At 38.8% G+C, this 144179-nt stretch overlaps 4 protein-coding genes and 2 long non-coding RNA genes across 10 annotated transcripts; 3 read left to right on the top strand and 3 right to left on the bottom strand.

Annotated features, from left to right (window-relative positions):
• Window positions 1-873: 873 nt before the first annotated feature.
• Window positions 874-3137, bottom strand: LOC147486629 (uncharacterized). Its single transcript, XM_086573794.1, has 2 exons — window positions 2602-3137; window positions 874-943 (listed from the first exon to the last, which is right to left on the bottom strand). Exons 1-2 carry the CDS (start codon window positions 3135-3137, stop codon window positions 874-876), a joined length of 606 nt encoding a protein of 201 aa, XP_086429920.1.
• Window positions 3138-44475: 41338 nt separating this feature from the next.
• On the bottom strand, window positions 44476-52299 carry LOC147486628 (uncharacterized). Of its 5 annotated transcripts, XR_015201063.1 has the most exons (8): window positions 51353-51725; window positions 51039-51172; window positions 50739-50822; window positions 50183-50287; window positions 49192-49307; window positions 49067-49099; window positions 48885-48957; window positions 44476-45274 (listed from the first exon to the last, which is right to left on the bottom strand). It is a non-coding gene; the product is annotated as an uncharacterized LOC147486628 (long non-coding RNA). The 5 variants fall into 5 exon arrangements; XR_015201060.1 differs by lacking the exon at window positions 49192-49307 and having other exon boundaries at window positions 45018-45274; window positions 51353-52299; XR_015201062.1 differs by lacking the exons at window positions 51039-51172; window positions 51353-51725 and having other exon boundaries at window positions 45018-45274; window positions 50739-50879.
• An 11740-nt stretch (window positions 52300-64039) lies between these two features.
• LOC147486627 (uncharacterized) lies at window positions 64040-65048 on the top strand. Its single transcript, XM_086573793.1, has 2 exons — window positions 64040-64731; window positions 64823-65048. Exons 1-2 carry the CDS (start codon window positions 64040-64042, stop codon window positions 65046-65048), a joined length of 918 nt encoding a protein of 305 aa, XP_086429919.1.
• A 10035-nt stretch (window positions 65049-75083) lies between these two features.
• LOC147486626 (cysteine-rich receptor-like protein kinase 3) lies at window positions 75084-102644 on the top strand. Its single transcript, XM_086572589.1, has 8 exons — window positions 75084-75406; window positions 76603-76756; window positions 77161-77257; window positions 98309-98448; window positions 98524-98734; window positions 98828-99065; window positions 99736-99877; window positions 99978-102644. The coding sequence occupies exons 5-8, from the start codon at window positions 98719-98721 to the stop codon at window positions 100026-100028; spliced, it is 447 nt and encodes a 148-aa protein (XP_086428715.1). The 5' UTR covers window positions 75084-75406; window positions 76603-76756; window positions 77161-77257; window positions 98309-98448; window positions 98524-98718; the 3' UTR covers window positions 100029-102644.
• A 10632-nt stretch (window positions 102645-113276) lies between these two features.
• On the bottom strand, window positions 113277-113913 carry LOC147486625 (uncharacterized). The gene is made up of 2 exons (XM_086573792.1): window positions 113716-113913; window positions 113277-113576 (listed from the first exon to the last, which is right to left on the bottom strand). The coding sequence occupies exons 1-2, from the start codon at window positions 113911-113913 to the stop codon at window positions 113277-113279; spliced, it is 498 nt and encodes a 165-aa protein (XP_086429918.1).
• A 2120-nt stretch (window positions 113914-116033) lies between these two features.
• Window positions 116034-117725, top strand: LOC147486624 (uncharacterized). Its single transcript, XR_015202113.1, has 3 exons — window positions 116034-116224; window positions 116584-116689; window positions 117189-117725. It is a non-coding gene; the product is annotated as an uncharacterized LOC147486624 (long non-coding RNA).
• Window positions 117726-144179: the final 26454 nt, after the last annotated feature.

Raw genomic sequence — 144179 nt, 5'->3', positions numbered from 1 at the left:
CTCTTTTTTGGTTTTGTTGATTTTGATCCCTTATAATGCCTACATTTGTTGTCTTGTTTGTTAGGTTCTGGCGATGTATCGGAAGCTGAAGGATATGGCGTCTATCTCCGACCGTTATAAGAAGGAGTTGGATGACAGCAAGCAAGCTTGTAGCCTACCGGTGGTGGCGAACAAAGAAGTGGAGAGAACGGAGGTTGCAGGGCTGAGGGATCAGGTGCAACAACTTGGTGGTAAAGTGGCTCTGTTGCAACCCGCTGTGGATTCCGCAAAGTTGGAGGTTCAGCAATGGGTTAACGAGTGTAAGAGGCTGCACTCCGTTACTGAATAAGCTGAGACTGCATACAATGACTTGGTGGATAGGGTGGAGAGTGGTGATGAGTACGTGTTGTTGGATGATTATCTTGAGGTATTGGATAAGTATGATCGCCTTAAGATGTCTATTGAAAGTGGGGCTGCAACAATGTCTCCAACAGATGTTGGTGTAGATGCTAATAGACCATCTGATCTGCCATCTGACCAAGTCGTTATGCCAACGGTTGCTCCAGCTATTCCTTCTGTTGTTTCTGAAGTTAATGTTGATCAAGCTACCAGTTTTGGTGTTGCAGAGGGCGTTGATCTGGACCTTTTGAATGTGGATACTCTCTTTGTTTGAATTAATTCTGGACGTCTTGTGCTTGTCTTTGGGTTGGGAGGTCTTTGAATGTCTTGTTCTTGGGTTGGGGGGTCTATGAGTAATACTTAAACAGCTTTTGTTCTTGATACATATACAATATATATATTTTTTTATAGGGATACTCAGGTCCTTTTCCTAGGATAACCTGGGGGCCTTGGTATCTAACAAATTTTGTATTGAAGTAGAAATATCTAAATTACTTACTTGTTGAAGTTGGCTTGAAGTATGCATGTTGTTGCTTTTGTTGCTACTGATTTGTTGTTTGACGACCTGTGCTGCATAATGTTAGTCCTGATGTACTGCTTGATTTTGCTAGGTCGTCTTTAAGGCACAGGTCGTAGAGCGTTTGGAGTACGACCTAATGTCTTTGCGTAGTTGGCACGTAGGCTTCGTCTTGTGTCAGGTATACGTCTTGATTCGTTCCTTTTGGGGGAACTCCTGATTGATATAATTAGCCTTTGAGTGGCCATTATATTTGAGTTTGACTTAAACCCTTTGTGAGGTCGTAAGTTGACTTGGGGTCCTTTTGGGGGTTCCCTAGATTGGATTTGTCTGATAATTGGCCTTTGAGTGGCAATTACAGTTGAACCATACCTAACCCTGGTGTTGGTGTTAGGTTGGTTTAGGGTCCTTTTGGGGGATCTTGATTTGAATTGAATGAACTTAACCACTGCGTGGCTGTGGTTGTTGAGTCGTTCTTAACTCCATCTTTGATATCTGACCTGACATTGTGATGTCTTAGGTCGGGTTGCGTAGTGAGAAATGCAAGGTGCTCATGTATTGCAAAAATGATAGCTGCACTCAACAATATTGATGAGATTTCATTCATATTGACTTATGTACTTGGAGAAAAACTTATTGATAAAAGCGCTTGAGGAGAGCTGTATTCCAAGGTCGGGGAAGCCTATCACCGAGTTGGGTTTTGATCCAGTATGCGCCATTTCCAACGACTTTGTCAACAATGTAGGGCCCTCCCATGTTGGGTCGAGCTTGGCTTGTGCTAAAGTCTTTTTGAGGACTAGGTCGCCAGCTTGGAAAGATCTTGGGACGACCCTCTTGTTGTAAGAACGTTGGATTGTTTGGTGGTACCAAGCTAGGGATATTGCGGCAGCTTCTCTACGTTCTTCTAAGAGATCCACTTCTTTTGTCAAGATGTTGTCATTGACTCATGATTCAACAATGTCAGAACGTGTAGTTGTGATTGTGAGTTCTGATGGTATCCCTACTTCGTTCCAAAGCAAAGTGTGAAGGGAGATTCATTTGTACTGGATCTAGCTGTTGTTCTGTATGCCCATAGAATATTTTCTAGTTGCTCTGGCCATTGGTTTTTCTTGCTCTCCAGCTTCTTTTGGAGGTTCTCTTTGATGGCCTTGTTAGTGGACTCTGCTTGGCCATTGCTTTGTGCATATCTAGGTGTAGAAAATGCTTGAGTGATGCTCCATTTTTGTAGAAAATCCTTGACTTGAGTTCCAACAAATTGTGTTCCGTTGTCCATGACTAGGGTGTAGGGTAGACCAAATCTAGTGATGATATTAGTCCAGATGAAGTTGATTACGTTGACTTCCTTGACTTGGACTAGTGGGATTGCTTCAACCCACTTGGTGAAGTAATCTGTGGCTGCTAGGATGTATTTGAGCCCTGATTTCTTTTGCGGGATGGATGGTCCCATGATGTCTAGCCCCCACATATGGAACGGCCATAGGCTGGCTATGTTGATCAATTCCCTTGCTGGACTTAGGTGATTGTGGCCAAAAGTTTGACATTGGAGGCATTTAAGAACGTACCTTTTTGCCTCGATATACATGCCTGGCCAATAATATTCTTGGGCGATTGCTTTGTGTGCCAGTGATCTTGTTCCTGCGTGGTTGCCACATTCACCTTTGTGGATTTTGTCGAAAATGAGTTGTCCCTCCCTTGGAGTTATGCACCTTAGGAGGGGTCCTCCAGCAGATTTGCGGAACAGTCTTCCATTGATCACTGTGTATCTTGGGGCTCGGAGTTGGATTGCATGAGCATGCTTTGCTTCTGATGGGATCTCACCATGTAAGATGAACTTGAGGAATGGGCCTATCCAAGATTGGCTGATTTCTTCTTCAGATGAGGGTTGGAAATCTGTTAGGCTGTTGATACTTTCTTTATGGTACGCAGGTCGTTCCAGAATGTCAATGTAGACTGTGGTTGGACATGCCTCTTGTGTTTTGGAGGCTAGGAAAGCCAAGCTGTTTGCATATCTGTTGTCCTCTCGAGGAATATGATCTAAGGAGAATGTTTTGAACGAACTGATTATGTCATAAACGACTTGAGCATACTTTGCCAAGTTTGCTCCGTTTGTGACATATTCTTTTGTGATCTGCTTGACGATTAGCTGGGAATCACTATAAGCTTTAAGCTTTGATATTTGTAGTTGCTGTGCCATTCGGAGCCCTGTGCTCAACGCTTCGTATTCTGCTTCGTTGTTGGACATTGCGAAATCAATTTTTATTGATTTATGTAGCTGGGCTCCCTCTGGTAAAGTTAATACAGCCCCCAGTCCACTGCCACTGTTATTGCATGCGCCATTTACGTGGAGGTGCCATGTGTCTGGGGTGGCTTGTTGATGGAGTGATGTGATTGGCTCGGGTTCCTAGTTGATATCTTGGACAGGGAAATCTGCCAAGAACTCAGCAACGACCTGGCCTTTGCGAGAGGTTCTAGGAACGAACTCGATGTGATGTTCTCCTAGTTCTTCAGCCCATTTGGCCATGCGGGCTGTTTTGTTGCTAGAACTCAATACCTGTTTAATGGGTACGTCAGTGATGACCTTGATGCTGTGAAGATGGAAGTGAGGTCGAACTTCCGAGCTAAGTAGAGTAAAGAAAACATTGCTTTCTCTATTAGGGAATAGTACTTTTCTGCATCTGCCAACGTCTTGCTGGTGAAGTAGACCGACTTCTCGACTCTATCATGCTCTCGAAAGAGAACTGAGCTGATTGCGAAGTCGGTCGTTGCAACGTACAACCCTAGTGTTTCTCCTTCTTCTGGTTTGGACAGGACGGGTGGAGTTGATAAATAGGCTTTCAGGTCGGTGAAGGCTTTGTGGCACTCGTCTTGTCCAAGTGAAAGTTGCTCCCTTTTTGAGTATTTGTAGGAATGGTCTGTATTTGTCAGATGCTCTTGAGATGAACCTGTTGAGGGCTGAAACCATGTCAGATAACTTGTAAATTTGTTGCTTTGTTGTTGGTTCTAGCATTTCAAGGAGAGATCGTATCTGTTCTGGATTTGCTTCAATGCGTCTTTGTGAGACGAGGTAACCTAAGAACTTCCCTGAGGCTACTCCAAATACGTATTTGGCTGGGTTGAGCCTCATCTTGTTTTGGCGAAGTCGTTCAAAAGCCTCCTGTAGGTGGGAGATGTGATCACCTGCCTTTTCACTTTTGACCACCATGTCGTCTATGTATACTTCCATAGTGTCTCCTAACAAGTCTTTGAACATTTTTGTGACAAGTCTTTGGTAGGTCACTCCTGCGTTCTTCAAGCCGAAAGGTAGGACGTTGTAGCAGAACGTACCTTGCTCCGTTATGAAGGGCGTCTTTTCCTGATCTTCCTCTGCTAGTGGTATTTGGTTGTATCCACTGTATGTGTCCATAAATGACAAAAGCTCATGGCCGCAAGTTTGATCTACCAATATGTCGATTCTTGGTAGGGGGAAGCTGTCCTTTGGGCAGTGCTTGTTGACGTTGGTGAAATCTATGCAGAGTCATACCTGGCCATTCTTCTTTGGAACGGCTACTATGTTAGCAAGCCAGGTCGGGTACTCAACTTCTCTGATGAATCCCACATTTTTGAGCTTTTCTATCTCTTCGTTGATGGCTTTTTGAAACTTGAGTGCTAGCTTCCTAGGTCGTTGTTTGATAGGCTTGATGGTTGGATCTACATTTAACTTGTGGGAAGTGACCTGAGGGTCGATTCCTGGCATATCGATATATGACCAAGCAAAAACATCTTTATTGAGAGATAGAAATTTGACAAGCTGCTCCTTGAGCTTGGGGTCTAAGTCAGCCCCTACATATACAAATTTTGGGTCATCAGTTGTGCCAAAATTGACTTTTTCTCCTGGTTCTATTTGAGCTTGTTTTCCTTTGAGCTTTTCTGATGCCGCTGCTGGAGGGCTGGATGTTTGAGGATACTGCCTCTTTGGAATGTCCTTGGTTTTGACGACCTGAGGTTTGGGTGAGGTCGTAGTGCTGACCTGATTGCATCGGTGAGCTTCTAGTTGGTTGCTTCTGAGCTCCATGATGCCTCTGGGATTAGGATATCGTAGGACCTGGTGTAGGGTTGATAGAATAGCTTGAATTTTGTGGATCCAACAGTGTCCTAGAATGGTAGTGTAGGACGACCTGACATTGATAACACTGAAGCGTGTTGTTGTTTTGACCATGTCATTTTTTTCGCCAATGGAGATTGGTAGGATTACGTCTCCGATGGCATCTATATGATCTCCGTTGAACCCATAGAGCGGTGCATTAGACTCTATCATCACCGAGTCTGGCAGGTGCATGTCTTTGTAAGTTTGATAGAACAGTATGTCGCATGAGCTCCTTGGATCGATGAGGACTCTTTTGACCGTCCAACCATTGATCTTGACGTGCACTACCAAGGCATCATTGTGAGGTAGGCATACCTTGTCTAGATCTTCTTTTGTGAATGAAATTGCTGTTGTCTTCTTAGGGTTGATCATCTCGACTTTGTGTGAGAGATGGTAGATTTCTTGGATTGCTCCCACTCTTCTGTGCTTCTCCCGACCTATGGTTTCGTCATTTGAGGTGTCTGTAATCATGTTGATTACTTTATCCTCATCTTGGTCGGAGGAGTGCTGTCTCCTGTTGTGCCTTGACCGACACGAGACTTAGATCGCCCTCTGATTGATCCTCGCTTCGCTTCTTTGGCGTCGCTTTATTGTTGTGGCTCCTCGCTTCGCGTGGCATTTGGCATCCGCCCTTGGCCTCGACGCTCGCAAGAACTCTTTTAATTTGCCTTCCTCCACTAGGTCTTGGAGGCAGTGCTTGAGGCTCCAGCAATCATTGGTATCGTGGTGGTGGAGTTTGTGGAAATGACAGTATGGACGCTCTGGTATGGCTATTATCTTGTTGATGTTTGGTTTGAAGTATGGCGCTGTGTAGATCTTCTTCATGATTTGACTTGGCATCCTAGACAAGTTGGAGAATTCCCTCTTTGTGTATGAGGGTTTGCTGGCATTGGATCTCTTGTTGTTGTTGGTGTTGTTGTTGTTTGAATATTGCTTGCTTTCCTTGGGATCTGGCTCGTTGCTGACTGCAAGGACCTCTTTGCCTTTGCACTTCACCATCCACTATTCGTACTTGATGTATTTGTCGACTCTGTGATACAGGTCGGTTGAGGTGTCTGGCTTGTTGAGCATGAGGGACCTTGCTAGGTCAGAGTTGTCCAGGAGGACGTTTGTGAATGCAGAAATTGCAAAACCGTCACTGAGTCCTGACTCCAGGAGTAGGTCCTTCTTAAAACGTCCTAGAAAGGCTCGGATAGTTTCGCCATAAGCTTGCTTGAGCTGGAACAGGAGTCCGTCGGGCGATTTTTTTCTCGTTGTGGACCGATTTACGCTACTTAACGCCGGCAAAGGCCGCCGGTTGTTAATCGAATCTGGAGGGAGTGTGTAGAACCAGTCTATTGCTTCGTCCTTTAAACTGGCTGGAAAAAGTTTGCACTTCAGGTAGTCGTAGTCAGGATGGCTGTATAGTGCTAGGATTTGGTTGAAGCGGGCTACGTGCTCGCCTGGGAAGGAGGCACCGTCGTACAATGGGAACTTTGGTTGAATGAACTCTGAAGGAGGTTGTTTGACTCTGATATCTTGGATGAATGGTGATGCTTTGTGTGATGTCTAAGAACACTTTTCTTAAGTATTCTAAGATCACACAATCTTACTAATGAATCAGAATGAATGAGAAGAGTGAATGAAGAAGATGAATTGAATCAAAGTTTTATTGATTGGCAATAAATGTTTACAATCTCTCTTTCTCTGTTTCTCTCTTCTATTTTTATAGTTTTTTAGAATCTGGATTGAATGAAAACATGAATCCCTTTCTGATGCTCTTATAGTCTTTATAAAGTGTCCTCATTTGGCCTGGACCCAGTCAATCTTTGACACGTGTCCCTTGCCTTTCTTTCTTGTTTCCCGCTTTCTACCTGCAACATAATTTGAACACCCACGAGATTTAAAATATCTCGAGATTTAAAATATCTCGAGATTTAAATCCCTTTATTTATGCCAATATCTCGAGTTTTAAAATATCAAAATGAACATGTTTATAGGTACGATATTTGCCTACTACATCGCCCCCTCTCGAAATTTTGAAATTTCCTTTGAAATTTCAACTTTTCGAGAAGCAATTATACCAAATAACGGATATGAAAACTATCGGGCCCAAACAAACACCCGATTCAATATTTCAAAAAATATAAATTTAAACCTCTTTAGCTTCTTCAGTACACTTCCCAAACACATAATCTCTTTAGCTTCTTCAGTATGCCTCCAAACACCTAAAAAAAAAAATTCTGGTTTTCTTCTTCTTCAACTTTCCAGAACTTATCTCTCTTGCAATCCATAAAGTATGCTCTTTCATCCTGCACTTTATTAATCTTTCTAACACATGCATTGATATACTTGTTTTAGTAATAATAAATACGATATTTTATCTTAGCTTTATTTGTTTACATCTGAATCACTTAATTTTGCATGTCTGCGTGTACTAATGCTTATGTAATGACATATATTACTACCTTGAACTTCTAAATATATAAAAGTTTGAATCTTTTTATTCCTACCTTAGTGTTTATCTTTTTATTTGTTCTGGCTTTACTATCGGCATGTATCATAATATTTCCTATATTACTTTATTCCGATATAACTATATTCATCTGTATCTCCAATGACTTATATCGACTTTGCCGATACTACAATATCATGCAACTAATAACATTATAAATATTGAAGTGCCGATATTAAAAATACCTTTGTCCTTCCTTCTTTGTGTATAGTCATTTCAATGGCTAGTGAATATATCATCTCTGATGCTAGTCTCCCTTCTGAGGGTACCATCTCGGATAGCATTCTTTCTGACGATATAATTCCTGACGATAAACCTTTCAGTCACAACTTCGCTTCGACTTCGAACAATAACTCTCGGCCCCATATTACATGGGACCTATCTTATGTTGTAGAAGGTATTCCATGCCATCCTTTTGCAACCACTGATTCTGAATCTGAACGTGATACCATAGAAGATACCATCCGATGGAGAACTGGCCTTTGCAATTTCTTTATTAAACGACCCAATCTATCGTTAGTTCAAACTGCCTATCAAATTCCCTCTTCACTTTATCTACAACATTATGCTGGTAGTCGGGCTTTTACTCAATGCCAGAGCAGTACCAAGAATGGAATCATTATTACTGTCGGCCAACTCGCTGTTGGTCTGAGATTTCCTCTATCCACCCTTGATAGTGAAGTACTGAACCATTTAGATATTTCTCCTGGTCAGGGCACTGGTAACTTCTGGAGGCTGATGTTTGTATGTAATTATTATAACAACCACCTTTCTCTCGATAAATATGCTGCTAACTATATTAGGTTATCCGATATTCTTATGCACTATAGATTCTGTGAAAAGATTATCGGATACTTTTATCCCAAAAAACATACCCATCGAAACATTAAGGGTATTCTTAGAAAAAACCACAATAGGGACAAACAGTGGACCCAGTATCCTATTGTTGTTTTAGGTAACTGGGAAAGTTCCGATAGCCCAGCAAATCCCCCTTTGAAACATCAAGTCTTCAACCCCACAGGTATGTCCTCCCCTTTCCTTTGTTTTCCTTCTTTAGCCCTCCGAACCCCTTATCTAATTTCATTCTCATTTGCGTCTTTTCAGTACTTCTACCTGATTTTGCCAAAGCTCATGGTAATTCCGACAGAGTACTGAAGGCTTTAGGAAGGAACTGAAGCCGATGTTGATATAAAAATAGGTGCCGATAAAGAAGGGAATCCCAAAGTTATTGTTCATCTACCCGATATCTCCCACTATCGGGCACCTCTTTACGTTCTCAAACATCGAGCTCTTCAAAAAATGGGTCAGTCGCCAACTCCCCCTCAATCTCCTTTAAATGATTCCTTAGACGATCTACCCTTTATTATATCCTCCTTTGCTTTGCACGAATTGCCTCCTACACTTCCCAAAAGCTTCTACGATTATCTAGACAACACTTGTACCATGACTCCCAATCTTTTCCCTGATATTAAAAAAGAAGTTCCTGAGTTTTATGAATATCCGATATTGCAAAATATATTTAATCAACATCTTTTATTGTACACAGATATGGCTCCTCGAATGCCGATGAATGCCAACGCTGGTTGTTATTTATCTGAGAAAGGGAAAAAGAAAACACCGAATCCCTCCTCCAAACCCCCTGCTGCTGATAAACATCCTGCTCTCCCTTCCATCCCTACTAATCCTCCTAATGTTCCTAAAAATCATCCTCCCTCTGCATCCCAACCCAATACCACCATTCCCCCTCCAACTACTAATGTTTCTTCTAAAAAAAGAAAAACTCACTCATGGGGTGAAAGTAGTCTTCCCGATGGTCAAAACCTTAACTCCTTTTCGTCAGCCGATGCTCATGAAATTTTCAGACCTGAATTTTACCTTGGTGATGGCAGCCCTATCCCTTTAAATGCCTCTCTTTTCGAAGATACTCATAAGACTGAACTAGGTGTTGCTTTAGCTAGCAGCTCTATTCTTCCGAAAGACAAAATTGCTGCTCTCAATATTGACTCCTCTGAGCAGCTTACCGAGTTTTACGATCATATGGAGAAGGTATTTATATCTTATCTTCTTTTATTTCATATCAATCTTGTCTTTTTACATTGTACTTATCTACTTTGGATGTTTTTATAGGCGAAAGCACTTGCCATGGCTCAATTTGATCTGCTTCATAAGCAAGAATGCGAAATTAGGCATTAGAAAAACTTTGACTACTCAGCGATTAGAATTCGACTGATTATCCCAAGAAAATAATGGGTTCCAGAAGGAAATTTGTCAACTGAAAGCTGCTATGAAGAAACAATTTGAGAAAGCCGAGAAAACGTTATAGGCTAAAGAGGCTGATCATGCCGAACTTGTGAAGAAAATGATTGATGATTTTGCTGCCGAAAGACAGAGAAGTGCAGAAGCCTCTGAAGCTGCCAATGCTGAATTCAATAACATCATGGCAGCTGTTAATTCCCTTGGTGATAAGTTGGATATCTGCAAGCCTTTTGTTCCCCGTAATATCTTTATACAGAACAATATGCTTTCGAATGATGAAGATGAAGATACAGCTACTGTGGCTGATACCACCTCACAGCTTCCACTGATGCTACTCAACCCACTGAGGCCACCTTATCTGATGTTGATGCACTTCTGAACAATCCTCTTTAAACTATCCTCTTTTTGCTCCAAAGTTGTAATTTGCTAACACTATATAGTTCTTGACTGTTCTAAATTCTTAGTTCCATTGATCTTTTGTTTTTGATACTTCACCATTATTTGTAATTTTCCCATACTTGCATTATATCGGCAATACTTAGAATTAAACCAGAAAGAAAATACAATTTTCGATATCCTCAACTAAAATAGTAGTATCGGCGATACTTAGAATTAAACCAGAAAGAAAATACAATTTTCGATATCCTCAACTAAAATAATAGTATCGGCGATACTTAGAATTAAACCAGAAAGAAAATACAATTTTTGATATCCTCAACTAAAATAATAGTATCGGCGATACTTAGAATTAAACTAGTCTGCCAATATACTCTTATCAAAGCACTACCACATTCCTTTATTATCAAATGATCTTCCATGATTCCTTCTCTACGGATATCTTGCTTGATAGCTATGATCTTTTTATGCCTGATATCTGCCCCTGTTTTTGATATCAGGACTTTTTGACAATACGCCTGAAATCAACATTTCTGCTAATCCCAGGACTTTCTTATGCCTGATATCTACCACTGTTTTTTATATCAGGTCTTTTTGATAATATGCCCGATATCAACACGTCTGCCGATGCTAGGACTTCTTATGCCTAATATCAACATTTCTGTCAATATTAGGACTTTTGACAATATGCCTGATACCAACACGTCTGTTGATATCAGGACTTCTTATGCCTAATGTCAACATTTCTATCGACATCAGGACTTCTTATGCCTGATATCTGCCTCTGTTTATGATATCAGGACTTTTTGACAATATGCCTTATATTAACATTTCTGTCAATACCCAGACTTTTTATGCCTGACATCTGCCTCTGTTTCTGATATCATGACTTTTTGACAATACGCCTGATATCAATATTGCTACCAATATCAGGACTTTTTATGCCTGATATCTGCCTCTGTTTCTGATATCATGACTTTTTGACAATATGCTTGATATCAATATTGCTACCAATATCAGGACTTTTTATGCCTGACATCTGCCTCTGTTTCTGATATCAGGACTTTCTGACAATATGCCTGATATCAATATTTCTATTGATACCCAGATTTTTACCACATGCTAACACCATATATATTTATATATATATATAAAAAAAATGAAATTTGAAACTTGAATCCCTTTATATTGAATTGAAAATTCATGCTACACATCTTAATTGCTCATAAAATTTGATAGAAATACCTTTACATTATTGATAGAATACCTTCAGATTACTGACATTCTAAGGTTTTGCTAACACTTTCCCATCAACTTTCTTTAGATAATATGCTCTATTTACTCCCACTTTGTGGACAATGTATGGACCTTCCCAATTCGCCGATAACTTCCCAAAATTTTTCCTTTTGTCGCTGTGGTAACCTCTTTTCAAAGACTAGGTCACCTTCCTGGAAACTTTTTCTTTTACTTTCTTATTAAATGCTTTTTTGAGCTGCCTATGATAAGAATCAAGCCTCATTCTTGCTTACTCCCTTTTGTCTTCTAAATTTAAGATCTCTGCCTGCATCCCTTGATCATTCAACCCTTTTTCTACAAGTATTGTCCTTGATGTCGACACTACCATCTCAGCTGGAGTTACAGCTTCCATCCCATAAGCTAACATAAATGGTGATTCTCTTGTTGCTACTCTAGGGGTTGTTCTGTATGCCCACAACACATTATTTAACTCATCAACCCACAAGCTTTTCTTATCTTCCAGCTTCTTTTTAATGTTGTCCATAATGGTCTTATTCTTTGCTTCTGCCTGCCCATTCCCTTGAGCATAATAAGGTGCCGATGTAAAGTGCTTGATCTGATACGATTCCAAAAAATCTTTCACTTTTCCCCCAATGAATTGAGGTCCATTATCCGATATAATAGCATGTGGCAACCCATATCGGCAAACCACCCTTTCAAACAAAAACCCAATAATATCCTTCTCCTTAACATGCTGCAAAGCTATCGCTTCTACCCACTTAGTGAAATAGTTAGTTACTGCTAAGATGAATCTCTTCTTTCCTCTTCTAGGTACGAGAGGCCCTACAATGTCCATCCCCCATAACATAAACGGCCATGGGTTCGAAACACAATGTAACTGCTCTGCTGGCACATGAATGGCATGTCCATGTTTCTGACACTGACTACACTTTTTTGCATATCGCAAACAATCTCGCCTCATTTGTGGCCAAAAATACCCCTGCCTTGCAATCTTAGAAGCCAACGATCTTCCTGCCGAATGATTGCCACATTCTCCTTCATGCATTTCTGCAATAATTTTCTGAGAATCTTCTACCGATGCACATTTTAAATGTGGTCCCCTTGGATTTTTCTAATATAACTGATCATCTATTAGTAGATATCTTTCAGCTCCTCCTTTTATCCTTCTAGCCTCATTCTTATCTGCTGGCAACATTCCCTGTGATAGTAATAACACATAATTGCTCATCCATGACGCCCCCAGTGTATCTATTTCCATGATCTCTGTGTGTCTTATATTAATACTCGGAATTTGCTGAACCCCTATATGCAACAATCACCTTTCCTCATTTTTGAGCATCACAGCCACATATGCCAATGCATCAGCATGTCGATTCTCACCCCTATCGAGATGCTAAAAAACAATATTCCTAAAATCCTTGAACTTCATCCTCACCAAATTTAGATAATCTATCATGTTATCACATTTTGCTGCATATCCTCCATTGATCTGGCTTACCACCAACTGCGAATCACTGAAAACCGATAAGTCTTTGACATTCAACAATTTAGGCATCTCCAAACCTGTTATTAGAGCCTCGTACTCAGCTTTATTATTAGAAGCGTGAAAACCTAACGTAATTGCTACCTCGATTCTTTGGTTTTCTGGAGTTACCAGCACAGCGCCGATCCCATATCCCTTTTGCCCTGATGACCCATCTACAAAAAGTCTCCATCCCTTTGTTCCTACCCAAGGATCATCCTCATCCATTGCATTATCACTCTCTTGTACCAATAAAAGATTCTCTTCTTCAGCTTTCCATTCTTCATCTTCAGTAGGAAAATCTGCTAAGAAGTCAGCCAAAACTTGGCTTTTCTCCAATATTCTATTTTTATATCAATCCCAAACTCATCAATAAAAACCGACCACTTCGCCATTCTCCCTGACTTAGCTGTCTTAGCTAAAGTTTGCTTCAAAGGAAGATTTGTCATTACTACTACTGAATGGGACTGAAAATAAGGCTTTAACCTTTGAGTAGAATATAAAAGAGCTAATGCATACTTTTCTAACATTGAGTATCGAGTTTCAACTTCAAACATTGTTTTAGATTGAAAATACACAGGCCTCTCAACTCCGTCTTCCACTTTGACTAGTACTGAGCTTATAGCAAAATCCGAGATTGCGAGGTATAAGAATAGCCGTGACGCTTCTTACGGTTTTATCAAAGTTGGTACTTCTTGCGATACTTTTTAACTTTCGGTGAATCTGCGAAGTTCGCATTTGTCATTCCATACAAATTTTATATTCTTCTTCAACAATTTGAATAAAGGTTTACATCTATCAGAAGTTCGAGATATAAACCTATTCAACGCTGCAATTTTGCCTGTAAGCTTTTGAATCTGCTTCCTTGTGCTAGGTGATGGCATCTGCTGGATAGCTCGAATCTGATCTGGGTTAACATCAATTCCTCGTTTTGTGACAATATATCCGGGAATTTTCCTGAACTTACCCCGAAAGTACATTTATCAGGGTTAAGCTTCATATTAAACTGTCGGAATATCTAGAACACCGTATTCAAATCTTGAACATGGTTAGATGCCTTCTTTGATTTGATGACCATATCATCTATATATACTTCCACAATATGTTTAATTAGATGTTTGAACATCTTTTCGACCAACCGCTGATATGTTGCCCCAGCATTCTTCAATCCGAATGGCATTCTAATGAAACAATAAAGATCCCCTTCAACCACGAATGTTGTTTTCAATTGATCTAATATTGACATAACAATCTGAAAATACCCGGAATGACCATCACAAAAACTCAACAATTCAAATCCAATTGTCCTATCCATCAGTTCATCAATTCTAGGCATTGGATAGTAATCCTTCGGGCATTGCTTATTAACATCTGTAAAATCCACACATATACGAACCTTGCCATTCTTTTTCGGAACAACCACAATGTTTGCAACCCATTCTGAATTATCGATCTCTTTAATGATTCCACATTCCAGCATTTTCTGAATTTCATTTTGTACTGCTTGCGTGTACATCGGCCTAACCCTTCTATGACGTTGATGAACTGGGATTGCTCCTTCTCACATATTCAATTTATGGGAACATATCTGAGGGTTAATACCAGGAAGATCAGCCATCGACCAAGCAAATACATCTTTATTCTCCTTTAGAAACTCAATTAAATCACTCTTGATTTCTGAACTCAACTCTATTCCAATGAAAGTGAAACAACTTTCATTGTTTTGTTCAATATTTATCTTCTGCACTTCTTCCATTGTCTTACTTAGGATTATCTCAGACTCTATTTTCGCTTCTGATGTAAACTAAACCTCCTCCTGATGACTTTTACTATCGGACTTTGGAACTGAATTTTCCATTAATTGCTATCTGGCGACTTCCGAGACGCCCCCAGTTTCTACTTGATTTTCTTTCATCATACCCTTCACAGTAACAAAATTGCACTTCTCGAATTCCGACTGGTCTCCTCTTATATCATGTGGTCCATATGCTGTCGGAAATCTGATAACTTGATAAAAAGTGCTCGGAACTGCTCTCATAGCATGTATCCATTTCCTTCCCAAAATAGCATTGTGATCTGAATGATGCTTTATGACTATGAATTTAGTCATAATGGTTTGTGGGCCTGCCCTTACTAGCAATTTGATTTCGCCCGCTGGTCTTGTTGAGGTTCCATTAAAACCATACAAATTAAACTGTGGTTCTTTTAAATGGGATTCATCGAATCCGATACCAGTATATGCTTTCCAAAATAAAATATTTACCGAACTTCCACAATCGACCAATATCTTTTGGACACCATACCCTGATATCCTTAAAGTGATTAGCAAAGCATTATCATGAGGTAACATTACCTTTGATAGATTGTTGGGTACAAACATAATAGCTCCAGGTATACTTGCCGATATGAGAGCAGGGTCTACTGGGATTGGTTCCACATTGACTTCCAGCACCTCTTTGACCGGCCGATATCTTTCGAATTTTGTCCCTTATGATCTTCTTCTGTGGAATAACTCCCTTATATATCATGTTAATCACCCCTAAAGGCTTATCATTCATCACCGCCGCCACCTCTGGTCTGGCATCAGCTCTAAACTCCCTGAGCTTTTCTCTCTCATTAATCGATCCACTTCCCTGAGCAATTGAAGACATTTGTTTGTCTCATGATTCTTCACCTTATGAAAATTACAGAAAGGTTTATCTTCTATCTCCCGAGGTTTATGAGTCGGATGTTGGAAGTAAGGCTCTTTCCCTACCCTTCTCAAAATGTCTTCTAATGTAGTATTAATAGCGATATAATTGGATGGGTCCAACTCTTCTCTTAATGACCTTTCAAACTTTTTCTTTTGTGAAGATTGACCGTCAGCTTTTGAGTAAGAATCATTCACCTTTCTCTTTTCGGATTTATGATGGGTCTCTTCTTTCGCTGAATTGCTTGCCTCAGATACTTGCAACACAGGTTGAATTAAAGCTGATAAAATACCCTCTTCAACTTGCACGTCTTTCTCGGCTTTATCATATAGCTCTGTAAGAGTTTTAATCTCCTTTCGAAGCATATACTTGTGCATATCGGTCGCAGGAATGAGCCCTATCTGAAAGGCCATTACTGCCGTCATTTCAGATTCATCCAAATGTTCTACTAGATGCACCTTTGCCTTGAATCATGACAAGAATCCTTTTAGAGATTCCTTCTTTCCATGCTTTAATTGGAACAAAGCCGATACCTGCTTCGGTTTTACTCGCTGATGGCCATAGTTGGTCAGAAAATTTTCTTCAATCTCCCTATAACTTGATATTGAACCCTCTTGTAAAGAACATAACCACTTCAACGCCTTTCCCTTTAAACTTGAAGAAAAAGATTTGCATAACAATGAATCCAAAAATGCAGTTCCCTTATATATCGAAAACTGATGCCGATATGCGAAAAGATGGTCCATCGGATCCGATGATCCATCATATTGTGTGAACTTAGGTAACTTAAACTTCAGCGGAACAGGCATCAACTCAATACTTTGATGTATCGGATTTCTACTCACATCATCTGCTAACTTTCTTATTGATGATGAAGTCTTCTCGAGCCATTGATTTCCTAGTTGCTTTATCATCATTTCTTGTATCATCTCCTTTGTGATAGGTTGTGGTATCGGAATTTCCGATATTGGAGATACTTCGGCAACTCTTTCCTTTCTTGTTGATTCCTTTCCAGTATAATGACTACCCGACTTCGAACTACATTCCTCCTCGTCTTCCTCATGAAGATCTCTTATTGCATTACTTAAACCTCCCTTCTTCATCTCTTGGTTCTCTTTAAGTAAAACAGCATTCAGTCTTTCCACCTCTTTCAACCTTTTCAATACTTCCTGAAGTGAAACTTCACCCTCAATATTTTCTTCCTGTAACCTCCGACTTACAGAAGTTCTTGTATTCCTTGTATGTGATTGATTATTGTTATCTATTCGCTTACTATTTGCTTTCTTCGTGGGAGCCATTATAATCCACTTTTCACTCCTTTTTCACACTTCTTTCACTTAAATTCAAAGAAACACTTCAGATTCTTGATCAAAGAAAAAGAAAAGAAAAGTTTTTCTTGTCTTCGATGCACAGACGGCGCCAATGTGATGTCTAAGAACACTTTTCTTAAGTATTCTAAGATCACACAATCTTACTAATGAATCAGAATGAATGAGAAGAGTGAATGAAGAAGATGAATTGAATCAAAGTTTTATTGATTGGCAATAAATGTTTACAATCTCTCTTTCTCTCTGTTTCTCTCTCCTGTTTTTACAGTTTTTTAGAATCTGGATTGAATGAAAATATGAATCCCTTTCTGATGCTCTTCTAGTCTTTATATAGTGTCCTCATTTGGCCTGGACCCAGTCAATCTTTGACACGTGTCCCTTGCCTTTTTTCTTGTTTCCTGCTTTCTACCTGCAACATAATTTGAACACCCACGAGATTTACTGAGATATTGGCCTTTATGCCAATATCTCAAGTTTTAAAATATCAAAACGAACATGTTTATAGGTATGATATTTTCCTACTACACTTTGTATATCTCCAGCATCTTCTGAGCGATCTGGATCGCATTGGCTCTTTCGCTTGACTTCTCTAGTTTTTGCGCGAAGTCTTCTAAACGCTGATTGGTGATGTTGGCTAGGGCTGCAACAGTGTTGTGCTCCCCTACTTCTGTGGTGCCATTGTTGGTGTTGGAGTTGGAATTCTCTCACATTGTCTGGTTTTTCTGTTGCAAAGTGATGAAGGCTTCTTGGAGTGTCTTCATCTGGTCTGCCAATGCTTGTAGGTTGGCTCCATTGTGGTTTTGCTGGCCAGCTTCGTGGGCTTGAGAAAAGAGTGGTTGTTCTTTTCTTAAGGAAACGAACCGGCAGATGGCGCCAATGTAGATGTTGGTTATTTTGGGACTACGACCTGATGATTTGTTGGATAGGGAATGGCTGCACTCTTCTTGGGATAAGAGTTGCCTACGTATCAAGTTTCTCAGGGTAAACTTGAATCAAGCCTTACGTAGTTCATCTCTTTCTATTTGTAGATGTGTGTCTAAACCGTTACGGATTGCAAATCCACCTTGTATGCTATCTTGATGATTTTCCATTACTCGGATGTTACAAAGTAAATGAGTCCTTGATTGTTGCGTTGACTGAGCTCCAGGATTGCGATAGTTGATATCTTTCCATGTTTGGTTGTAACTGCTGTTGGTGACGACCTGGGTGTTGGGTCATTGGTATGTTCTGATGTTGTGGGACGAGCTGAGGTAAGGCATTTTACCTTGTGGACACCTGCTTTGTAGTATGGAACGGAGGGTACTTACAGCTTGGAAAGTCAAAAGGGTGTGGTTGAAACTTGTAACATGAAAAAGTCAAAATTGCAATGGTAATCTGGTGTGAAATTTGCAATTCGTACAAATGCAAAGCAAATAAAGTTTCAAGGAACATGGTCATCAGCTGAACAAAGCACTAACGCGTTGAATGCACTAAGCTAAATTGTTTGTATCTACTATACAATGGACTAGTGTTATTTCATTTGTATTACCACGCAGCATTCACAAAATTTACCACCACGTTGTTTATCATAATCTATTAAATCAACAATCACAACCATTCAACTCGGACAGTACAAGATTTTCAAGGTGGTAACAACTGAAGAGACCTGGGCAACAATAGTTCTAAAATCATTGGTAGGATTGTTTGTTGGAATCATCATCTCAATCCCTACACTTGGGAGTTGGGACCAACTTGTAGTACTCTGGAAGTACATTTTCATCTTCATCATCTCAATCCAGGACCACCTTGTATACTCTGAAACTAATTCAACCACAGAATCCAATGTGACCAAACATTTGGAATATGCCCATCTTATAAACACAAGCTCCACAATAACCCACTCTATAACACTCCTATTTTTATTCTCATTTTTAATTAAATATATATAAAGTTAAATAATAATAATAATAATAATAATAATAGATAAAAAAAAAAAGGATAAAGATTAGAAAGAGATAGGGTAAAGAGGATAAACCCCATTCCCTATTTTTAAGGGGTTTTTGAAAAAAAAAAGGGTGTTTACACAGAGAGTTTTAAACAGTGGAGAGGGAGAGGGAGAGTTTTACAAAAAGAAGAAAATTGAGGTTTATTAATGGAGATTTGCTGGCAACAGGAGCGTATCACGAGTGAGTGGATTTTTCTTTTTATTTTTCTTTGATATATATTCGCTTCTACGATCTATTATCGTAATTATTAATGTCTTGTGGTTTGACAAAAGATTGGTTAGAACGGATGATGCAAGTGTTGTTTGATATGGTGTCAATGTTAACAATTAAAATATAATGGGTAATTTCCACGTTGGTTTCCTGTTGGATAATTTCGTATGTATTAATACACTTATCTTGTGTGTACTGAATTTCTCCTCTTAAATTTTGTTAAGGTTTGGTTACTTATATTAACTAGGAATATTTGAGAAGAAGATGAACTGAAAAAGGGTGACCTGAAAAACTACACTGCATAGTCAGAAGTTTCTTACTAGATGGAGGTTAAATTATTATTGGATTGATTTCATATTTAATCTGTAGTTTTATAAAACATTGTAGTCTAACATATTAAAACTTTAAACAGATCCAACGGTTGGATTTCTGTCGAGGCGCGCATAAGCGTGACAGGTCGTAGTGTTTCTACACCAGAAAAACTGCAGTGCGCAGTCTTTTGTTTCTGCTTAGATGGTGACCTTTCCGTACTCGGATTTGTATGAACTTTAATCCATAGTTTCCTGACACACTGTAGTCTTCCATATTAGATTTTTTGATTTATCCAACGGCTTGATATCTGTCGAGGCTTCCATCAGTGGGACTGGTCGTAGTAGAAACTACACCAAAAAACTGATGGGCGCAGTCTTTTGTTTCTGCTTAGATGGTGACCTTTCCTTACTCGGATTTGTATGAAATTTAATCCATAGTTTCTTGACACACTGTAGTCTTCCATATTAGATTTTTTTAGATTTATCCAACGGCTTGATATCTGTCGAGGCTTCCATTAGTGGGACTGGTCGTAGTAGAAACTACACTAGAAACTGATGGGCACAGTCTTTTGTTTCTGCATAGAAGGTGACATTTCCTTACTCGGATTTGTATGAAATTTAATCCATAGTTTCCTAACACATTGTAGTATGTCATATTAGATTTTTAGATTTATCCAACGACTTGATATCTGTCGAGGCTTCCATTAGTGGGACTGGTCGTAGTAGAAACTACACCAGAAAACGGATGGGCACAATCTTTTGTTTCTACTTAGATGGAGGTCAACCTATTATCGGATTGACCTCAAATTTAAATCCGTAGATTCTTGATATCTAGTTAAATGACATATACAAATTTTAGGTAGATCCAATGGTGGGTTGTCTGTCAATGCACGGATTAACAAGGTTGTTAGAATTAGCTAAAGTTTAAAATGGATATAGTTGGGTGGTTACATGATGACATTAAATGGTCAGTGGTTATTATACTTTCGATATATTCTTACTATTGTGGAAATATTGGTGTGGAATGAAAAGATATTTATATGTTTTCTTTTATCGTTATTATTAAAATATTTGGATAATTGGTTAAGAACTACGAAGGCTTGATTCCAATCCTAAAAGATTTGGATATGTAGGCAGCTTTGAACAAAAGTGCAGCCACTATATCTATAATATATATTAGTTTGTGTGATAACTATGTGATTGTGTTAGAAATTACTGTTGTTTTGAGACTACATAAATATATATGTGTGAGATAGAAGTTGTATATGAATATATACTTTAGTATATGTGGATCTGTTTTGGACATTAGTGTGTGTGGACTTGAATTTGGGCTAATGGACTATTTGTTTATGATATTGTGTATATGAGTGTGGTTATGTAAATTGTATTTGTTTGATTATAAGTCTGTTTACATTCAATGATATTTAAGTGCTTGATTTGCCTTGACGCGCGAAAATGACTCTCTGCATGTGTGGTATGTTTTGACATGAGTAATGCTAATACAATTATAAGTGATAATAATGTTTTAATGTGTCGCCCACATCTTTAGAACTCTCCATGCCTAAGGATTTGGTAATGAGATATTATGACTTGTGATGTCATGTGATATATGGGTATTCATTGAATGTGCCATGAATGACCCAATAGTTTGGGCTGCCCTAGAGAGGAACTAAGGTATTTGCCTTGCGGGTTGGTCGTATTCCTTGAATGTACAGGAATATAGGTTTGAGTATTCTTTGAATGTGGCGGGAATAACTCAGGGCATTCATTAAATGTGCCATGAATGGCCCGTTAGTGTTATGATGGGTATTCCTTAAATGTGCCCGAGAATGACTTAAGGTATTCATTGAATGTGCCATGAATGACCTGAGATTTTATGGCCAAAGAAGCTGTGATTATCTGTATGGAAAGCCCAGAGATGGCTGTGACTCACAAGTTACGAGTTTACAAGATGAAAGTATGTTTCTTGGAGGCGATATCCCGCTTGGGACATATGTCTTGTAGTGGTACTCGGTGTGAGTGAGGCACACTGATATATGTGATTTGGCAAATGTGTGTAGTGCAAATCGTGGAGTAGGAACTAAAGGTTGGGCTGTGTTTTTGAATAAATGAGTCAATAAGATAATTAATAAGCAAAGTAAAAATATTGATTTTACGTGTGATGGAGTTATTGTATGTGATGTATATGATTTCTTATAAGATATATACGTGGTTTGTATGAGTTGATATTCACAAGGGATGAATGTACTCCTTGGGTGTGATATTTCTCCGTTCTCATAAGTAGACGAATGGTTTTTAAGTAAAAGTATATGAATTGTGTGATGTTATGGATGTAAAGTGTGACTGTGAATAATATTAGTAAATGATTGTGATTTCTATGTGACTGCGAAATGACTATAACTTGATATGTTATTACAAAAATATTAATGACTTGTGATAGTCTGAGATCTATGGTTATGCATGCAGAAACCTTATGACGTAATGATGTCATATGAATGGCTACCCTTGATATATGTATTATGATAAGTGGTATTCCCCGAATATGCGGGACGAACCAGGTCATATCAATTAGACTTAAATGTCTTAAATGAGGTTTGGTTATAAATGGAAATTTGATTGGCTGAGATAAATAATTTTATTGTGATGTCTAACTCTGTTTTGTAGGAGGGTAGAATCTATTAATCTTTTCTGCAGGGACGTAAATATCCTACCCTAAGACGACGTATTGGCTTAAAGGTAAGGTATACCAAACTCATATTTAATTAGGTTATCCTATGTGCATTTGATAAATAGAATGTTAGTGGTATTTATGTTGTGAGTTATTTTGGAAAGTGTGAATGATGAGTACTGTTATATGAGATTCTTGGAATTTGTATATTGGGGGTGAAATCTTACTTGGAAAGAAACTACACGCCGTTTTAGAAAATGGAACTATATTGTCTTCCAAATTGAAATGGTTGGTAATGTTATATTTATTAATTTGAAAGATTATTATATATATTTTGTTGTTAGTCTACTCATACCAACAAAATTCAATTTGCTTTGACCCATGTTTGCTTTGTTTTGCAAGCGTGGGTGTGTTCTTAGGAACATAGATGGTGGAGTCACGATGGATAAAGACATGTGATTTGGAGTTGCTCTAGGAGTCTTCTGGTTTAAGATTTTCTGAAGGGTACGGTTTTGTTTTGAGACAAATGTAATAGAGTTGGTTAGTTTCTTTGTAGTTTAATAATACAATTTAAGGATTGTTCTTTTTAGTTTTCTTTGATTCAGTTTTGTATATATCGTGTTTGATAATAGGGTTTTGGGTTTTGTTTCACCCGGATTTTCAGATAATTGAATATAATTGTTTTAAATATTGTCTGGAAATTTGGGGTGTGACACACTCTTTCTACTGCATCTGAGCCTCACATACCTCACATACAATTAAATCACACAATCAGGATGTCAATGAACGAATGAAATAGTTGGAATCTTTAATCATGGCATATATTCATTTCCTTCGTGTCAAGTTTGTTATGAGCATAACGCATACGAAAGGTTACCAAAAATAAACAGATAAGCACTGTCAATAGTTTTAGAGGTTAAACTTATCGTAGAAGCACAACCATCAGACCAAGTAGTCGGTTTAAATTTAATACATCCAGCAACAAACGCTAAACATTTCTATGTAATCCAAATATATGCAACTCAAGAACAACAACCCAAAGTATTTTAGTTCTCTATAAAGTAACAGAGTAGTCAGCTCATTTTTGCTTCATCCAAAGGAAGAAGCTTTTTACCATCAGCGTATGAAGGTTCTTTGATAGTTTTCAAAGGCGCGCCCAAACGGGAGAAATTTTATCTGAAAGTAGTTCCATGTTGTTGACCTCAAAGGTGCTGCCAAGGCGGGCCAAGGTGCCACTTGGAGTACCTAGCCCCTGACAACAGAGGTCATGTAGCATGAAGACTTAGTCTTAGTGTTAACTTTACTACCAGTATTTATGATAGAGAAAACACTAATAACGGCTACACACCCTAAACCAAGTATCACTAAAAATTGCTTTACAGATTTAAGACAAATCCAAATTTCAGTGCAACAGAATCTTATTCGTTTAAACTTGGTAACCATAAAAAGAAATAGCAGTGCACATAAATAATTAGCAAGTAACTGCAAGTAGAAGAACGTGGCAAATTTCTTCACCCCCAACAACCACAAATTTGACAACCAGACAAATTTGACCCATTAACAATGCAGACATTAGACTTTGTCATCACCTTTTCAAAAGTTCAAGTAAAAAACCAATGCCTTCAAAACTTCCATAAAGCTTGTCACCCATTAAAAAAAATGGGTTTTTTTCGAATTTAGATTCAGTTGTATTTTTTTAAATTTTCATGTTTCATTCCGTGGAATGTTGAAATCAATATCCCAAAACCTTTGCATGGTTTTATTTCTCTCCTCAAAAATGACCCTCGGTTGTAGAATTGCTATCCCAAAAGCATTTTAAAAGACCCTCAATAAAAGTTGTTGGGGAGTTAGCAACAAAAACAAAATGCAATGCCAAGTCTAATGGTTTGGTATGCCATCCCACCAAACCACAATAGAATAGTCCATAGAGTTAGCGGGTTGGCGTTTGGAGGTCCATTGGTTTTTATTGCACCTACCAGTGCTAGGCGTATAGAAAAGGAAATTAGATCTGCACCCTTATTTTGAAACGAAATTAGACTTGCCCCCTCACACACTTTGAAATGTCTCTGTTATCTCGTGGTGAAATATCCTAACTATCCTTTCTTGGTTATCTTAAAATGGGGGTGTTTCTCTTGTTTCAGGTTTGTATTATGGGACAAGTCTAAATAAAATAGTAATATTGGGGGTGTTTATCTAATTATAGGTTTATATTGGGGGTGCAAGTCTAAATAAAATATTAATAAGTAGTGTAATTCAGGTGTACTTATTCTAGTTGTACTTGCATTGCGTAAAAGATATTTTGGGTAAAAGATTTTTGGTCTTGCAATCGTGACCGTTGATTAGAATGAATAAGATGCTAACACGTGTGCTCTTTTTTTAATAACAACCTTCCTGGTAGCTTCAGTTGCAATAGGAAACACTTTCCAAAATTTCTCCTCCTCTAAGCAAGTGCCTCCAGTCTTAGAGAGGGTCTAGAATCCATACACTGCCTGCCTTTCGACGAATTTCAATTCTTAGCAGGAATAAAAGGTTCTTGGATTTTATTCTACTGGGCATGAGATGGAAGGTGACCTGAAAGCCAGAATTGCCAAATAAAAAGGTATTTGTTATTGCCGGACCCCAATTTGTGTTGGGCGGACTCCAAAAAAAATGATTATTACAAGTGTGCCATTGGTTTCAAAAAATCTAAAAAAAAACAATTATTACAAGTATGCCATTGATTCCCAAAAAATTGAATTCGAAACCCCAAACTTAAACGACCCGGCTAGGTCGTTTGGATTAAGTCCCAAACGACTTGGCCACACCGTTTGGGACTTAGTCCAAACGACCCGGCCACACCGGTCAAGAGCCCAAAAAACATAACTTTGAATTTTTTTTCAAAGTTCAAATCCCAAACGACATGGCCACACCGTCTAGACTGAGTCCAAAACGATGTGGCCATGTCGTTTGGGATTTGGACTTATAAAAAAATGGCCACACCGTTTGAACTTAGAAAAATCCCCAACGATATGACCACACCGTTTGGATTAAGTCTCCAACGATATGGTCACACCATTTGGACTTAGTTCAAAACGATGTGGCCATGTCGTTTGAGATTTGAACTTTGAAAAAAAATTCAAAGTTCTGTTTTTTGGGCTCTTGATTGGTGTGGCCGGGTCGTTTGGACTAAGTCCCAAACAGTGTGGCCAAGTCGTTTGGGACTTAGTCCAAACGACCTAGCCAGGTCGTTTAAGTTTGGGGTTTCGAATTCAATTCAATTTTTGTAATAATTGTTTTTTTTAGATTTTTTGAAACCAATGGTATACTTGTAATAATTGTTTTTTTTGTGGGAGTCCGCCCAACACAAATTGGGGTCCGGCAGTAATAGGACCCAATAAAAAAGGACAACAACAAAAACGATTTCAGTGAAGGTGACCTGAAAGCTAGAATTGCCAAATAAAAAAGGACAACAAAAAAAATAATTTCAGTTCAAATCAATAAACAAATAACAACGAAGATTAACAAATGAGAAAGAAGAATCGAGTTGATTACTTCAAGTCGATCATGTTTAGCGATGTTTTTGAGTTTTGCGTTTTAAGGAAAGAGATTTTGAAATTTGAAAGTAATCTTTGGATGGGAGAGGATTTAGAGGAAGGGTTTCAGAATAGACGAATTTAGTGTTTTGTGTCGTTTCCTATTTAGTCAACTGATTTTGCTTTTTTATTTCCTTATTTCCCGCGAGTTTATACCAAAATATTTTTGAACAGTCATAAAAACATAACAATTCATCAAAATGTCTAGATAAGCCAACTCCACTATCAAGAGCGAGGTAGTCGACTGAAGATAGTGTTTGCTCCATGTCATCGATTAACTCTGAAATATCGTGGCCATCTAGCAAAACAATCCTATCTGTTAGTGCTAAATTGTCTTTAGATATATATTATAGCTATACCCTCTTGGCTCTATTTTTCAAGGCTTCACAGAGTCTCCAATTTTTTGTAAACTCTAATACTAATTACGAAAAAAAAAATGAATTCCAAATTAGGAGTTCCATTATTCATGTAATGGGGGTTCAACAAGGAGTCCCACAAAAACACTCTTTCTCAATTTTTCTTTTAAATTAGAAATTTTAGCTAGATAAATTCTAGAAAACCCACGTAGAAAATAACTCCAAAGAAACAAAACCCCCATATCAGAGAGTTACAAGATTTTTTTTTTTTTTTTTTTTTTTTTTTTTTTTTTTTTTGCACTAAAAATTATTGTTAACAAAGTTTGATCAATTATAAATGAGTTTCGAGTACCTAACTTTTAAGTTCTAACAGTAATAGGTAAAGCTATACCCTCTTGGCTCTATTTTTCAAGGCTTCACAAAGTCTCTAATTTTTTGTAAACTCTAATACTAATTACGAAAAAAAAAAAAAGAATTCCAAATTAGGAGTTTCCATTATTCATATAAATGGGGGTTCAACAAGGAGTCCCACAAAAACACTCTTTCTCAATTTTTCTTTTAAATTTGAAATTTTAGTTGGATAAACCCTAGAAAACCCACGTAGGAAATAACCCCCAAAGAAACAAAACCCCCATAACAGAGAGTTACAAGATTTTTTTTTTTTTTTTTTTGGCACTAAAAATTATTGTTAACAAAGTTTGATCAATTATAAACGAGTTTCGAGTACCCAACTTTTAAGTTCTAACCGTAATAGGTAATACGATTACAGAAGTTAAGCAGTATGTTGAAGAGACATTCAACCCGGACAGTGTTTACTATTTAAATATTAAAGCCGAGTTCAATAACGTAGATAATCATGTTTGTGACATGGTGATTTCACTGTCCTGATACTTATATTTTCAGCAGCAATATCATGTTTTATATCCTCAATGTCAAGAGAAAATGTCAATCATGTGTTTTTATATGATGACAACTAGACACGATAATAATGAAAATAACTAATGATTGTTATGAGAAAATGATAACTTCTAAGACATGTAGACCTTGCAAAACATATATTTGGTAAAATACGAAACATCATTATTCTCAAATCTATAGAAGGCCCAAATCTCTTTGTACTATATAGACTATCGATACTAATCTTATGTTAATATGTAGTGATAGTCCATAACCTATTAAAATATTAGACCAAAAAGAGAACAATCACATAATGCTCCAAGAATGTTTAGATTTGTGTGTAAGGTGGGGTTATTTTGGATCAGTGAGATAGGGAAGGGTTTCTTGGAAGATCACTCTATCAGTGACATGAGCAAGCTAAGTAGGTGATGCAACTGCATTGAACTAACTTCAAAGAATAATTAATGGGAAATCAAAAATTGGATGTGAATGCATCGATCTAACCTCTAAGAATAATTAACAGAAAATCGAAAACTAAAAAGCAAACGCATCGAACTAAACTAAAAACATAATTAACGCCAAATCAGAAACTTGACCCAACTGCTTGGAATTAACCTCAAAAAAATAATTAATGGGAAATCAGAAACTGGATGTAAATGTATTGAACTAACCTCACAAAATAATTAACGAGAAATCAAAAACTGGATGCAAATGTATTGAAATATCCTTATAGAATAATTAACAGAAAATAAAAAACTGGATAGAAATGCATTGAACTAACCTCAAAGAATAATTAACGTAAAATTGAAAACTAAATGCAAATGAATCGAATTAACCTCAAAGAATAGTCAACGAAAAATCGGCAACAATATGCAAATACATTGAACTAATCTCAAAGGATAATTAACGTGAAATTGGAAACTGGATATAACTGCGTTGAACTAACCTCAAAAAATAATTAACATGAAATCAAAAATTTGATGTAATTGCATCAAACTAACCACAAAAAATAATTAATTGGATATTGGAAACTGGACGCAATTGCATGGAACTAACAACAAAGAATAATTAACGGGAGATCGAAAACTAGATGCAAATACATTGTACTAACCTAAAAGAATAATTAATGAAAAATCAGAAATTAGATATTCTTTGATGACCATACTTAGTGAATCACGTATAATATATTTTTTTTTATGTCAAGTTTGCAAAGAAACTACAGAAGAATCAATAGAAGTTGGTATTACACACCATATTAAAATCATGAATAACTAATGTGAAATCACAAACTGTATGCAAATGCATCTAACAAACCTAAAAAAATAATTAATGGAAAATCAAAAAATTAAATAGATGCAACTGCATTGAACAAATCTAAAGGAATGATTAACGAGAAATAAAAAAAAAACTAGGTGTAACTGCATTGAACTAACTTCAAAGAATAATTAATGGAAAATTAGAAACTTGATGCGAATGCATCAATTTAACCTCAAAAAATAATTAAAGAAAAATCGAAAATTGTATGCAAATGCATCAAACTAACTTCAAAGCATAATTAACGGAAAATCACAAACTATACGCAATTGCATGGAACTAACCTTAATGAATAGTTAATACGAAATCGGAAACTAGATACATCGAACTAACCTTAAAGAATATTTAACGGAGAATTAAAAACTAGATGCAAATGAATCGAACTATCCTAAATAATAACTAATGGGGAATTGGCAATTTGATGCAAATGCATTGAACTAACCTCAAAGAATAATTAATGAAAAATCCAAAACAGGATGGAAATGTAATGAACTAACCTTAAATAATAATTAACTGAATTTTTTTTATGATCCAACATTGTGAATCATGTATTTATATGATATTTTTTAAAGGCATATTTGCAAGAAAACAACAGAATGATTAATATAATTTGGTATTACTAATGGAAAATCAAAAACTTGATGCAATTGCATCCAACTAACCTCTAAAAATAATTAAGGGAAAATCGACAACTAGATGCAAATGCATTTAACAAACCTCAAAGAGCAAATAACGGATTTTTTTTTTTTTTGCTAAAGATAATTGTATTGATTAAGAAAATGTTACAAGTTTCAAAAAAGAGTTAAAGTTAATATAGGTATCATGTATTCATTTCAACAGATAGCTAATTTACAAATCTATAATATGTAGGTCATATTATTGTCTTTCATCCCGTATAGAAAATTAGGAGTACCGACCCATCATTTGTTTCCCCCTTTGCCAAGGTGACAACAGTTTTAGAGCAAATGTCTGCTCCAAAGTTACCTCTCGACATGTGTTGGTGATTAGAATCCAATCGATTAGATGCTTGACTTTTTTCCATTCCGCTCGCACTCACCAATGCATTTGGTTGTTATTAAATGACTTCATTACAGCAGTGGAATCCGACTCCACCCATATATACTTCCATCCCAGTTTTACTACCTTACTAATGCATCCAACTAACCTCTAAAAGTAAGTAACGGAAATCAGAAAATAGATACAACTGCATTGAACTAATCTCAAAGAATAATTAACGGGAAATCAAAAACTGAATGCAAATGCATGGAACTAACCTAAAAATATGATTAACGACAAATTAAAAACTGGATGAAATTGCATTTATCTAACTTTAAAAGATAATTAACGAGAAATCAGAAATTGGATGTAAATGCATTGAACTAACATCCGATCAAAGAATAACTAATGAGAAATCGTAAATAGGATGTGAATGCATCAATCTAACCTCAAAGTTAAGAATAATTAACTAGAAATCATAAACTGAATGCAAATGCATGAAAGTAACCTAAAAGAATGATTAACGATAAATTGAAAACTAATTGTAACTGGATATAACTAACTTCAAAAGATAATTAGCGGGAAATAGGAAAATTTGATGCAAATGCATTAAAAAAAACTAACGGGAAATCGAAAACTGGATGTGAATGCATCGATCTAACCTCAAAAAAAGATTAACGAAAAATTAGAAACTGATAGCAAATGCATCAAACTAATCTCAAAGCATAATTAACGAGAAATCAAAAATTGGACGCAACTGCATGGAACTAACCTTAAAGAATAATTAATAGGAAATCATAAACTGGGTGTAAATGCGTCATATTAACCTCAAAAAATAATTAACTGGAAATCGGAAACTGGATGCAAATGCATAAGACTAACCTCAAAGAATAATTAACAGGAAATCAGAAACTTGATGCAAGTGCATCGAACTAACCTCAAAGCATAATTAATGAAAAATTGGAAACTAGATGCAACTGCATGGAACTATGATGATAAGTACAAGAGTTTTGCGGAATATTCACAAATCTACATGCAACCAAACTCAATGACGAGTTTCTTTCAAGCCGGAGAGTATGATGCATGGGCATAAAAACTTCTAATTATATTATTAGCAGTCTTATATAATTTATTAGTAGAGTTTCTTATTTGTTCTAGATCTAGGTTAATTAGTAAGGTTTCTGTAAAGGCGTGATTCAGCTTTCCTTTACATATACAGTTGGATGGGAACTGAAAAGGGATATAAGGGGGACCGAGTTCGGCTTAGGAGCGAACTGCCTATGTATCTTGCTCTTGATTTTTTTAGGGAGACAAGAATCAGGTCTGGCGTAGTTCATGGGAGGGGTATTTATAGATGTTCAGAATGAATCCTCGCCCACCACGTGTAAAGTGCGTCACCAACGTGGGGTCTAGATCAAAGAGGTGTGTGAGACCTGTCTTTATAGGTCTGCTGTGATGATGGAGATTAGTAGTTTGGGCAAGTAGCTTGCGACAGTGGTCAGTAGCTGGTGGCAGTGATCCGTGCCTATGCTCCTATGCTCATGATTGCTTCTAGAAGGCAAGCTGAGTCACGTTATAGCCTGGTTCGCGTACTGGTGTGAACTGTGCTGGAACGTTCTCTTAGCTTATGGGTGCGATCTAGTTCCATAGGTCGGTGTGATAGTTCCACCGTGCTGAGTACGCGCCTGATATTCCTAAGGGGGGATATCACTCCCATACACAGCCCCCTCTCAGTAGGCCGCGCTGGTCAGAGGAGCGGTTTGCTGAGAGAAAAACAGTAGCGCGTGTGGGTCGTGCTAGAGGTGGAGATATCCGCCTAGCTGGGGGAAACGATCTGTGGTACCCTGTGAGATGGTGAGCATAGACGTTTGACACGTGACCAGCACGTGGGAAAATCTGAGCAGTTGTAGAGAAAAACGTGCCGCCCCATTTTTTCGAGATGTGAAAAGACAGGACAGTTGGTTGGGAGTCGTGTGCAGTTAGGGTTGGGTGTAATCATGATGCCTTGGAAACTGGAGGGGCGGTTGTTCAAAAATTTTGTTGGCTCTTTTGAAATGTCATTTGGCTGCTTTGTCTGGTAGAAACCACTTCACTACCGCAACATTCTTCAGGTTAGTTTTCTGCCATTGTTGAACTCCTGCTTCTTGTTTCGTTCTTAGTCTCTGTACTAGAGCTGTTAGGATAATCAGTTAGTTACTAGTGGCTAGAATTGTTAGGGTTAGAAGAAAGATGTCTGACCCAGACGACATGCAATCTAATGAGGTTTGTGAAGTTTCTCTTGGTTGGGATGACGAAGAGGAAGAGAAAGATGAGTCTCTGTGTGGGGTGGTTGAGGGTGATGATGAAGATGAGGCGGTTGAGGGTGCTGGAAGTGAGGAAAATGCGGCTCGATCTGCGTCTGTAGCTGCTGAAGCTAGCACTTCAGGTCGCTGTGAGAGGTCGTCTTCTAGCGGGCTGCCGCCTAGGGCTGTGGACAGACATGCTTTGAGGGCGTTCCCATATTTAAGAGAGAAATATGGGATAACCGTAAGCGGTCTGGAGATCCATGAGCCTGACCAGAATGCTCTGGTCTATAGCGATAGGTACACCCCACCGAATCATGGGGTGATAATCTGTGAGGGGCAGCTGAGGGCGTACATGACGATACCGTTCTCCAAGCTGGTTTGTGAGTTCTTGAACCGCTGTGGCAAGGCGCCTGTTCAGTTTGTGGGTAACACGTGGCGGTTGTTCAAGGTTTTTGACCTGTTGAACGCCAGCGGTGAGTACCGGATAGAGGTCGCAGATGTTATCGAGCATTACTTATTAAAGCGATCTCGGTCGCTGAACTTTAGCTTGCAAACTCGAGCTACGTTGTCGAAATTGCTCGGATGGTAAAAGTAACGAAGTCGTGGGATAAACGACCACGCTTGCGCTTGTGGAAGCTACTTGTGCGGCGAGGGTTCGGTGTGGACAATAAAATATGTGACTTTACTGGTGGGTACCAGTGCGTTGTCTGATAATACCAATCTTGCGTTGGTTGATTTTGTACTGAAATTGTTGTTTCGTTGTCTGTGCAGATATCCACTTAGAAAAGGAGTCGAGTCGACAGGTGATTGAGAAGTTTGCTAGGTTGACGCGAGCTGAGAAATGAGCAAAGCTACCGGAAGTTGCTCCTTTCTTTGAAGAACGGGGAGGACCCGCAATTAGGGAGAGAAGGAAAGTGCAAAGGATCAGAGCGCGGGATAAGGTGAGCGGGAGGGTGTCGAGGAAACCTGTGATGGAGAAACGAAGGAGTTATCTGGTTACTAAGGAAGATAGGAACCGAGGCCGTGCCTGGGTGAAGCGACCCGCCGGAGGTGCTGGTGCCTCTGGGTCTGGAGTGGGGAAGGGCCAAGAGGACGCTCCGTTCGATTTGGAGGACGTTCTCTTCGAAGTCCCAGAGTCTCGACCTGCAAAGATTGCGAGGGTGGATGAGACCGCACCTGGGGGTGGTGAAGTGCGAACCGGGGAAGGGCGGCTCGCAGCGCGAGGGCGAGACCGATGCCCGACTTCAGCGTCCTAGGTGAGGACGCCCCGGAGGTTGCCCCGGAGGTCACTCAGGCCAGGGTTGTTAGAGATGTTTCTGGCAAGATGAAGGGGAATGTTGGTGTGAGAGAGACTGGTAAGGGGCACTCCAGTACTGGAAAAGACGAGCTGGAGCGCAACCTGATGTGCATAGATGAAGTGACCGGGAAGAAGCGCTATGTGAAGAGGTCGGACTGCAGCTACAAGTCCGCACCCATAGCTGCTTGTTTGCTAGAGAGTATGACTCTGGACGGTGATAGGAAGGACCTGGATGCGAAGGAGCTGGAGTTGAATCTGAGGGGGATGGATAAGGCGATGTGCTTGGTAAGTAACCTTTGCGCTCAAACTTGGCTGTGTTATCGCGTTATATGCTGTTGTTTGATACTAACGTGATATGTTGTGCGAGTTGTTGCAGCTGATCGCTGGGTACCGTGGTTTTGAAGGCGGCCTTATGATCGGAACCGAGAAGACGGAGGTCGAAGTTCTTTGAGAGACGAAGCTTTTCGATTCTCGCGAAATGTCGCAACAGTTTGAGAAGAAAGAGCTAGATGCGTTGAAGCCCCAGCTCACTGCCTTGACTCTGGAGAAGACCTCTGCAGTGAATGAGTCAATCGGGCTGAAGCATGAGGTAGAGGCGTTGAGGGGCCAGCTAGCCGCAGTGAACACCTATGTTGAACGATGTAAGACTTCCACACTGCAAGCGAAAGAGGCCTATCTCACCATCCATGCTGAGGTGGAGGAACTGGAGAAAAAATTGGACGACCTGCAAGAGGAGCGGGAACGCGCAGAATTTTGGGAGAACGCGAAGGTGGACTACCCGAAGATGCTAGCACTGTTCCTACAGTCATGCCTTCCCCCCTTACTGGTGTGGTGAGTGATCAGCTTCAGGGGTCTGGCGAGCTAAATGTGGTTGCTGTTGAGGCAGTTGTGGCGTCTACTGGTGATCCGAGCTCTGCCCTAGTGTTGAATGTCGCTCTTGCAGAAGATCTTGATGATGTTGTTTAAAAAGTTTGTTGTTGTTTGTGGTTGTAATTGGCCTCTGGCTGTAAACAATAGAGCTGGTTTCCTGGGTTGACCTGGGCAGCTCGTTTTTCTTCTTTGCCATTGATTATGATAACTAGTGACTAACTGTGCTAGATTTCATGAGTATTCTCAGCAGCACGGTTAGTCTGCGAACTGGGGCTTCCCTGATGTCGTTAGTTCGCTCCTTTTATGAATGTGAAACTTGTTGCTTTTGCTTTCTATACGTAGTCTTGTGTATGATATAAATGTTTGAACTTTGTAAGCATGGGTATGCTGTTGCGACTTGTCGTGCGGAGGGTACGGTGTCGATGCCCTGGGACTTCATTGGTTTGTCGTGCGTGCTATTTGATTTAAACGGTGCAGGTCGCATGTGTCTATGATGAGACGCCGCCATGCCACAGCACTGGAGTCGCCCGAAAGCTACAGATGCATCGCGGGCACGCGTGTAAGAATGTGGGCGGTCGGGAGATATGAAATGATGGGTGCCAGGTGGCCTGCTGTTTGGCGTCTCAATGCCATTATGACTTGTCTTGGGAAGAGACGTTTCGTAGGCATAAATAGAGCTGTTTCGAGAAACTGAAGAGTATTTGCCTATCTTTTCTTCGAGTTTGCTCTGCTTTCTTAGATGGTGCGAGGTTCCAGCTTCTATTGATCATCTCAGGTATGTCTGTGCTTTGTTTGATTCGTAGTTTATCTTAGGAAACTTTGTTTGCGTGGTAGCTCGCTGATGCTTGGATGTGTTCTGTAGGACTGACAATGGCTAGACGTATCGCCCGGAGTGCTGGTGGTAGCGAGGGGGCTAGGGAGACTTCGCCCCTCGTGATGGAGGAGATGGCATTCCGACCTCACCCGCTGGGTAACCATGGTAAGCGTAAAGCTGAAGATTCTGGTGCTAGGAAGGGCAAGCGTGCGAAGGTAGGGGGAGGTAGGCGACCTGGGGGGGTCGTCTTCAGGTCTCCGAGTCACGGAGGGGGTGACGATCGGGAGCAAGATCGCCATGCTGCGTCTGGCAGCTCGTCCCCGCGTCGTGGTGATGTGGGGAGCGACTTCTTCTACGTTGGTCGTACTGGGAAGAAGCGCATGGTGAAGCGTTCTGATTGTAGCTTCCACTCGGCTGCTATATCGAGCTGTCTCGTGGAAGGGATAGTGCTCGATGGTGACAAAGCCGAGCTGGAGGGTGAAAGCTTGGAGACGACCCTGAATACCACCGACGCGGCTTGTTGTTTGGTAAGCTTTCTATTTATACATGTTATTGTGGCTTGTATGAGGATGACTGAACATTAACGTCCTGCATGCAGTTCTTGGCAGGGTATGATAGATTGAAACGCGACCGCTCAAATGACACGTTAGTGGTGATGGTGGCGTGGCCGAGCTAGCGATGATACGTTCTGCATGGGAGGCCAATAAGAAGAAGTTGGCGTCCCTACGGAACAAGCATCATGAGATGCTGAGGGAGAAAATTGTGCTGGTAAACTCAATGACGGATCTGCAGAGGCAGCTGGCGTCTGTGACTAAGTATGCCAAACAGTGTCAAATGGTGGCTCGTAAGGCGCAGAAAGAGTATGATCGAACTTGTGAAGATCATTCTGTACTGGCGGAGTTGTACGTGGAGCTACTGGAGAAGCATGACCAGGAAGCTGAAGACGCCACTGCGCTTGTTGTTGCCCATGATGCGAGCCATCTCCCTCGACCCGATCTGCGCCCGAGGATAAGCATGTTGTGACGGATCACGGATCACGGTGATTGCGAACTTCTCTTTGTAAGCTTTGAAAGTAGTCGTTTTGTTTGTTTGTGTTGTGATCCCTCCTCTCTATATGAGAGTTAACAATAGAGCTGGTTTCGCCCTGCCGAAGCGGTTCCCTATTTTTTTGTTAGATACTTGACGAGCTGGTTTCCACGAAAGTGGCAGCTCGGTGCCTTTTAACGAATATAATAGCTGCCGATCTGGATTTCTTGGGTAAACCCAGCAGGTCGGTGGAAGCGTGAACACTGTCTGGGCTTTGGGCCCGCAGTACTGTTAACGAATGTGCATGGAATTCGTGTTTTTGATTATGCTAGATCTCTTTTCGCTACTGCTCCGTTTATGATAATTGTAGCATATTGTGGATATGAAGCTTAAGACTTAGTTTTAAGAAAGCGATATGCTTGTTAAGTAGCCCCTGAGGGCGTATTGCTCATTGAGAGCATTCTCACGAAGTTAATCCCAGGGGTATGGGTCCTTAACTTGGTGAGATTTGGAGAGGCTATGAGCCTGTAAGCTCCGGAGAGTGTTCTGTAGCCCCTGAGGGCATATTGCTCACTGAGAGTGTTCTCACGAAGGGTTAATCCCAGGGGTATGGGTCCTTAACTTGGTGAGATTTGGAGAGGCTATGAGCCTGTAAGCTCCGGAGAGCGTTCTATTCTCGAAAAGCGTTTTTAGCCACTGGGGGCGTATGGCTTGCTGAGAGCATTTGTAGCCCCTGAGGGCGTAGTGCTCACTGAGAGCGTTCTCACGAAGTTTAATCCCAGAGGTATGGGTCCTTAACTTGGTGAGATTTGGAGAGGCTATGAGCCTGTAAGCTCCAGAGAGCGTTCTGTTCGTGAAAAACGTTTTTAGCCGCTAGGGGCGTATGGCTTGCTAAGAGCGTTCTCACGAAGTTAATCCCATAAGTATTTGACTGGAGTGGTTGACAATACAAATGTAACTAAACTATCTGAATTATCAAAGATTAATAACATGACTGTGTACGAGACTGAATTTTTATTGATAAAATCTCTTTAACAAGTAAGTGTTCCAAGGTCGTGGGAGTGCTGTCCCTTCTTGTGTCTTTATCCAGTAGGCCCCATTGCCAACAACTCGATCTACTACGTACGGTCCTTCCCATGTTGCTGCTAGTTTAGAATCATCCTGTGTCTTTTTCAGAACTAGATCACCAGGCTGGAAGGATCTAGGATGTACTCATTTGTTGTAGGACTTCTTTAGAATCTGTTGATATGATGCCACTTTGATAGCTGCCAGATCGCGGTGCTCCTCCAACAAATCAACCTCTCGGGCTAGGACCAAGTCATTATATCCTGACTCGACAAGCTCGGATCGAGTTGTTGTGATTGTCAGCTCGGTTGGAATAACAGCTTCGGTGCCATAACACAAGGAGAATGGTGACTCGCCTGTGCTGGAGCGAGCTGTCGTGCGATGAGCCCACATAATGTTCTCTAGCTGGTTTGGCCATTGGCTCTTGTTCTTTTCGATCTTTTTCTTTAAGTTTTCTAAAATGGCCTTATTGCTGGCTTCTGCTTGACCATTGCTTTGAGCGTACTGTGGAGTGGAAAATGCGTGAACTATCTTCCACTTGGCCAAAAATTCTTTGACCGTTTTGCCTTTGAACTAGGAACCATTGTCCATCACCAAGGTGTGTGGCAGACCAAATCTGGTGACAATGTGAGTCCAAATTAAATTTATGACATGTGACTTCTTGACATGTGCCAAAGGAACTGCTTCGACCCACTTGGTGAAGTAATCGGTTGCAGCTAAAACGAAGCGGAACCCAGTGCTTTTATGTGGGATGAATGGTCCCATGATGTCCATGCCCCACATGTAGAATGGCCAGGGACTTGCAATGCTGATCAACTCACGAGCGGGCTGGATGATGTTGTGGCCAAATGTTTGACATTTGAGGCATTTGAGCACATATACATTGGCGTCGATCTACATGCGAGGCCAAAAGTATCCTTGAGAGATCGCTTTATGGGCCAAAGAACGACCTCCAGCATGATTGCCGCATTCTCCTTCATGAATCTCAGCAAAAATCAATTGACCCTGAGTTGGACTTAAGCATCTCAAGTGCGGTCCTCCAGCAAATTTTCGAAACAACTTGTTATTTAGAACACAATAGCGACGTGCTTGGTATGGCATCTGCCTGGCTTTGCTCTGTTCTGCCGGAAGTGTGCCTTTATGAATGTACTCTATGATGGGCTGCATCCATGTTTGGCTCATCTGCTTTTCAGAGAGTGGGTAGAGGTCGCCGATTTCTAAGACGTGCTCTACTTGGTAGGCAGGTCGGTCAACTACTTCAATGAGGAGTTATCTCGGGGTGCCACCTGGTGTTTGAGTAGCCAAGTAGGCTAGACTGTCTGTGTGGCGATTCTCGTCGCGCAAAAAGTGGTGCATGGTGGCCCTTTTGAAAGATAGGAGTAACTGATTAACAACTTTAAGGTATTTAGAAAGGTTACCTTCGTGGGTAGTGTACTTTTTAGCAATCTGGCGAACGACCAGTTGCGAGTCACTAAAGACTTGAAGTTCTTGTACACCCAGCTGTAGCGCCATTCTAAGCCCCATAGTTACTGCCTCGTACTCCGCTTCGCTATTGGAGGTCGCAAAGTCAATGCGAACTGATTTCTCCATTACTTCTCCGGTGGGCGATACTAGTACGATGCCAACGCCATTTCCGCCGGGTTATTGGAACCATCTACAAAGAGGGACCAAACAGTCTTGTCGCTGTGCTTGGGTGGTAGGATGTCTGTCTCGGGCTCCCAATGTAGGTCGTCCACCGGGAAGTCGGCAAGGAAGTCAGCAATGACTTGTCCCTTCTACGAGGTGCGTGGGACGAACTCGACGTGGTGTTCGCCGAGCTTTTCGGCCCAAACTGCCATGTGAGTTGTCTTATTCTGCTTATGAAGTATCTTCTTCAATGGGAGGTCGGTGAGTACTTTGATTGGGTGTGCCTGGAAATATGGCCTGAATTTCCTTGCAGAGTATAACAGTGCTAAAACTGCTCTTTCGATGTAAGAGTAGTTCTTTTCGGTTGGAGTTAATGTCTTACTCGTAAAATAGATTGGTTTTTCTGCGTTGTTGTCGTCCTTGAACAGGACCGAACTAATAGCGAAGTCTGATATTGCTAGATACAGCCCCTAGCGTTTCACCGTCTGTTGGTTTGGCTAAGACGGGAGGTGTTATGAGGTACTCTTTGAGAGTGGAAAAGGCCTGGTGACACTGATCGTTCCATGAGAACTGCTCGCCTTTTTTGAGGAGTTGCAGGAATGGTCGGCACTTGTCTGATGCCCTAGATATGAATCGCGATCGGTTAAGTGCAGCAACCATGCTTGATAGTTTCTGTATCTGCTTCTTTGTCTGCGGGTCAGGCATATCCAAGAACGCGCGAATTTGATCTGGGTTAGCTTCGATCCTACCGCGAGACCGATAGCCTAGAAATTTGTTGGGAGGACGCTCCGAAAAGGCATTTTTCGGGGTTCAACTTCATGCGAGTTCGGCGTAACCTGGAGAACGCTTGCTCGAGGTGGGTGAGGTGGTCACCTGCTTTTTTGCTCTTGATGACTATGTCATCGATATATACTTCCATGGTGTCTCCTAACATGTCTTGGAACATATCAGTTATCATTCGTTGATACGTCACGCCGGCGTTCTTGAGGCCGAATGGGAGAACGTTGTAGTAATAAACCCCCTGTTTGGTAATGAATGATGTTTTCTCTTGATCTTCCTCGGCAAGTGGTATTTGGTTGTACCCACTATAAGCATCCATGAAGGAGAGGAGTTCATGGCCGCAGGTTTGGTCCACGAGTCGGTCGATCCTTGGTAACGGGAAGCTTTCTTTAGGTGTTTCTTGGTTGACATTGGTGAAGTCAATGCAGAGGCGAACTGTGCCGTTCTTTTTTGGGACCGCCACTATGTTAGCAATCCAATCTGGGTAGTCGACCTTCCAGATGAACCCGACTTGCTTGAGTTTATCGACCTCATCGATGATTGCTTTTTGAAACCGTAGTGATAGTCTCCTCGGTCGCTGTCGCACTGGTTTTGCACTAGGGTTGACGTTCAACCTATGGCAGGCAACGTTAGGATCTATTCCTGGCACGTCAATGTACGACCAAGCGAAAACATCTTTATTCATGGACAAAAGGTTTATAAGCTGGGTTTTAAGTGTGGGGTCGAGGTTAGCCCCAATATAGACGAACTTAGGGTCGTCTTCCGTTCCTAGATTCACTCACTGCCTTTCATCGGCTGGTGCCATAGCTTGTGTTGGGAGAGCGTCCTCTGGTGGTTTAAGCTCTGTGGCTGCACTGTTGGTCGGATGAGTGATTGGAATTGCTGCAGGAGTTGGAGTGTTTTTACGTGGTTCACGACCACGCAGTCCGGATGACGTCCGTGGTTATGACAACGTAAGCTAGATCATCTTTGCCGCTTTTGTTTCGGCGGTGTTGGATTTGATGAGGCGACCTCTGTGGTTTGCATAGGTGGAACGCTGGTTACGGGTCGATCTTTGGTGTCTTAACAAGTGAGTGAGTGGCTGCCTTGGCAACTTTCGGAGTCTGTTCAGATGGATAGGCCTTCTTGTTAGAGCCTCCAGTGCTCTGAGTTGGTGCGTTGCCTTTGACTTCGGCGACCAGGTCTTTGGCCATAGTGTAGCTGGTGGGTTCATCTCTTATGCTGATTGGGGCCTCAGCAGTCTTGTTTGCTTAGTGGATTTGATTACAGTGATAGGCTTCCAGCTGGTTGCTACGAAGCTCCATCGTGCCCCTGGGGCCTGGAAAATGGAGTACTTGATGCAGTGTAGACGGTACGGCCTGCATTTGATGAATCCAACGCCGTCCTAGGATGGCGTTGTGAAGATCAATTTATGTCCAAGACGCTGAATCGCGTGGTGAAGCTGACTTTATCCTCTCTTGATCCCACTGATACTGGGAATATAATGTCATCGATTGGGTCGGCTCTGGAGCCATTGAACCCATAAAGAGGAGCGATATGATCTATGAATACTGACTTGGGTAGGTTCATCTCTTGGATTGTGTGGTAGAACAAAATGTCGCATGAGCTGCCAGGGTCAATCAGGACGCGCTTAACTGTCCAGTCGCTGATTCTGATGTGGACGACGAGTGCATCGTTGTGAGGGAGGCAGACCTTGGTGAGGTCAGCCTCTGTGAAGGTGATATCTCCTGAGTGGCAACCCGAATGTCGCGGGGCATGTGCTGCTTGTGAAGAAAAATGGTAGACTTCTCGAAGAGCACCAACACGCCTCCGCTTTTCTCTGGAAGAAGTAACAGAGTCATCTGGGAAAGTGATCATATGGATGGTTCTGCCGTTGGTATGATTTGACGAGTGTGGGCGACGATCGTACTGGGGACGGTTGACAGGGCGTCCTCTGCTACGGGAGCGAGCTTGGACGTCTTGTCGTTCCCTGCGGGGTGGAGATCTGCTCCGCACTCGTCGGGCCATAAGTTTATGGCACAAGTCGCCGTCAGCAATGTTGGTGTACTGCTTTATTTGTCCGGCTTCAATGAGATCTTGGAGATAATGTTTAAGCCCCCAGCAAGCGTCGGTTTCGTAACATTTTGCTTTGTGGAACGTGCAGTAGGGCATGTTAGGTCGGTCTGCAGGTTGCCGCACGCTAGGCTGGAAGTAAGAGGCTCGCTTGATCTTTTCCAGTATGTAGCTGGGAGAGCGTGTCAGGACAGCGAACTCTCTGTTGTTATCCAAGCGGTTGCCTGATTTGGGTAGTTGCAACCTGGGACGATTTTTTGCAGGTGGAGTGTCGTCAGAAATTGCCGCCACTTCTTGGTCATCTGATAGACCGTGATGTCGCAAACCCTCTTGCTGCTTGATATACTTGTCGACCGAGCGCATAACTCGATAAGGTTTCGGCGACCTCATCGACACGGAGAGGTCTCAGGTTGCGCACCCAACAAAGCGTTGGAGAATGCCGATTAATGGCAAAAGACTCTTTGAGGCCACTTTCCATGCATAATAGTTCAGCTTTGAACCGACCTAGGAACTGGCGTATAGTTTCATTCTCTCCAAATGATAGCTGGAAGAGTGAATCCAGATTTGCTTTTTTATGTCTGTTGTGCACGTACTGGCTGGCAAACAAATCAGTGAGCTGCTCGAAAGTTTTGATTGAATCCGACTAGAGTGAAAAGAACCAATTGAGTGGGCCATCTTTGAGGCTGGCGGGGAAGAGCCAACAGTGAAGATGGTCAAACTTCGGGGAGCTATAAAGGGCCAGGCTTTGAATGTAGCGGGTTATATGTTGGCCGGGGCATGTGCTGCCATCATACATTGGGAAACGTGGCTGGACGAAATCTTGAGGAGAGGATTTATTGAGTACCTTTGTGGTGAACGGGGAAGCGCGGTACGTCTTGAGCATTTTCTGGACGATCTGGGATCGTCCTTTTCGTACTGCACTTTGGTCGATCCGTTGCGACAACTCATTAATTTGTTGATTAACTTCGTTGATGCCGTTCTCAGCAACGTTACCAGCATGGCTGTTGTTAAGCATCAACTTGTGCCCGAAGAGCAGCATTTTCTTGCCTGAGCAAGGAAATGCTCTCATTGGTTAAGCCTAACTTGTTTGCGAGGCCTTGAACTTGAGCTTCGAGGCTTGCCATGCTTCGTGGGCTTGAGATATTTGGTTTTTGGTGTTTGATTCTTTTGGTTTGTGTGAAGATGATGTCTCAAGTAATCGAGACCACAGATGACGCCAATGTAAAGACGTGATTTAGCTTTCCTTTACATATACAATTGGATGGGAACTGAAAAGGGATATAAGGGGGACCGAGTTCGGCTTAGGAGCGAACTGCCTACATATCTTGCTCTTGATTTTTTTAGGGAGACAAGAATCAGGTTTGGCGTAGTTCATGGGAAGGGTATTTATAGATGTTCAGAATGAATCCTCGCCCACCACGTGTAAAGTGCGTCACCAACGTGGGGTCTAGATCAAAGAGGCGTGTGAGACCTGTCTTTATAGGTCTGCTGTGATGATGGAGATTAGTAGTCTAGGCAAGTAGCTTGCGGCAGTGGTCAGTAGCTGGTGGCAGTGATCCGTGCCTATGCTCCTATGCTCATGATTGCTTTTAGAAGGCAAGTTGAGTCACGTTATAGCCTAGTTCGCGTACTGGTGCGAACTGTGTTGGAACGTTCTCTTAGCTTATGGGTGCGATCTGGTTCCACAGGTCGGTGTGATAGTTCCACCGTGCTGAGTACGCGCCTGATATTCTTAAGGGGGGATATCACTCCCTTACAGTTTCTATTTTGGTTTCTAAATAGAATTAGAAACATTGGTTATTATATAAAGGCAGCTAGGTCTTCATCGTTAGATGATTGTTATTAAATATTTATTCTAAAGAATTTGTTCTTCATGATTGAAGGTTTATTCTAACCGCAAATAATATAATTAATGGGGAATCGGAAACTTGATGCAAATGCAACCAACTAACCTAAAAAAATATTTAGCGGAAAACTATCCCCAAAGAATAATTAACCAGAAATTGGCAACAGGATATAAATGCATCGAACTTACCTCAAGAAATAATTAACGGAAATTCGAAAATTGGATGCAAATGTATCGAACAAACCTCAAAACATAGTTGTATCATATATAATGAGAATGTCTTGACAAGTATAGTTTTGTATTTAAAATGGTGTTTATCGTAATGTTTTGCTATTCAATTAGCGTCAATGTGATCTTCGCCTCCTTGGGCATTCTCCCAAAACTTCAAACAAACTTATATGACTAATTAAACAACAACAAAAAAGTCGAAGAGTTTTATCAAGAGTGGGTTATTTCTTTTTATTGAAAGTGGGATTTTCATATTGCAAGAAATTTGGATGAGTAGTCAATATAATATTCATATCTCATAGTTATGCATAATTGCTAATACTTTTATAATGGCACCCGTTCATATGACGGGTTTGAAAGCTAGTATATATAAAAAGCAGCTAGGGAGCTAATTTTAGCAAAAGGGGTTTTACCTCTCTGCAACCTTTTCAACACGACACTGCTTTTGAAAGAACTTTTCTCTTGGTTTTGGTTTGTTGTTCCTGATTTTGACTTCAAATGAAAATCTACTCACCCCCAGTCCCCAGAATCATGATTATCAAGTTAAAGCAAAACAAAAATTCAGATGTTTCTTTATAATGCCAAACTGATACAGATACAATGTTTGATTACAAAGCAATGGAAAATTAAAAGACAAAAACATGTGTATGCTGAATTTAGATGTGGTTTCAAATGAACTTGAAATACCTCGTCTCAGGATAATAGTTTTCCATTTGCAATGGGCAGTATAACAACGATGAGGACTGTATAAATCTGATGATGATTTTAGCACGTGACATAGTATTGAGCGTAATAATTTGGCATATATATCAACACTTGTATGCTTGACATCCTTCAAAGGGCGTCTAATAAGTCATCTTCCTTGTTGATCACCTGTACAAATTTCTCTCATAAGTGAAGACCTTGAATATCATGCGCAGGGAGTCCCACATCAGAAATGTTGCACAGCCACATAGGTACGCTTATCAACTGTCACGGGGATGAGATGGTATAGGATGGGAAGGTGAAGTGTTGTTTGGATTTTGGAAAGAGGTGCAGTGGATTTTAGAGTGTTTTGTTTGCCGTGAATTCTAAAAAAAAAAAAAAAAAAAATTAGATGTTGTTTCCTTTTTTTTTTTTTTCCTGCAGACTCGTTGTTTCCTTTTTTTTTTTTCTTCTCCTGATTTCTCGTGACTTTGTACTCATAAGAGAATCTCAAGGGTTTGTGGGAGACATCTATCGCAGTTTTTTTCTTCGTTTTTTCCATAATCCCTCTCCTGATTTCTTGGGAATAAAATAGGGTACTTAAAATTTGCTTACGTGGACATCCTTAGAGAAGAGGAAAAAGGACTGCTATTATATATATATATAAAGATTACAGAATTACTTCGTATATCAGGGAAACAAGGAAGACATTGAGTCTGAATGCTTACCCCCATTAACAAGAAGTTCTGAATCTGTCTAGCCTCTGAGCCATGATTTCTGAACGAGCACAAGGACCTTCTGTGAAAGAGAACATTTTTGATAAGAAGATTGATTGCATGCAAGTCCTATACAAATCCAGCATAATCCTAGGGAAAGACTACTTTCAGAAGATCGGGCTGTTCCTCAGAAGGCAATAATTTTGCTGTGGAATACAGCATATACAAAGAATGCGCCAGGAGAACAACTGGGCTTCTATCATGCTGCGCTGCTTCTTGTGACAGAAGTTCAGACTTCAGACTTCGGGCATTAGCTGACCTTGATGCTGGCACAAACTATGAGCAAGCACTGTACATGTACCATCCTTGTTTTCTAAGCAGGAACCCCATTTATGCCCAACTTGGGATATGGTTTGCCATTCATTGGCGCTTTCATTCTCCACAACTTGCGGTTATAGTAGAGCCACAATTATCCTTGTTTCACTCATGATTCAATAAAAAAAAATAGAGCAATGTATATACATGGGATGAGCATATTGTTTCTCTTACAAGAAAAATGTAAATAACATAGTCTGGCATTTGCCGCTCCACATCCACAGCTCCCCAATCTTCTCTACAATAAAATTAATCCGCTTGAAATACTACAGTGTGCCAGCAAGATCAGGACTTCCATCATCTCCACAAATTCTTTCGCAAACACAGACGACAAAAATCACTGAAATAAGAAAATGTGTTAGCACCAACAAAAACGAAATTAAACACTACGAGAGCAAATCACTATAAGAAACCACTTGCACCGAGTAAAACAAAAACCTCGATGCCGAAATGTTACTGCTTGAGTCAACTGTAATACACTGGTGGTCCACTACTCCACTCAATGTACCCAAAAGTTATAGTATCCATGATTCAATGTCTATAAATAAGGAATCAATGCATACTGAAGAAGGTTGGATTTGTATATATAATGCATGCATGTGAAGAAGGTTGGATGTGCAGGAGTAGGTATTCCCTTGGAAGGTAATAATTCATATATACCAACATGTTCTGAATGCTTACTGAGCTTTCCTGTGTACCTTACCTTAAAGAGTACAAGTGTTCATGCAAGTGATAACTGGGGAGTTTAGACTAACTTGTGCAACAAGTACAGATCCTGCCTACATGGGTCATTTATGTCTAGATACAAGCCCAAAAGGGATTCAGCACTTTCATGTGCAGCTAGACACACTCAGATAGCTTGGTACTGGGTGTAGCACAAATCACAAAACATAAAAACGCATTCTTGGGAATATTATGCTATATAAACAAGACAAAGCAAAATGATGAACTTTGGAGATAGCCCAGTTGGAAATATACAGTAATCCAAGTATCTAGGAGACTAGGATCTTAAAGATGATAATACGGCCACTAGTGAATAAATTAAATTCCGGTGACGGAGCTGTTAGAAGTATGTCCTCTCGAAAGAGCCCATTTTGTGCATTTCTGAAGTACAAAAGAGCCGTTTTAAAAGCTTGGAATGACTTACCTATGATAACAAGATGTTCTAGCAACATGGCAACTCTACTGTTCCGTACAATTGATTTCAAGAATTTGACTCTTTTTTTTCCCCTGAATTTGACTCTTCCTATAACAATGGGCTCAGACAACCAACCAGTAGTTGGTAGAGGTTGCTGTAGAAAATAGTTCAGCCTTTTCACAAATTGCACTAGCAGCTGTTTCATATTACTTAGTCTCAACTGTCAATTACAGCTTTATTAAAAAGGTCTAGAGACCGGCACCTTGCATCCAGATCCTTTAACGCTAAAGTCAGATATATGCATAGTCAATAAGCCCACCAAGCACTCATCTACGATGACCTAATAACGACACACTACTTACACCACTACACAGACACGTGTTATACACAGGATTTTAGAAAAATGAAGATAGATACGCGAGTCTTATTTTATTATTTCCTGTTCTTCTTTTTCTATACATAGACATCTGTAAAAAGGACCCATAATTTTATCACCTTCACAAAATTTAAACATTCTGTTGCATCATCCTAAGAGCAACAGAAAGTCTGGATCACTCCAACGAACATCCACTTTGTTCTATTACTCTTCTTTGTCCTTTTCCTTGACACCAGAGCCTTTGTGAAAGAGCTACTAAAGGTCTAGTAAGACTTAAATCACAGATGCACAGCGGATGAGCTACTAAGCAGTCATCTTACACATGCCCCTCACCAATTGCAAACTCAACAAATGATGTTTTGATATTTATAAGTTTATGAAGAGAAGGAAGGGAAATAGATTCTAGTATCTTTTTACAAGTAACTGTTATTCACTAATTAAATTTAAGTTAAATAATCAAACTGTATAATGCTAACTCTAAGAGAAGAAGGGGAGAGCTAAGTGCCTTTGTAGTTTTTAACAGATGGGTTATTACACGACACGGGAATTATGCAACATAGTATTATTCCTCCCATTATTATTTGCGTAACTTTGTACAATTCGCACAAACCTTTTCATTTCCTAACATTCCACAGATTGTTCTCTTCCCCTGGGTCCTCTAAACTACAGGAATATGTCCATTTATGAATGTTTACAACAAAAACTGACAATTAGTATACATGTTCTTCCTTATTTCAGCTAACCAAAAATACAAAACAAAAAAAATCTTCCTTATTTCTGTGTAAGCCTAGCTTCTTTAATTTCAGCCAAAATGAACGGCCTTCCTTGCCTGACAATCTATCTATGAGATTGTTCCTTTATAAGCTCTTATCTCTCAAATCACATTAACATAATCAACCCACTGATTCGAAAATAGTACTGATGTTAAAAGTGAAGCTAGCATTAGAATAGGGGTTTAAGTACTAAGGTAAAACACCCTTGTAGACCTAGGTAATGCTTAAGCCTCACTACAAGCTTACAAGTTGAGGTTTACCTTCTGATTCCAAGTGAGACTTGAAGCCTGCTACCTGCACCATAGTGCCCCTACTTAAGTAAATGACTTTTTTATTGATCTACTATAAAATACCCTCAGGGTTTTAACTTAGTATCAGAACAAAGGAAAAAAAGGTTTAGTCAGAATCTGCATATGGTACTTCTGAGGTGGTAACAGCCTCTTGGAATTTGACACCAACTTATGAAATATTAACTCTTCATTGAGTAGTCTAAATCTATAAAAGCATGTTCATAAGTTTTGAACCTTTTTTCAAAATACTGTATGGTACGTAGAACGGTAAACTTCTATATGATTCGATAAATTGGCTTATTCCCTCCTTATGCTTTCAGCTCTTCATGCATAACTATGACATATGGACAAAATTATAAAGCACAAAAAATAACGCCAGACTCCCTTTTGTTGTCTAATAGTCTTCAAAGAGTTAGCTTGACACCATTTTGTTGAGAAGTTAATTTATAGGATGTCGAAGTGTTGGTAAGAGATTTAAGAGAATCAACCCCAAACCCTTCGTTTTCTTTTTCCTTTTGCTTTGAGTTGGCTTTGATATAAGGGTTACGATGGGTGTTTAAACTTTGTAAACCTCTTATTTTTGTAAACTTCTAAATTTTTGTAATTAGCATGCTAACGTGGACACTCTCCAAAGGCTCAAAAAATAGATTGGTGAGGGTACAACTACAATCTACTAAAAGGTTTTTGACCTGGCCATATGGCCGGACTCTTTTCTGAATCTGAACAGGACATTGAAAGCCCTGAGCTCTACTTTAGGCACTGAGCTTAGATGTACAATACCTACAAATTAAGACCATGTTGAGCTTAGTTTTTTCCTGTCCAGTTGTCGTCCTCAAATCAGACTCATCCCCTGTGCATATTATTACTCACCGAATTCCAGAGTGGTATTATTACTCACCGAATTCCTTGGTCATACACTCACACTCATATTTTTCGCCAATTTTACACATTCTTCTATAATAACATATCCGTAATCAATTTGCATTTTACACATGCTTTTTTATGGAATTTGGCACTACAATGTTTTTCATCTGCTCATTATTACTTACATTATTAGTCTAATGGCCGGCCACCTTGTCATAGAAACAAATGCAATTTCTACAACCTACCTTAAACAATATTCGTGTATTAATTCCTATGGTCATGCCTAAATGTCTAAATCAATAATGGAGTTACGCGTACTCTTAACCAAGTTAAAGTTGATGGAAGTTGCATATGCAAAATAAGGTAGTGTGAAAATTAAAATTTCAAAATCAACTAAGTAATATGCACAATTATCTATTGAATATCAAAATATTAGTGCGACACATTGAATAAAGTTGTAAAAATCAGTTACCAAAAGAGGAGTTGTGAAGATCATACAATCAATGTACCTTTGACCTAAAGCTACGATCATAGTCTGGAGCAGGAGGAGGTCAAAGAGCCTCTTCTTCATTTCCTTGGAGCCTTTCAAACATTATTGCAAATTGCATTATCAAACAAAGATAGTCTGGTACTCTGGTTCCCCTAAAAATATACCAAGATGTTTGAAAGAGTACCAAGGCCAGGTGCTTACTCATTACCGATCAATCACAATGGACGAAAAGACCTGCGAAGAGAAAATACAACACATTATTAAGGCTTCCTCCCAAGGACATTTTCAAGGTAAAGGCTCTACGCAAGCGGTGGAACATATAAAACCATCTTGCCAAAGCATCTTCTGCAGACTTTTGGACTCTCTGTTCATTGGTATACTACTCTTCTGTCAGAACTGCATCATTGATTATCACCTCGACGTTTAAACCTTAAACTTTGTCCTATAAATTGAAAATAGAATAATAGTAAATATATAACACTTCTTCCTTTGAGAGTCAGGTCGTTGATTATCTAATACTAACTTTCCACCAGCAAATTCTAATTTCAACCAATGAATTCTATATGTTTCAGCAAATTAAACATATTATACACTATTATAGTCTGGAAAAGGTGTTGTAAAAGAAACAAATTTGGACCATCAAAATATTAGAATCAGATCATCTAAATATTAATATTAGGAGAGTTTCTAAATAATATTAGGATTAGATCATCTAAATATTGATCATTGGCAATTATGGCAATTACGGGCTAAAGTTCACGTAGAATCGGCAAAAAATTGCATTGATCCCCTCTTTACGTCTATATCTATTGTTTATCAATTATCATGCTCCCTCACCCAATTCTGTGAAAGTGGCTAAGCCAACCAAATACAGTTAAGCTTTAAGTTAATTTATAATAGCAGCATAGCGCATATTTGGATTGAGTGCCTTGCCTGAGAAGCAGGTCTACCAGTGTATTTCAAACAGCTCTTTGATGATACCTTAACACAAAATCTTGATTTTTCCAACTGTATGTCCAGTAGTCGTAGCAACTATGACATATCATTCCTTTATCAGTGGTTTCATGCTAGGAAATAAAACATGTTTGGAGTCTCTTGGAGAAGAAGTTTCCACGTCCAATCCGCAAAAAACTATTGGGAGTTACAGGAACATAGCTGTGTGGTGGGGATTTGGAAAGTTAATGGAAATTAAGGACTGGAGGTCCATGTACGTTAGAGGTATGATCTAATGAACCATAGCCAGTGTGAAACACAAACGCATAATAAGATATTGATATCAACACACTTAATAAAAGGAAAATAAACAGGTGATCTAACCTCTTTTGCAAACACCGTCCAAGACTTTTCCATTGGAGCCTTCTTCTCTAATTCCATATACAAACTCTTTCTCGGTGGTGCTTCAATATATCCGAATTCGCTCTACTATACAACATACAAAAATATTACTAATTGATTCTACTATATTACTAATATCACGAAGAACAGAGAAATTATTTCGCACGTAGAGATTATAGAAGTTTTAGAAGAAGTGAAATAGATGAGAGAGTTGTACTTTTAATAGGAAACAGCCAATAGCCTTCCGGTCTCAAAATTGCACTTGCACTCAAATCGAAATTTAAGTGATCCACGTGGCAAAACCAAGTACTGGGAAATTGCCACATAGGAAAGAAATTGTCCACCTCAACTGCTTTAATATAGAGAGAGGTGATCTACTATCTATATACTGAAGTAGCATATTAGATTTTGAGTTTGATTAATGAGAAGAATAAACAGAAACAATCCATGATTCATGCATGTCACTAGTACTTATATCGAAGTGCTGCATAAGAGTACTTTTAAACGAACACCATTTAATATGTCGATAATCACTTACAGACTTCGCACTGAATTAGCTGCATAAGTTTTGGGTATATCTAGCGTTTTAGACCATCCGCACCTATATCTTCATTAATGGTCACTGCTGTTACAAACACAAACTTCTTATTAATGGTCACTGCTGTTTCTGTAATCATTATTTTGAAACTAGAGATTACACTTTCTTCTTGTGTCCGTGGATTAGAAGAATATGGTTTTAATCTATCTTTGGGATCTCACAAAGTATAACAATGCAGAAATAGATATAGCCTCAAGTATAAATACTACTACACTAGAGATTTGGTTTAATGAATATTACCTGATGACCAATTCTGTAAGCACAAAGAAAATGTAAGCAAAAGAAAAACGCATTCACTAACTCAGATAGCATTATTTGCAAGTTCAGGCGACAAAGCAGTTTGAAGTGAAGGCATATCTGATTTCTGTAAAACCCTGCTACCACCAAACCAAAGAAGTTGATACAAAGTTTCCCATCAAAATGCTACAGAAGGAACAGTAACATGAACAGTAATGACTGGTATTATGACATGAAAGACAACCAAATTGCAGAGAACAATATAAAAGAAGAGAAATCGCCAAGTAATGGGGCAACAAGTAACAGTAATTTCTAACCTGTAAACAGATCCAATCAATGATATCATTGAAAAAAACAGGTTCTGAAATATGAATCGAGAAAATAAGCACTTATTCATTTTATCAAAGCCTAGCTCATTTTCCCATCAGGTACCACCAAGTGGGTGCAGTAATCCAAATGGGAGACCATGATTCCAGCTTCATACGGTTACAGGAACTTGGAATGAAAGAGTTGCTACTCAAGTTAAAAACTCCCCAATCTCCCCCTGCAGTGAAAGATTAACAAAATAGATCTGGTTTCCTATATCTCTGCAGCCGAAAAAGATCTTGAACAAACAGGATCCGATCCCCTAGGCTCTCCATCTTCACCCATATCATCCGACAAGCATCCAGCTTAAACACCTCAAAGCCGTGAGTCCTTAAGAATGTCCTCCGTGGATGTCCAATTCTTTCTATATATTGTTTTCAGAGTTGACGAAATAGAATAGACCGTTGCAGAAGACAGCATCAACAAAGGCTTCTTCACCCATGAAAACTCCATGCCAATTATCAAGACCAGGAGCCCAACAAGCAAATCTTTCAGTAGAACGACACAGTTGGGGATGCTGAGACTAACACGCAAGTGGCATCAGGAGCTTCGATGAGCCAATCATCAAAAGACCCGAAGAGGTATCTCCCCGAAGCTTCAGGAACACTTAGTAGCTCCCTGACTCTATTCTCCAGTATACTAAAAGTTTTCTTCTTATTCTTCTTCTCCTCTGCAATGATCCGCTTTAATCAAATTGCACCATCCCCAATCTTTACTCTTTTACAATTTTGATTTTAAACGTAAACCCAACCAGACTTTGTTTTCTATGCGGTTTTGATTTTTTTTCCAAAACAGTTACTCACTAATCTGGTCATAAATGCGATAAATGTAGTAAAGTACTCAATTGTTTTACTCATAAATGTTATGTTGTTGGTGTATACTTCCTCAAACTATTTTCTCTCCAATTCAAAATCTTCTACATATTAGAAGGGTCTCTTTTGGTCTTTTGGGCTTTCGTCTGGGGCCTCAAATCTTTTTGAGCTGACCCTGCCTATGGCTAGTACTAGTGATAGTAAGTCAGAAGTCAAAGATTGAAGTCAATCAATGCCAGTCAATCTTCATAAACTTCAACAGACAGTTACAGTTTAGTTATAATAGCCGATTCTGTAATGAAAAAGTAATTATGTATAAAAAGTGTACTCTGTAATACTTAGGAACTAAGCAATCATAATATTTTTTAGATCATTTTCTGGGGTTTCTATTTTGGTATCGGAGCTTTATCACCAAAATGTGCAAATTGATCGATCCACCATTAAAACTCCTTCAAGCTCGTCTCTTTTCTTAAAAATCCAAGAAGCAAGCTTTCAATTCATTCTCTATGGCAAGAACAACTCAAAATACTCAACCCTCATCAACTAATCAAAATCCAAACGTGATTACTGAAGCTCAAATTCCAATAAATCAAATTAATTCAACTGCTGATGCTCAAATTCAAGCAGATCAATCAACAAATCTATATTATGTTGCTTCTATTCCAACAAATTCTAGAATTGAAGTTTCAAGAAATTTACTCAATTAGAATCTTTCTTCTGTTAATGATCTTCATCACATCAACCAAGTTCAAGGAATGAATCAACAAACTCAAGTTCAAGGAATGAATCAACAAACTTATGGTTTCAATCAACAACAACATCAAGGTTTTAATCAACAGACTTATGGAAACAATTCAATATATGGTATTAATCCTCAATATCAAGGTTTTGTTACTTCACAACAACAACATCAAGGTTTCATGCCTTCACAGCAACAAACTCAAGGTTTCATGCCTTCACTGCAACCAACTCAAGGTTTCATGCCTTCACTGCAACCAACTCAAGGTTTCCAACAATAACAACAAGGTCAAATTCCAATGCCAATGGTAGCACCACCACAGAACACTTCTTATTATTTCTAGAATATCTCCAACATGGTTCTAGTTAAACTCACATGAGAAAATTATCTTATATGGAAACAGTTCTTTCTACCTATATTTAGAACTTATGATATTCAAGGCATGATTGAAGGTACTGATTCTAGCCCATCTAAGTTTTTATTGGATAATTCTGGAAATATTACATCTCAAATCAATCCATATTATGTTAATTGGATGAAAAGAGATCAGATGTTATTCATTTGGTTAAATGCTATTTTGAGTGTTGAAATACTACCATATGTTGTGTGAATACATGTAGGAAACTTACTCCAAAAATATACTTATTGTTAAGTAAACAAGAAATCAAATTGATATAACAAATACATTATGAACAAATATTTAATTTCAACAAACAAACAAACCTTTTAGTTCAACAAATGAACTTAATTTACCAATGATTAAATCCGAGCCTAGTGATGATCACTATGTCCTTAAGACAAATTTTCCTCCTCACAGTGCTTGAAGGTTGATGGGAAACTGTCTCCCAAGATAGAACAAATTTCCTTTTATAGAAAGTTAACATTTTAATTCTATAGAATCAGCGAACACAACATAGTATTTGACTAAGAACAGGGAGAGAAGAGAAAGATTAGAACTCTGTGTGATATGGTGTGTCTTTCTCTCTAAATTCATCCACTATTTATAGGTGAGTGGTGCCTCTTCGAAACAACACAATGACTCTTGGGAAAAAGTAAGCAACTCTTTGAAAAGTCACATGTTTCGAAAAGACACACCATTTCGACATAAAACACTGTTTCAAACTAGTGCCTGTTTCGAAAGGTCACACCTTTTCAACATGATGTATTGGTTCGAAACAGTGCACATTTTGAAAGGTCGCGCCTTTTCGGCATAATGCATTGTTTCGAATTAGTGCACCCTTTCGAAAAGGTTTTTCTCACTTTACGTACTATTTCAAGAGAAACTCATTTCATCTCAATGTGAGATAACTTGGGAGACAAATTACTCATTTATATCTCAATGGATTTGTAAAATCCATTTTTCTAACAATACAATCATCAAGATAACTGTGGTTAGCTTTAGAAGCGAGACTCCCAACTCTTTCTAGAGCACATATTATTTAGCTCAAAGGTAAACTTCAAGATATCAAGAAGTTAAGGGTGGAACAACCATAATTGAATATCTTAACAAGATTAAGTAGATTGCAGATGCTCTTGCTGCATCAGGTTGTCCCCTTGATGATGGTGATTTAGTATTCCATACACTTAAAGGTTTACTAAGTGAATATGCTGCCTTTAGTACTTCTATAAGAGTAAGGTCTAGGCATGACTATATTTTAGTTGAAGAATTACATAGCCTTGCTTTAAGTGAAGAATTGATTATAGAGGATTCACATGGCACACTTGCTCATTCTGATGGAAATCATCAAGCATTTTATGTTAGTACTTCTTCTGGAACTAGAAATATAGGAGGTTATGGATCAAATCATGGCATTGGAAGGAACAATTATAGAGAGAATAACAGAGGAAACTATAGAGGAAGAGGTAATGGTTATCATAATAACAATGATAGAGGAAATGGCAATGCCAGTAGCAACAACAATGGTTACTTTCATTAAGGAAATGGTTCAAGCTCTTCAGGAGGCTAATATAACTCAGGAAATGGTTCAAGTTCATTTCAGAACTCAAGACCACAATGTCAGATTTGCAATAAGTTTGGACATTTAGCAATTGATTGTCACAATAGAATGAACCATTCTTATGTTGGCAGAATTCCTCTAGCTAAACTTGTTATGCTAGCAAACATCACTGATGAAAGTTCTTCTCAAAATGCATCAAGCTCTTACAACAATAAGGATTCCATGTGGTATGCTGATACAGGAGCCACCAATCATCTAACTTCAGACCTCTCCAACTTGTCTCTTCACTCTTATTACAAAGGAACTGACAAAATTCTTGTGGGAAATGGCCAAGGTTTGTCTATAAAACACACTGGTTCCTCTACTTTAATTCCTTCAACTTCAAGTCATAAATTTAAAATGCATGATATATTACATGTGCCTCACATCTCACATAACTTGTTAAGTGTCAACAAATTTGTTACTGACAATCATTGTGTCATAATATTCACCCCTAATGCATTCTATGTCAAGGGCATTGCATCGAGGATGACTCTTTTCCAAGGACCAACTGCTAATTAATGGATTTTATCCTATGCATCTCCACCATGAACATACTTCACCTACTGCCTTCATCTCCACTAAAGCTTCTGCATCCATCTGGCACAAGAGGCTAGATCATCATGCTTCAGTGGTTCTTAATAAACTCGTTCAAAATAAAAGCTTTGATGTTCAAGGATCTTTAAGTTTTCCCTTTTGTTCTGATTGCGCATTAGGTAAAAGTAGAAAACTTTCATTCAGTCTTTCTACATGTAAATCTACTTTACCTTTGCAATTGTTGCATATTGACTTGTGGGGTCCTTCATCTATTTTGTCAATAAATGGTATGAGGTTTTATGCAAGCATTGTGGATGATTATTCAAGATATTGTTGGATTTTTCCTTTATCTCTGAAATTTGATTTTGACTTAACCTTTCAATCCTTTAAATCTCTCGTTGAAAACTCTTTAAATCACAAAATCAAATGCATTAGCATTGATGCTGGGGTGAGTTTACTAGTACAAAATTTGAAGGTTTTCTTATCTCTTATGGCATCAAACATCAGTTTTCTTGCCCACATACACCATAACAAAATGGTGTAGTACGTGGAAAGAAAACATAGACACATTTTGGATATGGCTAGAACTTTAATTTCTCAATCTCATGTTCCTTGTCATTACTGGGTAGATATCTTTTCTGCTGCAGTATTTTTAATAAACAAACTGCCATCTCCCTCACAAAATCATATTTCTCCATGGCAAAAACTTTTTAATACTCCTCCAACCTATTCCAATCTAAAAGCATTTGGTTGTATGTGTTTCCCATGGCTGAAATCCTATGTCAATCATAAACTTGAAATAAGATCAAAACCTTGCATTTTCATAGGCTACAGTTTACAACACAAAGGTTACAAGTGCCTTGATAGCTTTACTGGAAGAGTTTACATTTCCAGGCATGTTGTCTTTAATGAGCAAGACTTTCCTTATAAAAGTTCATCTCCTTCAGATACTATTACTTACTTTCTTGCTTCAGACTTTTGTAATTTTTCTACTACTGAACAACATACTTCATCTAACAATTCATCTTCTCATCCTTCATTAACTAATATCTCAACTGACATTTCACCTATGCCAACTTCTTCATCTCCTCAAACTCTATTCCAACTCATTCTATGACTACAAGGTCTAAACTTGGCATTTTCAAACCTAAAGTTCTTCTAACAACTAAACATCCTATTCCTCTTGCTTTACACACCTCTCTATCATCTTGTCCTACAACTCCTACATGCTTCTCTCAAGCTAACAAATATCCACAATGGAGATCAACTATGGCAACTGAGTTTAATGCCTTATTGAAGAACATAACATGGATTATTGTTCCTCCTAATCCAAGTCAAAATGTTTTGGGTCACAAGTGGGTTTTCATAATCAAATTGAAGTTAGATAGTTCCTTAGACAAGCTCAAAGCAAAAGTTGTTGCTAAAGGTTCTCATCAGGAAAATGGATTTGATTATCTAGATACTTTTAGTCATGTTGCCAAGCCTACTACAATAAATATTATTCTATCTTTAGCAGTACATTTTAATTAGGACATTCGATAGCTAGATATATCCAATGCTTTTCTTCATGGGCATCTAAAAGAAGAGGTGTTTATGTCTCAACCTCAAGGTTTTGTTGATCCTCTCAAACCAAATTATGTTTGCAAGTTGTTGAAGTCTCTATTTGGGCCTAAACAAGCACCACGTGCTTGGTATGAAGAACTTTACCAAGTGTTACTCTCCATAGGCTTTGTCACTTCAGAAGCAGATCATTCTCTTTTTATTAAGAAAGATACAAGGTCAGTGATTTACTTATTAGTTTATGTGGATGACATTTTGATTACTGGTAATTGTCCACTTCAGTATAAAAAAGTTATTCAACAACTGAGTTTTGCTTTTGCTATCAAAGAACTTTGTTCAGTTAATTTCTTTTTAGGCCTTGAAGTGAAAAGAAGTTCAACTAGTTTGTTTTTGTCTCAAACTAAATATATTCATGATTTACTCTTAAGAGCTAAGATGTTATATGCCAAGCCTTGTACTACTCCAGTTTCTTCTAGTTGCAGACTTGATTATCATACAGGAAAACTCCTTGTAGATCTTACCGCATACAAATCTATTGTTGGAGGTCTATAATATTTAACTTGGACAAGACAAAATATTTCATTTGCAGTTAATTCAGTGTGCCAGTTCATGCATAATCCTAGAGAACCTCATATGAGTGCAATTAAAAGAATTTTGAGATATCTTAAAGGTACAATCACACATAGGTTATGGTTTACAAAAGATTCTCTTCAAATAAATGCTTTCACAGATGCAGACTGGGCAAGCTGTCCAATGGATAAGAGATCCATAATTGGTTTATGCATCTTCCTAGGCTCTAATTCAATTTCATGGTCTGCAAAGAAGCAACATATTGTGGCCAGAAGTTCAACTTAAGCTGAATATCGAGCTTTAGCTTATACTGTAGCTGAAATTTACTGGTTATGTGTTCTTTTCAAAGACTTGCAAATTTCTATTCCCAAATGTCTTGTGATACATTGTGATAATATTAGTGCAATCTTTCTTGCAAATAATCTTGTTTTTCATGCAAGGACAAACCATGTTGAGATAGACTACCACTACATCAGAGAATTAGTCACAAGCAAGCGTAGTTCTTAGATGTCCAGTATTTGTGTACAAAGGATCAGCTTGCAGACATTCTGACTAAAGGTTTGTCAGTGCCAAGATTCAAACTTCTTACTTCCAAGCTGTCAGTTAAACCTTCTCCCTTCAGCTTGAAGGGGGGTATTAGTGATAGTAAGTCAAAAGTCAAAGATTGAAGTCAATCAAAGGCAGTCAATCTTCAGAAGCTTCTACAGACAGTTACAGTTTAGTTATAATAATAGATTCTGTTATACTGGGGTAATGAGAAAGTAATCATGTATAAAAAGTGTACTATGTAATACTTAGGAACTAAACAATCATAATATTTTTCAGATTATTTTCTAGGGTTTCTATTTGCTAGCCCATTGGGCCAGATCATGGGTCTCCCCATTGAAACGTCTATTAATTCATCTTAACTTGCAAAATGAAAAAGATGGAAAAGCATTTCTAACAATTGAGTTTCTGACAGTCTCTAGGTTTCAGTTACACTTATTGGCAACATAGCTATCTAGAGCCTTGATTACTTGCAAGCAATCTCCCTCAAATAAAAACTCTAGTCTTTCCAGTCTAGACACCAATTGTACTACCACCTCTGCTGACATTACATCTTTGCCTCTTCTGGACTCCTAGCTATAAACCTCCTTACTACTGCTCTTGTTGTTAAGCCATCATGGTTCCAACTTCCAAGCAATTGCTTCAAATCAAGCCCAGCCTGATTCCTTGTTATATACATATCATCAAATTTAATACAAAATGTAAGTGGTGTAATGACAGGAAATAGCCCATCCAAACTTGAGAGGCCCACATAAGTAGGGTTGGTTATCGAGTCGAGCTGTTCGTGAGTAACTCGAGCTCGGCTCATCTAAGGCTCAACTCAAACTTGCTCATTCAATAATATGAGTCTAGTTTGAGCACATTTTAAAACTCGAGCTCGAGACGCTTACGAGCAAATCACAGTTCGCACTTTACATAATTATGTTAACGCTTATTTGGGTTAACTAGTACCCCCCCCCCCCCCTGAGCCAATTAGGATTCCCCCCGTACTAGATGGGGAAATTAGGGTCTCCCCCCCTAAGTGCACAAAAAAAAAAGTCAACTTGGGTTGACCGTGTTTTTTTTTTTTGTGTATTTGGGGAGAGACCCTAATTTCCCATCTAGTGGAGGGGTAATACAAGTCAAATCAAACTCTAGAGCCTATGATCGAATTCAAATTTGTAGTCTAGAAGAAGATGAATCTAGACTCATTGAGCAACTCGAATACTTAATGAGTCAAGCTTGAGCACGAAATAAAGCTCGAACAAAATTTGAGCTTGACTCGCGCTCATCTCGAGAGATACACGAGCCGAGCTTGAGCACCCTAGTACTCGACACGAGTAGCTCGATGACTAGCCCTACACATAAGAGCGTGAAAAGGAGGAGGAGGAAACTAAAACAGATTCATCCTCGACTCCTCTTCCAAGGCGTTGCTTGTCTATAGGTCCTCCTCAAATTAAAACTTTATCCCTACTCCTAGTAGACCCTTTAAATTTAACATTATTCATGTCTTCCCATAGAATATGTAACAAGGATAGTGCTAGAATCCCCCTTGTAGCAACTTCTTACTCTTTGTCGACAAAAATAACTACACTCATTGTCTAATGGTTATGAATAGCATAATCTCCACCCTTATACTTAGACCTGCAGATCACACACTTCTAGCTAGCCCAACTACACTCGAAGTAAGGCTGGTCATCGAGTTACCCGAGTCAAGTTTTGTTATACTCGAGCTCAACTCGCACATGCAAAAGCTCAACTCGAACTCCCCTTCGAGTTTAATATTGAAGCTCAAGCTCGACTCGTCCAGTTCTACTAATAGCTCGAGCTCAACTCGGCTCGACTCGTTTTGCAGTTCAAGCTCGAACTCAGTTATGCTTGTTTGAACTCGAACTCATAGCTAAAAAAAAAGTATATAAAACATTAAAACTAGTATAAATTATTAGTTATAGTTGGGTATAAAGTATAAAATGCGTATAAATTATAAATTACATACTACGTATGGGCTTATAAAATGAGTAGCTCTCGAGCTCGAGCTCTAGTACCTCACGAGTAGCTCGTGAGCTACTATACTTGAACTTGAACTTGAATTACTCACTATCTAGAATGAGCTTTAAATTAAGCTCAAGATCGACTCATACTTTTGCGCGGACAAGTTTGAGTCGAAACTTTGATGAGCCGAGCTCAAGTTACTCATGAACAACTCGACTCAATGACCAATCCTAACTCGAAGAAAATGTGTATAGGGTCTTCCACCTCCTTGTAGCAATATGGATATGAGAAGTTGATAGGTAATTTAACAGCCTAAATAAACAGGCTAATTAAACCCTACTTTATAATAATATTCACAAGCGCACAAGGTCTATTATAGTGATAGTTATAGCAAAACAGGTCGATCTCGACTATAGGGATTCCTTTTTAGAACAATTAAGTACTAGAATATCTCCTAACCTAATCTGAACAATGGTTGTTTATGGAAGTTTTGAATTAACTATTAACTAAAGCTATTTACTTTAATTACGGTCTAAGGAAGAAATAAACTAAATAATTGGGTTGTGTTAAGTGAAGAGAATTCTAGAATGGTCGAATCCACTTTAAACCTCCGTAGACACTATCAACTTAACCTTTGATATTCCATTTATATATTTCTGAGTAGTATTATCGATGATAATCGATTGCTTTCTCGATGATATTATCAATACAATTATTTTTGTATTTTCTTCCCAAAATTATCTTCTTACACAACTAAAGATTAAACCCAAAACATTATTTGTCTTCTTACAGTACAAACAATCAAATGATTTAATACTAACAGTTATACTAAGCTTGATTAATAATCATCTATTCAAACTACCGAATGTGCATCACAGAAACGGTGAAAGAAAAATCGAGTTATTAATCACGAGTTCAAAGAAGAATTTAATCATTAATAACAATTTAGGAATACCAAATATCAAACATCCACATCAATCTAAGGTTTCATCTATGCCCTAGAAATAGAGTTTAGTTACACATAACAATGAGAAAAGCAGCAAAGAAAGAAGTAACAACCATTAATAAAATCGTGATTTCGCTGTGGTGTTCTTCTTCTCCAACTCTTGTTCGCAAGCTCCGTAGTTGTCTGTTCCAGCGCTATTTCTTCAGCTCCAAGCTCCCCAGATGTGTTCCCCTTAACCTCTCTATAGGTATTGCTTATATAGAGTTTCCTTCATGTTGCGTGAGTGTTGGAATCCCTTCACGAGAGTTGTAAGTGGTGGGGAGTCTTAACCGAGTGATTCGGTGTAAATCCTGACCACAAAAAGAACTTATTGTTCGCATATTGAGAAAGGGGGGCGTGCACCCTCGATAATAGGCAAATTATAGGGCGCGTGCCCTTTAACTTTGACTGCAGCACTTCAGTTTTTTACAATAGCTTCTGGATATCTTTCACATGCTATTCCATACTCGCATCGAGCATTCTTCCTGTAATCAAACCACAAGGATTTTACAATCATTTTAAAAGCTTAGGTCTCAACCCGTTTCATTGCATTCGTGTTGATTCCTGTAAAACCAATGAAACAAACTAATAAAATGAACTTATATCAATTAACTAGACAACTTAATATAAATATGGGCATAAATGTATAACAATTATGTGCTTATCAGAAGTCCCCTATCATATATGTATGCATGTCTTATATTTAAGAGATCACTTGTGGCTGCTAAGCCAAACATATATGATTTCCATAGAAACAAGTGTGCGTTGGTAGGGAGTTTGGCCTTCCACAGTTTCTTGATGGTGTCATTGTTACGTTGAAGATAGAAGTTTGCCCAGCCTAATTCTTCTCAGAGAAGTATATATAACCTGACTTGACACTCATGATACCATCTTTATTGTTCAACCATTTGATCATGTCTCCCCCCTGCATTCAAAGGCCTGACCAAAACATCTATGACCTGCTTACAAATGAATGGTAAGAGGTGGTTGGTAATATATGACTTCACCATCCCGACCAACCTCTTTCAACTGCAGTAACCAAATCTTGTACTTTCCATCTTTCCAGCTTAGCACTATATATAGTTTCCCAAATATAGTTTGTATCAATCAATATATTTTGTCAAATTAAGTGGATATAATGTATCAATTGATGGAAACTGTACGTTTTAAATATAATTTGTAAAATATAAACTATTAACATCATTTTATTTAGCTAGATTTTTCAAAACAACATGCAAAGTTTGTTTTGCTAATCAACAGTCAACAGAAATTTCAAAACATTCCTAACTTTGTGTTGCATGTTTTACTGACATTAGGAGGTCATGGTATAAAGGGACCAAGATTTCAGTGCATGTCCTTCATCAATATTTGCAAGATTTCAGTGTATGTCCAACATTCCTATTGCTTCTCCTCCTCCCCTCTCCTTTTCCTTTGGCACAACTGGACTACGCTAAAACTCTTCACTCACCCTCTCTTTCTCTCATCCTAAATCAAATGATAATCCTTCATCATCAAATCTCCCTACATCATCTTTTTATTTTTCAACTCTTGATGCTTGAATATTGCATGATCTTTGCAACCTTAAGTTGCATAGCATATTCGATTTTCTACAAAAATAAAAATTAAATAAAAAAATAAAATATTGATAGCAGACACATTTATATATATATGTCAATTTTGTATGTCGGGCTCGCTACATCGACATACAAAATTGACATACGGAAATGACATACGCATTCCAAAAGCAGATTTGCACATTAAACTAAGGGTTGATTTTTGGTAGAGATGACTTATCTACTATGGATAGTGTCTCCACAAAAAATCAGCTCAATTGGACGTCTCTAGTCTTGTCAAAAATGCATTTAAATTTTGGACCGTCAGATAAATTTCTAACTTGAACTGAACTTTTGGTAGGGTTTGACATGTTCAAAGGAGCTGATTTTTTGTGGAGATGGATCTCCATGTTGTGGAGATCACATCCCCATAAAATCAGCTTTTAGTTAATTGTGTAGGTAGGTAGGATTGCGGGCTGATTTTTTGTGGAGATGATCTCCATGTTGTGGAGATCACATCCCCATAAAATCAGCTTTTAGTTCATTGTGTAGCTAGGTAGCTAGGGTTAGATAGGCTGACCTTCACCTGTTTAGAATTAAACTTTGTTTTAGTTTTCCAGAAGCATCTTCCTCCACTACTACATATAAATTATAATCTAGTGGAGGACACAAAAAACTACAAAAATTGCAATCTCTTTGACATAGCTCTACTAGATAATCTGCTACCTTATTGCATTCCCTAAATACATGAGTAAAGGAAACATAATCAAATGACTGCACAAGGAAATGAATGGCCTTAACCAAGTCCTCGCAGTACCATGGAGGCTTTTCAAGCTTGTTGATTGCTTGAATAGCTCTCAACGAATCATACTCCACTTGTACTTACTTGAGTTGAAGTCTTGAGCAAAGAGAAAGCCCACTTTCAATGGCCTTTATTTCCTGGTAAATAACTGAGTTCAGCCCACCACTACCAGTAAAATCGGCTATCACATTCCCAAATTCATCTCTAATGACACCTCCATGTCCATCTCCTTTGGATGCAACTGCTTCATCTGCATTCATCTTTGCCTTGCCTGGTTCATGACAACTCTGATTGCATTGCTTGTGAATTGGGGGTATAAGTTGCACTTGTACACCAATGGCTTCAAGTAGTCGTCTAGCTAGTATCAACTTCATCTGTTAGCTCTGGGAGTATAAGTTGCATATATCATTTCAATTCTCTACATAACTTGGCATGATATTTGGCATGATATTAAACTCTATTTTGGCATGATATTTGGTGTCTTAATGAGCCACTTCTATGTAACAGTGAAGCAAAACAACTCTTTGATCTCCTTGAAGATGCAAAGGTCAGTGAACTTATAAAGGATGGCAAATGGAATTCAAGTTCACGATTTACCTGAAGGAAACATCAAGCAAAGCATTCAAAAGGTTGATATATTCTCGGAAGTTGAAGAGGATCAAATTGTCTGGATAGAAACACCTTCAGGGGAATTCTCTAGCAAATCAGCTTATTCGGCCTTGAGAAGGAAAAGAAATAAAATGAAATGGGCAAATCTTGTTTGGGGACGACTTGTTATCCCCAAATTCTCTTTCAATGCACGTCAATTGTTCTTTAGAAGTTTGCCAACACAAGATCGCCTAGTGGACAAGAAGGTTTTGCATACCTTTTCGTGTTGTTTCTATAACAACAGTAAAGAAAATTTTAAACACTTGTACTTCGATTGCTCTTACTTTAAGGAAGTATGGTCTGGTGTAAAGTCTGCAATTAGATTAGGACAACAAGTTCATGACTCAAACAAGGAGTGGTGTGATCTTATCAACTTGGTTCGAGGCAAATCTCCATGGACAGAAGTGATTAGATTGTATATATGTGCTACTATTAACTACATATGGACTGAACGCAACAACAGAAGATTCAATGGACAACTGTCTAGTTCTATTGTTATCAGTAACATGCTCCTCAGAGATATCAAACACTATTTGGAAGTTCAGGTGGAGGAGATTAAATATTCAATTCAAATAAGAGTGTTGGCTGACAGAATTGGACTCTCATTCAAGTATAAGAAGACAATACTTAAACATGTCAGATATATGGTTACTTCCTCCTTCTGGTTACATTAAGCTGAATTGTGATGGGTCAATGAATAGGGAGGATGTGGGATATGGTGGTTTGGCTCGAAATGAACATGGTCATGTTATCTTTGCTTTTACTGGAGGTGGAAATGTGCATTCTATTTTGTTCCAAGAGCTAAAGGCAATAGAAGTTGGAATTAGCCTATGTATTGCACATGATTTTAAGAGAGCCATATTAGCTTCAGACTCATTACAAGCTATCCAAATGCTTAGGGAAATCGAGACAACTCCATGGACGTGATGGAATCTGATGGCAACAATCAAGAAGCTTCTGCTTAGCTTAAATGAAGTGGTATTACTTCATGTCTACCGCGAAGAAAACAGAGCTGCATATCACCTTGCAAAACTCTCTTTAGGCGCTAATATAGAGCCTTTTGTTTTTACATCTCCTTTATGTAATATTTTGAGTGCAATAGTAGAAGATGATGTAACAAAGGTTTATGAAATATTATAAAATTAGATGGGGATCTGCAAAATCCTAGTATATTTAAAAAAAAAAAAAAACCTATTTTGTTTTCTTTTTCAGTTTTATAGGCTTTGAGTTCCGTTCGGTCCATGAAGACAGTGAAATGGAAAATGATTGGGCCTCCACGATGGGCCCCTAGAGAGAAATAGGTCGGTTGGGAAACCCCTCCTTCTTTTTCAGTTTGCATTTTGAAAATTATCTAACGGTAAAGTTTCAAATTTAGGGCAACCAAAATTTGTATTCTCAACGGTAGTATTCTTGATTCGTAAAGACTCAATTTGGAAGTAGCAAGATATTATTGGGTCATTATTCTTCTTCTTCAAAGAGTCAAGTGGGTGTTCTTCGATTTCAATTTCAATTTCAAGAGTTGTATCATTTCTGCCTAAAAAATGACGTCCCGAAATTCGGATCTTTATTATTATTATTATTCTTTTGGTGTGTGTTGTTGTTTTATAGTTGTTTGAGTGTTGTTTATTCTCTGATTTCAGCGAAAAAATTTCATTAAACAAGTTCTTATCTTGTTGAAAGAAAATGACATTGGAGTTCCCGAAGCTTCATCCCAAATCTGTGATATAATCAGTTACAAAGATGTTAAGACTTCATTAGTTAAGGATTTTGTCTCAAACAAGATGTCTTCTGAAGAGTTAATCTATCAAATTGGATCTGCACTCTATTTGCATTTCGGGGAGGTTCCACATGATATTCGAATCAGTTAAAGACTTGAAGAATGCAAAAGAATCATACTTATGATGGAAACCAGGTCCGATGAAACTGTTCGATGGCTCAGGGAGGCCGTTCACTACAGTCTCCTATCTTAAACCTTGATATTCAATTTGGCACAGGGCCTTGCACACTTGATTAAACCGTTGTTTCAAAGAAGAAGAGGAAGGGGAAGCAATTGAGAACGAACAAGAGATGTATCTAATTGAGATGGTGGTGGACAGGGACGGAGCCAGGATTCTAAGCCAGGGGGTGCGAGATTATGTGCACACCCCACCCAAAAAAAAATATATATATGCAATTTATTTTATTTTATTTTTGTTAGAAGATCTAAACAATAAAGATCAACAAAATTATGCATTTATTTCAATTCACAAAACTAGAGTGCGTTGACTACTAAGAATTTAATATGGACGGATGAAGTTAACTACTTAAATACTTAAGCCATTAATTGATACTACTATGTCTATATATATATATATATATATATATATATATATATATATATATATATATATATATATAATCTAGTCTATATATATATATAATCTATGTCTATATATATATATAAATCTAGTCTACAAGTTTATAACAATTCAACAAATTGTTAACTTTCTATAATGCCATAAGTCTATATAACCCTACTATCATGTAGAGAAAACTATAAAAGATTAACATTGAAAGTAAAAAATTACTTTGTTTTTTTTAAGTGAAAATTTTATTGATAATGATAACGAGTTTTACAAATAATTAGGACAAGCGTGCAACAAGTTGCGCCTCAAATCCTTTCTGAATTTGTTTTTTGTTTTTTATTTTTTGTTTTTTTTGTGGGTTGAGGTCTGACGTTTGAGAGTGAAAGAAATGAAGGAGAGCTTACGGGTTTGTTATGGGTGATTAGAATTATACAAACTGACCGGTTGGGCTTTGAGCCTTGGCTATTTGTTTTAGTCTCATTAACCCATCAAACATTCAAAGACACATTTGTCCCTCTTTAATGGTTTTGGACTCAAAATAAATGATAAATGATAATTTTGTAAGGGCAAAAAGAGAAAGAGAAGTAAAAAAAAGTTGGTTTATTGGAATGTTTTTTGTCTTTTTTTCATACTATTTTTTTTGTTGATTATATTCTCACTATAGTTGTGAAATTTTTGAGGGTGCAGTAGTGAAAGTTTGCTAAAATAATTGGAGGTGTGAGTCCTTATAGTTTGAAGATTTTTCTAAGCAATTAGTTATGTGGTAGTGAAGCTTTTCTAATCTCAGGAGTGCGACCGCCCCCACACTCACCCCTTATAACCATCTATGGTGGTGGACAAGAGGTTGACGTCGAGGGGAACACCGGAGTTTCTTGTTAGGTGGGTTGTTTACGAGGAGGCCGATGATACATGGGAGCCGTTAGAGAGTTTCAAGACCTGCCCTAACTTTGTTTCAGACTTTGAAGCAAGGAGAAACCAAAACGAAACAACCACATCTGGTCGGGACGACGACGAAATCCCCTATTTTAGAACCCTTATCCCCAAGGGAAAACACAGCAAGCAAAGTAAACGACAAACTGCTGCAGGTATAATCCCTTTTTCTTTCAATACTGTTCAAGAATGCCAAGGCCCTTGATCTGATCGACCATTTTTAAAATTCAATATGTATCGTGAATCACTATATTGGCCCCTTTCCGTGTTATTTATTATTGTTAGGGGTCGTGTTGGTAGTAATTGTCCCATAACATTGTGTAAATTCCCATTTTCCCGTTGATTTGAAATTAGAGCAGTCTTGGTCCCTATCTTATATATAACTAGCTTTCGAACCCGTCCTATGAACAGCTGTCATTATATTAAATTATTCTAAATAATATTAGCAACTATGCACAGCTATGAGATATGGAAATTATATTAATCACCCATTCAATTTTCTTGCGCCACTCTCTATAAAAAGAAAGTACCAAACCATGATAAAACTCATCGATATATTTTTGTTATTAGGTTATTTAATAATATAAGTTTTATTGAAATTTTGTGAGAATGCCCAATGTGGCGAAAATGATATTGAAGCTACTTGAATAGCAAGACATTTCCAATCATAATAAAAGAATTGTAATAAACACTACTTAAAATGCAAAACTATACTTATCGAGACATTATATTCTCCCTACATATAATACAACTATGTTTCGGGGTTAGTTCAATACATTTGCATCAAGTTTTCGATTTTACGTTAATTATTCTTTGATGCTAGTTCAATGTAGTTGCATCTAGTTTCTGATTTCCCATTAATTATTCTTTGAGGTTAATTCAATGTAATTGTATTAAGTTTTTTTATTTCCCGTTAATTATTAATTAAGGTTAATTCGGTGCAGTTGCATCTAGTTTTCATTGTTTCGTTAATCACTCTTTGAGGTTAATTCAATGTAGTTGTATCAAGTTTCTGATTTCCCGTTAATTATTCATTAAGGTTAATTCAGTGCAGTTGCATCTAGTTTTCAATGTTTTGTTAATTACTCTTTGAGATTAGTTCATTGCATTTGCATCCATGTTTCAATTTCTCGTTAATTACTCTTTGAGGTTAGTTCAATACATCTGCAACCAGTTTCTTATTTCCCATTAATTATTTCTCGAGGTTAGTTCGCATCTAGCTTCCAATTTCTGGTTATTTATGCTTTGAGGGTAGTTCGATGTAGTTACATCCGGTTTCCGATTTCCAATTAACTATTCTTTGAGGTTATTTCAATACATTTGCATTCAGTTCCCGATTTTTCGTTAAATATTCATCAAGGATATTGTATCCAATTTCTGATTTCTCAGCTTATTAGTTAATCTATGATTTTAGTTTAATGCAGTTGCATCCAATTTCCGATTTTTTGTTAATTATTCTTTGAGGTTAGTTCAATGCAGTTGCATCCAATTTTCGATTTCCCGTTAATTATTCTTTGAGGTTAGTTCAATGCATTTGCAGCAAGTTTTCGATCTCCCGTTAATTAGTTTTTTGAGGTTTATTTGTTCAATGCAGTTGTATCAAATTTATAATTTCCCGTTAATTATTCATTGAGGTTAGTTTAGTGTAGTTGCATCCATTTTTCGATGATTCGTTAATTAGTCGTTAGATTAGTTTATTACATTTGCATCTAGTTTCCAATTTCTCATTAATAACTCTTTGAGGTTAGTTTAATACATCTGCATCTAGTTTATAATTTATTATTATTTATGCTTTGAGATTAGTTCGATGTAATTTCATCTCGATTTCTGATTTCCCGTTAACTATTCTGTGATGTTATTTCAATGCATTTGTATCTAGTTTTTTATTTCCCGCCAATTATTCTATGAGGTTAGTTCAATGCAGTTGCATTCGGTTTTTGATTTTCTGTTAATTATATTTTGAGGTTAATTCAATGAATTTGCATCCAGTTTCCGATTCTCTGTTAATTATTATTTGAGGTTTGTTTGATGCATTTTTTGCATATTGTTTCTGATTTCCCGTTAAATATTAGTTTAATGTAGTTGCAGTCAGTTTCCGGTTTCTAATTAATTACTTTTTAGTTTATTGTATTTGAATAAAGTTTCTGATTTTCCGTTAATTACTCTTTGAGCTCAGTTTAATGTATTTGAATCCAATTTTCAATTTCCTTTTAACTATCCAATGTGGTGTATAATATTAACTTTCTACTGATCCATCTGTAGTGTCTTTGCAAACATGACATAAAAATAAATTATGCTTGATTTACTACTGATTCTACTGATTTATATCTGTAGTGTCTTTGCAAACATCATCAAAGATTATTCAGTTCTCGATTTTCCGTTAATTATTTTTTTAAATTACACTTGACTCACTATGTGGGATCTTCAAAGATTATCTGCAAACGGGTCCTGTCACATTAATTATTCTGAAAAATATATGCAACTATATATGCAGAACTATTATATACAAATATTGTATTGATCACTCATCCAAATTTCTTATAACATGAAACCCCCACGTATTCTCTAGTAAAAAAAAATAACTCATCATTGATAAAACCTTTCAACTTCATTTTGTTATTTAATAATAGAAGTTTGATTGAAGGTTTGTGAGATTGTCTAATAAGACGAAGTTCATATTGAAACTATTCGAATAGCAAGGTATTCCCAATTATAAGAAAAAAGATAAGATAAACACCGTTTTAAATGCAAAACTATATATACTTGTCGAGACATTCCCACAACATATAACACAACGATATTTTGAGGTTAGTTCAATGTATTTGCATCCAGTTTCTAATTTTATGTTATTTATTTTTTGAGAATAGCTAGTTCAATGCAGTTGCATCCAGTTTCCGATTTCTTGTTAATTATTCTTTGCAGTTAGTTCAATGCATTTACATCCAATTTCCAATTTCCTGTTAATTGTTCTTTGAGGTCAGTTCAATGCATTTGCATCCAGTTTCCGATTTCCCGTTAATCATTCTTTGAGATTAGTTTAATACATTTGCATCTAGTTTCCGATTTCTCGTTTATTATTTGATGAGGTTGCATTTGCATCTACTTTCTGATTTCCCTTTAATTATTGTTTGAGGTTAGTTCAATGAATTTGCAGCATATCCAGTTTCTAATTTGTCGTTAATTATTTCTTGCGGTTAGTTCAATGTATTTGCATCTAGTTTATTTTTTAAAATTAGTTCAGTGTAGTTGCATCCGGTTTCCGATTTTCTGTTAATTATTTTTTAAGATTAGTTTCATGCATTTGCATCCTGTTTCCAATTTATAGTTAATTTTTTTTTTTACGTTAGTTCAATACAGTTGCATCCATTTTCCGATTTCCCATTAATTTAATCTCTGAGGGTTAGTTCAATGCATTTGCATCCAGTTTTCGATTTCCTGACAATTATTTTTTGATGTTAGTTCGATGTATTTACATCCAAGTTTTGATTTCCCGTTAATTATTCTTTAAGGTTAGTTTAATGCAGTTGTATCCATATTTCGATTGTCCATTAATTACTTTTTAAGATTAGTTTAATACTTGCATGTGTATCCAATTTCTGATTTCCCGTTAAATATTATTTGAGGTTAGTTCGATGCATTTATATCTAGTTTTATATTTCTCGTTAATTGTTCTTTGAAGTTAGTTTCATACAGTATTATATATATTTTAAAATATTTGTCATTATTGGTTTGCCGTTATTTTTTTTTTTTTTTTCATTTTTCTATTATATATTTTGTGATGTTATTTTTTGTATAATTTAGTTTTCCACATGTAATTTGTTTTAGTTTGGTTTGGTATATAATTTATTTAAGCCCAATGTCCACTTTAACTAAATCAATAGTTATATAATTTATTTAAGTCAACGTCCGCTTTAATTGAATCTCGTTATTACGCTAAAATTGGAAATTATAAAATTCATAAATTTAATTGGAATATGTCATAATTATTGTTGCTAAAATTGTAGTTTTTGAAATTCTTAACTATGACTAAATGTCTAAATCCCATCGTGGATGATAGATCAAATTGATCCAACTTTATTTGTTAGGCCTATATATATAGTGCATATAATACAATTTTATTTGTTTTGGGTGTACACCCGTACTATTACTTATTTTATGATTAGTTTAATTTTTTTTTTCCTTTTTTTTTTCTCATTCACATGTGCGGTTAACAAATGTATAAAGTAAATGTTCAAGCAACTCCATTTATTTTTTCCTTTGTCCTTTCATTTCAGTTTCATTGTTATTTTAAACTTCATATGAGATTAGAAAGAAATTTTATTTTATGTTTTTGGCTAAAACTTCATATGAGATTAGGGCCTGTTCAAAAAAACTTTATTTGGTTTTCGTGTAAACTTGTAATATCATCAAGTTCAGCAAGGCTTAAGAACTTTGTTTTTTCAAGAAAATTGTTTTTTTGGCTAAAAATCTATTGTTTTTTATTGGGCTTGGACCATGCAAATTAGTTTTTGTCTATTTTTTTTTAATCTGTGGGGGCCGTAATTAGCTATATTGTTTAGGAAAAATTAGAGACTCTGTGAAACTCTAGATAGGATTGGTTCTTTATTTATATCCTACTTGTTCGTAATTAGTAATAAAGTTTAGAAAAAAACTGGAGTCTATGTGAGTGCTCCAAAAAATAGATTGATGAGAGTATAACTATAATATATATCTAAGGATTTGGAATTTTTTTTTATCGTAATTAGTATTAGAGTTTACAACAAATTGGAGACTATGTGAAGTCTTGAAAAATAGAGCCAAGAAGGTATAGCTATAATATATATGTAAGGAAGCGGATACCAGATTTCCCAATTAGTTCCCGTATTCTAGGGTTTAGACCAAAGTTTTTAACGGAAAGCGTACCGGAAAGTTGGACAACCATTTTATTTTTGGTCTTCATTGAAAGGGTATATATGTAATTTAATATATTCCCAGACTATAAAACACAACGTATTGACATTTTTTAGCAAACAGAGACACCGTTTTGCGATTTCCCCAATAATAACCCAAAACAGACGCACCGCTTCAGGCACTTTACCCGCAAATAAAAAAACAAACGCTTAACCAAAATTGTTCGTCTTATTCTTCTAATTGTTCATCTTCTTCGGTACCAAAATAACAAGTCTCCACTGCTGATGATAACATGTGAAATGGGTTTAAGGCACTTTTTGCTTCAAATTCGGTCGGATTTTATTTTCGTTTTCTTTTTTAATGCCTTAAATCGAACTTCCCTTTCTTTCCATTTTATTATTTGCTTTAATCAAGAGTTTTAGATTGTGCAACTTCAATGGAAACTTCAATAGAAGAGGTGAGTTAAACAAGTTTTTATTCTTACTATTCATAAATTCAACCTTTTTATTTATGCTTATTCTACAAATTTTGGATATGCTTCCCGAAATTTTATTCTGACTGTTCCTCAATTTTGTAGGAAACCCATCGTTCTCACCTTCTTCTCCCTTTCTCTCTCTCAAATATCCCCTCACAAATTAAAAGGTTTGGATCAGGTATGGTTGTTTAATCAGTCTCTAAATCATTCTCAATTTCAAATCTCCCCTCACAATTTTAAAAAGCCTGAGATTTTCAATACCGTTTTGTTTGACATCAAGTGAACGTTAGTTCTTTAGAGGAAGTGTTTCTCGATATTCTTCGCAACAACTCCAAATTGGAAGCATTATATACAGTAAGTCATTTTTCCTACTCACCAGTTACTTGATTAGTTTTAATTTGCAATTGCATGTCTAAAGTTGTGCACATGCCGACTCTTAGTTGAATATATGATATGAAAACTGTATGCTACCCCAGCCACCAATTTTATATGCAATGATAGATTTCGGGTTAGAACTTTTGCACAGATAGTTTCATTTGGATTTATGAGGATATTTTAGAATCGTCGTCGACAATTACATTAAGCGCATCTTTGGGGGATTTAAAGCCCCAGATGTTTTGGTTGTGAGTTTGCCAATTAGCTCTATTGAGAACTCAAGAAGATTAAAATGTAACCATAAAGATTTGCGACCTAGGTTTGATACCCTTTGTGTGTTGCACTCTTCAAGTATTTATAGTGTTAGCCCGATAAGTGGCATTATCATAATTTATTAAGGTTTTATTTGCGTGAATTGAAGGAATGGTGCTACTTTGGTTTCTTATTGTAGCAAAAATACTAAAAATTTGCTGGTCTGCTAATCTTAATCATGTTGGTGATTTTTTTCTGTGGGCTATTCATAATGAGATCAAAATCAGCTAGAATAATTGTTTACCTCATTCACTAGGTGGTTAATCTCAATTGTGGAAACTGTTTTGTTTCCCTGGATAATGACCATAGATGTACTACTTCGAGGCGCTGTTCGACGCGGCAAGATCCACCTGTATCAACACAATTCTACGACTCCTTTCCTAGAGCAGGGAAGAGACTACATGCTTTTAATGTATCCCTGGTCCCTGGATGCATGTTTTGGTCATAGGATGCTGATTTGTAGATGATATTCTATAGAGAAATCAGCAGAATCCTTGGTAGTAATCATTTGTTTTTATGTGGCAGGGGTAATTCTCTAAAGGGGCATCTACGGCTTATGCTCAGGTCTTTGCACCCCACCATGGATGGGCTATTAGGAAAGTTGTCGCGGCAGGGATGTATGCCCTTCCCACAAAGGCACAACTCTTGAAGAAGCTTAATGAATATGGTTAGTACATTCCTGTAGTTAGTTAATTACTACGTCATACACAAACAAATCATAAGTACCATGAGTCTGTGCTGTAAATGTTATAAGTGCATCCACTCTGAAGAAACATGTACTTTACATTTCTTCCGAATTTCTTAGCCTATGAGATTGACCAAATGCTTGAAGGCTGGGTTGTGCTACCTCACGCTTCAGTTGTCGTACACGTTAACTTAGTGAGCACTTACTCTGAATATAACCTGTAGTCATTTCATGATTTATGGTTCAAATCAGCAGAGTTAAGACACTCGATTGTGTTATTTGAAATACATAACTAACGTTGAAGTCAGTTTAAACTCCATATTTTTCTGCCTATTTGTTACAGTTTCTAACATTCGTTTAAACTAGTCACTGGGAAGGTGGTTCAATTGATGTTGTTTGATGTTTTCCGAGTCATCGGCAAAGGTACGGATGCAGAGTTATGTTGTTGCATTGTCTCCTGTCATTGCGTACATTGACAAACTATTTCATTCAAAAGAATTGGGTGTTGATTGGTAAAACATGAATTGACGTGATGCCTCAGACTGAATGGGTTAGGCCGTTCACATCTTTGCTGGTAAGCTGGATTTGTCTTTGAACCCTAACTGGTCCTGTTAATCAATAGGAATCATAAACAATTATTTCTAATGTTAACTTATTGGTTGTAATGCGATGCACTCTAATTTATACTCTGCATTTGTTGTAATGGTTTTCGGTATATGTAAGGTAATGATACGATCCACTAGGAATTCATAAAAAAAATTCATAAACAATTGAGAAGGCAGTTAAGCAACTGGCATGCATTCTCAGTATAAACCTTAACAAATTGCAGATCCTTGAGGCCCTAGTAGTATATTCTCTTTATATAAGTACTTTAATCAACCCCAACTCTAATTAATTGATTTTTAATTCACTAATTTAACTTTTTATTTGTGTTTATAGGATTTGATAGAGGCAATTCTTAATGGATTGGGATTTGGAATTCATATCAGTATCATATGAATTTGATATTGAGATTGATAATAAGGTTATGCCATTTAAGCTTCTAGAAGATGTGAGTCGATGAGAATTTATGGATTTGCCGATATTTAGAAGTGAGGAGGAGGAGGAGGAGAATGTGTTGGTTGAGAGAGATATATTTGGGTGAAAAAGAGGATGGCCATGTTTTGGCTTCTCTTCAATTGGCTGGACCTAGGAAATTCTCACGATATCCATGAATTCGTGTGAACGATCCATGATGATGGAGCAGCCCCAAACCAATAAGAAGACAGAAAAGGTAACAAACGATGTTCAACTTTTTTTAAGATGCTACTAAGTCCCCTATCGTTAGAATTCTCGGTGGTGATTATTTGTCAATTTACTTTTAAGGTGTTTTTTTTGGTGTTTTGATTGTTAATTGTCGTTTTGTTTAAATCTGCCCATCAGAATTCTTAGTTCAACTTTTGGGTTTATTTTTTTATTCCAGAACTCCGATCCTTCCATGATGTCTCTCTTTGTTGATGGCATTGGTACCAATTTTCATTTTGTTATAACTATTTTATTTACAAAGGAGCAAGCGAGCAACCAAAGCATTCTTTTAAGTTTAGTATTAAAAGCTTAAGATCATGTTTTTACACTTGCCCAGTTACTAACATGGCGATGTAGGGAGTTGTAGATTCAATCTAAAAAATACACTAAACAAGTGCTAGCAATGTCTTGATTTCAAATTTTCCAGTAATATGTGTTTGTTGACCAAATGAAATTGCAATATGATATGAGGTACTTATTCCTTCATTCATAGTAGGGTTGTGTTATTTTGTTCTTACACACACCACATGCAACTTGATTGAGTACAATCAAAGTTGTTGTTTGTATTACCAAATGATAGCGTGGACTAACTTATAGTGTGAAGTACTTATGCTTTTATGGGGCGCAAACTATTGGGAGAGAATGGGTGTATCGGTTCAGAGCGTACATAATGTCGTTGGCAGTAGCAATAACATTGTTTATTTATTTTATTTTTGATAAAGTAGTAGCAACGGGTTTGTCTAGCACACCACATTGTTTTTGTGATTTAAACCAGTAATTTAACTGCTCTGGCATTCGTTGAGACGGTTAAGTAACTGGGTTAATCAATGAGAAGTATATTGTTTTAAATTTTCAGGTTATGACAGGTTTTATATTTATGAAATGTAGAAAATATAGAAGAGACTCTGTCAAAAAATTTCAGAAAAGTCACGTACTTTACGTACATAATTGGGTTTTGGGGCGTTGGACTTGAAAGTACATATTTAATATGTGTTTTTGGTAGTGGCTTTGGACGTGGTGCTTGGATGATCTGGCATTAGTCGAGCATTCAAGTTCTTTGTTGTACTAAGTCCTAATGTTGATGTACACTATACATACAGTATAAGAGTGCTAACTGTTTATTGTTCCATGCATTTGCTAATCCACTAATTATCTCTCTTCCTTTCTCTACTTTTCATGTGTTAGTGAACAATACTAGCTTCAAACATGGATGAAAATATGAGCATACCACTAGAGTTTGTTTTTGTAACACTCTTCACGATCTTCACAAGTCAAGAACACTGGACAACTATCTCCAACTCCATTGACAGACTCATACCTTAGACCATCAACGAAGAAGGTTCAATTCCTTTATCTTTTTAAGTACATGATAATTAGTTCCTTTCATTTTATTCTTCGGATATTATTTCCAGTGACTTCCAAGGTACAAGTACTTTAATTTGATTCACTTTATGTGACTTCAAAACAAGTATTCACATGTTTGGAATCGAGATACAGTGAAGATACAAACATTATTTAGTTCATTGTTAGCCAATTTAGTTCAAAACAAGTATTATTATATTAATTTGTCCATGATAATATTTAGAGACATATCTTAATACTTTCAGTGGGTTGTTTCAGTTAGTTGGTAACTTGGAATGCTTACGAGCCCTGTAATTATTGTTTTTTTTTCGTGTTAAAATTGGTTGTCTTGCTTAATTTGGTAAGAATTTTCTTACATTGAGTTGGATTTTATCTTGACAGGTCTACAACACGATCCAATTAAAATGTTGGAATGTCAGTAGAACAAGGAAGATTATGCCAAAATTATTAGAGGATGGTGTTCACTGGCGCTAAGGAGGTACCTACCTATCCATGAATGTAGAGGTAGCACCGAATACACGCCGAGTTAGAAGACGACATCATTAGAGCCTTCATTTGCATTGTTATCTTCTGTTTTTTAAATCGTTAAAATAACAATCTAAATTTATCAGCATCATTCACCCTTATCAGCATCGTTCACTGGGTGGTGCAAGGTTGTATGCACTCAAAAGAGTATGTAGTTTGGAGGTAGATCCAAACTACCAAAGCATTAGGTCTGTATGAGGCAGGTTGACATGCATATGTTTCTTTCTAAGCAATCCAATACATTTGACATTTGGTCCATTTATGTATATATACCATAATCCATATAACTTTTAACTAAGAGATGAATAGTGTGCTGGTGAAAACTGAGTCACTGAAGAAAACTATTAATTTTCTTTTTTATTCGCACCCATGCATGTAGCAAGGCCAATTTGAGTGAGGACTATCTTTGAACGAGATAAACTTTGTAGCAAGCTTTTGGCTAATGATGTGTTGGGGTTTATACCAATACCAATCGATTCCCCCACTACACAGATAACTTGTATTTGAACACAATTCAACTTCAGACAAATTCTAAATATCAACTACAACCTATACTAACATGCCCAACTCGCAAAACAACTATTAACAACAAATAATAATGTAAAACAGAATTAAACGCATACCACAACACAAAGATATACCGTGGTTCGGCCAATGATGCCTACTTCCACAAGAGCTAGTCCTTTATAAAGTGGGAAGGAAGATTACAATCTCTCATTTCAGTCTCTCACCTTACTAGATCACTCTTATCTCTTTACAGGGTTGTCTCTCTATAAAGGTTATCTCTCAATCTTGATAGCTTTCAAGATTAGGTTTTCTCTGACTTTTGTGCTGCCTCTCGTGTGTTTGCTGGGTGTTAGGTTTTGCCAAAAAGTCTAACTCTTATTGCAAACTCACGGTCCCAATTTTCTTCTGAAAATAAACTTGAGCACGGGTCGTGCCATGGGCAAGACCAAGTCGAGCGCGGGTCGCACTGAAGTTATTGGAAGTCTTTCACGGCATGCGCTGGTCGCTTGGTCAAGGTTAACTGAGCGGGTCGCTACCGACATTTCCACGCAGAATGAAATCCTTTCCTCCTCATGTGAGGGATAAAGCCAACAATTTCCCCCTCTCGAACAGTGAGGGGGGATACCTCCATCCAATTTCCAAATCAACAGGAGGAGTATGCTGCCATTCCAGCAATAGCAAAACAAACATCAAACTTACCTTTCGGTAAGACTTTGGTCGTCATATCCGACCTGTTCTTGTCGGTATGGATCTTCTCGATACACAAATGCTTGTCTTCGAGTACTTCTCTAATCCAATGATAACGCACGTGTATGTGCTTGGATCTAGAATGAAAACTCGGATTCTTGCTCAAATGGATAGCGCTCTGACTGTCACATAGAACTACAAACTGTTTCTACTTTAGCCCTAGTTCATTGAAGAACCTCTTCATCTATAGCAACTCTTTGCAACACTCAGTGGCTACAATATACTCGGCTTCTGTAGTGGAGAGGGCAACACACTTTTGCAACTTTGATTTCCAAGAAACTGCTCCCCCTGCAAAAGTAACTAGATAATCGGAGGTGGACTTCATTGAGTCAACATCACCTGCCATGTTTGCATCAGTGTAGCCTTCAAGTAAGGGCTTACTTCCACCAAAGCACAAACACGATTTGGAAGTGCCCTTGAGATATCTCAATATCCACTTAACACCTTCCCAATGCTCTTTCCCCAGATTTGACAGAAATCGGCTTACAACACCCACGGCGAAAGCTATATCCGGTCTTGTACACACCATTGCATATATCAAGCTGCCCACTGTAGATGCATAAGAAATCTTTTCCATCTGACTCTGCTCATGCTCACCCTTTGGACACATCTCTTTGGTCATGCGGAACTGGCCACCAAGCGGACAACTGACTGGCTTTGCTTGATCCATATTGAATCTCTTCAACACCTTCTCAATATAACTTTCTTGAGAAAGCCACAACTTCCCACTCTTTCTGTCACGAGTGATCCGCATCCCAAGTATCTGCTTTGCTTGACCCAAATCCTTTATCTCAAAGGACTTACTCAAGTCTTTCTTCAGCTTGGATATCTTGTTGATGTTTGGGCCAACTATCAACATATCATCCACATACAACAAAAGCACAATGAAATCCCCATCTGAAAATCTCTGAACAAACACACAATGATCGGAAGCAGACTTCTTGTATCCTTGCTTCGCCATAAAGGAATCAAACTTTATGTACCACTGTCTCGGTGCTTGCTTCAACCCATACAAGCTTTTTATCAGCTTGCATACTAGGTGCTCTTTGCCTTTGACCTCAAACCCCTCTGGCTGGTCCATGTAGACATCTTCTTCAAGGTCTCCATGAAGAAAAGCTATCTAAACATCTAGTTCCTCAACCTCTAGGTTCATACTTGCGGCCATACCCAATACCACCCAGATAGAAGTCATCTTCACTACAGGAGAGAAAATCTCATCAAAGTCAATACCTTTTTGATAAACTATAAAATGTATAGTCTACCTACGAAATGAACTACGAATCCAAAACGTAAGTAAACTAAACTTAATGATTGATGCTATCTTGTTTATCAAAGATTTATTTCTACTCTCAACCAATTGAGATATAGTGGAGTAGATAGAGTTCGTTCCACTCCTAGTGCTCTAGCATGGATGTTTTCTAATCTAACTAGTCGCTTTTAAGTCTATGAGATTTTACTGAAGGGAAATTAGACTACTGATGCAACTACCCACAAGATGCAACTACCGCTTTATCGGTCACTAAGGGAATGCTACGTTGATTCTATGATAAGGAGTTAGAGGGGATTGATTCCACCTTAACTCAACTTAATCCACTAACGACGAATCGTCAGAACTGAATCCGAATCGAATCGCTTGCGGAAACAATTGGTTATTCCTAATCCCTAATCATACATGGCATTTCTACCAAGTTATAACTAGCATGTGAACAATTAAACCCATTCTCATGGTGAACTAATCATTTCTAGAGTGGAATGGAAATTACTGACGACTTCTACGATAATCGGAATCAAGCTTTCATCAAGGCTTCACAACCCCCTCTAATGGAGGTTTAGCCTTGAATCATTCCGCAATCATTTCCCTTTATATTAAAACTAAACATAATATAAAGCATTGAAATTTATTTAATTAAACAATAATGAAATCTAATTTAATGACTAAATCAACTAAGGACATGAATTGAAATTAGATCTAGAATTGGAATTGACAAAATCGGAATTGATAACAAATACTACTTATTTGATTTACTCCAATGAAGAACAATAATTTGAGAGTTTAATCTAGAACAAGAATGAAAATGAAATTAAACTTAATTAAACTAATGAAAACTAGATCTAGAATTAAGGTTTAATGGAGGCTAACTAATCTAATTTATTTTCTAACCTAACTATCTACTATATGCTACCATTAACAAAGACTTAAGCTTTTGTTCTTATACATTCAGATCCAAAATTCGTGCATGGGCTTGGAGCCATGGGTTGGGCGCTGAGAATCGTGCCCAAAACCCAATTCTTTCAATCCAAAAGGCCTCTTCAGCTGCAGTTGACTTCCACAGACTTTTCGTCCACTTCTGCTCCTCTGATTGGGTCAAGGCTTGGACCATTGCAAAGCTCTTTTCCGAGCCGGTCGTTTTGACATAAGGTATGCCCAATTCGAGGTCTGAGTCCAAAGATACGGCTTTCGGAAGTTCTCACGACTTTTGCTCCTTTATCTCGCTAAAGTGGTACATTTCGCACATAATGGACTTTGTAACTTTGAAATGCATAAAAAACGCGTGTCGTGTTAACTCTTACTTATTATTCACATAATTGGTCTAACAAGATGATTATTAAGGGGTTAAAACTACTATTTTGGGCTCTTATCAAACCACCCCCAAAACAAAGATTTTGCTTGTCCTCAAGCAAAGATGAAAAATTAGAATAAGTGACCAAAATGGAGTTCTACCTAATCTCGTTTACACTGAGTCTCGATTGCATTGACCATATGCAACAAGGCCTTTAAACCACTAGGAATTCCCTAGTGGACGAAGTTATAGCCTCGTGAGAGTTTTCCAGTGAAGGTACTCACAAACTTCATCTATACTACAACGACTAAGAAAATAAACTATTGTTTCCTTATTCATGCTCAACTATCTATACATCTCTCTAGTAATTGAATCAGAATAACCAGTCAAAATCCTAAGTTAATATATGCATAATAATCAATCATCTACAATAAACATATATACAATGAGTAGTACTATCAAATGTTTAGCGGGTTTGTTTCCGAACTTCGGAATAAATACCCCCTTAAGTAGGTTCTCACAATAATAGTCAAGAAACAACACTCTGATTTTTGCACTCAAGTTTAACTACTCCAATTAATACAAGATGGGCACACTTTACCTTACAATCTCAATGACAACAAGGAAGCGGGGTCAATCAAACACATCTGCCACTTACTATCACACTAACCTATTCCTAATCGAGCTAGAGGTCTTTATTAGGTGTTACAGGGATTAGGAGATGGTTTAAGAAGGAAGGAAATGGATATTCAAAAGGACAAGTCTGAGATAATAGAGTCTTCGTATTATGTAACTTAGAGAAAACCTTGTTATTTTCTTTTGCTTCTATACTTTGTTTCCATCCTTAGCCATATTTTTCTTTTCTTTTCTTTGGCTTTTTGACTCCTTTTTTATTCTATTTTTTTTTTTTTTTTTTTTTTTTATTTTATTTCTATTTTTCTTTTCTTTGGATGGAAACTTCTTTTCTTTATTTTCTGAAGCAAGTAACAATTTTTGTTTACACAGGTTTTTCTCTTCTTCTTTCTTCACTCATTCTATTCTCAGACTTATTCTAAATTGGGTAGGTTGATTTATTCTCCTTTTTTTATTTTGTTTTTGTTTTGTAATGTGGTAAAGGAATTGTGGTGTATGGAAGGCTAAAGAAAAGGCTCGAGTGGCGACTTACTAGCGGAAAATAATTCTTAGGTTTGAATTTCTGGCTATATCGATCCAAAGAAATGCCTAAATTCTCGCTTAGGATATGGCATAGTGATCAAGCAAGTGGACGTGTGATTTCTCTATCCGGATTTTACTTCTCCTTGTGTCATTTCTCAAATGTTTCACTCATATAAGGCTTTAGGCTATATTCTCACGATTTGTAGAATAAGTACTCTAGCCTAGATTTGAGAAACTTATCGCTAACAATCATAGATACTCATGTAATATATTTATAGATAGATGCAAAGATTATTACCTACATTATTAACCTAAGTTTCTAACAATTATTCTCGATGCAAATGACTATGTGAGACTTCTAGATTGTTAAAAGCATGGAGAAAGAAACAATACCAATATTCCTAAGTGTATAGCATGACTTATTTATTTATATTTTTAAATTTTTGAAATTTTAACTCGAAAACAAATGCATATTATATATATCTATATCCTAACAGATGTCTTAATTACACGTGATTCTATGCCCCCCCCAAACAAAAAGCATGCTTTGTCCTCAAAGCATTGTAAATAAAGAGGGTAGGAAAAATACCATTGGAAGCGTGAAATTCGAAACATCCGCAAAACAATGTTAGAACGTACTAATATAGGAAATAAAAACTGACACAACTCTATAAGAGTTCCACCCATTATGGGGTTAACATAATTAAATTGCTTGGGACATAAGCAGACACTAACAAAACTAAAACTTACCTCCACTCCCGTTGTTATTCGTCATCTTCGTCATCCTCTACTTCTATAAAGAAGTGAGGTTCCTTCGCGTCCTGCCATGCTATGATAATTTGCCAGGCTTCACGCCATTTATCATCTATGGTTGCTAACCTATTAAGTGCCACTTGGTCTGATGGGGTGTAGGGTGCAACCTGGTGAGGTTGTATCCGCCACCCATGCCAAGTCATTGCACGGAAAGATCGAATAATACTATTGGTGGGTCGCACCGTGTCTACCTTAATCCAATCCGTGAAACGTGTACAAAAAATAGGAAAGAAACATAGCATAATACGTTGAAATTAGAACAGGCATAAGAAGGTACTTATGCCTCATAGTATAGGCTCGTGCTAAACTAGACATCAAAGTCACCGGAAGGTCATAAACCCGGCCCATTGGCTAAAGCAAGGAAAACGCCGCAAGTGGCGCCATTCACGTAAGAAAACGCCATTCCCCCCTAAATGTTTAGCATTATCCAAAACATAATAGCCTCCTATGTTCATGGACAAACCAAGGGCAACGTTATAGTCCCCTTGGTCCTCAATCTGGAAAATGCCGCCCCATAAGCCTCGCGGCAAAGACTCATAAGTGTAGACATGCATATTATCGACCTAATAGCACCATGGGTCTTGTATCTCACCGGGCATAGCAAGTCCAAGAACAAATGCTAGCAAGAACCCGGTAATCTCCATTGGTTCATTGTCAATGTTGATGGAGAACACTTGTTCTCCATCCGGTCTCTCAAAGAAAATGCAGTTATTATAAAAATAAGATGCAAGTCTTTGGAGAATAAAGTTCACCGGTCTTACCATAAGAGGTTCCCACCAACATATGTGATCACCTCACAAACCAAGCACCGTAAGTAGTGCTTTGGAACAAATCTTCGAAAAGATCGTTCCGTATCAATATTGGAGATGTCATCTCTAAATTACGCTTTGGAATAGCTGCGAATGATTCGATACCACACTTGAAAAACCGGAAAATTTCTGGTCCGAGAAGTCGGAAGCGCTTTCAACTTAAGTAGCTTTTTGTATTTCTGATTTCCAAGAACTTTAGCTGGTCGCTCAAATAGCTGGCGCGCCTCGACCAAATTTTTCCGACGAAATTTTAGGGCGCTGAGGGCGCCAACTAGAAGCGCCATCCCGAAGCTGCGCACTGATTGCGAAAATGAAGTCGAAACGGGGAATCGGGGTTTGAAGGGTGAGTGATGGAGTTTAGGTGTAGTGTGAGTTGTGAGGATAGATTGTATCAAGTTTATATAGGCTTAAAGTTGCTAGAATGGATCGGAAAGTTGCCAAAACTAATTTCGGCAGCCCGGAAATCCTAAAATTTCCAAACTCGAAAACGGAAACAACTCATCTCCGGATTCTAATTCAAACCCAAGATCTCTTATTTGGATTTTATGGATCGAATGTACCTATTTAATCTAGATTTCATCCTACAATGATTCTCAATCACGATATGCCCTAAACTACCATATTTTCACCTTACTCCGCATGAAATTCTAACACTAGGGTTTTTATTAAGAATACAAATTTTTGAATAATCAAACCACCCCCAAACAAGTTTGGAAAGGTGTGGTCAATATGAAATAAGCACACAATATGAAAATAAACCCTTATATTAAAATTTCATTCGAGTATTACTACAAAATTCAAATTACTTGAAATAAAAGTTACATTACAATAAAGACAACAAAAGTAAATAACACAACAACTACTAAACCTAAATAACTGGACTATCACCGCTCATCCTTCTAAACACCTCGCCATTGTGGCGAGGGGTAGCCTCTCGGTGGTGGCTCTGAACTCCGAAGGTCCAAAGAAGATTAGCCCTCCTCGTCGACGACGCCATGCCTAGCAGTTTGTGTCCTCGAGGCGAGTCCGTATGAGGTGGGAAGCGTGCTAGCATCTCTACTTAAACCGGCCGGGCTTCCATCTCACCCTGCCCTCCCATCTCATCCTCCCTCTGGGTGCGGAGCTCGAAGTTGTGGTGAATGGTGGCCTGTCGAGTCCGGAGGTCTGCACAGAGAGTGTTGAGTGAACGCATGCCCCTATGTAGCATAGTCATGCGCTCAGCATCAAACCAACACCTCTGGAAGGCATCCGTATCAAAGCAGGTGCCATCCTCCTCATCCTCCTCCGACTCATCCTGCTGTCCCCCAGCCTCCTCCTCTTCCTCCTGCTCCCTATCCTCTGGCAATTTCCAGACTTGTTGGACACACTCCCTATAGATACGCGGGTTCCCGTGCAGGGTAATGTAAATCCTCTCAGAAGCCGGAGTTGCCTTCATCTTCAACATGATCTTAGTGATAAGCACAGGAAGAGGTGCCAACGACCTTCCGATCCTCCTGATTATGTTGAGCAAAAACTCCAGGATACAGAAATCGTACTTCCGCTCCTGGAGTATCCATAGGACGTGGAGGCAGGTCAGACCGATGTCACTGACCTTGTCCTTGCCTAGGACATTCCGACCAATCCACCGGGTCAGAGCCAGTTGGTTGGTCCTCGAGAAGCCTCATGCGCATTACAATGGGAGTTTGGATTGTAGCTCCCATTGATGATGCGAATAACGCCATCAACGGCTCAACCCCATCAAACCGGGGATCCTCAGTATTACGGCATCAGATTGATTCTAGGCGGAATGCCTAGAATCACCCAACAGCCCGTGAATTCAACTCCTCCTCTTCTTCCTCACCAACACAAAAATCTTACTCCCTCCAACTCCCCGGTGTTGTAGAACCCGTCGACCAAGTCTTCATGGTAGAAGTCTTCGTCGAAAGTACCGCAGACTATTCCAGTTCTCTACTAGCCATTTCGTCACCGTAAAACGGCGCGAAATGGTCGGCGGTGAAGATCTGCTCCGGTATAATACGGCGTTGAGCCATCTAGTTTTTGAAATGTGGATTGGGGTTTATATAGGATGTTGTGGTGGTTGTGGTTTAACTTGACCGACCTCAAGAAAAGTGGTGGTGGCGCGGTGGCGGCAGCACCAAAAAAAAAAATTTTAAATTTCGGTGGTTTTGATAATAGAAATCGGTGGTGGTAGTGATGGTTGGTGTTTTGAAGTCGATTTGAGGTTTGGATTTGATTTTTGGCGTGGGTTGTTTGTATTTTCTTTTTATTTTGATTTTCTTTTAGGTTTGGAGCTTGGTAATGGCGTTAATGGAAGATGAAACGATGAACTGGTCGCGTGAGAATGTAAGAGCGCCGGCGCTTCTCCATTAAGCGGCTGGTGAAGCGAAGTTGGGCCCAAAGCCAAAATCAAAATTTTCGATTTTTTCGATTTTTTTCGCTAATTTCAAATCAAAATTCCCGCCCGTTACGTCCGATATTTGCGAATGAGATATGGAAATGATCAGGAGAGAATTTCCTATCCAATGATCCATAAAACACTCTATTCCGACTTCGGATGACATATGAGATAGTGGAAAACGCCTCGAAGTGCGTGCATGACGTAAGTTATGCGAACGAATGAACTCTAAATTAATAGATCATGTCAATCCGAATCGTAATACAATAAAACGGCCTAAGCAACTCTAGTGGGACATAAAACATTTAGTATGGAAACACGAACACCCCACCCCCAAACAAATTTTTACAAGAATTTTAGAAAATTTGTTTTTAGCAGTGGGTCTTTTAAAGTCAGATTCCCGAGACTTCCTAGATTACTATGTTTATTTTATTTTTTTATTTTTTATTTTAGTTTTAGAAGGAAAAACAATAAGCAATAAAGACATAATTCACACCATAGAGAAACATGACTCAAAAATCCGAGAAAACATGCAAGAGTGGAAAACGTGAACTATGTGAACCGTGGACTTAGGATCCGGTACTTACAGCCACACACTCCATAGGGGGGCCGGTTACCTTAATGGTGCACTCACCAATATATTGGAATGAAAGGAAATGCACCAACACGAAATTGAGTCGTTTATAGTCGCACTCAAGACTTTATCTAAGACATATGTATGAACATGCAATTGATCATATATCAACAACCTAAATAGTTGTGGATCATTCCATAAATAAATATCGAGGAGGAAACATATCCAAACACAATGAAACACCAAGATTTCCTACGACTCAGCCTAGTGGAATCCAAACGAAGTTGGGTAACCCTATTGTGTAACCTATCATGCACCTTCTTTTTCATTTTTGAATGAGTGGGTGTTCTAGTAAATAAGTGTGGAAAAGTGAATGGTTGTGGAGAATATGGTAGATATGGATAAGTTTTAGAAAGACAAATTGTACACAGTGAGGATGTGGTTTTAGCAACTCATTCATTCATTGTGTAGGGACCGCCTCCCCATTTTGAAAATGAAGGTGTCACAAAGTTTGTCCTTCCAAGATCCGCTTTGTTAGGAGGATTCAAAAATTATAGAGCACCGGAAGAAACAATGAGGATCGAGTGCAAACTCGGGTTCCTTTGAAAGGGTGGAAGGAGGGGAATCGAGGTGGATGTTGTGCTATTTAGTTCTTGATAGGGTGAATTGTCACCTACTCGAAGAAACTCATCAAATTCCTCATCTAGATTGGTCATATCCACATTACTATGGTAGTCCCTCACGCCTTTGAGAAAGTCATCTATCCCATCCCCGCCAATAACATGTGTATCGACTAGTGTAGGAAAGAAAATATTGAGTCCGACTTTCCAAAGGAAAGAATTTTGGGCATATGACTATCAGGGAACGTGTTGTTGAAATAATCTCGAGCAAAGCTCTCGATCATGCTAACCTCTCCATCCATAGACGAATCGGGTAACTGTGTCCTTGTTTTAAAAACATTGACCTCAATGTGAAAGATGGCCAAAAAGACATGGACATTGAACCATCACGGCAATTAATGGCGCGTTGGCGGTTGCCAAGAAAGGACGCCCTAAAATGATCGGGACAGAGTCGTTAGCGACTTCTGTATCGAGGACTACAAAATCAGCCGGATAGTAGAAATCCCGAACTTTTACAAGCACATTTTCGACTACACCCTTAGGATACTTAATAGGCCGATCGACTAATTGCAACGCCATTTTAGTGGGTTGCATTTTGTCTAGACCTATTTGTTTATACAAATAAAATGGGAGTAAGTTAACACTAGCCCCGTGTCTAATAAAGCGGTCGTCAGATAGGAATCTCCTAAGGTGCATTTCTGCGAGACGACCAGTGGTCCTTGTACTTAACAATTCCATTATGTTCGATAAGGTTGGGAATTGTTACTAAAGTTAAAAAGGCGCTTTTGGTATATTGGTCTTACGCCTAGTAGTACACAATTCCTTAAGAAACTTAGCATGATGTGGTAGCTTTTTAATAGCCGGGAAGGGAAGGTTGATAGTTAGATTCTTAAAACATCCCTAATCTCCTCATAATTTGTATCCTTAGTTAACATGGCTAATTTTGTGGAAACGGTGGTTTACGTCTATATTTAGCAATGGTATCTCCCCGATGTTGTACCGTAGCTTCGTTTCTTTGGTTGTGTTGTAACGGGTACTTCTACGGTTGGTAGGCTCTTGATTTCTATTTCAAGATCTAGTAATATAGCGGTGTAGGGTTATTGGTGGGGTAACTATAGGCATAGTTACCTTGTTATCAACCACTCTGCTGCCAGAATCGGAGTGGTGATGGCATTTATCTCACCTACATTTTCAAATTCATTACTAGTATTATCCGTTACCTCAAAGGCTGTGTTTGTTGTTTTAGGATTAGGTATTATGCGTTACACTGAAACACACCTTTGGTTTGGGCTTTATCTTGAGCCAACCTGTTGGGTTAAATTAGTTACGGATTGTAGAAGCCATTTGTTTTGGATTGAGCCATGGTTTGAAAAAGTTTTGGCTCACTTGTATAAAGGTGTCAAGACGATCCGGTTGTGTGGGTGTAGTAGTCACGGGTGGTGGTGTTCTTGGAACTATTTCCGTGAATTATTTATTGGTGGATTTTGATAGTTATTATTTACTAACGATACCTCTATTAGCATTATAATTATTATAATTACCTTGACCTTGTGCTTGACCTTGTCGGGTTGCACTTGGTTGTTATAATTATTAAAATTACCCCCACCTGTCCTTGTCGTAGTGGGGCTTGGCTAAAGCTTCTGCGTTAGCCTAACATATTGATGATTGTACCGCTTGAGGTGTGACGTTTTGGTTATTTCTCCAACCGAAGTTGGGATTTTGTCTCCAAAGGGGCGTTAGGTTCACTATTAATGGAACAAGCCCGTTCATAGGCTATAGGACGATGGGATTCGGGATGCTCGGGGGCTCCAAATGAAACTACATGGATTTGAATTTACATTCATAACGGGATTGGCTTTTGTTGTACGTAAATGGCATCTACCTTTTTGTGAGGGATTCAATTAGAGTTTTAAGCTCGGGATCTGATTTAACCTCAAACATACCGGTAGCCTTAAATCGTGGAAGAAGAACTAGCGAGCGGAGTAATCGTCACTACCCCCATTATTATTACGCTTTAGTTTGGTCCTCTAAAATTTATAAGCCTCCGAGGCTCCTTTGTTTAAGAAACTACCCCATTCATTATGTCAAGGACTTCTTTATGGTGATGTTGAAGTCCTTTGAAAAAGGCACGAACTAACGTGTCTTTAAGCTAAGATTATGATGTGGACACTCTATAAGCGTATCGGTGAAACGATTCCAAGCCTCCAAAATGTTTCATGAGGATTTTGTCGAAAAGAAATGAATCTTAGAAAGCATCTCATCCGTCTTTTAGGGGTGGGTAAAATGTTCCATAAACAATTTGAACAAGTTTAGCCCACGAGTCCACGTAATTAGGCGCTTAAGGCGTTAACAAGGCACGCCTTATCGGGCTAAGGTGAAGGGGAATACCCTTAATTTAATTTGTTCAACCAACCATAGGATGGTGGAATGTTGTTAGGACTTGTTCAATCCTACGATATCTTTGGTAAGGTTTTTCATGGTCTAAACCATGAAAACGGGTAACAAATTAAAAATATTTGGAGGGATTCTCAAATCCCCACCGGGTTTGCTAGAACGATGCAAGATTTGGGGCTATCGCCAAGGCTTTGTAGAAGTCCGAGAGAGGAGTCTCTCTTTCTTCCCCATTATATCGTATGGTGTGTGTGATAGTAGTTAGAGGTGTAGTGTGTGGTATACTAGATAGACTTGATTGTTGATGTTGTTGTGTATTTACGTTCGGTGTTTTGTGCGACTGCACCTTAATCTCATGCAAGACTAAGTCGAGCTTAACTACACATGCAACACTCCAAACAATTCTCGATATACTAGTATAAACCTCTAACGGAGATCGCGAGGTGTGGAAGAAAGGAATACCTTGACAAGGCCTTTGCTTCGCTTTATGAATAGCGTCTTGGTACGCTGCGTGTTCAGTGTTTATAAGAGAATAGAACACCGAAAAGCTTGACAACTCGAAGTTTGAATCACCCCCGCGGAAATCCGAATTTTCAGGGAAGGCGCTGGCGCTTATCTTAGGCGCGCCCCAAGGCAAAGTCGAGGTCAAGAAGAAGATAGCTGGTCGCGCTCTTGTTGCGCTGGCAAGCAGGTGTAAAACGAAGTCCAGAAGATAGCTGGTCGCTCTCTCTTTGAAGCGCTTCTTCAGTCGTTTTCTCGAATTTTTCCAAAAACTGAAACGGCAACCACGGTATGAATCAAACAAGGGTGGGTGGGTGAAATGGGACTTAAAAATTACTAATTCTATTATGAAAACAATGCTAAAGTGCAACTAAGATGGCAGCGGCGCCATTTGATAAACTATAAAATGTATAGTCTACCTACGAAATGAACTACGAATCCAAAACGTAAGTAAACTAAACTTAATGATTGATGCTATCTTGTTTATCAAAGATTTATTTCTACTCTCAACCAATTGAGATATAGTGGAGTAGATAGAGTTCGTTCCACTCCTAGTGCTCTAGCATGGATGTTTTCTAATCTAACTAGTCGTTTTTAAGTCTATGAGAGATTTACGAAGGGAAATTAGACTACGATGCAACTACCCACAAGATGCAACTACCGCTTATCAGTCAACTAAGGGAATGCTACGTTGATTCTATGATAAGGAGTTAGAGGGGGATTGATTCCACCTTAACTCAACTTAATCCACTAAACGATAAATTAATCGTAATCCGAATTGAATCTGCTTCGAGAACAATTGGTTATTCCTAATCCCTAATCATACATGGCATTTCTACCAAGTTATAACTAGCATGTGAACAATTAAACCCATTCTCATGGTGAACTAATCATTTCTAGAGTGGAATGGAAATTACGGCGACTTCTGCGATAATCGGAATCAAGCTTTCATCAAGGCTTCACAACCCCTCTAATGGAGGTTTAGCCTTGAATCATTCCAAGATCATTTCCTTTATATTAAAACTAAACATAATATAAAGCATTGAAATTTATTTAATTAAACAATAATGAAATCTAATTTAATGACTAAAATTGAACTAAGGACATGAATTGAAATTAGATCTAGAATTGGAATTGACAAAATCGGAATTGATAACAAATACTACTTATTTGATTTACTCCAATGAAGAACAATAATTTGAGAGTTTAATCTAGAACAAGAATGAAAATGAAATTAAACTTAATTAAACTAATGAAAACTAGATCTAGAATTAAGGTTTAATGGAGGCTAACTAATCTAATTTATTTTCTAACCTAACTATCTACTATATGCTACCATTAACAAAGACTTAAGCTTTTGTTCTTATACATTCAGATCCAAAATTCGTGCATGGGCTTGGAGCCATGGGTTGGGCGGAGAATCGCCCAAAACCCAATTCTTTCAAATCAAAAGGCCTCTTCAGCTGCAGTTGACTTCCACAGACTTTTCGTCCACTTCTGCTCCTCTGATTGGGTCAAGGCTTGGACCATTGCAAAGCTCTTTCCGAGCCGGTCGTTTTGACATAAGGTATGCCCAATTCGAGGTCTGAGTCCAAAGATACGGCTTTCGAAGTTCTGGCGACTTTTGCTCCTTTATCTCGCTAAAGTGGTACATTTCTCGCATAATGGACTTTGTAACCCGAAATGCATAAAAACGCGTAATCAGTGTTAACTCTTACTTATTATTCACATAATTGGTCTAACAGTATGATTATTAAGGGGTTAAAACTACAGTTTTGGGCTCTTATCACTTTTCTTTGACTGTATCCCTTCACAACAAGGCGAGCTTTGTACCTTGGGTGAGGATTATTCTCCTCATGCTTGACTTTGTATATCCACTTATTCTTGAGAATTTTTTGTCCTTGCGGTTTCTCAACTAACTCATAAGTGTGATTCTTATACAAAGAATCCATCTCGTCATGCATGGCCTTCAACCACTTCTCTTTGTTTGTACCCTCAAGTGCCTCTTGATAGTACATAGGTTCTCCACCATCCGATAGTAGCACGTACGTATGTGGTGGATACCTGGTTGAAGTTAGTCTTTCTTTGTCTGACCTCCTTGTCCCATCTGCTGGTGCCTCAGGAAGATGCACTTCTGCTTGCTCTAGTGGTGGTTCATTCATCTCATCTGCATCTTCTATACCAATAGGTTCTATCCCATCATGAGCAATAAGATTCTCATCATGAGCTTCAGGCTCATGGTTCTCTGCATTCTCAATACCTTATGCACATTCCATAGTAGGAACTTCTGGTTCTGAATCAACAAGATCATTGGTGAACGCCTGTAGCTTCTCACCCTTCTCAAAGTTTGCTATGGTTTGGTCTTCCAAGAACACAACATCTCGACTTCGGATTACCTTCTTGTTAATCGGATCATAGAGTTTGTAACCAAACTTTTCATCTCCATAACCCATAAACATGCATTGCTTGGCTTTGTCATCAAGCTTGGATCTCTCATCCTTCGAAATATGCACAAATGCCCTACACCCAAATACCCTCAAGTATCCATAATCAACATCTTTGCCTGACCATACTCTCTCTGGATAGTCACTATTCAGAGGCTTCGACGGCGATAGGTTGATCACATGCACGGCTGTACGCATTGCTTCTACCCAGTAGGTTCTAGGTAACTTAGAGTGAGACAACATGCATCTTATCCTCTCTATAATGGTATGGTTCATTCTCTCTACTATTCCATTCTATTGCGGTGTCTTGAGAACGGTCTGCTCATGACAAATCCCATGACTCTGGCAATACTCTTCAAACGACCCAATGTACTGACCCCCATTATCTGAGCGAATACACTTCAACAACTTCCCAGTCTCTCTTTCCACCATGCTATGGAATTTCTCAAACACGTCAAGTACTTCATCCTTGGTCTTCAGATTATAGGCCCATATCTTTCTTGACGCATCATCAATGAAGGTCACGAAATATGAAGCTCCCCCATGGGACTTCACTTTTATAGGACCACATAAGTATGTGTGCACTAGTTCAAGGACATTGTCCTTTCTGTGAGACGGGAATCTTTGGAAAGACACCATGTGTTGCTTTCCTACCAAACAGTGAGTACATGTATTTAAATGTGTACCTTTAATGTCTGGCAAGGCTTTTTGCTTAGCAAGAACTTCCATCCCTTTTATGCCCATATGACACAATCTCTTGTGCCACAGTTCAGAGGAAACTTCTTCTTCTGTCGCATTCACTTTTGCTTTACATAAACTAGCCTGTGTTTTGTAAAGAGAGCAAGTTTTCTTCCTTCTGGCTACTACAATGGAACCTCTACTCAGTTTCCATACCCCGTTACCAAACGAGTTTACAAAGCCATCATCATCTAATTTTCCAAGCGAAATTAGGCTTAACCGTATGTCAGGGACATGTCTTACATTCTTGAGTGTCAAGGTATAGCTGACATTGGATTCTACATGAACATCTCCAATGCCTATAATCTTCGAGACGCCACTATTACCCATCCTCACTTCACTATATTCACCACAGCTGTAAGTAGTGAAGAATCCTCTGTGCGGTGTGTCGTGATAGGATGCTCCTGTATCTATCACCCACTCTGTATCCTAACATGAGGTACTAAGACAGCACACACCACAATCTGACACAATTCCCACTAGGTCATCGACTAGTGCGGTAGTATCTCTGCCTGTGTTTTCGTTCCTCTGCACCATGTATTCATGTACACAGTTATTCTTCTCATCCCTCTTGAGTGTTCTGCACTCATATCTGAAGTGGCCCTTGGTGGCACAATAATAACATTGCCTCTCTGCCTTAGGAGTTCTAGCTTAGATTTACTTCTGTCATCACCTCTAGAACAAGATTGTTTTCTGCTTTTATCTCTCCCCCGTTTCTCTGTGAAAAGGATCTCTGAGTGAGAGGAGATGCCTTCTGAAGTCTTTCTAGTCTCCTCATTCAACAAAGATGTGGTAGCCATCTCCATGATAACAATTCCATCCTTGGCTGCTCCGTGTAGAGAGACTGCTAATGTCTCCCAACTTTCGGGTAGGGAGCCTAATAGAAACAAAGCTTCAACTTTGTTTACCAAATCAATCTTCATCAAATGCATCTGATTGATGGTATTCTGTAATTCGTTAAGATGCTTAGACATTGAAGACCCTTCTTGATACTTCGTGTCGGCAAACTTCTTAACGACCAACACTTTGTTTCCGCCCGACTTCTTCTCATAAAGGTCTTTGAGTTTCTTCCACATCGTGAAAGACACTGTCGTCAATCCACTGTTGAATGTATCCAATCGCTTTTCGGTCAAGCTTTTTCCACTCAGCCTCATCAGTCTTTTCTGGTTTTACTGCCCCATTCTCAATGGGTAGTGCCAAGTCCTTGCAGTATAGCAAGTCTTCCATCTTTGCTTTCTAGATGGTGTAGTTTTTCCTATTCAGACTCGTCATGCGAGTGTTCACGGACTTGTCCATCTCTACAAGTTATTTAAACTCAAATCTTCTCTCAGAAATTTTGTCAAACACCTTCCGACCAAGATTTGGATAACACCCTAGGCTAATCTAACCAAGGCTCTGATACCACTTGTTAGGGTTTATACCAATACTAATCGATTCCCCCACTACACAGATAACTTGTATTTGAACACAATTCAACTTCAGACAAGTTCTAAATATCAACTACAACCTATACTAACATGCCCAACTCGCAAAACAACTATTAACAACAAATAATAATGTAAAACAGAATTAAACGCATACCACAACACAAAGATATACCGTGGTTCGGCCAATGATGCCTACTTCCACAAGAGCTAGTCCTTTATAAAGTGGGAAGGAAGATTACAATCTCTCCTTTCAGTCTCTCACCATACTAGATCACTCTTATCTCTTTACAGGGTTGTCTCTCTATAAAGGTTATCTCTCAATCTTGATAGTTTTCAAGATTGGGTTTTCTCTGACTTTTGTGCTGCCTCTCGTGTGTTTACTGGGTGTTAGGTTTTGCCAAAAACTCTAACTCTTATTGCAAACTCTCGGTCCCAATTTTCTTCTGAAAATAGACTTGGGCGTAGGTCGTGCCTCGGGCAAGACCAAGTCGAGCGTGGGTCGCGTTGAAGTTACTGGAAGTCTTCTACGGCATGGGCGCGGGTCGCACCTTGGTCAAGGCCAATCTGAACGCGGGTTGCGCTCTGACATTTCCACGTAAAATGAAATCCTTTCCTCCTCATATGAGGGATAAAGCCAACATGATGTACCAGTATAAATTTTATGTACTTAAGTATGAAGTGCCAATGCTCGCATACAATAAAACTGTTAAACATGAAGGAACCTAAATACTTGCTTTTATAGTTAATTTATATATTTCACTCTTCTTCTACAAGTATTATTTGGTGATACACGTGCACAATGGCTTTTTATTATTTATGAACAAAACAATGCATAATCTTTAGGCGCTTTTGCACCCTGTGCTTCAAAGTCAAACCAATAAGTGGAGTCTCCGGTATTTATATTCCATGCCTCATAAACCTACCTGTCAATATCAGAAAGCATGTCAAAATTTATGATGGAATTCATTTTGTTCAAAAAATCCCAAACAACAATAAATTCCATAATTGGTGCTCACATCACCCAAATTTGCATACTTTAATTACTAATCTTTGTATACTATGTAATAAATTTGTTTGTCAACCACGTGCAGAGCATTCAATTCACTCAATTCACTTCACATATTGTAATATATTCCATAATTTGTTTGTACCATATAAACATCTTCAAGAAAGATTTTACTTACACATTCAATTCACTCCTTATATTATATCTGACTTAATAGCTCTATAGAACAACTATCAACAGAGGCCAATGTCTTTCTCTGTCCAAGCTACCTGTTTATTTAAACCGACCAAAATATATTATATTTAAAGATTTTAAATGGTAATCTTGCCACATATCCATCTTTTGGAATGCTTTTATTTACACATTCAATTCACTCCACATATTATATCCGCCTTAATAGATCTATATATAGAACAAATATTTACAGTGTCCAATGTATTTTTCCTAATTGTTTCTCAATGTGATCGTTTCTAAATAAATAAATAAATAATGTTTTTGTTAGCTAGCTACAATTTCTTTCTCTGTCCAACCTACCTACTTATTTAAACTGACCAAAATATTTAAAACGACAAAAAAAAGAGTTGATGGATTCGCTATATGAAGACAATGATAAAAAAAAAATATTCTTCTTGCATTTTTTTTGAGATATTTTATTCTTCAGTGTAGAATAGCAATTATGTTGCACATCATGATATAATATTCGTATATCTTATATATAGTATACTCATATAAATCAAACAATGTTTCTCAATCACATATAAATACTCGACAAGATAATTACACAACCAACAGTACAAAGGTTAACTTCATCAACATAATATCTATTTTTTTGGTAAATTAGTTTGTGGCATATGCACTGATATTGACTAAATTACAGACAGTTAAATACCTCTTCGAATATATTTATTCGCACCATAGCAAAGCATCAAAAAACAAATCGGACAAAGAACATAATTAGCATACTAAAGTGTTTTTTTTTCTTATTGAAGTTTTTTGTCAGACCTCGACCTGTATTAATCTAAAACATATTACATAATATATCCATTCAAACAAATATAATATGTCACTATTCTAATTTATATGCGTTCATTCCTTTTATTTTCTCCACCCCAATTTCATTTCCTAGAACGTGCATAGCACGTACCCGTTTACTAGTATAGGTAACGAGAGCAGTCTTTAGACAATCGGGTTTCTAACTGTTTTTTTATTTTGAAAATACCCTCTCTCATTGCTATTAGGAATGTAATTTCCGCGGTAAACATAATATCTGGCGTCCCCAGTTTCCCACTAGGATAAGAAATAACTCAGAGTAGGACTAGGACTGCATGTTTTGTATTACAATGGGCGTGTACGGAATTCAGATTTTTTAATACGGACAAATGTGTTGTGTCCAGCACTCCGTTGCCGTTTAGTACACTACTCACACTCACTCACTTAGTCCGATAAGGAATCAGGATACATATATATTAGGGTGAACTAGTATTACCCCCCACTAGATGAGCCAATTAGGATTTCTCCCCACTAGATGGGAAATTAGGGTCTCACACAAAAAAAATTCGGTCAATCCACTTTGACTTTTTTTTTTTTTTGTATTTAGAAGGAGATCCTAATTTCCCATCTAGTGGGGGGAAAATCCTAATTGGCTCATCTAGTGGGGGTAATACTAGTTAACCCTATATAGTATATTTGGATTCTTCTCAACTCCAATATACTATTTTTTGAGCTTGCTTGTTCTGGGGAATACAGTCTTTTAATACTCGCTTATACACTGATGTAATTCAGAAATCCTCTTCCTGCGTGTCTGTGTGTATTAGCATGTAATTTATTTTTCAATTTGTAAATTGAGAAGAGCGGAAAAGTTTCTTCGGGGTTGCCTTTGGCTTGGTTCTTTGTGAAGAGGAAACTTGCGAGTGGGGCAGGGGGGAGAGATTGGAAATCTATAAGAACTTTAACAAGTCTTTCTTTTAAAGGGTATGGAACTCATTTTGAATGGTGACAAATGGGTGGTGGCTAGGCACGTAGGATACTGCATGTACCACGCTTGCCGTTTACTAAGCTCGCACTCTCCCTCTGTCTATGAGGAATCAGGATACATAATACTCTTAAATTTTTCTTTATTCTTATATAACATTGTAGATGCTTGTCCTGGGGTTGACAAACTTGCAATATTCACATATGAATTGATGTAATTCAAAAACCTCTGCCTTCATGTCTGTTTGTGTTATTATCTAATTTGTCATTCGTATCGGTCCAGCTCTTTGTTCTGCAAATTCTTTTTCATTAAATCATCTTGTTTATGTTCTCATCTACTTTCAGAGAGGAAGCTGCTTGGTGCACTGCCAGCTACATTGGGAAGGTCTGATCTTAACTTCAAGTTTGATATTCTGGAAAAAGCTACGAAATTCTTCAATGATTCCACCAAGCTTGGGCAAGGAGGATTTGGTTCAGTTCACAGAGTAAGTTTCTTTAAATGTCTTCACGTAGAAATATTTTGTTACTGTTACCTAATACTGCTTCTGCTTGTTGAACAGGGTACTTTGCCAGATGGGACGCTTGTTGCTGTGAAACGGTTGATATTTTGTACTAGGCAATCGGTGGATTAGTTTTTGAATGAAGTTAATGTGATTAGCGGCCTCCGTCACAAAAATGTTGTAAGGCTGTTGGGCTGCAGCATTACGGGTCCTGAAAGTCTTCTAGTATATGAATATGTGCCAAGCCACAGCCTCATGGACCGCCTTTTCAGTTATATTCTCTTTCATGTCAGCCCTTTTTTCATTTGATGTGTTTGATCTCCTCAATCTCGTGATTACCTCATTTTTTTCTTCTTATATACAGGTAGAAATATAGTTCACAGACTAAGCTGGAAGGAGAGATGCAATGTCATCTTGGGGACAGCTGAGGGCTTGCTTCATCTTCATGAGGATTCAGGTTTACAAATTATTCATGGGGACATCAAATTGAGCAATATTCTGCTCGATGAGAACTTTACAGCGAAGATTGCTGATATTGGGCTGGCACGACTCTTCTTCTCTGAAAATATGACTCGTGTCAGCACGACCATTGCTGGAACAATGTAAGTTCATCATTCCAACTAATTTTATTATTTGGTTGCTTCTTGTTTTTTTCTTTTTAATGAAGCATATATGAGGATAAAGTAGAAGTTGTCTGTCATACTTTATTTTTTACTTAAACTGTCACCTGGAGCTCATTTTATAGACTTTTAGTTAGTTCAAGATGGTTCGATAGCATATCCGTTACTGATGCAATGGACATAACATGAAAGAAAAGGGAGTGGATGTAAAAAATGGAGGCGGCATTATAGTTTTTCAGGAGAAACAGTGAAGTGGGAATTCATTGGCACTCCAGTTGGGATTTGTTTTGATAGGGGATTTGTTCTTGATGTGAACTGTTCAGTGGTTGGGTTCGTGTGTCACGTGTATCTCGTATATCAGGAGAAATGGTGAAGTGGGAATTTATTGTCGCTCCTGTTGGGAATTTCTTTGTGAAGGGGTTTCCTAGGTGTGAAATGTTCAAGGGTTGGGTTCATGTGTAGTGTATCTCGTATATGAGAAAAGGAGGGCTTTGTTTTTCACATTTTCTTGTCCTTTGTGTTTTTTATTTGTTTTTAATTGATATTGTTTTCATAGCTAAGACTTTTCTATAGCCAAGACATTCTATATACACTATATTTACAATTGAACATGAATGTAATTACGATTATTATTTGTTCTCATATTTTGCAGAGGTTGCATTGCTCCAGAGTATGCCCTCTCCGGGAAACTAACTGAGAAAGCAGATGTTTACAGCTATGGCGTTCTTGTGATAGAAGTCCTTTGTGGACAGAAGATTAATTCTTTCTATCAGGACTCCTCTGTTCTTCAGACGGTAACACCTGCGCTCTTATAGACACCTTATTATTAGATACTCCGTCATTCTCCTTGACATTGTCCTTTAAAGTATCTCTGTTACAACCTTTTTTGTTCAGGTATGGAACTACTGTTGGGAGATTTCACTAGAAAGTCACACTTCAATCTAGTTACTTTCTATCCCAAATGACTTCAATTTGGAGATCACACCAAGAAAGTCACCCACCCAAGACTTTGGTACTTATCACAACAAATTCAACAAAGCAAAACCACTAATTTATCATCACAATCATAACAAACAATAAATATGGAAGTAAATGCAAAAAGACACAAAGATATAAGGTGGTTCGGTAAATATTACCTACGTCCACACAAGAGCCGAGTTTCTTTTATAATAAAGATTGGAGAGTTTATAAGAGGTAATAAGAATCAAGAACAATAGGCCTCATTCAAATCCTAGCTCAATAGAGCTCCCACAATTCCCATGAAATGAATCTCTCAAAGTTGTCTCAAAACCCAATTTTATTTTCTTTATATATGTACACATAGAAAAAGGTGAGAAAATGGGCTTTGGGCTGAAATATCAAAAAATCAGTGAAAATTTCGGAAAGCATGAGCGCGGGGTGCGCCCTGGATAAGGCATGGTCGAGCGCAGGTCGCGCCCCCTTCGTTACCAACTTCCAGTAACTTTCGCAAGCATGAGCGCGGGGCGCGCCTTCTACAAGGCCAACTCGAGCGCAGGTCGCGCCCCCTTCTCCAAACAGAAAAAACGTGAACGTGGCATCGGACACCGGAGTAAAGCTCGATGGTTCCACAAACCCAACAATCTCCCACTTGGAGCCTTCGAGATTCTACATACACATTACATCTCAATTGTAACAACTCAATCCAAATCCAATTTACTAATGAAACACTCAGCTCATCCATCATGGTCTTCAAGCTAGAAGACCTATGGAAGTTGAACACAACTTCAACTTCTCAGTAGGCACAATCTTAGTCAACATATCTGCCGGATTTTCACTCCCTTGGATCTTCTCAAGTGCTAAAACCTCATCCTCCAACAGAGATCGGATAAAATAATACCGGAGACCAATGTGCTTGGTCCTAGAATGAAAGGCGAAATTTTTAGCAAGATGTATAGCACTCTGACTGTCACTGTGTAACACACTCCTCTCTTGCTTCATCCCAAGCTCTTCCATCAATCCCTATAACCAAATCATCTCCTTGCTTGTCTCTGTAACGGCCACATACTCTGCTTCTGTGGTAGACAAAGCAACAATCTTCTGTAACTGAGAAAATCTAACTCATTGCATGCAGTAGCACCTACTGTAAAGACATAACCAGTAGTGCTTCTTCTACGATCTACATCACCTGCAAAATCGGCATCCACATACCCTTGCAAGTTCACAACACCCTTTCCATAACATAGGCATTTCTCAGTAGTACCTCTCAGATATCTCAATATCCACTTCACGGCTTCCCAATGTTGTTTGCCAGGATTAGACATAAATCGACTGACAGCTCCCACTGCTTGGGCTATATCCGAACGCGTGCAAACCATAGCATATATAAGACTTCTAATTGTAGAGGTGTATGGTACCTTAGCCATGAAGTTTCTTTCCTCAACAGTCTTGGGAGAGTGTTCCTTGGATAACTTGAAGTGAACTGCCAAAGGTGTGCAAACTAATTTCGCACCACCCATGTTGACCTCTTCAATACCTTTTCAATATACTCAGCCTGAGACAACTCCAGAACACCTTTTTGACTATCTCTTCTGATCCTCATCCCTAAAATCTGTTTCGCTGCACCCAAGTCCTTCATAGAGAACTCACTTGCCAACTTCTCTTTCAATCTCCTAATTTCTGACATATCAGAACTCGCTACTAACATATCATCAACATATAGTAATAGGATGATGTAGCTGGAGTCGAACCTCTTGAAGTAGTAGCAATGGTCAACGTTACACTTATAGTAGCCATTTCCTTGCATGAAGTTATCAAACTTCCTGTACCATTGCCTAGGGGCATGTTTCAAACCATACAAGCTCTTTCTGAGCCTGCATACCATATTCTCTTTACCCCTCTTAATGAAACCCTCCGGTTGCTGCATGTAAATTTCCTCAACTAGGTCACCATGGAGGAAGGCAGTTTTAACATCCAACTGCTCAAGATACAAATCTTCCGCTATAACAATACTCAACACTAACCAAATAATATTCAGTTTCACCACTGGGGAGAATATCTCTGTGAAGTCAACGTCTGCTTTCTGCTGAAAACCCTTAACTACTAGCCTCGCTTTGTATCTCTTGGAACCATCATGTTCCTCTTTGACTCTAAACACCCATTTGTTCTGTAGAGCCTTCTTGCCCATGGGTAGTTTGGCTAACTCCCAAGTGCCATTAGATATGAGGGACTTCATCTCATCTTGCATAGCAAGCTCCCACTTGCTTGCATCACTCGCCTCCAATGCTTCATCATAGCATTGAGGCTCACCACCATCAGTAAGTAGTAAGTAATTCACATAGGTGGAGGGTGGATATCTCGTACTCAGTACATGTGGTCTGAATGTCTTCCTTGGGGCACGAGGTGAAGATGGACTTGGTGGTGTAGTATCCTCATTGTTATTTGAGTCACTACTACTGTCATCCTCTGACTGTGGGGCTCCCACTATACCACGACTTACATCAAAGTCTTCCAACTTAACATACTCTGTGCCACTCTCTGTAACCGATTCCTTGGTTTGTGCTTTATCTCTGTCCTTGTACATCACCTTCTCATTAAACACAACATCTCTACTACGAATGATTTTCCGATTTTGATCATCCCAAAAACGATACCCAAAATCATCACCGCCATAGCCGATGAAGGTACACTTTAGTGACTTAGCATCAAACTTACTTCTAGCTTGGTTACTAATGTGGACATAGGACACACAACCAAACACCTTCAAATGGGAAAGATTCACATCCTTCCCGCTCACACTTCTTCTGGAATCTTAAAATCTAAAGGTATTGATGGTCCTCTATTGATCAGGTAAGCTGCTGTACTAACACTTTCTGCCTATAACTGCTTGGGCAAGCCTGCTAGTGTACACATACACCTAGCTCTCTCTGTCAGTGTTCTATTCATCCGCTCTGCAACCCCATTCTGCTGAGGTGTCCCTGACAAAGTCTTTTCCATCTTGATGCCATTGTCAGCACAAGTACTTTTAAAACCTCGATCCCTCGATTCCACCGTTGTCGGATCTCAAACTTCTTTACTTTCAAGCTTGTCTCATTCTCAACCATGGCCTTCCAAGTCTTGAACACTTCAAATACTTCTGACTTGTGTCTCAAGAAATAGACCCACACCTTCCTAGTATGGTCATCAATGAAAGTCACAAAATATAACTTTTCGCCAAGTGAAGAGACATTAGCTGGCCCCTAGACATCTGTATGAATCAACTCAAGCTTGCTTGCTTTCAGAGTCTGACCCATCTTCTGAAAACTCACCTGCTTCTGCTTTCCAAATACACAGTTCTCGCAGAAGTCAATTTCAGTCGACTGTAACTTTAGGGGTTTACCAGAAGAGTGAAGGATTTGCATTCCTTTCTCACTTATGTGACCAAGTCTGTGGTGCCAAACATTCGGATCCTCTTTGCCATGTGCCACGACAATCGACTCATAACCATGTGAAGTCATGTAGAGAGTACCATCTTTCTTGCCATTTGCAACAACCATTGAACCCTTCAAAACCTTCAAAGTGTTACCGGTGAAGACTGTAACAAATCCTTCACTTGCCAATTGCCCCACAGAAATCAAATTCTTTCTCAAATCCGGAACGTGTCTGACGTCCCTCAATAATTATGATGAGCCATTCATCTTGACATGCACGTCACCATTGCCGACAATGTCACAAGGTTGGTCATCACCGAGAAAGACTGTTCCAAGGTCACCTTCAGTGTAGTTCTCAAAAAACTCTTGATGTGAGGTAGCATGGAAAGATGTGTCGAAATCGAGTACCCAAGACTCCTTCTTATGCTCCATCGAACATATTAAAGCATCATCTACCATCTCAACAACATTAGCTTATTGATTCTTTTTCTTGTTCTTATTAATGTTGTTGTTGTTTCTTGGTGCTGGGCAATTGTTACTATAGTGGCCAGGCTTACCATAATTGTAACATACAACTTCACTTATATCTCGAGGATTGTGTTCAACGCTTTGCAATCGAGGGGCTTGAGATTTCGATCTTCCTCTCCACTTTTTCTTACCACGACTCATGTATGAATTTTTCCTTTACTTTCAGTGCTCAATGCCGACCCTGAAGATGAAGGACAATCCTTTCTCCGGATTTCCTCGGTTAGTACCATACTAACAACGTGCTCAAACTTCAACTTGGTCATTCCTACAGAGCCACTAATAGTCACCATAGTCGCCTTCCAACTTGGCGGCAATTGTCCAAGTATCGCCAAAGCTAGCACTTCATCACTAAATGAAATCTCAACCGACTCCAATTGGTCCTTAGTTTGGTTGAATTCATTTAGGTGATCCTTGAAGGAGGTTCCCTCCGACATTCTTATGCTAAAAAGCTTGGTGATCAAATAGACTTTGTTCGCGGCCGAGGGTTGTTCATACATGGTAGTAAGTGCCTCTATGAGAGACTTCACCGTCTTCTCGGTTTTAATATTGAAGGCTACCGACTTTGAGAGACTCAATCGGATTGTGGCCAATGCCTTTCTATCTTGCAAATCCCATATGCCTTGCGGAATCTCATCGGGCTTTTCACTTATCAAAGTCTCTATCAAATCCTTTTGATAGAGTATATCCTCAATTTGCATCTTCCAATAGCTGAAATTTGTACCATCAAACTTCTCTATCTTGTATCTTTCTTTGTCGGTCATCATGACTTCCAATGAACCAAAACAACGGTGGAGACCCTCTAAGAGGAATTTCTACAAACACCTAGCTCTCTGCTAAAAGTGGAGTCTTTTCCTCAGACACCCTGTATTCACTGATTCAGGAACCAAACTCCGATACCACTTGTTGGGAGATTTTACTAGAAAGTCACACCTCAATCTAGTTACTTTCTATCCCAAATTACTTCAACCTAAAGATCATACCAAGGTAGTCACCCACTCAAGACTTTGGTAGTTATCATAACAAACTCAACAAAGCAAAACCACTAATTTATCATCACAATCATAACAAACAATAAATATGGAAGTAAATGCAAAGAGACACAAAGATTTAAGGTGATTCGGTAAATGTTACCTACGTCCACACAAGAGCCGAGTTTCCTTTATAGTAAAGATTGGAGAGTTTACAAGAGGTAACAAGAATTAATAACAAGAGGCCTCACTCAAACCCTAGCTCAATAGAGCTCCCACAATTCCTATGAAATGAATCTCTCAAAGTTGTCTCAAAACCCTATTCTATTTCTTTTATATAGGTACACAAAAAAAGTGAGAAAATGGGCTTTGGGCTGAAATATCAAAAAATCAGTGAAAATTTCGGAAAGCATGAGCGCAGGGTGCACCCTGGATAAGGCGTGGTCGAACGCAGATCGCACCCCCTTCGTTACCAACTTCCAGTAACTTTCGCAAGCATGAGCGCGGGGCGCGCCTTCTACAAGGCCAACTCGAGCGCAGGTCGCACTTCTCCAAACAGAAAAATCATGAACGCGGCATCGGACACCGGAGCAAAGCTCGACGGTTTCACAAACCCAACAACTACTACAAATCTGCTAGACTATTTGAAGCAGTCGATCCAACTTTAATGGGCAGTTTTCAAGAGGAGGACGCATCTCGGGCACTTCAAATTGCACTTCTTTGTACTCAAGCTTCTCTTGAACTAAGGCCGTCTATGTCAACCGTAGTTGAACTACTCACCAGCAACCATGATATTCCTCAGTCTACACCTCCACCGATTCTTAGTTCGAGCAGTACATGTAGCTCCTCTCTGCCTGTGATTAAGGATTAGGAACGTGAATGTCATTGTATATCCTCTGAGAATAACCTTACATTGGCTTGGATTGATGTTAGATGAACTGTATTATTTCTCAAGACATCAAGCCCAGTCTTGTTTGTTTTCCCATCCAGGCTAAATTTTTTGTGTTTGTCATTCTTCTGATTCAGTTTGTATATGTCGGAGGATACCTAGAATTGAATGACAGAATTTTGGTAAGAAACCAGGAAGGCTACTGATGCTCAACATTCTCTTTTGCCATTTCAAGAGGTTTTGAGAAGCTTAATGGGAAGTTTAATATGGGATGAAGATTGATGGCGTAATGACACGTGTGAATTCTTTTCTTGTTTTTTTTTGTAAATACTTGACCTCATCTGCTGTGAAACAGTTGTGTGAAGATTTTTGTATTTCATTTTATTAGCCTTTTTTCATCTCAATGTATCAGATAGACGCTATAAGACATAAGACATAAGACATAGGAAAGTAGGAAACTACATAATTCTCTCTGTTTCTGTTTCTGTTGCAGTTTAAGTTTCTGTTTCTGCATTAGATAAAATTTGGAGCTGGATTCAAATATGGGTGTGTGGCCAAAACCCATCATAAGCTGCTAAACTGCATTACGTGGTTAAAGTGTGCTGATAAAAAAAATTAGTCACCAAAAAGGTCAGAAAACAAAAATTAGTATCCCTACAAAGTTCAAGAAAAAATAACCGACGGTGCCTCTGTTCTTTAGCGATAACATCTTGATAGGATTTGGCTATTCCACTTTATTGGCAAGCAGCCTTTTTAGTTCTCTGTCATAGGACTTTCATTCATCCACTTATATTTTGCACAAATTCTTCAATCATACTTCTGACTTTCTGAGTAAGCTAAAATTGCAATGACCTGATTTCCATTTTCTTTAAAGACCGATATAGGGCGAAGTTTCTTTTTTGGCGTGGAGATTATCAACTTCGATAAATGCATCTATATTCCTAAATGAGCTCTGGCTTCAGGTCTTCAGGGTAGTGTATCATACTCACCCGAGCCTAATAACGACAAGCAGCACCACATTGTTAAGTTGTCAAAGTCAAAATATTTCGGTCGCTTTTAATCTGACAAGAAGTACAAGAGATAATCAATACTTTGTGTATGTTGATGCTTGAAATTGCCACTTCTCATACTAAAACTCGATGTGGAAGCTGAGTATGGATATATGCATGCCTTCATGGTATTATTTGCACGCATTCAACCTGCACTTCTGTTGCTTCTACAGCTCTTTCTTACACGTAATAACTGGTAAGGGACAAGAACCATGGTTCTATATCTTCCCTAAGTTGTAAATCAAAGTTGAAACTCATACAGAATTACAGAGTTTCCTACCAAAATTGTACAGAAGAAGTTTAATATGAAGATTGACAGACATTTGAATTACATTCAGACTGCAGAGAACAATATAAGAGGAGAGAAGGGAACTCGCAATACACGGACACAAGAATACATTGAGAGGGATTGAGGATTACAGAAATAATGAGGCAACATAGAACAGTAAATTCAAGCCTGTAAACATATCCAATCATGATAAAATTTGAAGAAAAAAAATGTCAGTTCCTAGATCGTTCTCCCATCAGAATTCCCCTTGAGTTGGTACAAACTTTCCATTGTGCGCTCCAGTCTCATGAAACTCATTACCTGAAGGGTCCACAATATACGAAGAATCAAACGAACCCCAATGTAAACAACTCGGGAGAGACTACAGTATCGAATTTTCCTAGAATAGAACTCGTAGAAGCAATATACAAACAGGCCAAAGTGACACAATTCCCTACGACTGAATTTGGGGATTGTTGTCACTTATGTACCACCAAGTGGGTGCTTGCAGTAATCCAAATAGGTAACCACGATCCGCCTAGCTTCAATATAGTTACGGGAGTTATTTGGAAATGAAATAAGACTTGCTACCCAAGTCGAAAACTCCCCAATAGTCAACATTATTGTGTTTTGGTGAGGAACCACTCCACTCGTACCGATGAAAACCATGCACATGATCATTAACAAAATAGATGTGGTTTCCTATATCAGCACCAAGCTCCATGGCCGAAAAAGATCTTGAACCAGATGTTGCAACAAACAGGATATGATCCCCTAGGCTCGTAATCTGTTGGGAGATTTCACTAGAAAGTCACACCTCAATCTAGTTACTTTCTATCCCAAATGATTTCAACTTGGAGCTCACACCAAGGAAATCACATACCCAAGACTTTGGTAGTTATCACAACAAACTCAAATAAGCAAAACCACTAATTTATCATCACCCATAACAAGCAAACAATAAATAAGGAAGTAAATAATGCAAAGAGACACAAAGATTTAGGTGGTTCGGTAAATGTTACCTATACATCCACACAAGAACCGAGTTTCCTTTATAGCAAAGATTAGAGAGTTTACAAGAGATATCAAGAATCAAGAACAAGAGGCCTCACTCAAACCCTAACTCAATAGAGCTCCTACAATACCCAAGAAATGAATCTCTCAAAGTTGTCTCAAAACCCTAATCTATTTCCTTTATATAGGTGTATATAGAAAAAAGGTGAGAAAATGGGCTTTGGGCCAAAATTTCGTTAAACTGTCGAAATTCCGAAAAGTTTCAGAACTTTAGTTTCAAACGACACCATCAGGTCGTTGGGAGGTAAGCCAGCAACATTACTTCCAAACGATGCACGTGGGACGCCAAGATTTTTTCCCAAACGACTTCGCCAAGTCGTTTGGCTCTCTTCCCACACGATGCCAACATGTCGTTCAAGTTATTTCCAAGAGCATCATTCTCAAATGACCTCGGCAGGTCGTAGAGGCTTCGTAACATCGACGCTTCGACGTCGTCCAAGCTTGTTGGTGAGACACTGGAGCTTCGCTCGACGGTTCCACAACCCAACACAATCTTCACCCATATCATCCGACAAGCATCCAACTTAAACACCTCAAAACCACTAGGTATCAAATATTCACCAGTAGTGGGGACTTGACGAACCAGTAAAACCTCACCACATGCAGGACTCCACCAAATTATGCCACACATGGGCTCGAGTAGCTCTTTCTGTAGGAATTGCTACTTGATGGCGACGGAGACATCTGTTGCGAAACTGCTGGGTGTCACTCGTTTCCCAAGGGATGTCCACTTCTTTCATTAGTGAAATCATAGCTTCTGCATCAATGGTGTAAATACTGAAATCAGATTTCACAAAATAGAAACAACCATTGCAGAAGATGTTGGAATATAACTACTGAGGTGCATAGGATCAGTATATCTAGAATATCTTCATGATCATGATTTATATAGGAAGATGTTATTATGATCTTATTTGACTTGATGTGGTTAACACCAATCAAGGATTTAGTTTCTATATATATATTGGTATTTGTAATCTCTATATATAAACTAGTGAGATCAATGTACCAATAACCTAATTTTATCAATGAATATTCTTTGTCTCAAATTCAAGTGAAGATAGCATCAACAAAGGCGTCTTAATCAAGTAAAACTGCGTGCCAATTATTAAGACCAAGAGCCCAACAAGCAAATCCTTTGTCGGATCTACTAAGGAGTAAAATCACGCAATTGGCATCATTTGGGGATGTAGAAAATAAAACTCAAGATATGAATGATTAAAACTGTATTATGATCTTACATGCATGTTGTTTATATACAGAAACAAGAAACAAAAACGGTTAGGGTTACAAGTTTGTTACAAGATGATGAGTTGTCACATTCTAATTTGATCTTCATTCTGTTGAGCTGGCATTGCCTTCTTTATCTTGAACTGGTTCACTTATAATCTTCCTTAATACCCCCTTTCAAGTTGAAGGGACTGGTAGTCACTGAAAGCTTGGATAGTAGCAAATGATCAAATCTCTGAGAAGATAGACCTTTTGTAAACAAATATGTTAGTTGATCTTTTGTACGATTACATAGATACTGAATATCAACAACTTTATGTACAACTAACTCTCTTATATAATGATAATCCATCTCTACATGCTTTGTCTTAGCATGAAAAATAGGATTATTAGCTAAGGCTATAACACTTAAATTATCACAAAGTATAAGAGGAGGTTTTAGTCAAGGATTATGTAAGTCTTTTAGTAGTAAGCAAATCCAATATATCTCTGCAGCTGTGTGAGCGAGAGATCGATATTCAACTTCAATGCTTGATCTTGCGGCACTATGATGCTTTTTAGCTGACCAAGAAAGTAGATTACTTCCCAAAAATACATAGAAACCTGTTATAGATCTTCTATCCATGGGGCAACCAGCCCAGTCAGCATCAGTGTATGCTTGAACATTAAAGGGACTCTTTTGAAACCAAATGCCATAGTCGATAGTATTTTTCAAATATCGAATGATTCTCTTAATTGCTGCCAAATGAGTAGACCTTGGAGAATGCATGAACTAACATACCATATTGACAGGAAAGGAGATGTCAGGCCGAGCCCAAGTAAGATATTGAAGTGCTCCCACCAAGGATCTGTAAATTGTAGGTTATGCTAAAATCTCTCTTGAATGCATGTGAATCCAATTTGCAGCTTGATGAGATAGGTGTTGGAGCTGGTTTAGCATCAATCATGTTAGCCTTTCTTAACAAATCATAGGTATATTTTGTCTGACACAAAAATAGACATCTTGAATCTTTTTGTGCTTCTAAACCCAAGAAATAATGAAGTAGCCCTAGGTCCTTCATAGCAAACTTATAACTCAACTGACTGATGACTTGTAAATATTAATCTACTTTGGAGCTTCCTGTGATGAGAATGTCATCCACAGACTAAAATATAAGTGATAGCCTTCTGACTTCTTTTGATAAATAAGGAATGGTCTGCTGCAGAGGTAGTGAATCCAATAACTAGTAAGGCTTGAAACAACTCCTCATACCAAGCATGAGGTGCTTGTTTAAGGCCATAGATAGATAGATTTGAGAAGTTTACAAACATGATGTGGCTGTAGAGGATCAATGAACCCTTGTGGTTGCTTCATAAACACTTGCTCTTTTAAGTGACCATGTAGAAAAGCATTGGAAACATCCAACAAACTGTCTTATTTCCCAGTTGAAACTTACGTACTGCAATTGATAAGATGAGTCTGATAGTAATAGGTTTGACCACTAGACTGAATGTTTCTAAGTAATCAAATCCATATTGTTGATTGAAACCTTTGGCAACTAACCTTGCTTTTATGTTTATCAATGGAGCCATCAGCTTTTTGCTTCAACCTAAATACCCATTTATTATCAGCTACATTCTAATTTGAGGAAGGAGGTACTAGAATCCAGGTTCGATTCTTTAATAAAGCATTGAATTTAGAAACCATGGCATCTTTCCATGCAGAACTCTTGATGGCTTGAGTGAAACAAGTTGGAGTTGATGGAGTGTCAAAAAGAACAGTGTGTACGTAAAGCATGAGGTAGATGGTGCTTAGTTGTGTGAAAGGCTTTTGGTTTAAATATGCCTTCTTTAGCTTTGGTTTGCATTTGATGAGTATTTGATGAACTAGGAAGAATCTGAGAAATGATTGATATGGGAGGATTGACAGAATGAGAAGAAGGTTGAATTGTATCAGTAGATTGATTTTGAGAAGAAGGTTGAATTGTATCAGTAGATTGAGTTTGAGAAGATGTAGGTGGAGTTGAAGTAGAAGTGTGTTTTAGAAATTGGTTAGGAAAATGAAGATTGGAAAATGGTTTAGAACTAGAATCTTTGAAGGGAAAATGATTTTCATTGAAAATGACATGTCTTGAAATGAAAACTCTACTAGACTCAATGTGAAGGCATCTATATCCTTTATGATGTAAAGAATAGCCAATAAAGACACAAGGTTAATTTAGACCTTAATTCTAACTTGTTGTTAGTATAAGGTTTCAACCAAGGATAACATGTGCAACCAAAAGTTATGAGTGTTGAGTAGTTAGGTTTTCTCTTGAAAAGTTTTTCCTAAGGTGAGATAAAAAACAGAGATGAAAATGGTAATATATTTATAAGATAAATTGAAGTAGAAAAAGGTCTACCCAGTATTTTGAATTGGAGAGACAAGACTGAGAAATTAGAGTCCTAGACATATCCAAAATGTGTCGATGTTTTCTTTCCACAACTCCATTTTGCTTTGGAGTGTGTGGACAAGTAAATTGATGAGCTATACCAGATTTATATAAAACAATTTCAAGAGTATCACTGGCAAACTCACCACCATTGTCAGACCTTACTATTTTGATTTTATGAGACAAAAAATTCTCAATGAAAGATTTAAAGGATTGAAATACAGAACATAACTGAGATTTAAACTGTAAAGGAAAAATCTAGCAATACTTTGAAAAATCATCCACAATAGTTGCAAAAAAATTATTTCCACTAATAGAAACAACAGGAGATGGACCCCAAAGATCCAAATGTAACAATTGTAAGGGTACAGTGGATTTACAAACTGAAGAGACAAATGGAAGTTTTGTAATCTTCCCTACAGCATAATCATTACAAAAAGAAAGTTTCTTTGGCTGACTTTGAACATCAATACATCCTATTTGAAGAAGCTTGTGAAAGATAGGAGTTGCAGGATGTCCAAGTCTGTTGTGCCAAGTTGCACTTGGTGCTTTATTAGAGATGAAAGCAGTTGGGATTGAATGAGCTGATTAGATTGGGATGAAAGATGCAAAGATCATTCTTAGTTTGTCCTTGGAAAAGAATCCTCCTCGATGCCATGTCCTTGACAAAAAAGGGGCATACAATGATTGTCAGAGACAAACTTATGTACACTGAGCAAATGATGCTTTATATAGGAACATGTAAGATATTGTTCAGATGCAGAGTATGATTAGTATTAGGAATATGAAAAGAAGTAGAACTAGTATTAAGAATGTGCAAACCTTGGCCATTGCCAACAAGTACTTTGTCCTTTCCTTTATAATTGAAAACTTACACCAATTTCTTTCATAAGATCTTCTGCCTTTATATAATTGAAAGGGAGGGGTTCGAGGGACATATTTTATCTTGACACGTAAACAAACTCAAAAATTATTAGGATATTTATAAGTTTTGGATTAGGCTAATTTTTTGTAGATATGATCTCCTAACTATTCTAAACATTGTCACAAATAATAAAAAAAATCAAAAAAATTCAAACTTGCCAAATATAGTTAACAATTTACAAAATTTGGCTAATTATATTGTAGACTGTTCATTTTCACCATTTTTTATACTATATTTGGCAAGTTTAGAAATTTTTGATTTTTTTTTATTATTTGTGACAATGTTTAGAATAGTTATGAGATCATATCTACAAAAAATTAGCCTAATCCAAAACTTATGTCCTAACGATTTTGAGTTTGTTTACGTGACAAGATAAAATATGTCCCTAGAGCTCCTCCCTAATTGAAAATGGTCATTTCCTTTCATTTACATGAAGATCTTCTTTCTTATAATGGTCCTTTATAATTCATTATACATTCATCAATCATTCATCAATCCTTCTTTGGCCATTGAAAACTCCTTTGTTTCGTTGAATAAGAGTAATTTCTTCATTCAATAGTAATCCATGTAGCTCCTGAGGATGCACAGAATCATTATTAGATCTAGTTCTGGTAGATGTTGTAAATGAATTGTATTCTTTAGGTAATCCTCTTAGTGTGTGATATATTAAATCAGAATCTATAACAGTTGAGTCTGATGCTACAAGACTATCAGCTATGATCTTGATCTTCTTCAAATATTCAGTCATAGACAAATCTCCTTTCTTCAAATCTTGCAACTGATTCTTTAATTGCATAACATGTGTTATAGAAATAGTACTTAATCTCCTCTCTAATGTAATCCATAAATCTCTTCGTTGTTGGCAAACCCACAACATAAGGTAAAATTTCTTCAGACAAAGTAGCATTCATCCAAATTAATACCATTTGATCTCTTTTGATCCAAGCAATATAACTCGGATTAACATTATTTGCAACAACGCCATTATTATTGATAAGAAATTTAGAAGGACATAAATCAGTACCTTCAATCAGTCCCATTAGATCATGAGTAATCAATACTGGAAGAAATAACTGCTTCCACATCAAATAATTCTCACGGTTGAGTTTCAGAGGAACCATATTTGAGATATTTTGAAAAGAATACGATGTAGTTGAAGGTGACGTGGAGTAGCCATTGGAGCATTATAATTTGTAAAATTCGGAATTGAATTATAAGAACCTTGATTTTGTTGATTGAACTAATGAGAATCTTGATTTCTTTGTTGATGATGCTGATTTTGCAGAAAGAAGGATTGAGAATTCTGATCTTGTTGTTGATGTTGATACACTAGTGCTGTATTTTGAGCAGCAACACTAAAATTATTGATAGAATCATGATTCTGAATAGAGATTGCCGGAAGAACATCAACAACATTGTTTTAAAGATTAACCCCATTGATATGATCATTGATTTGAGGAATTGCTTGATTTTCAATTTCATTTGTGATTGAATTAGGGTTTGATGGTAAAGGGTTCTGATTTGTTCTTACCATTTTGATTGATTGATTGAAAATGAAGAATGAGGATTAGGAATTTGATAATTGAAATTGATGTATGCTGTAAGGCGATTTTCTAGCTCTGATACCAAAATAAAACTCAAGATATGAATGATTACATGTTGTTTATATACAAAACAAGAAACATAAATGGTTACAAATTTGTTACAAGATGATGAGCTATCACATTCTGATTTGATCTTCATTATGTTGAGCTGGCATTGCCTTCTTTATCTTGAACTGGTTCACCTGTAATCTTCCTTAATAGTAGCTAGAGAGTACCATTTTGTGATACTCATCAGACACCGCTGGTAAAAGCAGCTTCTTGGATCTTGAAAAACGATTCCAAAATGAAAACAATATTTTGTTGTTGTATATCCGTTCAATAATGATGAGCCAATCCTGGAAAGACCCAAAGAGGTACTTCCCCAATGCTTCTGGAACACTTAACTCCCTGACATTATTCTCAAAATTTACTAAAGCATGTTCTGACTACCCTCTCATTTTGACCACGAACCATTAACCACGGAAACCCAACAAATTTCTTCTTCTTCTTCTTTGTAAGAACTTTTTCTGAAATTGCGCACCTCCAAGATTCACAGGCAGCAGCCATATTGACAGTAGAGAGTATAGGTAGTCATTTTGAGATGTCATCAACAAGTCCCCGAGGAAGTCCTGCCCAATTGCGTTGATCGACATTATTTGTTCTTCGGCTTTTCTTCTCATGCGCCCTATTTCTCTTATGATATGCCATTGTATAAAGTTGATCCTTAGTAAGTCCTGCCCCCCAATTACAGACCACGTCACTTATTGTTTCGTCGTCATCTTCTCTCCATGGAACCAACTGCTTACACGTCCTCTTTCTTTTATTAGTTTCCATTGTATCAAGAAAATTGACCTCTTCTTGAAAACACCTAAAGAACACAAAATTTAAATGTCAAATTAAAGTGCAGTTGATAGCTGCAATGTCATCTTTTTCATTTATTAATTAATCAATCAATTCAATATGCATGGTAGACATTGTTTTCCCTGTTCATACATTAGTATGAATTTACTCATCTAAATTGAAATCCTAAATTATGTATCAGTAATTTTTTATATCCAAGAAAATGGACTATGACCAACTACTACCTAAATCCTCACACAAAACAAATAAGGGAAAAGAACCATGAAAAAAGAAGGAATACATACATACCTTTAAAGAAGACAAGTGTTCTTCTTTTCTTGAGGAAGAGGAAAAGATTTGAAGAGGAGCACGTGAATTTTGCGCAGGAAAGAAGAAAGACAAGTGGACTTTTGGCTCAAGTCTCAATTTACTCGGTAGCCAAATATGGGCTTTGCTATTTGCTCGGAACGGGCCAAAAGCCCACCTTACCTTTCCTGGAATAGTGGAATAGGGATTAGGGAGTGGAGAAATTCTTGGCTCAAGGGCGATATACGAGCCAAGCTTGAGCAGCTCATTTAGCATAGTGATGCTCGGGCGCTCGGCTAGATAAGCTCGAATTCTACATGTAACCTGGAACATAGTACAAAATATCGCGATATATCGCGATAAATATCGAGAAATTAGAGATGGATATATAAATATCACGATATTCATTTGGATAAATACCAGTGTAAATATTAGCGATATTTGTGGATATATCGCGATATTTCAACGATATAACAAGTTTTTGTTTTAATCCACGATATTTTCAAATATAATTGGTGGTGGCTGGTGGCGATTGGAAAGAAAGTGGCTAGAAAAAACCCGACGAACGAACTCTGAAGGCTAGAAAAATAGGCATTCGAAAGCATGTTTGAAGGCTAGAACTCTGATGGACCATGTCTCTTTGTAGATTGTGTTCGAAAGCATATTCAAAAAGAAAGTCATAAGTTTTTCTGAATTTTTTTAAGTAAGTTCCATCTTGAGTTTATTTCTCATTTTTAGCGTGTTTTCTTCTACATCTACTGAGATGAGATGGTCATTACTATACAGTATGAAGGATCACGTCTTTGTAGTTGGTGCTTGAAAGCATGTTAGAAAACATACTTTATAGATTTATGACAATACGGATTCATTTTGTCAGTTTTTGATTTGATTTAATTTCTCAATGTTTTTTTGGAGTATGTTTTGTTGCGTAAAATAATCTGCAACTTTGTTGCCTAGAAATTCATTTTACGTTTTTTTTTATTGTGCTTGAAAACATGCTCAAATGATAATCCTTCTTTAGTAGTCCGATTCATTTATCTTACTTGTTTTTTGATTTTATAGCTCAAACTTTAGCAGCTTTTAATCACATTATACTTAAGACAATGAGAGTCATTGTGCCGGTGGATCGCCTACATCTGTGTTGCCTAAGGGTTCTTCTCATGTCTATGTAAGTTGTGTTTAAAAGCATGTCTACATAGTAGTTTGCACGAGATTTTACAAGTTCATCTACGTATGTTTTAGAATTTAGATTGTTTTGAAAAAGAAAAAGAAAAAATGTTTCCAGTTTGTTTCCTTGTGCATTCTATATAGGCGATAAAAGACATTGCTATTATGTCCGAGTGATTGTCTAGTCTATGCTGCTTGAAGGATCATCTTATGCTTTTGTAGATTGTGCTCCAAATGCATTTTTTTTAAAAGCTTTATGAATCAATTTATGTAAGTTTTGAATTGCTTTTTTGTTTCATTTTTTCCCCTGTTGAGCGTGTTATCTTGCACAACCCGTATAGACTTTGTGATTATCGATGAGTCTGATGAAAAATCTTACGTCTTTGTGGATGTGCATGATAGCATATTGAGGAAATTATATTTGTTGTCAGGTTATGTTATTTCTTATATGTAACTTTTTAAATGACTACAATTTTTTTTCTTTCTTTCTTTGAGTGTAGTCTTTGAAATCGTGTTTCGTGAGGGACTAGTGTACGTCGGTAGTTAGTGGTTAGGGTGATATCACATCTTTCTATCAGTGCTTGAAGACTCGAGACTTGCTCAAACCAAGATAATTGTCAAGAGTAAACTCAAGAGTAAATTGAAAACTTGGGACTCTTGAAGACTAAATTGAAAAAGAAATGGGATTGTGCATACAAGGAAATTGGTGGTTAGAGAAATTATAAGAGAGATAATATACTAAAAGAGAAGAATACTTCAAACTATTGTAAAAGTTCATTTTGTTCTATGTTAATTTCATGGACGCAGCCCCTTTTTACACAATTTTAAAATGTGTGCATTTCAAGTTTTCAACCGAGCTTTGTTTTCGCTATGTTAATTTATTGAAAATGTTCCTTGTTACAACAACTTAGAGGAAGTTTGGTTTTTGCTGTCTTGCGTTTCGGCTTGTGGTTAGTACTTTGCAATGAAGTTCGCTCCTTAGTTCTATTTGGCTTACTTCTGTTTGGGTGGGGAATTAAGCAAATATTTGATGTCTAGTATAGTATATTTTCTATGAGAAACTCATTGTTACCACTTATATAAATTTGTATCTAGACAATCCTCTCTCTCTCTCGGTCTTTTGGGTGTCCTTTTTAAATTTTGGCATGACAACTGTCTATGATGTTTATGTTTAAGTGAATCACATGGCAACTGTCTTATGATGTAATTAGTTAAATTTGTTAATCCATGATGTGAATCCTTTGCTCTATCATATTTGTTTTACTAGCATTTTTCTTGGTGTGGATACTTTGTTTCTAAGGTGGTGTCTATTGTGTGAACTATATGGGTTGTCATTAGGTAGTTGGTACTTGATGTCGGATGGTGAGATTAGGATGCATGAAAAGTTAGTCTCGAATTGTTTATCTTTGATACGCAACTTTAAGTTTAGTGTGGATCGTATTAAAACAGTTTTCAGTTCTGCAGTGATATTTGAAACTTCATATCAAAGTTATTCTTGGTCTTTCTGATTGAATTCTGGATGATAGTTTAGTGAGTCGTTTATCCAACGCAACAAGCCTCGTTCAATTTGGATGTGGGTGGAAAAAGATATGCACTTCAAAATACTGCGCATCAGAAATTTTGCTAGTCAGAAACATTGTTTTTGCACAATGTTAGACCTCAGTTTTGATATGGCTAGAAAGAGAGATAGGTTTTTGGTAAACATGAAAAGTTAAGAACCGTGAGTCTACTTTCTAACCCAATTGGCCTCAATGCAATCTGATGCCCATGGAGATAGATATGGCACCGTGAAGTTGGGTTGACAGAAAAACAGTGCGTCAAAAATCAGTTTCTGCGCAATGTGTTCGAGCCAAGTTTTCACTTATTTAGAATGAGATCGACTTTTTTTGTAAAACATAAAGAAGTAAGTTCTATGTGTTAGCATTTTAACGCAAAAAGCCTCGATGCTTTTGGATATCTGTGGAAAGAGTTGTGCTATCCCAAAGATAGTCTGTCAGAATTTTCGTTTGTTGAAAATTTGGATTGTTACCAAGTTCGCGCTATAATTACTTCTAGTTAGGTTGAGATTGGGACATCGGGTTGTACATGAAAAAGTAAGTGTATATATCCTAGTTTTCAAATAATCAAGTGAGATATCATTTGGATGACTGTAGGAAAAGTTATTATATTGGTAACTCAGCTAGAAAACCTACCATGTTCTATTTTTATTTTTCTGTGCATGAACCTAATTTGAGAGATATTTCTAGAAATGAACTAAGATCTTCTTCAATTATTCCTGAACGTTTTGTACGTTGTTTGTAACCTACTTTTAGATAGTGTTTTCATTTGGAACAACATGGTTCATAAGATGGTTTTTGGTGACCCGAAAATAGAGTAGAATTCGTTTTTGAGCAATTTTGACTTATAGGTTCATTGTGCATCATTAGGGTTGGAACTTCATTTATTTTATAGTGGCACTATTTGGAGCTTATCTTTATTCGTTTTGAGATGATCTAAGTTGCTGGTTTCTTTAAGTGTAAATGTTATTTAACTGTTTAGGCATTCGTCTAAACGGTTATGTACTTGATCCATGTATTTTTAAATAGGAATTATCAAATTTAATTAGTTTTTTTTATGTATATATTAAATTATTCTCGTTTGTGTTAAACGGAGTTAGAAATGTCAAAGGGATTTGATATCGGGTGGGACTACGTTATCCGTATCCCTGGAAATAAAAATGGGACACAGTACAAATACTGTGATAAAATTTTAGTTAGAGGTGCCATTACAATGCTTAAAGTACATCTTGGCGGAGGGAGCAAAAATGTTGAGAAATGTTTGAAATGTGGAAAGGAAATTTGAAATATGTTCCGACAAATAGTTGAGTCTGGGATTGAGAAAAGAAATGAAAAAAACAAAGCTCAAGAACATTATAGAGTTGCCATGTATGCACACCCTTCTAGAGAAGACTCAGACGAGGATGATTACGAGTTCGAGATGGCTCGACAACAATCTAGAGATGAGTACCAGTGGTTCTACGAGGAGAGCTCGTGGGATATTTTATTGTATCTCATGTATTGTAATTTCATTTTGTGTAAAATCAAATATTTTATTTCATGTAGTGTAACTTTCCTTTATTTTATTTCATGTATTTTGTTGTATATATATATATATATATATATATATATATATATATATATATATAATGTTATTTATGTGGTTGTTGAATATCTTGGAAGTGGATATGTAAGTTGTATATATGTAATATTTATTTTGTTGTTAAAGTGAGTAGTGGAGTATATATATATACATATCTTGGAAAGGTTGATCTATGAGAATTGTATTGTTTTGATTTTTAGGTTATGACAGGATTTACGTGTTTTAAATATCGAAAATACAGAGGTGATTCTGTTGGATTTTATAAAAAAAAAAAATGATTTATCATTGATTTTAATTAATTAAAATTGAACATAGTCCTATTAACGCCTTGTAATCTTTCTTTAATCTTTTAATCCTGAGGCGTTACAATCAGTGTAGTAATTTGTCAGTGTAGTATATGACTTTTTAAATATTTGAATCTGTATTTGAAACTTAGAATATGACTTTATAATGACATATAACCATTCTAAATATGTGCAAATAAGTTAGTTTTTGTGAGCATTAGAGAACCCCCCCCAAACTTAGGCTCCTCCTCCTCCCCCCCAGTTCTTTCATCTAGAGGTTTATCCCCCCTACCCCCCAAGACCACACCATATCCAAGTCAACTATACTTGAGTGTTATCTTTTTGGTCAATGCATGTAAAAAGACTTCATTGCTCTCTGCCGTTTTAATAGTTTTATAGCTTTAGGCCCCCCCCTCCAAGACCACAACACATCCAAGTCAACTGAGTTTGACCGTGATGTTTTTGGTCAAGACAAATGAAAAAACTCTAATGCCCTTTTCTATGTATAATTACATAAATATCCTGTGACTTTGGCGAAGACAAAATTGGAATTCAAATCATCTAGGACACATATCATGATCTTGTGAACTCTATCCGACGACTACCACCACTTCTTATCAAATGACATCCACACCCTTAACATTATAAAATTATACCACTACCATCACTATAGCATTATCTTCTCCAAGCCATACACCACTACCACATAAAAAGACTTCATTGCCCTTTCACGATTGGTGTTCTCCTAGTATACATGTAGTTTTTAACAACCGTGAGGGTAATTATGTAATTTCATAATGTTAAGGGGTGTGGATGTCATTTAATAAGGATTGGTGGTAGCCGTCGGATAAAGTTCACAAGATCATGACATGTGTCCTAGATGATTTGAATTTGAATTTTGTATTTGCCAAAGTCACAGGGTATTTATGTAATTATACCTAGAAAAGGGCATTAGAGTATTTTTATTTGTTTTGACCAAAAACATCACGGTCAAACTCAATTGACTTGGATGTGTTGTGGTGTTGGGGTAAAGCTAATTGGCCTAAGTTCTGAGGGGGGTAAAGTTATAAAACTATTAAAAAGGCAAAGGGCAATGAAGTCTTTTTATATGTATTGACCAAAAAGATAACAGTCAAGCATGGTTGACTTAGATGTGGTGTGGTCTTGGGGGATAAACCTCTAGATGAAAGAACTGGGGGGGGGGGGTGTAAAAGCTAATTGACTTAAGTTCTAGAAGGGGGTAAAGCTAGAAAACTGTTTTTTACAATTAAAACACACAATCAGGATGTCAATGAATGAATGAAATCAGTGTTAGCAGACTCGGCTCGGCCTGCAGTTTGACACGATAAACCGGTGAACTAGTCCCCTAACTGGGTTGGGTTTATCATAGATCGTTTAAGCAGTTAACCCAATACTAAACCGGTTAACTCAAGAGGTTCTTCATTAAACTTGGTTAAACTGGACGGTTAACAAGTAGGCCGGGTCAACTAGTTAGTTGTATTATAATTAGAAATTCCAAAATAAAACACAGGCAGTTTTTCATTAAACTCGGTTAAACCGACGGTTAACAAGTGGGCCGGGTCAACTGGTTAGTTTTATTATAATTAGAAATTCCAAAATAAGTTGCTCTCCAGCAACACACCAACTGACCTACCACTATGCCCATTACGTATTACACATTATATGACATAAACAGAAATACTTATATACATCCACAAAATTTTTATGCAGTTCAGCCCATCAACTCAATCCAACCCAGTAACCCAGTCCTCGCACTGGGTTGAGGTCTGGACTGGGTCTGATAACATTGAATGAAATAGTTGGAATCTTCAATCATGGCATATATTCATTTCCTTCGTGTACTCAAGTTTGTTATGAGCATAATGCATACGAAAGGTTACCAAAAATAAACATATAAGCACTGTCAATAGTTTTAGAGTTTAGACTTATCGTAGAAGCACAACCATCAGGCCAAGTCGGTTTAAATTTAAATTTAATACATCCAGCAACAAACGCTAAACATTTCTATGTAATCCAAATATATGCAACTCAAGTACAACAACCCAAAGTATTTTAGTTCTCTATAAAGTAACATAGTAGTCAGCTCACTTTCGCTTTATCCAAAGGAAAAAGTTTTTACCATCAAATTATGAAGGTTCTTCGGTAGTTTTCAAAGGCGCGCACTGACAAGGCGCCTGTAAAGGCATGATTCAGCTTTCCTTTACATACACAGTGAATGGGAACTGGAATGGATTATTATGAGGACCGAGTTCGGCTTAGGAGCGAACTGCCTACGTATCTTGCTCTCGATTCTGAGGGGAGAGAAGAATCAAGTCTGGCGTAGTTCATAGGAGGGGTATTTATAGATGTTGAGAGTGAATCCTGCCACTTTCGTGTAAAGTGTACCACAAACGTGGGGTCTAGATTAAATAGGCGTGCGAGAACTGTCTTTATAGGTCTGCTGTGATGATGGGGATTAGTAGTCTGGGCAAGTAGCTTACGGCAGTGGTCAGTAGTTGGTGGCGGTGATTTGTGCATGTGCATCTCTGTTCATGATTGCTTCTAAAAGGTAAACTGAGTTACGTTATAGCCTGGTTCGCGTGCTGGTGCGAACTGTGCTGGAGCGTTCTCTTAGCTTGGAGACGCGATCTGATTCTACATGTCGGTGTGGTATTTCCATCATGCTGAGTACGCGCCTGATATCCCTGAAGGAGGATATCACTCCCTTACATAGCCCCCTCTCAGCAGGGCGTGCTGGTCATGGAAGTGACTTGCTGAAAGAAAACAGTAGCGCGTGTGGAGCATGTTAGATGTGGAAATATCCAACGAGCTGAAGAGAGCGATCTGTGTTGTCCTGTGAGCTGGTGAGCGTAGATGTTTGACACGTGTTCGGCACGTGAGAGGATCTGAGCAGTTGCAGAGAAAACGTGCCACCCCTTTTTTTAGGGATTTGAAAAGACAGGACAGTTTGTTGGAAGTCATATGCGGCTAGGGCTAGGGTGTAATCATGATACCTTGGAAACTGGAGGGGCGGTTGTTCAAAGATTACGCTTGCATTTTTTTTTTGAAACATCACTTTGCTGCTTCGCCTTGTAGAAAACACTTCACTACAGCAACAACCTTCAGGTTAGTTTTCTGCCATTATTGAACTCCTACTTCTTGCTTCGTGCTTAGTTTTTGTTCTAGAGTTGTTAGGACGTTCGATTAGTTACTAGTGGCTACCACTATTAGGGCGAAAGGAGAGATGTCCACTCAGATGATACGCGATCTCATGAGGTTCGGGAAGTTTCTCTTGGTTGGGATGATGATGAGGAAGAGAAAGATGAGTCGGTGTGTGGGGTGAGTGAGGGTGGTGATGAAGATGAAGCAGTTGAGGAGGCTGGAAGTGGGGAAGATGAGGCTTGATCTGCGTTTGTGGGTGCTGAAGCAAGCACTTCAGGTCGCTGTGAGAGGTCGTCGTCTAGCGGGCTACCGCCTAGGGCTGTGGACAGACACGCTTTGAGGGCGTTCCCCTATTTAAGGAAAAAATATGGAATAACCGTAAGCGGTCTGGAGATCCATGAGCCCGATCAGAACGCTCTGGTCTATAGCAATAGGTATATCCCACCGAACTATGGGGTTATCATCTGTGAGGGGCAGCTAAGGGCGCATATGACGATACCATTCTCAAAGTTGGTTTGTGAGTTCTTGAACCGCTGTGGCAAAGCACCTGTTCAGTTTGTGGGTAACACATGGCGGTTGTTCAAGGTGTTTGACCTGTTGAATGCCAGCGGTAAATACTGGATAGAGGTCGCTGATATTATTAAGCATTACTTATTAAAGCGATCTCAGTCGCTTAACTTTAGCTTGCAAACCCGAGCTAAGCTGTTGAGCGTTCTGGATGGTGTGAGTAACTAGTCTTGGGATAAAAGACCGTTTCTGCTTGTTGGAAACTATTGCGTGAGCGGGTTCAGTGTGGAAAATAAAATATGCGACTTTACTGGTGGGTACCAGTACGCTCTCTGAGAATATTGATCTTGTGTTAGTTGAGCTTGTACTGATATTACTGTTTTGTTGTCTGTGCAAATATCCCCCTAGAAAAGGAGACGAGCCGAAAGGTGATTAAGAAGTTCGCTAGGTTGACTCGAGCTGATAAACAAGCAACGCTTTCGAAAGTTGCGCATTTCTTTAAAGAACGGGGAGGACCTGCGATTAGGGAGAAGAGGGAGGTGCAAAAGAGCAAGGCGCGGGGTAAGGTGAGCCGGAGAACGTCGAGAAAGTCTGTGATGGAAAAACGTAGGAGTGATCTGGTGACTAAGGAAGATAAGAACCGAGGTCGTATTGGGGTGAAGCGACCCGCCGGAGGTGCTGGTGCATCTGGGTCTGGAGTTGGGAAGGGTTAAGAGGACGCTCCGTTCGATTTGGAGGACTCTCTCTTTGAAATCCCTGAACCTCGCTTGTCGACGAGGAAAGGTAACGACCCAGAATCTCGACCTTCCAAGGTTGCGGGGGTAGCTGAGACCGCACTGGGGGGGTGGTGAAGGGTGAACTGGGGGAAGGGCGGCTCGTAGCTCGAGGGCGAGGTCGATGCCCGACTTCAGCGTTATGGGGGAGGAGGCCCCGGAGGTCGCTCCGACCAGGGTTGTTGGAGATACTTTTGGTAAGATGAAGGGGAAGGTTGGTATGAAAGAGACTGGTAAGGGGCATTCCAGTGCTGGGAAAGATGAGCTGGAGCACAACCTGATGTATGTAGATGAAGTGACTGGTAAGAAACGTTATGTGAGGAGGTCGGATTGTAACTACAAGTCTGCACCGATAGCTGCTTGTTTGCTGGAGGGGATGACGCTGAACGGTGATAGGAAAGACCTGGATGTGATGGAGCTGGAGTCGAATCTGAGGGGGATGGATAAGGCGATGTGCCTAGTGAGTAACTTTTGTGTTATTACTTGTCTGCTTTATTGTGCTATATGCTGTTGTTTGATGTTAACGTGATATACTGTGCGAGTTGTCGCAGCTGATTGTTGGGTACCAGAAGCTGAAGACGACCGCTCAGTTCACTGAGTTGGAGAAGACGGAGGTCGAGTTGCTGAGGGACGAGCTCTCGACTCTTCGAGATGTGCAACAGTCTGAGAAGAAAGAACTAGATTCTTTGAAGACAGAACTAGTAACGCTGTCGTTGGAGAGACGTCGGTATTAATGAGGCTTGCCGAAATTTTGAGGGCATGAGGTGGGCAACCTGAAGAAGAAGGTAGCGACCGCAAATGCTTATGCTGAAAAGTGTAAAACTACCGCACTGCAGGTGAAGGACGCTTATCTTGCCATCCGTGCTGAGATAGAGAAGCTGGAGAAGAAATATTTTGATCTTCAAGAGGAGCAGGAACGCGAGACTCTGGTCAGTCATGGGGGTGAGCCGCTCGAAGATGTGAGTACTGTTCCTGCAGTTGTGCCTCCTTCGTCTATTGATGCGGTGATTGAACAGCCTCCAGTATCACACGAACTGGATACGACCATGATTAATGTAGCTCGAACGACCTCTGGTGACCCGGGCTCGTCGCAAGTTTTGGATGTTCTTGTCAGTGAAAGTTTTGACCATGTTGCTTAAAAGTGGTCGTAAAAAACTGTGTTTTTATGCGGCCTTAGGCCTGAAACAATAGAGCTGATTTCCTGGGGTAACCTGGGTAGTTCAACGTTCTTTATGTTTGTGATAACAAAGAATAGTGGCTAACTAAGCTAGATTTTCTGAGTATCCTCAGCGGCTCGGTTAGTCTGCGAACTGAGGCTTCACTGAGGTCGTCAATTCGTTCCTTTTCGTGAATGGGAAATATGCTGCTTTGCTTTATTCAAGTAAGATTATGTATAATATGTGTGTTTGCATTCTGTAAGCGTGTGTATGCTGTTGCAACTTGTCGTACGGAGGGTATGGTCTCGACGACCTGTGACTTTGCTAATCTGTCGTGCTTGTTATTTGATTTAAACGTTGTAGGTCGCACATATCTTGAGGACGCAAGGGGCGTTCTCTACCCTGGAGCTGCTTGAGCTAAAGTGCGTGCGTGGCACGTGTAGGAATATGGGCGGTCAGGAAACATGAAATGATGGCTGCCAGGTGGCCTGCCGTTTTGGCATCTCGATGCCATCATGATCTGTCTTGGGAAGATATGTTACTTCACCATAAGTAAGAGTGTTCTTGGAAGAGCAAAGGCATTTGCTCTTCCTTTGCTCTTCTTCTTGCTGCATCTTCTCTTCTCGCAACTGTGGTGCGTCGTTTGCTTTGTCAATTTACTCAGGTAAATTTGTCTTCTCTGTTTGGCTGTCTCTCTCTTTTTTTGAAAAGAAACATGGGGCTTGTTTGTTTAACCTACGTTCTGTGTAGGTTTCCTTATGGCCAGGTGTCACAAATATGTTAGGGGAGAGAGGAGTTTGAGAGAGACCTCCCCTCTAATAATGGAGGAAATGGAATTCCACCCGCATGTGCATGGAGATCGTGGCAAAAGAAAGGTTGTAGCTTCAGGGGTCAAGAGCAACAAGCGACCTAGGAGTTCAGGTCGCTCGACGGGTGGCATTGTCTTCAGGTCACCTCGGCAAGTTGATGACACCGATCAGGCTGCTGAGGGAGCTAGCGACCTGGGGCTAGGTCACCACGTTGCTGGTAAGAGTTCGCCTCCTCGTATCGGGGATGTGGGGAGCGAATTCTACTATATATGGGAGAGGGCGGGAAGAAGCGCGTGCTATGAAACGCCTCGATCGCAGCTTTCCACTCGGCGCCCATAGCAACCAGTATTATGAAGGGGATCGTGTTGGACGGTGACGAAGCTGAGGTTGAAGATGAAGATATGGACACGCCTGTTGGGAACCATGGACATGGCTACTTGTTTGGTGAGTGTTTATTTGTTAGGCTTGTCGCTCTGTTTCGTAAGGGATCGTGACCTTGATTTTGTACTTGTAGTTTCTGGCAGGGTACGACAAAGTGAACGCCAAAAGATGCATCGTCTTGATGTCAACTCCCGAAATGAAATATGTCTTGCCACCGTGGGGAGTTGACAAGACGAAGCTAAACATGATGACAAATAAGTATCGTGCGGCTGCTGATGAGAACGCTAAGCTTGTTGCAGCGATGACTGATCTGCAAAGGAAGTTAGCGGAAGTCACCGAGTATGCCAAGCAATGTCAGGGGGTCACACGCAAAGCGCAAGATGCGTATACCACAGCCTGTATCCAATATGCCGAACTGGATGAGAAATACTTCCAGTTGAAGAAGGCACATGGGGACCAGGGTATGGGTATGCGCATTGTGTTGAGATCTACAAGGCACACTCTGTCGACCAGTGCTGCCCCAAAGGATAAACATGTTGTGGCTGCTCCTTGATGGTGATTTCTCGTCTTGTTTTTGAAAAGTGTTTAAGTTGGATGATTGCTTTGTCTGTTCTCCTCTCTATGAAAGTTAAACAATAGAGCTGTGTTTTCAGGCTTGCCTGAGCAGTTCGCCTTAGTTGATACCGAGAAATGGTTTCCACGAAAGTGGCAGTTAGTTAATTTTGCTCCCATTGTTCAAAGAACGGATCTGGATTTTCTGGGTAGACCCAGCAGATCGGTGGATTGGAACTGGCTTCCTGGCATTGGCCGGGCAGTTCGATTGGTGAATGTATATGTAATGCCATCTTTTGCTTGACTGCTTGTAGTTATTATTCTGTTTATGATGCTTGTGGTATATAGTGGCTATGGAATCCGAGATTTAGTTTAAGAAAGTGTTATGCTTGTGAAGTATTGCTTAAGAAAGCGATCTCTCTGAGATGATCTTAGAGACATAGGTCCCTAACTAGCGAGAATTAGGGAGGTCATGAGCCTGTAAGCTCCTGAGAGCATTCTCACGGAGTTAACCCTAGAAGTATAGGTGCTTAAGTTGGCGAGGTTTGGAGAGGCTATAAGCCTGTAAGCTCCTAAGAGCGTTCTGCTCGCGAAGAGCATATTTAGCCTCTGAAGGCGTGTTGCTTATTGAGGGTGCATATAGCCCCTGAGGGCGTACTGCTCACTGAAAGCGTTCTCACGGAGTTGATCCTAGAAGTATAGGTCGTCAACTTAGTGAGATTTGGAGAGGCTATGAGCCTGTAATCTCCTGAGAGCGTTCTGCTCGCGAAGAGCGTACTTAGCCTTTGAAGGCGTGTTGCTCGCTGAGAGCGTTTGTAGCCCCTGAGGGCGTACTGCTCACTGAGAGTGTTCTCACGAAGTTGATCCTAGAAGTATAGGTCCTCAACTTAGCGAGGTTTGGAAAGGCTATGAGCCTGTAAGCTCCTGAGACCGTTCTGCTCACGAAGAGCGTATTTAGCCTCTGAAGGCGTGTTGCTCGCTGAGAGCGTTTGTTGATTTGGAGAGGCTATGAGCATGTAAGCTCCTGAGAGCGTTCTGCTCGCGTAGAGCGTATTTAGCCTCTGATGGCGTGTTGCTCGCTGAGAGTGTTTGTAGATTTGGAGAGGCTATGAGCTTGTAAGTTCCTAAGAGCGTTCTGCTTGCGTAGAGTATATTTAGCTTCTGAAGGCGTGTTGCTCGCTGAGAGCATTTGTAGATTTGGAGAGGCTATGAGCCTGTAAGTTCCTGAGAGTGTTCTGCTCGCGTAGAGCATATTTAGCCTCTGAAGGCGTGTTGCTCGCTAAGAGCGTTTGTAGATTTGGAGAGGCTATGAGCCTATAAGCTCCTCAGAGCGTTCTGCTCGCGCCGCGTAGAGTGTATTTAGCCTCTGACGGCGTGTTGCTCACTGAGAGCGTTTGTAGCCCCTAAGGGTGTACTGCTCACTGAGAGCGTTCTCACGGTGTTGATCGTAGAAGTATTTGAATAGAGTGGTTGACAATACAAATATAATTAAACTACCTAAATTGACAAAGATTAAAAACATGACTGTGTACAAGACTGAATCTTTATTGATAAAATCTCTTTAACAAGTAAGTGTTCTAGGGTCGTGGTAGTGGTTTCCCTTCTTGCGTCTTGATCCAGTAAGCCCCATTGTCAACAACTCGGTCCACTATGTACGGTCCTTCCCATGTTGTTGTTAGTTTGGAGTCATCCTGTGTCTTTTTCAGAACTAGATCACCAGGTTGGAAGGATCTAGGGTGTACTCGTTTGTTGTAAGACCTCTTTAGAATCTATTGATACGATGCGACTCTGGTAGCTGCCAGGTCACGGCGTTCTTCCAGCAAATCGACCTCTCGGGCTAGGACTGAGTCATTGTGTCCTGACTCGACAAGCTCGGATCTAGTAGTTGTGATTGTCAGTTTGGTGGGAATAACAGCTTCTGTGCCATAACATAAGGAGAATGGTGATTCACCTGTGCTGGAGAGAGCTGTGGTGCGATGAGCCCACAGAATGTTCTCTTGCTGGTTTGGCCATTGGCTCTTGTTTTTTTCAATCTTTTTCTTTAAGTTTTCTAATATGGCCTTATTGTTGGCCTCTACTTGACCATTGCTTTGAGCGTACTGTGGAGTGGAGAATGCGTGAACTATCTTCCACTTGGCCAAAAAATCTTTGACTGTTTTGCCTTTGAACTGGGAACCATTGTCCATCACCAGGGTGTATGGCAGACCAAATATGGTGATAATGTGAGTCCAAATGAATTTTCTAATATGTGACTCCTTGACATGTGCCAAAGGAACTGCTTCGATCCACTTAGTGAAGTAATCGGTTGCAGCTAAAACAAAGCGAAACCCGGTGCTTTTCTGTGGGATAAATGGTCCCATGATGTCCATGCCCCACATGTGGAATGGCCAGGGACTTGCAATGCTGATCAACTCGCGAGCCAGTTGGATGATGTTGTGGCCAAAGGTTTGGCATTTGATGCATTTGAGAACATACGTTTTGGCGTCGATCTGCATGCGTGGCCAAAAGTATCCTTGAGAGATTGCTTTGTGGGCCAAAGAACGACCTCCAACATGATTGCCGCATTCTCCTTCATAAATCTCAGCAAAAATTAATTGACCTTGAGTTGGACTTATGCACCTCAAGTGAGGTCCTCTAGCAGATTTTCGAAACAACTTGTTGTTATGACATGCTTGATATGGTATCTGGCCGGGCTTTGCTCTGTTCTGCTGGGAGTGTGCCATTCTGAATGTACTCTATTATGGGATGCATCCATGTCTGACTCATCTGATCCTCAGAAAGTGGACTTAGGTTGCTGACTTTTAAGACGTGTTTTACTTGGTAGGCAGGTCGGTCAACTACTTCAATAAATAGTTGTCTTGGGGCGCACTCGGTGTTTGTGTGGCCAAGTAAGCTAAAATGCCTGCGTGACGGTTCTCGTCACGCAAAAAGTGATGTATGGTGGCCTTCTTGAAAGAGGGAAGTAACTGATTAGCAACTTTAATGTATTTAGAAAGGTTACCTTCGTGGGTAGTGTATTCTTTAGCAATCTGGCGAACGACCAGTTGCGAGTCACTAAAGATCTGAAGTTCCTGTACACTGAACTATAGTGCCATTCTGAGTCCCATAATTAATGCCTCGTACTCCGCCTCGTTGTTGGAGGTCACGAAGTCGATGCGAACTAATTTCTCCATCATTGCTCCGGCGGGAGACACTAACACAACGCCAACTCTACTTCCGCCGGGATTGCTGGAGCCGTCTACGAAGAGAGACCAAACTGTCATGTCGCTCTTGGGGGGTAGGACATCTGTCTCTGGCTCCCAATGTAGATCGTCCACAGGGAAGTTGGCAAGAAAATCAGCCACGACTTGTCCTTTCTGCGAGGTGCGTGGGACGAACTCGATATGATGTTCACTGAGCTCTTCGGCCCAAACCGCCATGCGAGTTTTTTTGTTTTCCTTATGAAGTATTTTCTTCAACGGGAGGTCGGTGAGTACTTTGATTGGGTGCGCTTAGAAATATGGCCTAAACTTCCTTGCAGAATATAGTAGTGCTAAAACTGCTCTTTCGATGTAAGAGTAGTTCTTTTCGGCTGGAGTTAGTGTCTTACTTGTAAAGTAGATTGGTTTCTCTGAGTTGTTTTCCTCCTTGAAGAGAACCAAACTAATAGCAAAGTCTGATATTCCTAGATAAAGCCCCACCGTTTCGCCGTCCGTTGGTTTGGCTAGGATGGGAGGTGTTGTGAGATACTCTTTGAGCATGGAGAAGGCCTGGTGACATTGGTCGTTCCATGAGAACTGCTTGCCTTTTTTGAGGAGTTGTAGGAACGGTCGGCACTTGTCTGATGCCCTGGATATGAATCGGTTGAGTCGTGCAGCCGACCATGCCCCGACCTGTATCAGACTCTTTGTCTGCGAATTCGGGCCTATCCAAGAACGCTCGGATTTGATCTGGGTTAGCTTTGATCCCGCACTGTGAGACTTGATATCCCAGAAATTTGCCGGAGGATGCTCCGAAAAGGAATTTTTCTGGTTCAAATTCATCGCGAAGTTCGGCAGTGAACCCGAGGAACGCTTTTGCTCAAGGAGGTGAGTGAGGTGGTCACCTGCTTTTTTGCTCTTGACGACCATTTCATCAATATAGACTTCCATGGTATCACCTAACATGTCCTGGAACATGTCAGTTACCAGTCATTGACACGTCACTCCAGCGTTCTTGAGGCCAAACGGGAGGACGTTGTAGTAATAAATTCCCTATTCTGTAATGAAGGACGTCTTCTCTTGATCTTTCTCAGCAAGTGGTATTTGGTTGTACCCACTATAGGCATCCATGAAGGAGAGGAGCTCGTGGCCACAGGTCTGGTCCACCAGTCGGTCGATCCTTGGTAATGGGAAGCTATCTTTGGATGTTTCTTGGTTGACATTGGTGAAGTCAACGCAAAGGCGGACCGTGCCATTCTTTTTTGGAATTGCCACTATGTTAGCGATCCAATCTAGATAGTCGACCTTTTGGATGAAACCGACTTGCTTAAGTTTATCGACCTCGTCATTGATTGCTTTTTGAAAACGTAGTGATAGTCTCCTAGGTCGATGTCGAACTGGTCTGGCATTAGGGTTGATATTCAACTTATGGCATGCAACACTAGGATCTATACCTGACACATCAATATACGACTAAGCGAAAACATCTTTATTCATGGATAAAAAGTTTACAAGCTGGGCTTTGAGTGTGGGGTCGAGGTTAGCCCCTACATAGACGAACTTGGGGTCCCCGTCTTCCGTTCCTAAATTCACTCGCTGCCTCTCTTCAATTGGTGTTGTAGCTTGTGTTGGGAGAGCGTCCTCTAGGGGACTGAGCTCCGTGGATGCTTTGTTGGTCTGATGAGTGATGGGAGTTGCTGTAAGAACCGGAGCGTCTTCTGTGGTTACGGCCACAGGTCTGGGATGACTTCTGTGGTCATAATTATAGAGGCTGGATTACGTTGCAGAAGCTATTTTGGTTGTATGGGATCTGGTGGGATGACCTCTAGGGTCTGAACAGGTGGAGCACTGATTGCAGGAGCGACCCCTAGGGTCCTGACGAGTGAATCAGTAACTGCCTTGGCGACTTTTGGGGTCCGTACAACTGGATAGACCTTCTTGCTGGATCCCCCAGCACTCTGAGTTAGTGCGTTGCCTCTGACTTCAGCGACCAAATCTTTGGCCATGGTGTAGCTGGTGGGCTCGTTTCTTATGCTGATGGGGACCTCAACGATCTTGTTCGCTAAAAGGATTTGATTACAATGATAGGCTTCGAGCTGGTTGCTGTGAAGCTCCATCATGCCTCAGGGGCCTGGAAAGCGAAGGACTTGATGTAGTGTAGATGGTACGGCCTGCATTTGATGAATCCAACGCCGTCCTAGGATGGCATTGTAGGATGACTTGATGTCTAAGATGCTGAAATGCGTATTGAAGCTGACTTTATCCTCTCTTGATCCCACTGAAACTGGGAGTATAATGTCACCGATTAGGTCGGCTCTAGAGCCATTTAACCCATAAAGAGGAGCAATATAGGATCTATGAAGACTGACTTGGGAAGGTTCATCTCCTGAATTGTGTGGTAGAACAAAATGTCGCATGAGCTACCAGAATCTCGGATCGACGCTTTAACTATCCAAATATCGATCTTGACATGGACGACAAGCGCGTCGTTGTGAGGGAGGCAAACCTTGTTGAGGTCAGCCTGTGCACGAAGATCTGCTGGTTGCCGTACGTTGGTCTGCTGGTTGCCGTACGTCAGGTTGGAAATATGAAGATCGCTTGATCTTTTCCAGTATGTAACTGGGAGAGCGTGTCAAGACAGCGAACTCTCTGTTGTTATCCAAGTTGTTGCCTGATTTGGGTGCTTGCGACCTGGTCCGCTTTTTGGTAGGTGGAGTGTCGTCAGAGATCGCCGCGACTTCTTCGTCGTCTGGTAGACCATGGTGTTGCAAACCTTCTTACTGCTTAATATATTTGTCGAATTCGAGCGCATCGGCGGGACGGGTTTCGACGCGACTGATCATGACACGGAGGTCTGCGGTTACGCACCCCGGCGTTGGAGAATGCCAGTGTGTCAAAAGACTCTTTGAAGCTACTCTCCATGCATAACAGTTCAGCTTTGAACCGACCTAGGAACTGGCGGATGGTCTCATCCTTTCCAAATGATAACTGGAAGAGTGAATCCAGATCAGCTTTTTTACGCCTGGTTGTTGCGCATCGACCGCAAAACGATCAATGAGCTGCTCGAAGGTCTTGATCGAGTCTGACTCGAGTGAAAAGAACCAATCAAGTGGGCCATCTTTGAGACTGGCGGGAAAGAGCCGACAGTGAAGATGGTCAAACTCGAGGCTCGTAAAGGGCGGGCTTTGAATGTTGGCGGGCATGTCGCCGCCATCGCATTATCGGGAAACGTGGCTGAACAAAATCTTGAGGAGAGGGTTTACTGAGTACCTCTGTGGTGAACGGGGAAGCGCGGTATGTCTTGAGCATTTTCTGAACGATCTGGGTTGCGTCTTTGCATACTGCGCTCTGGTCGATCCATTGCGACAGCTCGTTAATCTGTTGATTAACTTCATTGATGCCGTTCTCAGCGACGTTACCAACTGGCTGTTGTTGAGCGTCAACTTGTGCACAAAGAGCAGCATTTTCTTGCCTGAGCAAGGAAATGCTCTCATTGGTTAAACTTAGCTGGTTTGCGAGGCCTTGAACTTGAGTTTCGAGGCTTGCCATGCTTCGTGGGCTTGAGATATTTAGTTTTTGGTTTTTGGGTTGTGTGAAAATGGTGTCTCAAGTAATCGAGGCCGCAAACGGCGCCAATGTAAAGGCATGATTCATTTTTCCTTTACATACACAGTGAATGGGAACTGGAATGGATTATTATGAGGACCGAGTTCGGCTTAGGAGCGAACTGCCTACGTATCTTGCTCTCGATTCTGAGGGGAGAGAAGAATCAGGTCTGGCGTAGTTCATAGGAGGGGTATTTATAGATGTTGAGAGTGAATCCTCGCCTACCACGTGTAAAGTGTACTACAAACGTGGGGTCTAGATTAAGGAGGCATGCGAGAACTGTCTTTATAGGTCTGCTGTGATGATAGGGATTAGTAGTCTGGGCAAGTAGCTTGCAGCAGTGGTCAGTAGCTGGTGGCGGTGATTTGTGTATGTGCATCTCTGTTCATGATTGCTTCTAGAAGGTAAGTTAAGTCACGTTATAGCCTGGTTCGCGTGCTGGTGCGAACTGTGCTGGAGAGTTCTCTTAGCTTGGAGACGTGATCTGATTCCACTGGTCGGTGTGGTATTTCCATCATGCTGAGTACGCGCCTGATATCCCTGAAGGAGGATATCACTCCCTTACAGCGCCCAAACGGGGGAAATTTTATCTGAAAGTAGTTCCAAGTTGTTGACCTCATAGGTGCTACCAAGGTGGGCCAAGGTGCCACTTGGAGTACCTAGCCCCTAACAACAGAGGTCATGTAGCATGAAGACTTAGTCTTAGTGTTAACTTTACTACCAGTATTTATGATAGAGAAACACTAATAACGACTACACACCCTAAACCAAGTATCACTAAAAATTGCTTTACAGATTTAAGACAAATCCAAATTTCGGTGCAACAGAATCTTATTCGTTTAAAATTGGTAACCATAAAAAGAAATAGCAGTGCACATAAATAATTAGCAAGTAACTGCAAGTAGAAGAACGTGGCAAATTTCTTCACCCCAACAACCACATATTTCACCCATTAATTAACAACAAACATAGACTTTGTCAACTTCAAGAGTTCAAGTAAAACCAATGCCTACTTATAAAGCTTGTCCCAAATATACTACTTACAATTGTCCCAAAAGTGGTTTTTATTTCTCTCCCTATAGACCCTAGAATGCTTCAAGCATAAAAGATCAATGTTGGGGAGTTAGCAACAAAAACAAAATGTAAAGCATATAATGTAAGCATCTAAAACAAAACACAACTATTATAATGAATAAAAATGAAAATGCAGTCGAAGTAAGATGTAGTTGAAGCACACTATAACATGCTTACTGTTGTGAATATAACACTGCGGAAACAACGTTACCCACTACAATAGATCAATCCTACACAAAGATCAATCCTTCTTACTATACAAGACTTTAACACCCCCAAAGTAATCCCAACACTTCTCAATATCAAATAACAAGTATCTAAAGTAAAACAATTAATATAAAAAGAAGAACAAACCACAAGACGAGATATATCGTGGTTCGTCAATTTGCCTACGTCCATACTGCGAGTTCCAAGCTTTACTAGATGTCCGGAGTAACAGATTACAAGTCTCTCAATTCACTCACAAAGAATGAACACTCAACTCACAAAGAATTGCTCACTTATAATCTCTCTCTTTCTTTGTTTTGGAAAAGTTAGGTTTCTACAGAAAAAACCTATATTTATACTATTTTAGAAAACTTTTGAAAAAGGGCAAATTAGTCTTTGAAATAAGGTGGAAGCTGGGCCCTCCGAGGAACAAAGTTGGCTGGTCGCTTTTAAATCACTGGAGGTCGCCAAAGACATGAGCGTGGGGGCGTGCCTTGCCCAGGTGTAAATGGAGCGCGGGTTACGCCCTTCACACCAGAATGAGAAAACATCGTTTTTCTCAACAATTCTCCACCTCGGTGAGGTTTTAACATATAAAACTGAGTCGAACACATCCAGCAAGAACACATCCATCCAGAAACATGCAGTCCATCCGCCCCTAAGGGCCATGCCCACAAAGGGCTCTATCAAGCATGTAGGATTTGGAACAAGTCCAAACAGTGTTGGAACTTAACTCCGGTGACAACCTTAGTCAACATATCAACAGGATTGCCATGGGTGTCCACTTTCTCAAGTGCTACATCACCATCCTCAATGACATCTTGTATAAAGTGATAACAGACATCAATATGCTTGGTCCGAGCATGATGAACCTGGTTTTTCGCCAAATGAATAACACTCTGACTATCACAATGCAAAGCAACACTGTTCTGCTCAATACCCATATCATCCAGAAGACCTCAAAGCCACAATGCCTCTTTTACTGCCTCTGGCACTGCCATATACTCTGCCTCAGTAGTAGATAGAGCAACTATAGCCTGTAGCATAGACCTCCAACTAACCGATGCACCATGCATCATAAACACATAACCAGTAGTCGATCGTCGTCTATCTAGATCACCTGCATAATTTGAATCCACATATCCACTGACATAACAAGTACCTCCACCATAAACTAATCATACATCCAAGGTACCCTTCAAGTACCTTAATACCCATTTCACTGCCTCCCAATACTGCTTCCCAGGATTAGCCATATACTTGCTTACAACACTAACTGCCTGTGAAATGTCTGGGCGTGTACACACCATAACATACATCAAATTGCCCACTGCATTAGCATAAGGAACATGTGCCATATGCTTTTGTTCCTCCACCGAACTAGGAGAGAACTTAGCTGAAAGCCTAAAATGCCCAGCCAAAGGCGTAGAAACCGACTTTGCATTCTCCAGCCAAAGTACTTTCTGAAGGTATTTCTTTTGAGATACAACTATCCGTCGATTCTACCTATCTCTGTCAATCTCCATGCCCAGTATCTTCTTGGCTCCACCTAAGTCTTTCATCTCAAACTCAGAGCTAAGTTGAGATTTTAACTTGTCTATCTCCACCATGCTTTTGGAAGCAATAAACATGTCATCCACATAAAGCAGGAGATAGATGAAGTCATTACCACGAAGCCTACGAAAGTAAACACAACAATCATACTTACTTCGGGTGTACTCATGTTACATCATGAACGTGTCAAAGCGTTTGTACCATTGCATGGGCGATTGCTTTAACTCGTACATTGACCGATTCAATTTGCATACATGATCTTCTTTCTCAGCAACGACAAACCCTTCAGGTTGTCTTATATAGATCTCTTCCTCCAAGTCCCCATGCAAGAAAGCAGTTTTCACATCAAGTTACTCTAACTCCAAGTCGAAGTGAGCAACTACACTCAATAACACACCAATGGACGTATGTTTGCCCACCGGGGAAAATACCTCATTGTAGTCGACTCCTTCCTTTTGTGAAAAACCTTTTGCTACCACTCTTGCCTTGTACCTAGTACTGTCGGACTCAGGAAGGACCTCTTTCTTTCTAAAAACCTATTTACTACTGATAGTCCTTTTGCTCTATGGCAATAAAACTAGGTTCCATGTGTGATTTTTATCAAGAGATTCCATCTCTGCTTAGATAGCTACCAACTAATCTCTATAATGAGCATCTCTAATAGCTTGCTTGAAGCTATCTAGCTCATCATCTTCGATATTCAGTGCATATGCCACTAAATCCACCTGACCATAGTGTTTCACCGGCTTCTCGTGCCCATACTTGTGCACTTCTTTAACTTGTCTCTTTGGCCTAAGGTCAGCCACTACAAGTTGCGAATGCTCTTGCTCTTCTTCGTGTTGCTGTGTGGTTCCATGATTTGGTACTTCATCATGATCTAACCAGTCATCTGCTACATCAGACAACTCAAGCTCAGTAGCTTGAACTTTTATAGACTCAACATTAATTCTACCCAACTACTTTTGGCTTACTGAAAGATAACATGGAAGTCTCATCAAATGTAACATCTCTACTGACCAGGAACTTGTGGTTTTCTAGACACCACAATCTGTATCCCTTTATCCCATTTGCACAGCCTAAGAATATGGCCTTCTTAGCTCTAGGATCTAGCTTGCTTTCCCTTACATGGTAGTAAGCTGTCGATCCAAACACTCGCAAAATACTATAATCAGCTGGGTTACTTGACCACACCTCATAAGGTGTCCTGCAATCTATAGCTGGTACTGGTGACCTATTGTACAGGTAACACGCCATGGACACTACATCTACCTAATACTCTTTGCCTTGACTGGCATTAGACAACAAACATTTTTCTATTTCAAGCAAGGTTCTATTTATCTTCTCTGCCATTCCAATCTGGCGTGCGTTCCCCCATCATTGTCGGCAATTCCCTCAATTCCAAGACAAAAAACTCTTGGAAAGGTCCATAGGTATACTTAGTACCATTGTCAGACTATAATGTCTTTACCTTCCTATCTATGCGATTCTCAACCCTTGCCTTCCACTTCTTAAATGTCTCAAACACTTCATCTTTTGATTTCATCATATACACCCACACATAGTGAGTATGATCATCAATGAATGAGACATAATAACAGTTACCTCCCTTTGAAGCCACCCTGGAGGGTCCCCAAACATCCGTATGCACATAGTCAAGGATGCCTGTTGTCGTGTGCTTGCTTGACTTGAACTTGACTCTACACTGCTTTCCATAGACGCAATGCTCACAGAACCCCATACTTGGCTTCTTCAAATTCTTTAAGAACCCTCGCTTGCACAACTCAGACAAACCCTTTTCTCATATGCCCTAAAAGCATATGTCATATCTTAGTGCACTCAGAATCATTACTACATGCACCCATTGTTACATCGCCTATCACCGTACTACCTATTAGAGTATACAAGGTTCCATGTTTTTGACCCTTCATAACAACTAAAGAGCCATTAACAATATTTAGGACTCCACCTTCGCCCACAAACTTATGGCCTTTGGAATCCAAAGTACCAAGAGAAATAAGACTTTTCTTTAGCTCAGGAAAATGTCTAACATTGGTTAAAGTTCTCACTACACCATCATACATCTTGACCCGTATAATTCCAATTCCTACCGTCTTACAAGCAACGTCATTACCCATCAAAATGGAACCATCATCAATGCTCTCATAAGAAGTAAACCACTTTCTATTCGAGTACATATGATAGGAACATCCGGAATCAAGAATCTACCTTTCGGTCATATAGTCTTGTGTGGACACACAGAGACTGAACTCATCCCTTTCAGAGCCTGAAGCATAACTTGCCTCAATTTGTGCCTTACCTTTCTTCTGACCATCTCTCTTGTTCTCTTTCTTTGGGTGAGGATAATTACTTGCGTAATGTCCATTTTCATTGCAATTGTAGCAATGTACATGTTTTAAATGCTTCTTTGACTTGGACCTAGAATTCCCATTGCTTGTAGAATTCTGTTCATACAAATAACAATATCAATAACAAGTATCTAAAGTAAAACAATTATTATAAAAGAAGAACAAACCACAAGACGAGATATATCGTGGTTCGGCAATTTGTCCAAATTTTACTAGATGTCCGGAGTAACAGATTACAAGTCTCTCAATTCACTCACAAAGAATGAACACTTAACTCACAAAGAATTGCTCACTTATAATCTCTCTTTTTCTTTGTTTTGGAAAAGTTAGGTTTCTACAGAAAAAAACCTATATTTATACTATTTCAGAAAACTTCAGAAAGAAGGCAAATTCGTACTTAAATAAGGTGGAGCGCGGGTCGCGTCTTACCCAGGTGTAAATGGAACGCGGATCGCGCCCTTCACACTAGAATGGGAAAACATCTTTTTTCTCTACACTTACAATACTGACATTTGAATCGAATATGATGCCAAATGATACAGCCACGAACCTTCTATGAAGTTCTTTAAAAAGAGAAAAGATAAGTGTGAAAGCTACATGGTAACAGGAATTTCAGAAAATGAAAGTGTACCTAGAAGATTAGTAAGATTTCAAGGAATTCAACTTGGAGTTGTTTTCCAGCAAATTAGATTCACAATGTAAAAGATGAGTTGTGCCATAAAAAGTCAAAAAGACACAACCCACTTCGCATCGGGGCTTGGGAATTGTTGGCACTTAGATACCACAAGTGGGTGCAGTAATCCAAATGGGAGACCACAATTCCAGCTTTATACGGTTACAGGAACTTGGAATGAAAGAGTTGCTACTTATGTTAAAAACTCCCCAATTGTCTAAACTAACAGTGTTTTGGTGAGGAATCTTCCCACTCGGTGCCCTGCTGTAAAAGATGCATCTCATCATTAACAAAATAGATCCGGTTTCCTATATCCGAGCCCAGCTCTGCAGCCGAAAAAGATCTTGAACCAGCCCTCCCAACAAACAGGATCCGATCCCCTAGGCTCTCCATCTTCACCCATATCATCTGACAAGCATCCAGTTTAAACACTTCAAAGCCGCGAGACGTTAAGAACTTACCATCACCACGCCAAAAGAGTCGGCAGACCAGTAAAACCTCCCCACAGGACTCCACCAAGTAACGCCGCATACAAGCTCGAGTAGGTTTCACAGGCATTGCTACCTGATGGAGACGGAGACAGTCGCGAAGTAGCTGGTTGTTCCTGGTTCCTCCGTGGATGTCCTTTTCTTTCATTGGCGAGATCATAGCTTCTGAATCAATGGTGTATATATTGTTTTCAGAGCTCACGAAATAGAATAGACCGTTGCAGAAGACAGCATCAACAAAGGCGTCTTCACCCATGAAAACTCCGTGCCAATTATCAAGACCAGGAGCCCAACAAGCAAATCTTTCACTATAACTAGCAAGGAGTAAAACGACACAGTTGGGGTCGTTTGGGGATGCTGAGACTAACATTCTGTGATACACGTCCCACGCAAGTGGCATCAGGAGTTTCTTGGTTCTGGAAAAACGATTCCAAAAGAAAAACTCAACTTTGCTGTATAGCAGTTCAGCGACGATGAGCCAATCATCAAAAGACCCGTAGAGGTATCTCCCCGAAGCTTCAGGAACACTTTGCTCCCTGACTCTATTCTCCACTCTCCAGTATACTAAAGCATGTCCTGACCTCGCTATGATTTTGACCATAGAGCATAAGGGTCACACCCCAAATTTTTAGAATATTTAAAATAGGAAATTATTCAAGATATAAACTAGCTATTTCAAACGTCACCTTATTCAATAATCTGAAAACCCAGGATTAAACGAAACCCTAATAACTCATAATCAAACATGACAATAAAAATCTTAGATCAAGCTAGATCAAAAGAACAACTCTTCATTTACGAATTCAAGAATTTCTAATTTACTCTATTACATCTATTTCAAATCAAGACTTTATACTTCATAAAACTTATACCAGTAAGACTCCAAGAGCGAATCCAAATCAAACGTCTTCATCCACTACATTCTACCATCTATGTTTCAAAGAACACATCCACGTTACAAAAGAAAGCAAACATGGGTCAACAGATTGAATTTGTTGGTATGAATAAGACTAAAATAACATATACAGTACTACATTCAATCTTTCAAATAAATAAATATAACATTACCAACCATTTCAACTTGGAAGATAAGATAGTTCCGTTTTCTCAAAATGGTGTGTAGTTTCTTCCCAAGTAAGATTTCATCCTCAATATACAATTCCAAGAATCTCATATAACAGTATTCATCATTCCCACTTTCCAAAATAACTCACAACATAAATCCCACTTACATTTCATTTATTAAATGCACATATGATAACCAACACGTCGTCTTAGGATAGGATATTTACGTCCATGCATAAAAGATTAATAAATCCTACCCTCCTACAAAACAAAGTTAGATTTCCCAAATGAAATCCTTTAAAGTATACATTTATTTCATTCTCACTGCAACTATCATGGGTATACATAATCCGGCATAATAATATCGCCAATATTAACATTCATGTCACACCACCATATCCATCATATCACGCTAACCCCATTCACGTACATTCCTTCGTAAGAAATTATATACATCATATCATAATATACAACCAATCGTATCCAATAACTCACTCACACATAAAGCCAATGTTTTTCTTTAAAACCACTCGTCTACTTATGAGAACGAGAATAATCACAACCAGGGAGTACATTCATCCCTCGTGAGTATCAACTCACACAAACCACATATACATTTCTCATAAGAAATTATGTACATTATAATACATAAATATTCATATGCAATAATTTCATCACACGTAAAATCAATATTTTACTTTGCTTATTAATTATCTTGTTGACTAATTTATTAAAATACACAACCCAATCTTTAGTTCCTACTCCACAATTTGCACTTCACACATTTGTCAAATCACACATATCCGTGTGCCTCACTCACACCGAGTACCACTACAAGACATATATCCCAAGCGAGAATATCGCCTCCAGGAAACATATTTCCATCTTGTAAACTCGTAACTTGTGAGTCACAGCCATCTCTGGGCTATCCATACTCATAATCACAAAGCCTCCTTTAGGTATAACAAAATATCAGGTCATTCATGGCACATTCAATGAATACTTTGGGTCCTTCCAGCCACATTCAAGGAATACCCATCATAATCCTAACATGTCATTCATGGCACATTCAATGAATACTTTGGGTCATTCCCGCCACATTCAAGGAATACCCACCTACATTCTTGTACATTCAAGGAATACAACCAACCCGCAAGGCGAATGCCTTAGTTCCTCTCTAAGGCAGCTTTTCACATGACATCATTGGTCATAAACATTTCATTTCATCATATAGGCGTGGAGAGATCTAAAAATGTGGGCGATACATTAATTTTTTACCGGACACTTTTACACCGGATTTTAACACTCAAGAGTTCTCATTTATTATAATATTTTTATCATAAACTAAACATTGTCTCAAGCAATAGAATCATTACTAAATATTCCAAACACAATAACCAATCAACTCACCTCATTATCAATTATATAAACCATAGATATCAAAATTCTCAATTATGAGTAACACATTAATTAAATGCCTCATGAATACTTTTTAAACACCACAATTACGTACACAATTAAGTACTAACATTGTTCACATATAGTTATCACAATAACTAATATATAATATATAATATATAATATAGTATAGTGTAGTGACTGCACTTTTGCTCAAAACTGCCTACGTATCCAAATCTTCCAAGATTGGAATCAAGCCTTCGTAGTTCTTATCAGCCACATAGTCAAAGTTAAAATCTATCAGTGACAATATATATATTGGGCTAATACCAAAAACAAACTCTAACCAAACCAAAACCCATCTAATTAAAACCCAAAGACTAAAGCCCAATAGTCTTTAGCCGACCCAAACCCAACTTAAACACAACTTAAGCCCACAAGTTTTATTTCGGCCCAAGCCCAACTTATAAAACACAACTTAAGCCCACATGTTTTTAAAACAACTCAAGCCCACAAATTCAAATTAGGCCCAAGCCTAACTAAAACAAAACATAACCCCTAGAGCACTAGATCGTAGTCTCCTTCATCTCCCTCAATAGCCCACTCCACCACCAAATTCACCACCACAACTCTCACTCCCCACCACACCAAACCATTCGGTTTTGATCCCCCTAAAAAACCCAACTCATTGCCACTAACCAAATTCAATTCCATCACTCCTCAAAAATTCGATCGCAACCGCCATTAACAACCTTTGGAGCTTCAACCACCCACTCGACAGTATCCACTCAACCCAATACACTCAACACAATACACTCACACAATCACCAACCTAACAGTCACCATATATATCCAATTCAAACCAAAACCCAAATCAACCCGACGTCCACCAACAGTTCAAACAAAACCATTAAAATCGGCGTACCCAAAATCAACAATTCTAACAGTAAAAACTTTATATCCAATGTATATAAATAATTAAAATTGATTCATAATCATCTTTTTATCACATAGGTTTGTTTACACAGTATGCAGACTAAGTCGAACAATATGTAGAATAAGCATAGAAGAATAATTGAACAGAAAATAATGAGCAGAAATCAGATAGTAAAGTTTTT

Source organism: Coptis chinensis, chromosome 7 (assembly GCF_015680905.1).
Source record: "Coptis chinensis isolate HL-2020 chromosome 7, ASM1568090v1, whole genome shotgun sequence".
NCBI lineage: Eukaryota > Viridiplantae > Streptophyta > Magnoliopsida > Ranunculales > Ranunculaceae > Coptis > Coptis chinensis.
The sequence above is the reverse complement of the archived record's forward strand: the minus strand, read 5'-3'. Positions and strand labels throughout refer to the sequence as shown.

Coding starts and splice junctions, on each gene's coding strand:
- LOC147486626 (XM_086572589.1), top strand. Junction 99,066..99,735: donor ACGACCATTGCTGGAACAAT/GTAAGTTCATCA, acceptor CATATTTTGCAG/AGGTTGCATTGCTCCAGAGT. Junction 99,878..99,977: donor ACTCCTCTGTTCTTCAGACG/GTAACACCTGCG, acceptor TTTTTTGTTCAG/GTATGGAACTACTGTTGGGA.
- LOC147486625 (XM_086573792.1), bottom strand. CDS start 113,913: ATGGTTCCTCTGAAACTCAACCGTGAGAATTATTTGATGTGGAAGCAG. Junction 113,577..113,715: donor GGATCAAAAGAGATCAAATG/GTATTAATTTGG, acceptor ATGCAATTAAAG/AATCAGTTGCAAGATTTGAA.
- LOC147486627 (XM_086573793.1), top strand. CDS start 64,040: ATGGCAAATGGAATTCAAGTTCACGATTTACCTGAAGGAAACATCAAG. Junction 64,732..64,822: donor AGAATTGGACTCTCATTCAA/GTATAAGAAGAC, acceptor GTCAATGAATAG/GGAGGATGTGGGATATGGTG.
- LOC147486629 (XM_086573794.1), bottom strand. CDS start 3,137: ATGTCCAACAACGAAGCAGAATACGAAGCGTTGAGCACAGGGCTCCGA. Junction 944..2,601: donor GCTGGAGGACCCCTCCTAAG/GTGCATAACTCC, acceptor TATGCAGCACAG/GTCGTCAAACAACAAATCAG.